This window comes from Melanotaenia boesemani, chromosome 21 (assembly GCF_017639745.1).
Source record: "Melanotaenia boesemani isolate fMelBoe1 chromosome 21, fMelBoe1.pri, whole genome shotgun sequence".
NCBI lineage: Eukaryota > Metazoa > Chordata > Actinopteri > Atheriniformes > Melanotaeniidae > Melanotaenia > Melanotaenia boesemani.
The window spans coordinates 20,674,450-20,810,084 of NC_055702.1; the positions used below are offsets into that span (position 1 = coordinate 20,674,450).

A 135,635-nucleotide genomic window follows, 5' to 3' on the forward strand; every position below is an offset into this window, starting at 1 on the left:
GACAACAGTTACAACAAACAGTGAAGTATGTAATAATATTGTACGTAATATTACAGAATATTAAAGAATGCAAGACCATAATAACCATTTTTACTAGACCTTGAAAAAAACTTCCAATATGGTGTAAAAAATGGTTCCAACATGTCATATTTTAAATCTAATGCAATTCTCTTCAATTGTTTGTTAGCAAATAACTTATTAGCCAATCACATGGCAGCAACTCAATGCATTTAGTCATGTAGAGATGGTCAAGACAACTAGCTGAAGTTCAATCTGAACATTAGAATGAGACAGAAGGGGGATTTAAGTGTGGTTGTTGGTACCAGATAGAAACTTTTGTGATTGTATCAGCTGCATTCAGTAGTATCAAATGATGCAACTGTGCACTAATAAATATGCATGTGCATGTGACTTGCAAAGTCCTGGTGCATGCCTGTAAATAAGGTCTCCTGAAAGCCTGTGTATAAGTCAAGCCTAGCTTGTTGTTGTCAGAAGTCAGAGGAAGATGGGTCAGCAGGTTGGAGATGATAGAAACGCAACAGGAAGTCCAACCAAGGTGTTCAGAATAGCATCTCTGAGCACACAACTCATCCAACCTTGAAGCAGATGGGCTCCAGCAGCAGAAGACCACACCGGGTGCCTCCTGTCAGCCCAGAAAAGGAGACGTAGGTTTACTGTGCACCAGTGTCCTTCAGACATTAGATCTCAATTCCATAGAACACCTTTGGGATTAGTTCATCTTTGCATTGTGCGTTTGCTTTATTAACTCTGATGTAAAAATGTATGAAAACACAAATGTTTAGAATGAGATCTGCACACACCTCAGTTTCCAGCAGGTTTCTTGTCAGATAAATATATAGATATAAAAGATAAATATCTTTAAACATCTGTAAACCAAAACTATACATGTTCCACTTCTCAGTAGATTATAGAGCTATTTAAATCCAACATCTGAAAAACAAATCGATTTTACGTTTTTCTAAATGTGAACTCTGTCAGTGAGGTGATGCTTTAGAAAAACAATGATTTACTGAATGCATAATCTTTCTGTTAAGCAGCTTCACATTTATTTTCTAAAGTCTGCTTTGGGACAAAAGGAGCCTCTCGTTGTTGTTGTTCTCTCCAGTAATACAAATAGGTGTAGATTAATTTAGTGACGGATCAATGTTAATATTTTGCCCCCTCACCTTTGTTGTCCCTTTGAAACTGAGGCTCAGCCCTCCTGTGTTGTAACGTACCATGTTATCGTGTAAATTTGCAATGCTAAGCAGCAGCCAGGTGAGTGGCAGTCACAGTAGTTGATTTTAATAGGAAGCAGCTATTTCAGTAAGTCCTCCAGCAGCTTTTTTCTCTGGAGTTAATCACAGCGAACAACGCTGCAGCACCTCTTTCCTCTCTGGGGTTTCCACCAGTTCTCCTTTTTTTTTTTTCTTAGCTTCGGTCTCTTCTTCATCTCTCCCTGCAGATCCCTGTTATTGTTTATACCATCATCTCACTTATAGCTCTCACTACACGCTGCTTTGTTTTCTGCTTTTCTTAATCAGTCACTCATAGTTTCCCAGGAATGTAGAGGTTGAATCCAATTTTAGTTTCTACATGTTTCTGTTACACTTCATCACTTTCAGGCCTCCAATCTGGCTTCAACACAGAACTTTGTCCTTTGAAGGAGTTATTTTTCTTTATTTTCCACAACCATTAGCAGCAAAAATTTAGCCAAATATATTTTCTAATAAGAGATTTCTAAAAATACATAGATTTTTGTGAATCCAAATTTAATTCACCCCCCCAAAAAATCAGATTAGATGATAAATAATGACATTTTATTATTAACAGATCATTCTACAGTTCTGCAGCATCATTACAGTATTGGTGAACAAGATCATCCGGATTTGGTCACACTTCATTACACAGTAATTCTCCAAGATAATGGCAACTATGGCATGGTAAAACTTTTTTAAAAGGAGTTTGTGTAATATTCTTTAATATTCTGTGACAGAAAGTGTGTCTTATTTCTTTTAAAGCTTGTATGATAATTCCTCTAACCGTGGGGTTGATGGCTCAGGCTGATGACTCATCTCCAGCTTTTTTTCACCCATTAATTAAGGTTTTGTAACAAAATTATCCTCCTTATTTTAAAAACTTACATTTTTCCATAAAAACACAGAAATGCAAACACAACAATGAAAACTGGCCCCTTCAAAGTTCAAGAAATGAGAATGTGAAGTAGAAGTGCTCATAAAGGGAACGCAAAGGATGCAGCATACACTGAACAGAGTAGCAGAAATACTTATGTTTTCATACCTCGAATAAATATGTCAACACCTCCAGACTACTTTGAACACCTCTGCCAGATAACGCCACATCAGGAGTCTTTATGAGCAAACCTGAGCAGTATGTATGTAGGTCAGAAATGTCTGGTCAGACACAGATTGAGATGAACGGTTGAGAGAGGAGACAACAACTTCAACTTATTTGTGTTTTATTTGCTTGCAACCTCACATTTTCTAAATGCAGTCAAACGGCAGGTTTGTAGTCAAAGTTAAAGGAGAGCAGCTGTTTTATGAAGTCCTCCAAGGCTTCATATTCAGGTTGCACACAGAGCTGGAACCAGTTTAGTTTTTTCAAATTAGTTTTCTCTAAAGACAGATTTGTTTCAAGAAATGTGTGTGTCCACAAAAAAACCACGGGATACACTGTAGTTTATATGCCAGGCCTGTAAGTGGCGCTGTAGAGCGGTGTCAGACACACAAAAAAAATAAGATGTGGAGTAAACGCATTAACTTCTGTAATGTAAACATACAAAGACGATGGCTAAAAGCTAAAAAAATATTTGTGTCCATTTGTTTTTATTTTTATTTTTATTTTTTTGTTTTTTTTTGTTTGTTTGTTGTTGTTGTTTGTTTATTTTATTTTATTTTATTTATTTATTTATTTATTTATTATTTTTTGTCTTTACAGAGTTTGCTGTTAAATCCACATTTTGTTTTGTAGCCTCCGTCGTCGTTGTAGCTGTTGGTGGAGTTGCACATGCGGGATTGAGAGATGTGGGGCTGTTCATCGATTCAGGAAGGATGTTTGCAGGTTCTAAACATGGAAACGAAACTGTACCATTTTCAAATTTATTCATTTTGGGACCCACTTTCAAAAAGTCTTTTTTTTTTTAGCATAAAGAGAGAGAGAGGAAAAGATAGAAAGAGGTATGGGATAAAAGATGAGCTTAGAATGAAAGAAGTTGGATATCTTGTTCTTGGTTTTACAGTAAAATGTGTAAAGACGTTTTCTTGCATCTATATTTATTTATTTGTTGTGTTTTTTTTTTACACATGAAGCATCTTCCCTGCAGTCTTGATACTCGCAGGTACCCTGAACATTGCAGGATCCTGGCTGTGAGTCAGAGTCCTGCAGCTGGAGCTCCTTTTTTCCAAAATACCTGAACTTTGTCTGTTCTCCTTACCAAACTTTGTTTTTTTAGTCTAGTGAAAATCTAACATCAGTAACACAGAGCACTCTCCAGCATCGCTCTGTATCAGGATGTCATTGGACACTATAAGAAGGGCTGTTTCAGTTGAATGAGCCTTGTGAAAACCAGACTGGAACTTATCAAGAAGGCTGTGTTCTTCAAGGACTGCCTTAAACTGTTTGGCCACAACCTTTTCTAAATGACCGGTGCTTTTGAAAAATAAAGCGAGGGATCAAGCTTAAAGAGGGTGAACAACAGCATTCTTAAAATAAACAGGGGCATGACCAGACACCAGGGAGGAGTTGATTATAGTGAGGACAAGGACCAGTAGACTAAAGGACATCTCTGAACAGGGTAGTTGGTATCACGTCAAGAGAGCAGGAATACGATGATTTCACTGACCCAACTAACTTGAACAGCTCAGACAAAGAACAAATTCCCATCACAATTTGCATGTAAACATGCAGACGTTATATAAAGAAACATGAGACACTGGAAGATTAAAAATCCAAACGCTCAAAAAATTAATCACCACAGTGGTATTGAGTGTTCAATCAACATTTACAACAAGATGCATCTGATTCTATAATGTCTAACACAGGTTTTAAGAAAGCCAACCCCTTAAGACTCGAGTGATTTAGTAGTTTATTCCAAGCAGAGGGAGCAATTTACTCTCACAGACATGAGGTATAGATAAGTGGAGTAGTTCCTTGGAATGAAAACAGAAAGTTATAGTAGTTTTATTGAGGAAGTCTGCAGATAAGTCAGAAGCAGAGCCAGGATAGTTTTATAGATTAGAATATGCCAACATTTGAGTCTGTAGGAGGACAAAATAGATCATCCAACCTGAGCACATAGTGTGCAGTGGTGCGTGAGGGTTTTTAGGGTCAGAGCTCAACAATACTGCATCCAGTGCTTGAAAGAAGCATGCACATAAAATGACATCCTCATAATCCAACACATATTAAAGTAGCAGCAATAAGTCTCTATTTCACCTCAAAAGAAAGTCAAGACTTGATTAAAACAGAAAAAGCATGGCTGCCCCCTCTTGTCACCTGTGCACCTGTAGCATTAACTTTTGAGGATGTGCACAAGTGATGCTCTAAAAAGAAGCAGAGACAAAGAAAAGAAAAGAAAAAAAAATTACAAGATAATGAGCTCAGGCATTTTGGAAACCTTAGTTTGACTGACAGTGATTTTTATGGGTTATTCTACACTCCCTGTACGTTCACAGTAACACCAGACATCACTAGAAGATACTGTTCCTGATATCTGGTAGCACTGTATTCATTAATATAACTGACTCAAAGTACAATCAGTCTGATTATCTCTTTGTACTTTACTCTTATCAAGTGTCTGGACCAACGCTCCCATCCAATTAAAACTGAGAGCTTAGGGCTGTTTTGGCTGAACGAGTCAATTAATTGATGCTTCCATTGTAATGAACCCACTTTCATATTGTTCCCTTATCTTGTCCGTTCAGCATCATGCTGCTCCCGTAACAGATCAATGACAGAGACTCAGTGTTGAAGTGAAATGTCAACTGTAAAAGCAATGAGCTGAAAAATGGACACATAGAAACAGAGATTTCCCATTTCTCTGGTCAGTCTGATCAAACCTCTGTAGGAAAATCATGTTATGAAGATCCAGTGCCTAACTAAGACATTCATGCTTTCTTACATGAAGTCAAACTCTTTCTACATCCCGTCTGCAGCTCACATCTTAATGAACTTGTGCACTTGGTATTTTAAAAGCCATTTATAACAAAACTGTCTAGATTGAGCCAACATGGGTGCATTTCATAACTTACAAGGTTATGTTAACAGACACAAGCCTTGATTGCATAATGATAAGTCGACATGTGCAGCTGCTTCTCCCAAAGCAATGCCACATCCTTCTCAGCTTTCCATGTCACGTCACGTTTCTTGTTGAGCTTTATTTCAATTTAATAAAATCAATTAACTTTTGCTTATTAACACAACAGCAGCTGCTTTGCCATCTTAACTCTACAGCTATCGTTTTGACCCCAGCGTAATAAATGAGTAGATAAAAGTTAAAAAATGGAGAAAAATCATGATTGTGCTTCAACCTTTTTATGTCAGAAAAGCAACATGCAAGATGTTCAGGAAAGTTTCCATGTTCTGATCATCATGACTCTGCTTGTTGCAATGTGTTCATGTGTGTAACAGAAAATAAAACTGTGTCAAAGTATAAAACTTCAATTTCTCAAAGTTATAACAAATCGCCATAAAGTGCTTCTAGCTTTGGTTTGGATAGTTTAAATGTTGTTGCACTCTGCTGCTACGCTCTTGAATGAGAGTTTGTTTGAGTCCGATATGTCAGGTTGATGGTGCTGGAATTCATATCGGCTTCATGTGTGAATCAATGACTTTATATATATAAAGAGCACAAAGAGCACAGGGGGTCCCTGAGGCTTTGAACATTAAGAGCCATTGTAAATAATTTCCACACATCAAAAAGTAAGGCTGTACGTTAATTTATTTAACTTAAATTAACTGGCTTTATTGAAGGACAGGACTCAGCCAGAATACAATATATATGTTGAGAATTTCACTTTTGAAAGCATAACACCAAATATGGTTTCAGCACGGGGTAGGGCAGGGGGTCCGTGGCTTTTTAGAATATGCATGAAGGGGGTCCCCAAGGATATTAGATTGAAACCACTGCGCTAAAGCTCAAATGATTGGCAGAGGAGCAGGGTGTCAGTATGCTGGATGACAGTGCACATTATTGTTCTAATTATTGCTTTATATTCTTAATTTTACAACTGGGTCAAAACCAGACCTAACAACAAAAAGGTTATAATTTCAGTGTTTTAGGATTTTATTTTTTTGCTTTTTTTTTGCCGACCCTAACACAAGAGGAAGGACACATTATGACATTTCATTAGAAGTTCATCTGTGAAGTTCATATAGTTCATATAGTAAATGTACTGTATTCATATAAAGCCGTTTCTAGTCACATGTAGACTGCTCTAAGCACTTTTACACTACAAGTCACATTCACCTATTTACACAAACACACACACACACCCATACAGCACTTCTGTACACCCACTCTTGATTTATATGACCTTACTAGAGCTGTCAAATGATTACAAATTAATAAATTGTGCTTAATCACCATTCACAACTCGTTTTTACTGTATTGTATCAACAGAAAGAGCCAATGCTGACAAATATCTATTGTTAACTGACCTTCCCTTGGGTAAAGTTTAACTGAAGTTAAACAGTTAATATTGATGAAAAAAATCTGATAAAACTGATAAGATCTGGCTAAACACACGTTTTCCTTTCATCATTTAAATGTGAGTGTCTGTGCAGCAGTGATAAAAGTCCTACAGCAGCATCACCCAAAGTAAACAGCTGTTGATAAAATATATCATTGGCTGCTTGTTTTACACGTTTTTCTTCACTTTTTTTTTTTTTTTTTTACATTAAATGATCACTTTAGTTGTAATAATCAGTTCAATATTTCATAAAGTCTAGACCTAAAAAAAGGTCTCATTTACTGGTCAGTGCCTCTGCCTGGGCCCCCCACCAGAACTTTTCTAGACACGCCCCTGCATATCTGAAGTATAAACCCTGGCTATCACCAGCCAGCTACTGTGTTAGAGAAGGTCCTGCCAAAAACAACACTTTTGGATAAATAAATGACGGTGTGACCCATGGACTGCTAGTTTCCTCCTTCTCAGCTCAACGATAAACAAACGCAAGAAGAGAGAAAAGCTGATCAGCTGATCACCGACAGCCGTCATGAATCATGGAACAACATGAGAGGAGATGGAAGAAGCAGCTGCTGCACAAACATGGAATGTCTTCTAATGTGGGAAAAGTGTGGAACCCGGGAAAAGAGCGTGTTAAAACGCCCTCATTCTCGGGTTGCTCCATTAAAGTTGTGTTTATGCCATTAATTACATAAATTAGTTACTGAGTGTTGGAGAAAAATTACCAAGAGTCTGGAACGAATAAAAGTATATAAGGTTTATTACAGGAGAAGTATTGAATATAGAATTACTTGCAAGTAATGAGAGTGGTCATCCCGACTCGCATGAAGTCAGGAGAGATTCTGGGGAGGCAAGAGGAAAAACAATAGTTATACATTTCTGTAGAAAGAATCCTCCTTCCTGAAGACCTTGGGTGGACACACAACTCCAAGAGCTGGCGTCAAAACAACCTCACATAGTTGTGTCTCCACCAGAACCAGTCTGACTAAGGGTCTGAGGAAGGACCAGATAAAGGTAATGTTACCCTCGGAGTGAACTTTTAACAGAGCATGTATATGAAGAGAATAAACCTTAAAAGTTAATTAAAGCATGATAAGCAAAAATGTACAATGTAAAAAGTGACAATACAGTGTAAATACAGTTTATAAATTTATAAATGAATATAGTAAAGGAAGTAATTATAGTGTGATTATAATATTATATATAGAGCATAATAAGTAAAATCTCTTGCACATGCCGCTAACACATTATTTTCTACAGCCCTATTCCTTACCCAGGTGAGTTCAGAATGGTGGGGTCACAGTCATGACGGAGATGTGGCTCCAGTACTCTACTAAATAAAATGGGATCAGTCAGTCATGAAACTGCTAAAACTCTGAAGAGCTAAACAGAACTGCAGAAGTGGGTGATATTTATCTGTTGGTTTGTCATCACGTTCATTTTACAGCCACTTAATTCATTCAGAATGTCAAGATTTTTCTTCATTTTCAGTTTTGTCAAAGCACTCTTAAAAGGGGTTTTTATTCAGTTGTGAATATTTGTGCAAGCTGTCATTTCTCTGGTTGTGTTGCTCAGCGTTTTACTTGCTCAGAATCATCTGTTCCCGGCAATTACTGGGAACTGCCATTAGAATGTGAACTGAGGACTCCACGTTCCGCCTTGCAAATCCAGAGGTGCTATGTATCGTCTTTTTGCCCACGTAGTCTACTTCTTTCAAAGCAGGCAGGTGTAGAAAAAAACCCAGACTTTGTTCCTCCTTCCTTTTTTTTTTTTTTGCCTCCCACCTCCCTCTCTTATCCCCTCTTCGTCTCCTCTTGCCCGTGCAAATGTCAGCCTTCACATCCTCTGCTATCAAAGGCACCGCTGTCGCAGCAGGATCCACCCAAACCTGACTGCTCCTTTCACATCATACAGCTTCACACAAAAAGAGGGAACAGAAGCACGTTGAGAAACATTTGAGCTGCATGAAACACGGAAGGGTTCGGTTCAACAAACACACACAAAAACAGGGTTTTTCTTGGTAATAACATGATTAGTTCAGACCAACAGTGTCACAGTTCATCTTATATCATATAACCCTGACAAAGTGTCCTGGGAGACGTGTACTAACAACACAGAAATACAAAGACTTTGATGGGTTCAATAAGAAGTTCAAAGTAATTTGAGACAGAAGATGTAGATTTAAAATTATAATTTAAAAGATTATTTGTTGCTTTAACCTAATTCAAGCTTGGAATCGGTATGTGAGCCTCTAAGGTTTTGAGGTCAAGTGTTTCATTTAGGAATCGCCAACACATTGAAGTACCTGACTGGTGAAGTTAGCAGGAGTCTCCAGAGAAAACCCACAAAGGCTTAGAAAGATTATCTAAACTCCAGATTAATGAAGCTTTGCAGAAAGTTGAATAAAGGAGATCTGAGCCATCTTGTTCTCTTTCTTTTCCTCTGCTTATTTTCCACATCATCAATCCTTCAACTGGAATTTGACATCATTGCTCTGGTCCAATAGTCTTTCTGCTTCCTCTCCTACCCAGTGTTTCTGTTTGTATCCTCCACTCAGATTTCTCCCATCCAGATGCTTGTTAGTGAAATTAAAATGTAATTTGTTAGTCTCTTATCTCCCAGTTTCCATTGTCGTTCTCTCAAGTAAACTCTGTTTGTGTCACTACCTGAAATTATGTTACTTACCAATCCTGTGTTGTACTGGCCCAAGATGCAGGGCACAGACCTGTTCTGGTCAGGAAACTGGGAGGAGTGGCTGGCCTCTTTAGTTTAGGCTTCTACAGTAAATAAACAGAGGCAACAAAGACTTCACCAGCTGTTTACAGGCAATTTAAAGTCTGACAGCAGTGCTGCATTCAAGTGTTAATTGAAAACTTTCACATCATTCACTTAAATGGGAGTTTAGCAGGTAAATACTTTTTTCTTTTTTCTTTTCTTTTCTTTGTTTAAAAAAGCATCAGATGGGACTTTGTTGTTAAGGCAAACATCATGGCCGTTTTTTTCTCTCTCTCTCTACATATTATATCAAATCCACAAAGGTCAAAACATTTTCAGATCTGATATCCCTGTTTTAAGGTTCATTGAATGCAGCATACAGCATCCAGTCTGGATATTGTCATAGCAATGTCATCTGGATTTGTTTTGGTTTGGATTTTGAGATAAATATATTAATACTCTTTGTTAAATGGACAGTAATTCCATATGCCACAGATAGTGATGCTGAAAAATGGTGTTAATGTAAATCTTTTTAATAAGAGCCACTGACGATCTTTCTTGGAAAGCTCTGTTTTTGACTTGTGTTTGGAAGTTGCTATATAAAATAATAAAGCTGAGTTAATTTTCTGTTAAACTTAGCTTTTTTCTCAAAGCAAGAAGATAAATGGGTTTAAAAGTAGATAATACATTAGAAATGTTAAAACAATAGCTCACGTGAAGCAGTGGACCCCTCTTTCTTGCATTTTACATGTTTTACATTAATGTGTGCCTGAATTACAAAAGAAAACCCAGTGTGGTTATTATGAAGTATTATTATTAAATAAAGTTTTTTGTAACACTGGCTGGTTTGTGTGATTTGAGAAGATCCCAGCTGGCTGTAGAGAAAGCACATTTAACTAAATGAGCTCTAGAAACCGACTTGATGTTGTCATACGAAGATAAACGTTTTTAACAGTCAAAATTACATTAAGTTTAATTCTTCCTACAATTGCATGTTGGTGGTATAAAATAAATTAAAAAAAAAAACATGCTGATTACTTGTAGTTAAACATCATGCATGCCTGCTGGCTGCAGGCTCATGTCAGTGGGATGTGGAGTACAGAGGAGATCTTTAGCCCTGGTGGTGCTGCAGCCTTTTGGAGCTCATTGTAGTTAATTAGTTGCATTGCCTCAGGACTTTTATTGCTCTGTGAGTGAGGGAGAGACGGCATCGACACTGTACTGGGGAGCTGCTGTGGCCTACTGTAAGTGCTTGAATGTGTGTGAAGCGACTGTTAGACTTGTGAGCCTATTGCATGTATAAATGCTGGAAATGAAAGACCTGCATGTGTCACAGTGTGTTTCTGAGCCTCTGAGGCCTCCTCATGGTCATGGAGAGATGGTGAGGGGACTTCTGTTCATTTAGAGGTCGACCTCTTTTTATTCCGTTTGTGCCGTTTCGCTGCAATGACTGAAACCTTTTCCTGCTGTTGAGCTATTTAGCTTGGACTGTGTTAGAACTGGCAGCCCCTCTGGCTAGTGTTTCACATATTTCACAGCACATTACAAATGTCTTGTACAACAGCATTAAGACGACGTTTGGAGGAGGAATGTACTTGAACAGTATTCACTGATTGCATGGCAGGCTATAGAGTTGCAGGAGACATGAAATCATGACTTGAGGCATTTTATCCGACTTCACACAGCTCCCTCTAGAGCCACAAAAGCCTTTATTCAATATTTCAGCCTGATTCACTTGAGGCTCCTTTTCAAAGAAGTGCTGTATCTTAATTATTTTGTTATGTTTGCATTTTTATTGGGAAATTATGGAGAGATGAAACTAGCTTTTAGATGGTATAAAATATTCACATGCTCTTACAGCAACTTTCAAACAGATGCTAAAAATACGACCTATTCACATCCAAGGTTTCCCTTTTCCATGGACTCTGATTTGCAGCAGAAAGTTACCAGGAACCAGTTAACAATCTCCAAGATGATAGACAATGATTATAAGTAACACAAAGCCACGCAGAAGGTGTCAAACATATGGCCTAGGAGCCAAAACGGGGCCCCAAGGATGAATTTGGTAAATGTGAAAATAACATAGAAGACATTAACTACAACTTTTTAATAAAAGTAACTGTAATTCCTTATTTGTCCATGTGAGCTTGCATCTTTTAATGTTTAGATATAAAACATTTCCAAGGCAGCAGTATAACTTATATCTTTTATACTTTTCTTACTTAATAGACTTCGGTCTGTATGAGGTGAATCAGCTCGGCTGGTAGAGGTACTTTTACAGTGACTTCTATATCTTGAAAAATTACTCTAATCATGTGAAATACTGATAGTTTAGCAAGTGTAAACAGCTTGATAATGTGCTTTTACTTATTTGCACTATTTATTTTTTTCCTTTAAGTAATTTATAGGTTATTATCCTCTTATTTTACTGGCCCTCCCACTTGAAATCACACTGTGCTGTATGTGGCCCCTGAACTGAAATGACTTTGGCCCTTACAATCTTACAAACAATCTTACTAATATGAGGTGTTTTGTTCATAGCAAAACTCCTCATAATAAAAACCTGAAGTTAGAAAATTAGTTTAGATTTTTTGGGGGGTTGACAGAATTGACAACATACATGTATAAAATGGAAAAACATCAGTCAGCTTCTAATGAAAGCAGCTGATTTCTTTACAATGGCGCCCTCTTGTGGCTTTTCCTTTCCATCTGCATTTACTCTGAACACGAGGTGAAATACTTGATTTATGTTCTCAATAATACACTAATGAAGCAGGTCAGGTTGTTCTTTAAAAACAAAATATGCATTTTTTCGCTGGTGACAATTTAATTATGTTTGTATCTGAATTATAAACCTTCTTTTGTAAGTTTATTAATCATGTTTTGAGTTTGTCATTTCTGACTTCGTTGTTCATTATACACACATATAAAGTTTAATCATATCACTGACATACTGAAAAAAGAAAAAAAATTCTTGTCTCTGTTTAACTAAAAACAAGCGGTTGAACATTCGTTATAAAATAATTATTAAATAAAAACTCCTCAAAACAAGCCGTCAGTGCTTCTTGCAGTGTTTTTTTTTTTACTTTGAGAGAAAAAATCTTGAAATAATAGAAACTAAACGAGATAAATCTTCTGAAATCAGGCATTGTTAGTGCAGGTCATCCAGTGACTGAAAGGCCGGTGGTTTGACTCCTACTTCTTTCCCCTCAAGACACTCCACCCACCTCGTCCCATTTCCAGTATATTAACGTGGTTGGAGAAGCTGTCCCTGCCTCACGTAGCTCACCACCAGCAGTGGATGAATGAGTGATAATGGAGTTGATGTGAAGCGCCTTGTTATATAAATCTAATCCAGTATTATTGATTTCATTTAGTGTAAATGCTTTGTCTAGTTTTTAGGAAAAAAATTCGGAAGAATAATCTCAAAGAGAGTAATATTAAAAGAAGCATCACATTATGGTTTTAATGGTTTTTTCCTTAATGAAGGACTTGGAATGAGTCTTTCACCACTTCTTTTAAGATATTTCTCACTTATCTAGATTTTTTTCTTATTTCAGACATTCTTACCAAGTCAATAATCTCACTGCACTGGCAGATTATTTCACTTTATTTTAATCTAAATCTTCAAGTTAAGTTGTTCCTTACTAATGCTAAGATAGCTCATCTTTGCAGTGTTATCAAAATAATAAAAAAAAAAAACAAGAAAACATCAAAAGCAAACATCTTTTGTGTTTTTATGTTTATTTTTTTCCAAGTTTTCTTTAAAAAAAAAACGACAGGGACCAAGTGTTTTGTAAGCCCCACCCTCACCCCATGTTCCCCAGCCAGCTAGCTCGACTCTAAAGCAACCAGCAAAGAAAAATAGTCATATGGACAATTGATAATATACACCCCATATACAGCAATACATAGTGGTCTACCATAATGTTACCAATAATACGTGGCCTCAAACGAGGCTTCAGATCAAACTGTTGCCACTGATATGGTTCAATTCAACAGCAACTGACAACCAGTGATGGTTGTCTCTTTGACTAGTGTGTGTGGGGTTCAGGTTTCCAACTGCTGCCTTGCTTTACACACTCTAGTGTGTAAAGTAAGGCATGGTGGCAAAATTCAGTCACTGACCTGAACGCCCCCTTTAAACCAATCAGATTCCGCATAAGTGCAAAGTTTAGGAGGCACTGCTATCTCAGGGAGCCCCCGAGTAGGCGTCACCGACAGTCGCTCCTCGTCTCGTATCTGTCAAGCTTCCAAATGGTTTAAACATAAACCAGGTCCGGACACAAGAAACAGGTTTTTTTTTTTTTTTGTGTTTTTTTTTTTTTTTTTTAATAGCCTGGCTGTTACCAGTCAGTTGTAAAGACTCAAATTCTAAAAGTTCACCTCATTTCCACCAAGTTTAAGTCTTTTCTGTGAAGGTAACTTCTATGTTTCTTGCATATTAACCTCTCGGCTCGCGTACAGTAACAGCCAGAGGAAAACTGTGTGAAGGTGCATGTTTACATGTGCCAGTGACGCTCGCAGTGGTAGAGACAGCATAGAGACATATGTGCGTGAAATAAAGACGGAGCCTGTACACAGTGTGAGCAACCGCATGTCCATCAGTGTGCGTCTGCATCGCCGGCTACAGACACGACTCCCAGTGCAGCTGCAGGTCTGTGCTGTCCAGAAAATCGACCGAGAACACGCTCGGCGGAGTGTGCGGCGCCAGTGGGGCTAAACTCGTCCCTCCGTCCCTTTCACTTAAGGCTCCCCCTTCCCTCCCCACTCCGCTGCCCTCGCTCCCTCCGTTCGTGCTCCCCACCATGGAGATGTCCAGCCAGTCCATGCTGTCCAGCGTGGGGTCGCCGAAGTCTAGCCCCGTAGAGTGAGGGGAGAAGCCCAGATCGGACGTGTCCATGGGGGAAGGAGGGTGGTCCAGGATGCTGGGTGTGCTCAGCATCTGGTTGTGGAGGTCATCGATCAGCGTCAGGCCGCCATCGGGCTCCATCCCCAGCAGCGGGGCGCCTGTGGTGCTCTCCAGGAAGTCCTCCAGGCGACCGCTGCCTGTGCAGGGCTCTGCTGTAGATGGCTGAGGGGAGATGAGGGACTCTGTGGGGGTGGGAGGAGATAGGTGGAGCGGGGATGGGGCAGCAGATGGAGAGGGTGGGTCAGAGTGGAGAGGGGCGAGGGATGGGTCCGGGTTGGCCTTGAACCCTGGGATTTCTGAGGGAGGAAAGAGCCAGAAAAACATCATCAATACACACAGACACCTGGTCTCATGAGTTTTTCCCTCCTCAAGTTTCACAGCAGAGTTTCTCACCTCCACTCTTGAGCAGAATATCGAACAGGTCATCCATCTGCTGGCTGTTCACACCGTTCTCCTGCTGACGGAGACAGTCATCAGTTACACAAACAGCAGAGTCAGCTGCACTAAAACACAAAGCGCACCTTTGTTTTCTTGTTAAATGAGAAGAGAAAAAATGTCTCAACTCAATGATGCATCTATGCAGTGACAGTTCAGCCCACATTAAGCATGAAATATATGGTTATTTTCCAGCTCCAGTCAAACACCCATGCAGTGAGTCATAACTGCTTCAGAAAAGTGATCTATTCTGATATGAGGAACTGCGTTAGACCAAACGTCTGCAAACTCAAAGACTATAATCAGCCTGGGGACGGAGAGAAATCATCCAAGCTCTGGCAGCTTTCTCAGTAATGGACTTCTCATATGCAGAAACAGCTACATGTGAACTCTACAGCCAAACAAAAACCTGGTAAAGAACTCAGTCAGTAAAACCAGTCGAGCAGCCAATACATGACAGCAAAAAACAAACAAAAAAAAAACACATGGAGAGGAAGTGGAATCTAATAAAACTCCTTTATCCATTTACTGTTCCCTTCCACCAAGTTTCACATAATTTGTTGTGGTATTTTTGGTGTCATCTTACCAGAAGATATAAAGCCCTAACTTTAAATCTGTCTCTAAATTCCTGTCACTGCTACTGGTTGGATGTTACGGCTGACTTGTCTATACTTATGATGACTTCTGAGTTTTTCCAGACACCTGTATTTCAGATAAAAAAAAGAAACATGAGACTTTGAAAGCTGCTGATTTCAGCAGCCAAAAAACATATCCAGTTTTTTTTTTTGACCAAGGACGTTCCAGCAAAGAAGTCCAGGGATAACCTTGTACTGGAGTGTATCTGTTCCAGTACATTTCCTGTCTTACAAACTTTTTACTTAAACAAAAAAGGAAATATTGGAAATCACAGAACACCTGTTTCATCCTTTAGTCTGGTTTAATGCCCCTGAAAAGCTTTCAAGCAAATAAAAAACAGCAAGAAAAAAAAGTTAAAAAAATTATCAGACCACAGTAGCAATGTGTGGTGGTTGCAGCAACAAATGCAGTTCTCATTTTAACATTACGGGTAAGCAGTTAATAGCCCACATAGTCATTATTTTCCTCTTGCAGACACATCACAATGAACACAACACATCAAAACCAGCCACAAGCAGCCTTCTGGTAACTGGACAGACATTAACTAAAGCAGAAGTAAATCAGAAAGAAAAAATACCTAGGAAACTCTACAGTACAGCAGCAGAATGTGTCAAACATGCCAAAAAACAAGACCAGCACAAGTTTCTCTGTCTCTGAGTTCAGTAACGTCACCACACAGCTCAGTGTGGGAGGATGGAGAAAAAAAAAACAGAAATAGACCGATACTTATGAGAGGAATGGAAAGAAAAGACATGCTGGAGGACATACTTTGGAGCGCCGAGAAGGAAGGGAGGTGTTGGGTTTGGGAGAGGGAGGGGTGAACAGTGTGTGCCGGTCGTAAGGCGGACACACCTCCTCTCTCTACCAGGGCGAAGAAGAGATGAAATGAGATGGAAAAAAAAGAGAAAGAAGGAAGACGTTTACAACATGTGGAGAGATGACATGTTGATGAGAGCTGTGGAGTGGAGATGGAGGTGGTGGTGTTACCTTGAGAGATGACATCAAGTTGCTTTGGTTTTCAGTGTCGGACATGTCGTCGAAGAAAGGCTGCAGGTTGGGCGGAGCGGTGTGCGACAGGCTGGGCTGAGGAACGCCGTTGGTATCCAGGTGCAGCCCTGGTTTCTGTCCCTGAGGGAAGAAAGAAGCAAACAGGATTCAGACTTAAATCAAAGGTTTTTATCAAACTCATATTGAGATCAGTTTGATGATTTTTAAAGGTGTCACTGGGGACATCTTGTGGTTTGATGATAGTACTGCAGGATATAAAATCTAGTTAAGCGTACATGTTTTTGCTGCACCCTTTTCTCTGGTTGGCTTACAGGCTCGGCCTCCGGCTGCTTTTTTGATTGGCTGTCGGTATTGGGGAGCTTACTTGGAGTCGACTGCAACCTCTGAAAAATGCGGACAAGTAGAGAAGTTATTAGATTTTTGTGGTTATTTTACAGCCATTTGTGCCACAGAGTGCCACATTTCCTGCACCTGCAGTGTAATGCGCCCATTGGTTTTGGCCAATGAGGTCACTCGGTTCTGTCCATCTGTGCTGTGACTGGTCAGGGCGATCAGGTAGTGGTTGCCGTTGCTGTCTGTGACCAGCGTGGGTGTGCCGTTGGCCTTCAGGAGGTCTAAAGAAAAGGCTTGAGTGTGGAGCGGAGTGCCGTTCTGTTGGTTGATGATGACTGGAGTCACCTAGGAACAAACCAAACACAAGTGTTTCATCATGAAACTGATGTTTGGCTTTTTCCCTCTTAAATTAAGGGAAAAGTCTGATTTCTTGAAAGCAGTGAGTGCCTCAAACTGGATTACCTGTTGTGTGGTGGCTGCGACTGTCTGCCTCCTCTGCTGCAGCCTCTGCTGAGCCTTCTGATGCTTCCTCTGTTGGGTTTGGTTTACTGCAGGCTTTTGGCTCGTCACCGTCTGGTTCTGGATCTGCACCTGAACCTGCTTCAGCTGAACTTGGTTTTTCTGCTGAGCCTCGGTTTGCTTGAGCTGGTTTTGTTGCACCAGCTTCTGCTGGGCCAGTTTCTGCTGCGCTAACTTCTGCTGGGCCTGGAGCTGCTTCTGTTGGGTCTGCTGTATGATGAGCTGCTGCAGCTGCTGCTGCTGCTGGAGCAGGATTTGAGCCTCTTTCTTCTGCTGCTGCTGCTGTGGTTGTTTTTGAGGGTTGGGTCGGATCTCTGCCACTTTCTGCAGCTGCACCTGTTGCTGCTTTGGTTGTGCCTGCTGTTTCTGCTGTTCAGCCTGCTGGACCTGCAGCCGGTGAATCTGCTGCAGCCTCAGCAAAGTCTCCTGAGAGCACTGCATCGGCTGGGCCGGCTTCTTCGCCTGGGCCTCCTCTGTTATTCCTTCCATCCTTTCCTCAAGCTCTACCTCTTTCTTCACTGTCACAACGATACCGTTAGGAAGTGTGGGGGGCTGAATAGCTGAGGCTTTTATTAAAGTTTGCAGTTTAACCTCTGCAGATGTCCTGCTCTTCTCACTTCCTTCACTTTTCACCACTATCCCACCTGCCATCTTGCCCTGCTCCAGCTGGGACCTCAGGGTCTCCACTAGTCTCTGCTTTTGCCTCAGCATCCTGGTTAGCTCCTCGATTTGTTTGTCTTTCTCCTGGAGCATCTGATCTTTGTCCATAGATGATGTGTCCATGGCTATGCCTGCCTGGTGCTCTGGAGGGTGGACAGATGCAGGTGAAGACCTAGAGAGGCTGCATGAGCTCTGAATCTCCTCTTTGACCACAGAAAGTGAGGCAATGTTTGATGGGTGCTGAGGAGAGGGGTGGAGAGTGAGCTGGGTGAGGGGAGAGCTCACCATCTCCCCAAACATGTCTCCGTTGCAGCTTGTCTCATCTGGACTCATCCCAGCTAAGGACCGCTCCGACGGCGTGGGCGACACCGGAGGGCTGGAGCTGGTGCTGCCAAAACGCATGACCCGCCCCGGGACTGCCTGAGCCAATGAGGACAGAGCTAGCTTAAAGCTGCCCTCTGCTGACTGTAGATCAGGGTTGGAAGTGGCGTTTGGAGAAGATGCAGTGATGTTAGCAGCTGAAGTCGCCCCCTGATGGCCGGACAGCGATATACTGTTTTTCAAAACCGTTGCGGCGGCGCCGTTTTGTTCTTGGTAGTTGCGGAGCCTCTCAATAAGGTCATTCTTGGTGCCTGACACCGTCAGCCCTCGCAATTTCAGTTCTTGTTTCAACTCAGCAACCTGGAGGATGAGAAACCAGAGGGGCACTCGTGAAGCAGACACTGACTCATAATCAGAACCTAACCACACAAAAACACCCCAGTTCGGCTAAACTTTATTTAGCCGGACGTTTTGAGAGCAAACAAGTCACTAACACTACTGGTGAAAATATGCTAAGTGAGTATATTAAAACTTTGGAGATTTGCTGCTGTTCGCAAAGACTTAAATCATCTGTTAAGAGTGTGGGAAAATTGTGAAGCAGACAAAAGATTAGATTCTTTAAATACTGATAAACATGAGGACAAAGTCAGACATTTATAGTAAAAGGTTTAAGTACCCAGATGGTTTTTATTTAAGGTTTCTAGTCACTTCAGAGGCTGGGAAATGAAAGTTTTGATGGGCAATGTTAAGTTCTCCTAGAAAAACCCCCATAATTAATATTTCTTTCTATAATTTAAAACAAAATCATTAAGAAAAGTGCTTTCTTCTCTGAAAAAGAATCTGAAAAGTGGTTTTTGTCTGTCTGTCTTTTGGAACACAATCCTCGTTAAAACATGTTTATTTATTACACTAATAGGTTAAAACAATGGCCATTTCTGGTACTGAGTTGCTGAATTTACTTTGAATTCATCCAGGTTGGCTGGCAGAGTGGCTGGTTTGGCTCCTCCCACTGCAGCTTGGTTCTGACGGGCTGTGGAGGTCTGACTTGAGGGGGCCGAGGTCGTCGTTGTGTGAGTGCTGCGGGAAGGTGAGGGACCGGAGCTGGTCGTGGGAGGATGCTCTGTTTGTGGCCTGCATGGAGACATAAAACCACTCAAGTTACCTTCTATTAGTTCTCTAACAGAGCAGGGACACAGTGATATGCAAATATTATACTGGTAAATGTGCAAATTTTATGTCAGTTTTGTATTTAATTTGCACAAAAAGTCACAAATGTGAACCGGTCATGCACCGCTGAGAAAAGAACCATTTTAGACCTGACTTCTGCTTTGAGCAGCGTGCTATGAAATCTCACCCAAACAACCCACTGAAGTGTAAAGAACAAAACCACGGCAGAAAAAAGGTTGGGAGAGGACTTCGATTAGTCATTCACACATACACACACTCATGCTTGGCGCTTACTTAGGAGGGGCAGGCAGGATGGTGTGGTAGTTGTAGTGCTGCTGCTGCTGACTGAGAATCTGCAGCTGCAGGAAGAGCTGCTGCTGCTGGAGCAGCTTCGCATAAGACGAATCCATCTGAGGCGGCCGCTCCTTGTCTGCCTTCTGGTCTGGAGGGATGTACTGATGGTACTTCAGCTTTTTCACCTTCGGCCATGAAGAAGAAAAAGACATTAGATCATTAAACCCCAACTTGTGAAGACAAACACTTCATCTGTTTGTTTTTGTTTTTAACAGTTAAAGTAGTTCCTTTTAAGAAAAGAATGAACTATTTTCTGATCTTTTCAGTTCACTATTGTTTCAGGAAATGGCATTGTTTCCACTTTCAGATAGATTTCTCTGAATATGACTGTTTAATGTCATCACTAAATGCTGAGCCTACAGAGAAGATCTTGTTCTACAACCCAACAGGAACAGACACCAAAACCACAAAGACTCACTTTGATTCTAAGGAGTCACTTTCAATACTTGTCACTCTGCTGTGTGAACAATTTAAACTGATCATAAAAGACGTCTGAAGTAAAACTGACAGCTGTACTCTTTCCATGCTTTTTTCTGTACATCACACCGTGTCAGTGTGTGCTAAAACAATAACGAAAAGTCCTTGCTGACCTTGGGTTTGTTGTCCTTTGGTTTCTTAGGTCTCTGTGGGGGGCGGTCTGAACTCGTCTTAGCCTGATACTGCATGCAGAAAAGCGTGAGAAATAGGGTTGGGGGAGGGATGGAGGTAGTAAGGAAATGAAGAAAAGAGGAAGGGTGAGCCAGTTATAGCTGCTCCACATATAGAGATTAAGGTCACATTTAGTCATAAGACATCAAAGCAGCAGGATGTTCAACTCAGAATAATCAGGATTTGCCTTTCTGGAAGAATCAGCGTACCTTGACCTGTCCAGTAGAGGGACGGGAGGATGCTGAGGTCAAAGTTGTCAAATTAGTTAGTTTTGGGAGTGGAGAGTCTGACCCATTCGCCAGGGGAGCAGGTGGTGGTGGAGGCGGTGGAGGCGGAGGAGTGGGCTGTGAAAGAAACTGACAAAACAAAATAAAATCTGTGTGATCGTGTCTCAAAATGATCCTCTTTTTCTTCATTTGACCGTAAAGATGGGCTGAAATACCTGCGTGGGGGAAATGTCGCCGTTCTGCGTGAGCACATCGGACGGGGACAGCTGAGTGACGTTGCTCAGGGGAGAATCGTGATTGGTTAGCTGGTCTGGAGACAGAGCATCACTGCTGTCTTCATCTAAAGATGAGCTCTCCCCCCCGGCTCCCTTTGGGGAATCTGGGATAGAGAAGAATTTTTAGATTTTTAATCATTTTTCTGTGATTGTTCTTATTACAACTTTTGTGAAAAGTTGCTAAAGTTAATTGTTTTTTCCTTTCAAAAGCACCTGAAATTTATATAAAATTTTATAAATAATATTCACCATTTAACAGAATGTTATTGAAGCTGCAACTTATTCTTCAGTGAGCACACAAATAAAAGCAAAAAAAAGGAGAAAAGAATCTTTATCCTATATATTTTCTGATTCTTTCAGCATTTACAGCAGATATTAATCTTATAAACTCATCATGCTGATTTTTCTCATCTGTTCTTGTATTTCAGATGTTCTCTGGCAGTGTTTCGCTGTAGAAAAATGTTTGTCACTTGATTTTTGATTGTTTTCCACCACAATGTTGCATATGATGCAAAACAGTTTACCTCCACTTTCATGGTCAACACTGGGAAAGTATTTTTAGGGTCTGGGATCTTTGTTAGAGCTGGTTGAGAGGAAAACAGAGCGGCATGCAGCAACATATCTCAGTCCAGGATTCGAATCTCAGCCTCCATGTGTGAGGCAGTCACTCAACTACTCGAGTTAAGCACCTCCTCCAACGCAGAGGGTATCATACACACTCCTTTCTAGCAATTTTACACAGCAGATGCAAGACATTTCTCTCTCTCACACGTCTGCGAGTTAATAATCAGAAATGTAAAGTTGATGTTTGTAAATCAGAAAATGTGGAGGAGTGCTGAGATTTGACAGAGTTTCATTAAAGTTTAGAAACTGAACTAAATTGCAAAGACATACAAGGATTGGCTGAATTTGCTTGAACAATCACAGCATTGCAAATCCTTGGAGGGACTGGCTAACTTCAGTGACTGGTTTAGAGTAAAAATGACTGCGTTTAATTTGTCTTCCCCATTATGTGTAACAGCCAAATAAAGTCACTGCTATGAAGCAACAAGCAGAGAATAATCTTTACAAAGTTATACAACACACCGTTTTCTGCATCTCCTCTTACAAAACAAGCCTATGTCCACATCAAGCTACTGCGTAACATCTGTAACAGAGGTGTGATGTTTGTTTGTTTACAATGGTATCATATCCTGTAGAATGATGGACTGTGTAGCTGCTACACTCAGCTTTGTGTTAATACCTGGATGTTGCGATTGCCCTGGATGACGTGCGTTCAGGTGCATCATAAACCAAACGTCAGGCATGGTGCAACCGCACAGTCATTAGTCCAGAAGCGACATGCTTTAACTTGAGTGTAACAACTATAGTCATCACAGAGCTAATGATTGTTGTACCCTGTGCAGTGTTTTGTGCATCTGAACCTGAAAGTGTTGCTAAATGCTTTGCAAGTGTGTGTGCACGTGTTTGTTAACATGTATCAGCACGTTTTTTTGAATATGCATATATACCTCTCCACTACAACTTAGAGAAATAAACCTTGTTTGACTGTTAATAATTGCAGATGTTATGATTTGGGTTTGGCTGCTGCCTTCCATGCACAAGAACACATGTTTTTAACAAACATTAATGCAGTGTAAAAGTCTGTGCTAATGTGTGCTGTTACCCAGTAGCGATTGCTGCAGAGGGCAGCTGACAGACAGGATGTTCTTGTGGACCAGCTCGATGGGACCCGGCCTGTGTGAGATCTTGTCATTGAGGTCGTCGGCCAGTCGCGCTCGTTTCAGCTGCAGCTGCTTGGCCTGCAGAGACGGCTCTGCCGACGTCTCTGCAGGGGACACAGCAGAGCATCATGCACATGTGCAAATTAATCCATCAAGTGATTCAGTTTGATTTTCAGCTAAATAAAATAAGATCCCACCAGATAAGAGACTTTTCAATGTTTTGACTTTTGAGGATGTGCTCAAATTACATTGATAGGAAGTTAGCTTTCTGAAGATCACAGATATTGTGTCTCTTTTTTACTTCCTCTGTTTAAAAACCAAATAACAAGCAACGCAGCTAGATGAAACTGATAACATAAGTAACATTTGTCATTTAATCTGCAGCATCACAGGCTTTAACACAGTCTGCATTAATCCGATTTATTTATTTTTTATATCTGTCACCAGCCAAAAATCCTTGCACATCATATTTGATATTTGATTAATCCATCAATTGTGGTTCATTTGAGTGGTTGATGAAAGAGCTGGAGAATAACTCGTGTGTATTATAGATTTAGGCTACTTTCACTTTAATACCATGTTGCCAATAGTGGAGCAGCACATTAAAAAGAAGGTCACCCATTTCCAGGATACAACCCGGTATTCCTTACATCATTTGCTGTGAAGTGCTCAGAAACAAAGTTTCTCATCCTGTCAGATGCCATTTATAATTATGATTAACCAGAAAACATTTGACAGATATGAGGAACAAAAACTGACATCTTATTTATATCTGAATGTCTGAAAATATATGAAGTCTAGCCCAACATGCACCAGGTCTTAAAGAGCTAAAACCCGCAGATGTGATGATGAAAAACAGAAAAGATCTTGTGTGCAAATTATTCTAATTTAAAATTTGATGCATGTGGCTAAATCTGGCTGAATCAGGCAGGCAGATCCATCGAATATACTAAATTTCTTTCTGACTCAGTCCATGTTGAACTATCACAAGAAACCAGTTCTGTTTTGTCTTTTTTTTAAATTAAGGAACACTTTTGACAAGCTTTGAAAGCAGATTTTCACTTGACTTGAACTCACCCTCCAGAATGTGCATCCTGACCAGCTCAGAGCGCTCTGGACGACTCCGGATCTTCCTCTTCAGGTAGTCCTCGGTCTGGAACGGAAAACCAAAAAAAGACAAATGAGTTACGAAATGAAAGACGGAAGAAAACCCAAAGAAATAAATGAAAACAGAGAAAAGGTATGAAAATAAAAAATAAAGTTGTTTCCACACAATGTTTAGCACAGGTCTCTTGTTCCGCGACAGAACTTGACATCAATGTCAAAACTTAATGGTGGTAAAGTTTCTGCATGTTACATATTTGCAGCTCAATTTTCATGAACCTCTACAAACCGGGAGTTTTATCACAACCCAGCTGGTACGCGTGGCTTCATATTTGCACAAGCTTTTTTTTTTCAGCATGAAACACTTGGCCTTACTTGAGAATTTTCTTAAAACACAGGAAACTCACCCGTGCTCGCTCCAGACTCTTACGCTGTTCGTGAAAGGCTGCAGGACTCTTTAGGGCTGCGTGGAGAGCACAAAAATAAAGATCAGCATTGTCCATTCAGTAAGTGACAAAGAAGAGATGCAGATATAGTATACGAAAGACTTGAAGCAGAAGTAGCCGCTGGGAGAAAAGGTTAGAAATGCTGTTCTAAACCACACACACTCACACACTCACCACTCATCTTATGACGGGTCTCACAGAGATAACTCTTTATTTTATATCACACCAGTCATTATCACAGTTTTGGTAGGATTATGCTCACAGGGGCTTAAACAGTTACATAAGACATATGGAGCATATTCATGAGGCTCATTAAGAGGAATATGAGCAGAAATTGGATGATAAGCTTTCCTAAACCTTCATTTATCAGCTTCATTAACCCGACTGAAGCTAAACTGGTCCTAATATTCGACACAGCCCACCAGAAAAGAATCAATCTACATTTGGACATGTGCAGCTTTTTATCCTTAAATTGGTGTTACAAGAGGCCAATAAATTAAAAAAAAAGAAAGAAAGAAAGAAAAACAACCCTGCATCAGCACAATATCCTAACTTCATAACAGTTTCATGGTCATTTTAAACAGATGATTCTATTCATGTTGAGTATGACATTTGTTATGAAGCATCACTTGATGAACAGCAGTGGAACTAGAGAAGACCTTAAAATATAAAGATGTCAGAAGATAAAGGAGACAAGACTGATCATCAGGCTGCTGCTCTCACAAAGTAAACCTACATTCATCACTTAAATTGTCTTTTTCAGTGCTGAGAAAAATGCAGTCCAGCAGCAGTGAGTTTAGTTAACCACAGCGTTGAGCCATCTGATTTTCAAAAGACTGAAAATATGACTCTTTGGACACGTTTCTACTAAAAAATGTCTTCAGTTTAGTTAAGCTGAGCAGAAAAAAGGTCTGCTTCATTTAGGGAAGGATGGTAGAAGGAAAGCAGCCGTTATGATGATGCAAAGGAGCAGTCATGTGATTGGTCAAAAGCTGGTGAAATCTTTGCCAAGGATGTCACACAACCCGTGTTCAAGACCTACATGCCAGCTGTGATGAAACCAACCGTCAAGAGCAGAGAAAACACTGCAAAGACGAAATGATCCCTGATCACTGTGAACCAAAGACACTTCATTTTGTCCTGAAATAAACATCTCGTAGCATCATTGTATTAAACTCATACAAACTGTTAGTCTGTCTATTTAGAGTCTTGCAGCTACGATCTCCAACTGTTAAAATCAATATTTTAACATCAAATATTTTTAGCTAATTCTTCTCACAGGCTTGGCAGTTTGTTTTTTCCCCCATCAAATCTTGATGACTTATGCAATTAACATAAACTGTACATCTGCACTTAATCATTCATGTTCATTGAACGTGTTGCTCCTGAAGCACCATGACACATGACATGACCTAAATCAAATAAGGAAGAAATAAAACCTGAAAATGACATAAACATGCACAGGATCTGAAAACTTTCAGAACATGCATTCCTATGAGGAAAAGTGATCTGATAGTCCCCGTGTGTTTTCTTTTTATTAGAAGTCCACCACCCTGATGTCGACCTTATGATCTTCACAAAATATATATCAGTTTAAAGTGATCAGCAAACAGCTGAGAGATCATTTTTATTAGTTACTCCTCCACATTAATGTAAAACATCACTGACGTCAAGGCACTGGACCATTGTTTTTGTTTGTTTACTCAGTGATCTACAGTTTACATTTTAGGCCTTTTTATTTCCCACAATACAGAAACAATCATCTGCACATCTCCACAAGTGTCCAGCTTGAGAACATTTAGATGGTATTTACTGAGAGGGTGGAAACTTACTCACTTACACCACCTTCAAGTGTAAAAACCAGTGTGATGATTTGATACCACAGCAGGAACTGACCGTCTTCATTTCCCATGCTGAAATGAGTCTTCTATCGAGGTGCAAACACAGCTCAAAACACACGGTGATGAAATAAGTCAATTGTCTGAAAATACACTAATTCTCTGCTTACTTGTTAAATTTGATTTAAAAATTTTTACATGTGAAAAACTGCTGCTGAAAAGTGTTGGTCAGGTAAAACGAGTCATGTGGTGACGTTTTTCACTTCTCTGAGTACTGAGTGAAGCAGATAACAGAACACTAAAATATGATACGGCGATTAGAAGATAATGAAAACAATCGTTGCAGTGTAACTGATATGAGAGCTTTTGCAATGTTTGCGAAGGTGTGATCCGTTTATTTGGACAGTATAATGAACAACCACAACGGACGGCATCCAGAATCCTGCTTTTACTTTTTTAATTCATCTCGTTTGTCATAATAAAGAAATTTAAAGTTTACAGATTTAGACCTGCGCTGTTCATGTGATTTTTACTTTTTTTTGTCCCAAATTAAACTTCAATCATCACCTTTGTTTTGTTTTTTTTCATTGACTTAGGGTCTGTGATCATAAACAAACCTGCTGTCAAATTCACTCAAAACAGCAGATTTGAAACGCTGCGAGTTTACGTTGACAGACCCTGTAAAACCAAAGATGTGATATTTTTAACTACTATGTAAAAGCGTAGAATTGGGATAGAATTGGCCTGAATTGCATTTCTTTCAATATATTTATTGCTCTGTAATTCGAACAGAGAAACAAGTGGCTGAATCAGCTGATTATTTTGTGCCCAATATGTAAATAACAGTGAAAGAATAATTATCAGATCATATAGATGATGTTTTTCTGAAAAAGCAGATATAAAACATGTGTATGAGAAACACCTTTTTACGTGGTATATAAAGGCAAAGTTTATTAACTGTGTTGTACTTTTTCCTCACTGTAAAGTAGCTGGACAGTAAAATATTCTACCAGCACACACTGATCCCGCTGCAGCGACGGTCTGGCATCAGGCCTGCTGCAGGAGGAGGACACAGATTTACTGTAACTACTAAATGGCTGAATGTGAGACTCTATGTTGTCGACCAAAACAAGCCCTGGGTCTCCTCCAAGGGTGTATTCTTTTCCCTTTAGCCATATTTTTTAAGAGAACTGAACCAGACTGGTGACATTTTGCCCTTTTTAGTGGACTAGCTAGCGCCAACTACTTCACTGCCAGTTGGATAGCAGCATCATGCCTAAAATTCTTACTGGAGGTTGTTTTAGAGTCAAGGAAAACATGGATTTACATTTATTGTGTCCCCCTCTTTACCTCATGAGATTTATTCATAATATTTTACCAGATGAAGCTATAAACTAAGCAACAGTTCTGTAAAAAAAACTGGAAAATTATATTTCTAATGCAACATTAGCCAAAATGTTACGCATGCTGTCATATTGGGTTGTATTTAAGGCTTATTTAATTATGATTAGTGTTGTCATGTGTTTTCTTTATCTTATCCGCAACAGGCTTGTTTAGATTGATGTGCTGCTTAATATAAGAAATAAAGATGTTTATAATTCATTTGTTCACCTTGATCAAGGTACGAGTCACTGCTCACTGATTCCCAGTATATTACAGTAACTTTATGTATGTAAAACACGACAAAGACGCTGTGAATCAGGCTGACTGCTATCCTTCTCAGACAAGAGAAAAAAAGCCTGGCTCTTACTTTCTGTACTTTGAAACGGGAAAGCTTGAACAAAATGTATATCTGCTTCTTGCAATGTGCGGAACTCTTGAAACAGGAAGTGGATAGAAGAAGAAGAGGAAGCTGCCCCATTTGATAACACCAAGTGGTGCAGAGAAGCAGCTAAATATGACACATGCGACATTCACGCTCATACTGATAATGCAGATAAATGCAGGCATTTTTAGTAGAAAACAATCCTCACAAAACTGTACAATGATACCATAAAACACCAGACAGTGTCAAACACATGCAATCTGACAATAGATGTAGATAATTGGATATGTAAAAGCATGAGGCCATGTTAACGCAGGAATTAGTGCACTAGGGTCTAATGTGCAGAACAATGATGGAGTACGGAAAGGGTTAACACTTTGACCTCAGCTCTGAGGGCACAGACACACTTAGTCAATCGAGTGTCTCATAATTCTATAATCATCAACATATCCAATAAAAATCTATTTTTGGGACCAAAGAAGTCAATTTCTATTGTTTTATCTGTTTTACAGGCAGCAAATAAAGCTGTATGCCACATTATGTTCATGTTAAAATTAAACTATGTGAGCCAGTCTGCAGAACATGATCATCTGTATTCAGAAAAAAAAAAATATGCAATGACAATTTTAAAGTAGAAACTTACGTGGCATGATCCCTTGACTGACAAGCTCCTCTCGTGTGCGTCTCTGCTGAAGCTTGAGCTGGAGGACTGCATGGAGACAGAGGAGGTGAGGAGAGAAACAAGAGAAGCGAAAGTCAGAGACATCCTGTGAGAGTATGAATCTGCAGGGATGGAGCTCTGAGGCTCGACATCAGCAGCCCACCCGCCACATTTAGGTAAAAACAAGCACAGCAGAGGAGCATGTATGCGTCCCAGAGATGTAAAGAACCTGCACTCACTGTCAAACAGTTCAGCCTTTTTTTCTCTTCATTAAGTCACTTCATAGGCGGGTACAAAGTGGGTGTGGGTAGACTACGATACACTTCCTGTTTCTGGGTCTTTTTTTCCCCTACCAGCCACATGTGTGTGAAAAAACGGAAGTCATTCATCAAAGAGTCTGTAAGAAAAAGCAACTGCAGCCAAAAAGATGAGAGAAACTACGGATAAAAAAAAATGATGACATTATGAAATGAAACAGGACTAGCATTGATCAGAAAGTGCATGAGGGAATTAAAAAAATAAGAGAGAAAGAAAAGCAGCATATGGGCCGATTGCACCATCATTTGAAAACAGGAAGCACTTGTTACATAACCCTTAGACCAGAAGAGAGTTTGAAAGAACACAATGCTTGGCTACAGGAGTTAGACCATGTTTGACCTTTCTGGTCACACAGAGTACCTTTACTAATCATCGCGCTATGTTTCAAAGACAAACCAACTTCACAAATCAACCCTGACAGGCTATCTGCCTTCGCTGTAGCATCCCTGCATCAGCAGGCTGGTAAATTAAGATACAATTTGCAAAGACTTAAGACCTATCATGAGAATAGAAAAAAAAAAACAACTATTTAAATATGAATTTCTGCACAGTGATGGTAGTCCATGCAACACATTCATTACAACACACTGACAATTAAAGGAAGTGATCTGGACACTTCAGTCAGCCACACAGATGACAAACATCACGGACTGGGACAGAAATGTTGTAAGAAGCTGCAGGGCTCTCTCCTGATGCTTGTTTGTGGTTTTTTTAAGATGTTGAGTAACTGATACTGCACTATACTTCCACTGTGCTTCTTGGCGAGAACTGTTTTCTATTTTTAAAACTGACATACACTTACTGTCCATCTATGTTTTAGCTTATTGAATTAAATAGAATCGGGAGGAAGCAGTACGCCGATGCAGAAATACAACACTGATCAAAATAAACAGTGAGATAAAGCTCTTGTTTCTATGTGCAGTTGTCCTTGCTGAAAGAGTGTGTGTGTGTGTGCATGCAAGTATGTAAAGTGGAACACACCACTGAAGATTCCCAAGCATTTCTGGCCGGCGTTGTGTCTGCTACTTTGAGGACAAGCAGCACCTGTTCCTTCCTGCTTACAAAGTGACATCATTGGGGCTTGCAGGCTAGCTAAACAGTTAGCTGTTGCTGTGTTAGCATGCTGTTATGGCAAACAATTCAGGCCTGGACAGCAACGCTACAAGTCCCCTGACTTTAAAGCCAAAGCTTGGACTTCTACAATGCCATTCTCTGGTTTTTAAACCTCTCAAGCAATCCCAGCTTCGCCCTGTTATTTTTAAAGTGTGTCTGCTCCACATCTTCAGGTATCAGTCTTTAAAGTTACATAGGGATGCTGTAAAGAAAGCCTGGCAACTTCTTGTTTATGTTCTAAAAGGACTTTTCCCTTGGTGCCACACAGACAAATAAAAACACATGGGATCCCAGACATGTACTGGATGTGCCATTCAGGATAAGATGCTCTGGCTCTTGCCACTTCCAAGGAAGAGATTTATTCTGGGAAAGAGAATCTTACACTTTCCCTCTATGCTTGCCTCACATCTTCAGGCCTCCTGAAGATCATCTTCTTTTGGGCTCTCTTTCTTGCTCTCTCTCTTTATTGCTCACGTCTGATGGTAAGAGAACTGGAAGTCTGAACACAGTGTGTCCAATACAGAAGCAATGTTGGGTTTTAATGGCTGACTATAATGATAAAGTAGCACTGCAGAAGTTACAGCGAGACCTTGTGCACTTAATAATAGAGCCAAGCGTGAAAACCAGAGGAGCGTTGAAATACAAGCAGGGTGGGCAAATCAACAGACAGTAAACTATAACAACTATAAATAACTGTTCACAAAAAAAGAAAACCAAAGACAAAAACACATGTGGAGGTTGTGAACCGTTTGTCCTTGAACCTTTAACGTAAACTAAACTTACATGCACTTCACTTTTATTTTTCTACATTTTTAAGCAGTGTGTAAACTCCAAAATATGACATCCTTTTCATATTGTATAAAACAGTCTGATTAAGTTTGAGATCTCTTTTTGAAGAGCGATCTCACAACATCAAACTTTGTATACCAGAAAAAAACAAAAAAATAATACAACTCAAGTCAGATAACCACATTAAATTGTTATATAATAATCATAAAATGATGTCCTAGGTTATGCTTGGGACAAACAATGGGACTTAAATCAGGTTTAAGGGCTATATTGGTTCATTTAAGAAGAAGATTCAAAGTTTTATTGGAACACTAGACCACAGCCAAAGCCTCTATAGTGATAAAAAAGCAAAACTTGAAGAAAAACAGAGCGAGATGCATGAAAAGATTTTAGATAAAGCAAAGGAAATGCTTATAAAACTACAGCTGGCTTCCTCAAAGGCAGCCAATCAAATCTGTAAATCTCAAATCTTCAACCGCAGCAATATACGAGCTTCTGCCACTTAAGTAACAATTAAGTAGTAATTTCAGGCAAGTTCAGGGTTTAAACGCAACAATCTAGCAAATCATGGATTTAAGTGTAGGAGTAGGGAACTATTAGAGGAGATAAAGGAAGCCAGTGAGGTAGAGCCAAGATGCTGGTGGACAACTGGGTTAATCCTGCTGCCCTCATGTGTCAGTAGATCTGATTAAACATGTCTGAGTTCGTCACTGTCCCTAAAGACCCCAGGCTTGACACAACTAAGCCAAAGCGCAAAGCAGCCACAGCAGAACACATAAAGATAAAATCTTCCCCAATGAACGAGAAAGCGGGCATGAACTCGATACCACAATCCCTCCCGACTAAACTCTCCCACTCTTTTCATCATCTGTAACACTTGGAACTGACATTGGAAATATTCCCCATGAAAAGATGCCGTTGTGCATGAGCTCATCTTTGCAGAGTTTTGATTGCATCTGTTGAACGGAGCGACGAATGTGGCGCCGGACCGCAGCGAATGTTCCACACATCGGTGAGAGTGGAAAGAAGCTAGAGGGCACGAACAATACAAGGATAAGGTCATTCACACCTTGGAATGACTCCCACTGCGTCAAAGTTGCTGCACCATGCCAAGGAGCCAGATGACAACAGGAGGAAGTATAGTGAATACTAATTATCTTTAAGTTCAAGGAATACAAGTGAGATTTTCAAAACTGGCTGATTTCTTGTTTTTGTCTTTCTGCAGTACATGTCACTCACTCGACAAGAAGCAGACCTGGTGAATCTGACAGTTGTAGCTCAGGTGTGTGCAACATGTCAGCTTTTGTCTTTTTAACACATTTACTCTTTTCTACTCCTCCTTCAGCCTTTAACTTCACAGAAATGCTCTGCGTCATCTGTAAGCCATCATCTGTGACTCTGACCCGTGCTTGTAATGCTGCTTTATAAACAAACTGAGTTTTTTTTTTTTTTTTAAACTGCTGCACTGACCCAGACCATACCAAATTAGGACGTATTACCAGTTTGTTAGAAAAGGTCAGTATTAGCTGCTTTAATTGATTTCTCTGGAACAAGATTATTGCAAACCACAACTTTAGCTAGAAATGCACGTTAGGACATTCAATCAGAAACTTCTAATCCAATTAAAAATAATATTTTATAAATATTAGGTATGCATCAATGCCTCTGCTCTAATACAGAGCAATCCTGGGGAGATTTTGTCCACTGGGAATGCTATGGAGCGACAAAGTTTTCGAATACTAAATCAATAACTTCTTATAATGTGTGTTCATCCAGACTGCTACTGTTTAACATACAAAACTTTCTACTGAACATTTTCTAATGTTGTACCTTGGTCCTTGAATGTCCTCCAGGACACCTTAAAGCTCAGGAACTTTGTCTTTTGGTCAATTTAAAGATTTTTTAAGAACTCATTTAACTGTAAATGTTATTCTTAAGATGATTTTATGTTTTTTTCAAGTGTTTAATGTATTTTTTTTAACTAATTTATTGTGTGCTGTATTTTATATGTGCTGTCTGTAAGATTTTACAATCTATTTTCTGTCTCGATGCGTACACAAACACAGGGGTGACGTCATACACCTAAACCTGCTTTTTTTTGCCCCACTATGAAGGTAATTTAATATCGCCAATAATAAAAGCATGCAAAGAATGCACATTTAGGAACAGAAAACACATGAAATCATTTGAGATTTGCTAGATTTAAGGGCCGACAGAGTGTTTTGGAGAGTAATGCTAACGGCTAACCATGAAAACAAAAGTTTGCTTTCAAAAACTATTATTTCCTTCCAACTTGCACATGCTAGTAAACCCTAATTACTATATGAAGCAACAAACTGCTGATATAAACACAAAAATATCAGAAATCTTGCATCTCTACTGTTTAAACCAGACTCCAGATTGCCCACCTTCTTTCAGGCTGTGATAGACAAGTCTGTCATGATCCATCTTCAAGTCTTCCTTCTCCAAGTCATCCACCATTGGAGGAGAGTCCAGGGGGGAGGGTTTAAATGACAGGAAATGGTTGTTGTCCAGCATTATCATTCAGAATGGAGATCAATTATTTGGGAAACATTGAACTTCTCATTCAAAAGTGGTCCTCCCTCTAAAGCCTCGAATCTTGGCTGTATCGATGAACGGGAGCAAAGAGGAGCCCTTGCTGTATCAGAAGATGTCCTTTGAGCTAGCTGTCCTCTCTGTCCAAGAGACAGATGCAATTCAAAATGCTTTGGAAGACTCCCATACAAGTTAAAGAAGGTTTCCTAATAACAATGGCAGGGAAAGGCACTGGAACTGCCTCAGTTCTCCTCTGCTAGCCCGTCTCTGTATCAGAGTGATCGATTAGTCTGTCTCAGCCTCTCTCCCGTTCTCTTCTTGCCTCCTGATCTCTCCTCTCTTTGCAGCGGCAAGCGCCGAGTCACGACAGCTCCGTTCTGCAGGATAACAGAAATCCGTAGGGCGAGTCGTGGACAAAAAAACAGCAAGAGAACTGAGAGGAGGAAAGTGGAAAAAAAGAGGCCGTCGGCTGAGGAAGAGAGGACAGCAGTGAGCTCGGCTGAGTGTGTGTCCCCAGTGAGACAGCTTCGGTTGCAGCTCCTCCTGAATCCAACACACACACTTGCACAGACACACACACACACATACACAAGCGGTGAGGGTTGCTGATAAAGTTCTCCTGCTCAGCTGTTGCCATTCATTCACAGTTACAAGCTCAAGGGGGGCCTGCCACATGCAAACCTCCTCCCTGTTCAACAAAACACGGCATACACACCAGAAATCACACCAACAACACAGAAAGTCTTCACACACACCGTCTCTGGCTACACAGCATTAACCTATGAGCACATTTTATTGGACGAGCAGGAACAGCAGTAACTGCTTTCAATAATGACCTCATCAACCTTTGTTTAAAATGCTTGTGTAAATCTGATACTGAGATGAATCACACACACATTGATTGATACCCAATCACCACTGAACTTCTGAAGCATTAGTGAGTAAACACTTATTACTCATGCATCAACTCATATTGGGACATATTATTAGATATTTATAGAGACTAAGATCCAAAACATCCCAATCTGGTCTAAAAGAAATACTAATTCAAGTCCAGGCCTACCACCTAACTGTCCGTGGCCCCTGCAGAATGCTAATGGTAAACGCCACCCATGCCCCCCTCCCCTCGGATTCGTTTTAAATAGCAAGGCCAGCTGGCCATAAGGGGGCTATATTCAGCTTGGTATCACCTGTGCACTTGCAGTCTAATGTTACTCTGAAGCACTCATATCCCAAACTACAGATACACAAGTGAGAAGGTTAAGCCTCACTTCCTTGGACTAAGTCAACGTTTTATTAAACTCAACGCAGACACCTTTTCATTTCTCCAGACGTACAGCGCCGACAGAAGTCCACTTATTAATAAAACAGCAGCCGGAGTAGAAATTTCCTGACTGGTGTGGCACACTTCCGCCGAGCAGACGTGAAAACACAGACAACACCTTGAATAAACGATGTCTGCTGACTATAATTACTGTCTGTTGTGAGAGAGAGATTTAAGTTCACCTGCTGCTATGATTCACAGTCTGGGCAGGAAGTCCAGAGATCACAGCACACGGTGAGATTAGGATGTTGATACATGGGTTGAGTCAATCTCAGTGACACAGACACGCTGTAAAATGACAGACATTTTGCCAAACATGTTTATCTTCACTTGCATGTAACGACACTGTGAATCTTTGAACGTCTGTGCAGCCTTCTTGACTCATGACCTGGACAATGCAGGGGAGTTTTTATGGTTTTAGGGCTTAGAAACCACAGTGTGAGGGAGGTACTTTTTACTGTCTCTCTTTACCTGACTGCCCTCTGAATTAGTAGTTGCAAAGTTGATTGAGGTTTAACCAACAGGCTCCAGGCTGGGTAATGGTCTCTCAGAGCTGTTCTCATAACATCTGAGCCTGTCACAGATCAAACGTCACAGAGAGGATGGACACAATATATTGTTTAAACGCAACACAACTGGTTAGGTTTGTGAAATAATGCTAAAAATATACAAGTAAATGCTAGAATTAGTGGGTCAATCACACAGTTATGTCAAAATGAATGCTAGATCATGGCACATACTCATGATGAAAACACTAAAATGTGCTATGAGCTGTTGGGATGGGCGCGAGAGAGAGAAACTGGGTGTTATAGCTCTGGCTTCTGGAGCATTCCAGCAGAGTTATCTGACCCTGGACATACTTATCAGCGTCTTATTTTATCTTTCCCTGAAAAACATGTCTGGATTTAAAAAAAAAGACAGACAGACAAAAGCACATTTTGTGTACACAGGCAGGATAAAAAATAAATAAATACAAAGACTATATGAAGTCTAAATGCGCTGCATTTAAACCAGGAAGTAAAATCTGATGCCAATTCTTAATTCGCCACTAATGACTGAAACTGAGTTGATATCCTGATTGTGGGACATCCTGACCTTCATGGCGCTTGTGGCAGACTCCCCATAATACTGCCCCTGGAGCTCAGTCGCCACAACATTGTCTGGATCTATCTTGGACTCCTGTTGTCAAAATATCTTCCTGTCCATAAATCTGTTTGTTTACTTCTGTAAATGCCTAAGATGATCTACGTCATTGCATTCACTCAACAAATTCCAGCTCATTTTAGATCACAAACCCCCAATAAAAACAGCTCTGTCACTGCATTTCATTCAGTTACAAGTAAGATCTCTTATCAGTTTCTTTTATGATCTCTGCGGATTTACACAAAGCTACTGTAGAGAGATAATTGCGTGACAACAAGGGCTAGTAATTCTATTACTGATCAATAAATTAATGTCTCACAATCAAATCCTAAGCACAACATCACCATCATCAATTGCATTTATTCAAAACCCACTTAGAAAACCAGTATTTTCCCTTAAATCATGCAAGTAGCTAAGAGGCCCTGCTGAAGTCAAGTATCTGTGGTTGGTATTAAATAAAGGCCCTTTCCCACTGGTACCCACTCAGCCCTACTCCAACACCACCCCATCAGGATTTTCCCAGGAGTAGATACATTTGTAGCACCTACTCCATCTGGGTTATGAAGATGCGGGCAGAAAATTGTGACTTGTCAAGATAGCAGGCCACTGTTGACCAGAATTTGACGTCATGAGAGCGACTCCCGACCCCGCCACCTTTAAAACCCCGAAGCTGCGACTGTGAATAACAACACTGGCATTAAACCAAGCAGCTCGTAAATCATGAGCTCGATGTCTTCCATTTTTTGTGTGTGTGTGTGTGTTGCAAACAAATGACTTTGGGAATCTTGCTAGCCGCTTTCGTAAGACGACCCTGCCCACAATGAACGTGGCCTCAATTGCCCTCTATTGTAATGGGAACAATCGAAACCTGGGTGGTGTGGTGTCGGCTGAATTAAGGTAGAGCTAAGTGGATACTAGCATGAAAAGGCCACCATATTTTCTGGAATCTTCCTTGCTGCTTGAGCAGATGTTTTCTGATCTAAATGAGGTAACAGTTTTGCTGCAGTGACCGTTCTGCACATGGCACAGATGCATGAACTATAAGCAACATTTGGCACCATATTCTACAGTTTTTACTAGGATGTGTGGAGTTTTGATATGACATCTTTCAAGTTACCAGCAAGACAGACAGAGGAGGAATACATCAACCAAATTAAGCCTGAAAAAAAAAATCCAACCTAATCCAGCCCAAAAACTAACCAGGCCCAGTGTTGGTCTGCCACAGGTCAAACCAACCATTAACATTCCAGCCTTAAAAACAGAAGGTGTTTTTTCCCCCCGCTTACTTCCTGATTCCCCCTCCACACATACTGGTTTTGCTGTGGAATTTACCAGCACACGCTGCATTTGGCCGGGACCCAAAACTGACATCAGACCCAGGACTGCTTCAGTTATCCATTGACATTTTCTAAACTGCAAAGCAACAAAGTCTGAGGAATCTAATGAACCGGGGTGACGTCACTGAAGACACTTGGAACTCCATGGCAACCGTGTGTGTAATTATGAGGATGGGATGTGGAATGTAGCACAAAACCAAAGTGTAAACAATGTAATAGCAAAGCTGCACTTAATCACTTACTGCACCCACTGTTTGGACTAAAAGGGGTAAACTCACCACCAGAGGCCTGCAAGCCCACTGTTTGGAGCTGAAGTTATTCCACAAATCCTCTTGAAACATCAGATGTATTATAATCACTAGCTGATCTAATGCAGATCTTTGGCCGTTTTCTTTTGCTTCGAATTCTATTGTAACATCCATAACAAAGACAAGACATGTCAAAGGAAAATGCATGATGAATGCATAATAGCATGGAGAGTAAAAATATAAATATATAAAAAGGCTGCACTTATTTGAGAAATTTCTGAATACAAGAATACATTTTAGTCCCAAAAAGGCAAAAGTACACAACAAGTTGGGATAAAAGTTCAACACCACCTTAACTGGTGACATTGACTTTTGCTGGTAAACACTGAACTGAAGCAAGCATTCCACACCAAGTCAGATGGTTTGGTTTCCATTTTTCACTCTTTTAAATAAGTTTGATGAGCCTGGAAGTCTGTTTCCATTCTATATACTTATCTGAAAGCCTGTAGGTCCTGCCTGTTTTAAGATAAAGTAGGCTGTATTACTGGTCTTCAACAACAGAGCTACAGACTAACTTTTTCCCTCCAGTTGTAGCAGTGGTGCACAGAACTTAAAGTTTAGGATCTCTTTAAAAATGAATTTTGCTCTAAGACTTTCAGAGCTGCACGGTGGTGTGGTGATGAGCATCTTTGCAAGAAGCAGGAAGGTTTGTGGTTCGAAACCCAGCTGGGGCCGTTCTGTGTGGAGTCTGCATGTTCTCCACTTGTGTGGGTTCTCTTCAGGTTCTCCCACTCCCTCCCACGGTCAAAGACATCCACGTTAGGTTAACTGGTGTCTTTAAATTCTCAAATTTCAAGAGATATTTAAAAAGAAAGAAATTAATCAATTTAAATAGTAATTTATTTATCTTTCTTTAAAATGGCAGTTTTACATCTCTGTTCCTTTTTTTATTTTGCCTAAAAATGACCCATAGAGTTAATAAAAAAAAGTTATTTTCATTTCATTTCCTTCTGCAGGCAAATACTTAGGCGTATAACAATATATTAATCTACACTGATACATTAATTCAATGAGCCAAAGGGTTTAATCCAAACTGAAAATATTCAGACAACAATACAGTAATCATTAGTAAGCCACGCTGTTTATATTCTCTCTGTTCTAACAAACAATGTAATGTAACTGATGAAATTAGACGGTACTACCTTGGTTATTATAACTAAGTTCCAAATATATTTGGTATGAAACTCTAAAATGGGACGGCAGTGGCCCAGGTGGTAGAGTGGGTCGTCCAATGACCGGAAGGTTGGCGGTTCAATTCCCACTCACCCAGTCGTAGGATTGGCTGCCATGTTTCGGTCAGTCTGTGCCAGGGCAGCTGTGGCTACAAAAGTAGCTTAACATGACCAGGTATGAGTGAGGAGTGAATGAATAATGGACACAATGTAAAGCGCTTTGGGTGCCTTGAAAAGCGCTTTATAAATCTAATCCATTATTATTATTATTATTATTATTATTATCATTTTAAAAAAGCAGTAAGTTTTACACTATATCCTGGTTTAACGTAAACAAATAGAAATGTTTCTCTTTCTTTTACATTGGGTGAAAATGTTCAAGCTCAATATACAAAATGTGGTTCATTTCATTTAAATGTCTAATCCTAGGAAGAAAATTTTAGCTTGATTTTTTAGGTTTTTTTTTGTGATTTGTGTCATACTTTCTACTTTAGGAATGTCTCATGTTAAAAGTTAGCGATCAAGTAGGCTAACTAGTTTCCCTGTAAATGTCAGGCTCTACAGACAACAGTATGGTAAATAAAAGATAAATAAAAGGCAATAATGTCTTGGCAGTATTTGTGCCTTATGTATTAGGTGAGTTGTTCTTTTCTTGGGGGTCTTTGCCTCAACAGAAATGTGTGGCTGCAGCATCACAGAGGGTCTTAATGATGTTTTTAGTTTGATCTTACATGAAGCGAATAAGGTGTAATGAAGGCCGTTTCAATGCCATTAAAAGTGAGATGTTATTGAGAGCTCTGTAAAAGCATCTTGTGATTACATAGGTTCAGTCTGTAGCAGGAATCCTCGCTCATCATGCCAATAAAATTAGCCAGACTGATATCTACCTGCCAACTGTGTAAGATGAGAAAATCTTCAACATCATTATCTAAAACTAATCATAAAAGAAAAAAGAAAAATAGAGCCACAGACAAAAAGGCAGCTGTCTGCATCTGCTGCTACAAAACTTCACTGAGACAGTGAAAGGACTGCAGGACGAGAAGCAAATGAGATTTTCAGGGGGGAACTGAGTCTACAAGAGAGGGGAAAAACAGTGTAAGAGCTGGGGATGGGGGTTCTCTGTGCAGTGATGATGGCTTTGAAGCAGGCCGTTACATAACTCAAACATCTGAAAATCATTTTTTTGTGTAACAAACCCCCTAACCTCCTGCCCTACTTACAGTGGAAACAGTTTTTCTCCATTACTACTGGTTCCCCACCTCCCTAAAACAAGAAACTCCACAGCTGAACAGAAATACAGCATTAAAACTGGTTCAATGAGAAGAATAGTCCATGCTACAACCAGCGAGTTTGACAGTGAGGTGTTTTGTTTGTTTCTTTTGCTTGTAAATAAAAGTTTTTTCCTACATGTGTGGTCCTGAAATTGTTTTCCATCTGTGAGATTTTACAGACCGCTTCCTTCTCTCCTTTCTTCTCCTCTCCTCTTTCTGTTACTGTATAATGTAACATCTAATAAAAGCCTGGCTGTTAATTTGCTTCAGCGTCAGGGTTTTTATTAGACACCGACCTTTAATGGGGTCACAGGTTTCTTTTTTTTTTTAAAAAAAACATGTGACTTGCAACAGCAAAATGAAGCATAAATGGGGACATTTTTATAGAAAAGAAGCTTAAAAAGAGCTGTTCTGACACATACTTTCTTGCAAAGATCTACTAAAACACCTTACATACCAAGCTTCTTAAGATAGTGTTCATACTTATTTAGTTTTATTTTGCTTCTAAATAAATTACTTTGTCATGGGGGTTTTTGTAAAGCTAGTTTATGGCTAATAAAAGACCTCTCTTTCATAGTCTGATGCCCTTGTGGGTGAAAGTATTGTGTCTGTTCTCCCATGTGTGTAAATTGGTTTCACATACAGCCTAACATGAATGTGTGTCAAATACTGGCCTTTAGCTTTAAGATTAGCCATTATGAACACTGAATCTCATGGAGTCCCGTCAGTTCGCTGTGACCTCTAGAACACTCATCAGCTAACGTTAAGTGCGCCACATTTGCTGCTGGCAGGTGAGTCACAGGCTAATGGCTGTTATATTATTCAGAAACACCAGAGCAAGCCGAGTTGGAGACGAGGCAAATTTGAGCGATGGCAGGATACATATCCTGTTAGGGAGAGTTCACAGAGCTACACATTTGCATCTGTAAGAGCAGAAGCTTAAACCTGTCTGTTAGCATGAGCTTAAACCCTCATTGACATAAACTCACTGGCAACTTCATTAGGTCCACCTTGCTAGGACAGCGCTGGACCCGATTTTCCTTCAGAACTGCCTCAATTCTTCATGGCCTTGATTCAACTAGGTGATTGGAAACACTCCTTAGAGGTTTTGCTCCATATTGACATGACAGAATCACACAGTTGCTGCACATCCATGATGCGAATCTCACATTCCACCACATCCCAAAGCTTCTCTACTGGATGGAGATCTGGTGACTGTGGAGGCCGTTGGAGTCCAGTGAACTCACTGTCATGTTCAAGAAAGCAGTTGAAGATGATCTGAGCTTTGTGACATGGTGCATTATCCTGCTGGAAGCAGCCATTAGAAGATGCAACACTGTAGTCATAAAGGGATGGACATGGTCAGCAGTAATATTCAGGTAGGCTGTGGTGTGTAATTAATGCTTAGTTGTTACCAAGAGGCTCAGAGTGGGCCAAGAAAATATCCCCCGTACCATTACATCACCACTAGCAGCCTGAACCATTGATTCAAGGCAGATGGATCCATGCTTTCATGTTTTTTTGCTTGTTAATCTGAAATTAAGGTCAAGGCTATGTTTTTCCATCTTCTCTTGTTCAGTTCTGGTGAGTCTGTGTGAATTGTAGTCTCAGTTTCCTGCTTATAGCTGGTGGGGTCTTCTGCTGCTGTAGCCCATCTGCGTCAAGGTTCAGCATCTTCAGACATTACATTCTGCATACCTTGGTTGTTACAGGTAGAGTTACTGTTGCCTTTCTATCATCTACAACCAGTCTTCCCATTCTCCTCTGACCTCCAACATGGTGGTCCAGACAACTGCTGCTCACTGGATATTTTCTCTCTTTCAGACCATTCTCTGTAAACCCTGGAGATGGTTGTGTGGGAAGATCCCTGTAGATTGTTTTTCCTTTTGCTTTTGTTTTTAATTTTAAAATTTGCTTCTTATTTTCTAATGTTTCAATGTTTCTGTAAAGCACCTTGAATCCCCCTGTCGTTGAATTGTGCTTTACAAATAAACTTGCCTTGCCTAGATCAGCTGTTTCTGAAATATTCTGAACATGGCGTAGTTGTTGGTACCAGTTGGGCCGGTCTAAGACACTTATATCCCCTTTCTTCCTCATTCTGATGCTCAGTTTAAACTTCAGCAAGTCGTCTCATGTTTACGTGACTACATGTAATGAGTTACTGCCATGTAATTGGTTGATCAGCCATTTATGTTAAACAATTGAACAGATGTACCTAATAAAACCTATACCTATATTAGACTATACCATACCTATTTTATACCTTTTTCTTTAAACCTTTCCAAAGCATGCTGAAGCACTGTTCTCGCATTGCCAAAAAAATGCAACACAAGATTTGCCCACAACAGTTATTGTAAACATGCATATCAAAATGTGCTCAAACCACACACAGAACAGCTGTGAATGAGTGTATGCATGTTTACTCATAGATGTAATTTGAGTGTATGATGCAATAGATGCATTTACAGAGTGTGTGTCAGTGCTACCCTGCCTGGTACTGCCTGCTCTGAAGCTGTTCTTTTAGACTCAAGTACATGTTTTAAAGATACAGAGGATGCTGCATGAGTGGGCTTGTACCTGTGGGTGTTGCTACAGGCAGCCTTGCGCAGCTGATACAGCATTTTCTTTGGCTTTGGGCTGCAGATCTGAGATGAGCTGTTCAGCTTTGCACTCTGACTTTTCATTACCTAACAGGAATTTTGCGCATCGCAAATCAAACGAGCGAGTGTGTCGGTGCTTGCCTCACAGTTGTGCTGCCAGGACACACTGTGATAAATGGAAGGTTACCAAATCCCACAAGTGCATGTCGAGGTTCTGACAGTGACACAAGGTGTTAAGCATGTGTGAGCGCTGTTTTGTCATGCATGCTCACCAAATGTGTGTGTTGTACTGGGCACATTTAGGATTTAATCAGTGTATGTTTCTTAGACAGAAAGCTGTTTACACTCAAACATAGAAACCATTTGTTTTGCTGTTTATATTCAATCATGTTTCTGAGGTGCATTTTAATCGCATCTATTCATTATCCAGTAGGTTAGATACAAATATGAACTCAAGCTCAACACTGAATAAGAAGCATGCTGCTGTAACAATATTAGGCTTCATAATAATTTTATGTGATGTCATTTATTCTTCATGCCTTAATGCTGTTTTGAACCTGAAATAATCTAATATTGTGACCACTTCACTGACACCTTGCAGCTGGACAGGTCGGCCCAGCTGTCTGCTTTGACAAAAAGACTAAAACAACTTCTCTCTGCAGTAGGTTTTAACCTTTTCTTTCAATGATTAAGTTATATCTTTATGATCTCTCTTTCTCTCTATGCTCATCCCCTTTCTTTCATGCAATCTATCAATCTCACTATCTGGTTCTTGCCCCTTCTTTCTCCTCCTACTCTCAATGGTGCTCTGAGGGCCTCTGCTGCTGGAAGCCTTCCAGTCTGTTACATAACAGTACCATCGGCTCCCTGAATCACTGCTGGGTTAAACTCGCCTCAGCCAGGCCGCACATCTTAAAAAAACATACTTCCAAAAAGCACGAGCGCCTGGCCGTGTGCTCAGATTACATTAGAATCTTTAATTTCTGAAAGCAAAGGGATCATTTCTGCTGCCTGCCAACAAAACCACAACACAGCCACAAACCCTCATCTGTCATTACATATGGGTGGGGACGAAGAGGTGTGTGATCTTTATCTTTTTAAGTTGTGTGTAAATAAGGTAGGGGACAACATAAAAACAAACACACACTTGACCTGTTCTTTTAGTGACCAGAAAAGTAAACAGTCTCCAGTGCTTTCATTCTTTGGATGTGAGACGTTTAACTTTCCTGTGTGCCTATTAAAAACTCTGCACATCCAACCAGATGCAGTGATTTAGAAAGAAAAATAATCACTGCTCATGCTTTCTGCAGACAGCGCTGCTTTACATTCATAATTTACAAACCACTTTCCAGCCTCGGTGGTGGTAGACGTAGTCTTTGAATCTAGAACAATCTCTCCAGATAGAAAAGAGCGAGTCACTTCCACTTAAATCTGGAACGGAGTTTCTGATGCCTCTACCCTACTTTTCCCCCACCCCACTCTGGGCTCTCTCGTTTCTGATCCCCCCTCCCTCGGCTAACCTCCCAACTCTCCAGCTCGGCCTGGAATCTGGCCCATTGTCTGCAGTGAATGCTCAAGAAGCACTGAACTGGCAGGACAGTTGACAGCTGTTGTGAGTAGGTAGTGTCCTCCTTTAAAAAGAAATTAAAATAAGAAACAAACTTCTTTCGCCTCTTAACATCTTTCAACCTGTCCACACCCTGATCCCTTCCGCTCTGTATTAGAGAGACCTTGGCCTCTCAACCCCGCCTATTTTTCTTGCCCTAGGGACACTAATTTATTTACAACAGCCTATAATTTACTCCTCCTTTTAGTGAAATTCCTCCCTCAAAGCAGAAAAAGCAACATTTAAATTAAATGCAACTTAAAATAATTTCCATTTTCAACACAAAGTAACAGCTTTGGTTAATAAATAATGTTAGATTAAACTTGTTTTTTCTTTCAAACAAGTTCACCAACTCTAGAGTCTAAATATAAACTAACATACTTGATACTTGCGAGCACTTTTACACCATAAATGAGGTCAATCCAGCATAAAGTGTACTTTGCTGGTAACTTTCAGACTTTACAGTAGTAGACGGCATATTCAGACTGTACCTGAGTGAATGGTCATATCCCTCTGCACCATACTCATACAAAGCTTCCCGGCAAGCTCAGGGATTCATATTCCTCCAAGCAGTAACAGCAAACAGCAGCAGCGAGCTAAAAAGAGGCCAGCATGTTTTCCTCCCAGCCGGCAGCTGCTATTCCACAGGTAGCGACGCACTTCACGCTCTCTTCTATGGACTGTGTCTACAAGTGTGTGCACGTCCCAGCAAAGAGGGCGTGTGTGGGTCTGTGTGCCTTCGCCTTATTGCTCCTCCAGTAACAAGAAGGTCCACCCATGGGTTCCAGTCTTTCTCTGTGGTTACACCTTTGTTCTGTAGAGCTCCCCATGTACTTCTTTAAAGTTCCTCTTTGAAACAAAATAAAAATAAAAATAAAAAAAGGTCACAATAAAACAATTAAAAGAAGTCCAAACAAGCTGAAGCCAAGGCTCATGTCCTTTACGCGCCACCCCCTTTACTCCTTGTCCATTTTTCCCTCGCTTTCCTTCTTTTCCTTCTGAGAAGTTATGCAATACTGCCATTTCAGAAATGACCTTCCCCCTCCTCTCTACTTCCTCCTCCTCCTCCTTCTGCTGCTCCTACAGCCCGCACTCCCACATTCAAACTCACTTTTCCACCTTAAAGTTTTGAATTTTCTCAATCACGTTATCAAAACATGAGACTTTTTCCCGCATTTGTCCGCAGAACACAGAGGCAAACTGGAAAGACAGGAAAAGTAAAGAGCTTTTAAGACGAGCCGGTTCATCTTGAATCAAAGCTGATTCTCTCTCTCTCTCTCTCAAACACACACACACACACACGCACTTTGACATCTATGAACATTCATCTCTGATTCTCATTCTGAAGAACATGCAAGCATATATTTATAAATACATGGACATATGTGCATTTGACAATAAATCTCGGAGCACTCGTCCATTACTGAGGAGGGAACATCGTGCCATAAACACGTTGCATAACCAGGTGTCAGAGATAAAACCTTGCTATGTGGGTGCTGTGTGTTTTACTGCCAAAAAGTGTACATATAGCGCTGCACATGCAGTCACATGAGGTTTTTGTCTTCAACACTCTGAAAGCATCTTCATGCTAGACAAGCTGCAGGACCGTCCTGCATCAACATGTCTGCCTCCGACTGTCAGAATAAAGTTTAAAGGAACAGTCTAAAGAGAATAGGGGTTGTTTAAGTTTGGGAGCGGTGGCCTGAGGCTGTGAAGAAAGTGTCTTTGTGTTTGTCTATGTGGAAGATATGGGCCTATGAGAAGCTGTCACAGCCATTCCTCAACACTTTAAATGATGTAAACATCATTATCTCGTTTTTATTGCGAAAGCGACGGTTTCAATGTGAGCTGTACTATTCCTTCACTTTTTTCCTTGTGTTTTTAGTGTGTGTGCTACTGTGTTTTTATTCTGTTGATTAACTGCCCTGCAGATGGTAAATCATTTACTGGTACAGCCTTGCTTAATCTTCATCTCAAGACAAATCAACACCACGTCAACCGGCTGTGCCTCCAAAACAACGGTGGAGCCAACACCCAGCTGGGAACAATGGCCAAGATGGCTGACTCTTCTACAGTACCAAGAATCGTGTGTGTGTGCGTCTAAGTGTGTTTAAGTATCAGTTACGCTATCGCAGGTCAGAGAGATGCTCTGATATCTCTGCTTATCTAAATGACTTCATGTGATTGTGTTGTGGTGCCAGAAACAGTCAGAAGCTTTATAATGTTAATGATGCTGAGGTGCTCCTACTTCAAGTATTTTATCTAATTTTTGCTTTACCTGTTTAGAAACTTAATATTTTATTCCTACAACAGATCACTGAGATGACCTGATCTAAGGTCACACTAAATAAAATTGCAAACAGGCAGAAAATCCACAACATGAAACAAACATTTAATCATTTATCAAAATTATTTCTACTGATCAGCTAAGTCTTAGCTCAACATGTTCATCTTAACTGTTAATGATAACAATCTGCTAAAGAAGCTCAGATTCACTTGTAACTTGCCAGTGTGAATCTAAATGAACTAAACCTAAATCTACCCAGCCAGCTCAACTTCTTCACCATGATTCAGACCACAGGAGGTGGCTGAGAGCCTCTTAGAGAGCCCCCGCTGCACGATCAAAGCTTTCTCTAGACACAAAACAGGCCTACAGAGTATTGAGACTGACAGGAGGCACACTTTAATCTACTAGAGGAAGAGGTCAGTGCAGAGGAGCAAGTCAATTAGGTGCAGAAACTTCTTCACTCCCTTCTCTCTAAAGACCAGGACGAACAGTTTTATGTACACAGTTCCTTCTCAGCTGTTTAAAACTCTGGTCTTTGCCTTTCGATGCTCTCAGATAATCTGTCCAATGACAAATGAACAAGATGCACAGGCAGATCTGACACTTTTGCCTCAGACTCAGATGTTTTGGGCTGTCAAATCTGTAAATCTGATCCTTGTAAAATAACATAGAAACTCTGAAAAAGAGACCCCGTAAAGCCTAAAGCGAGGAGGGAAATTTGTAAATACAACAGTGATTCCATAGTCGCTTGGTTTCCACTCACTACCAAACAAATCCAAAGCAATCTTTTGAATAGCAACAAGAAAAGTGAACCATGCACAGTTTCATTAACGGGTTTGAAGATTTCAAACAAGGCTGCATTGTGTTACTAGAGGCTGTGTTGCTAGTGGTTTAATTCAGTAGAAGAAGTAGTTGCCCAGAAAGGAAACAAACCTCGAAAAACGGGAGGGGAAAAAAAAAAAAAACCCCAATGGATATCCACAAGAGGAAAATGGAGGGCACCTCATGTAATGCAAACCCAGCTTTTGTCAAGAAAAAGTATACATTTATTTCCATAAGCTGAAATGTAAACATCTAAAAGGATAATGGGTGAAAAGTCTACCATATAAAAAAAACAAGTATTCATTCAGAATGGGTGCTGGAATATCACTTATTAAGCCCAGGAGCACAAAACACATAAAGCTTATCTGTTTTTGCTAAATGAAAGACGTCAGCTTTGACATCCATCCATCAAACCATTAATCACCAAAGCATGTTGCAAAGTACTCGAGATCAAAACTGAAGCGGTCTGCATGCGTCGTCGTCTCACCATTCTTGCGCTCCTGGAGAGGCAGCAGATTTGAAGCAGGCTGCAGCGACAGCTCCTGAAGCTCATTGGTCACGGCCTCGCTCTGGGGGCTCGGGGCCAAGCCTGGCGTCCCAGCAACTTCCATAGTGCTGGGACTTGGCTCCTCCCCTTTTTGTGAGTCTATGGTTGCCAGGGTGACAGAGGGATCTGGAATAAAAACAATTGAAACAAAAAAAAGTTGTCTAATGTCTAATAATAAAAAAGGTCAAGATGTAGAAAAGGAGGAAAAGAACCACAGAGAACAACACAGGGTTATCTGTTGAAACACAATTAAAAATAAATTAACAGTTAAAATCTATTGTTTGTGCAATACAGAAAAGTGCTTATGCATATCTGACATTAATATTTAACAAGTATGAAGCTTATCATCTAGCAACTGAGGTCATAAACCTTCTGGCTGAACCTTAACATGTTTTTTCTCTATTGGTTGTGTCTGTATTTAAACTTAATAATTCAGAAATAAATGAATTAATGGAACTTTGTCAATACTCAGTAGTGTGGTTGTAGATGTATAAACTCCCTTTCAAGCTTAATGCATTACATGCAAATGTCATACTTTTGGGTCTAATCCCTGTAGAACTAAATATGTCAAACTTGTGATTAAAAACAACAATAAGTGTTGGATGAAAGACTTTTACAGGTTTTAACAAGTCAGAAAGCGAATCCCTGGAAAACAAGAACCTTACTTGCTCGCTCTGTCTCCCACAAACAACTGTGGAGAGAGGAAGAATGCAGGGCTGTAGGCTAAGGGGATTAAATCAGCCATGAGGGAAGAATTTGCATGTTTGAGCTTTTACAACTGTTGCTGTAGCAGCTATTTTAGAAAGGCTGTTTATAGCTGTCTTACTCTAACTTCAAAACAGCCTTAGTGTGATTTTCATACATTCGCTTCATCCAACATCCATCAGCACTGAAGGAATCTCATAAAGGAAGCTACAGAAAATACAAAGACTGGTCATGACCTTGAAGACAATTAAGGATAATAGCTGACTTCAAAGTAAACTGAAATGAACCATCCAACCAATCAGGTTTAAGCCACATCTGTGACATTTGATACGCTACTTGGACTGAATGAAGGATAGTCTTATTACACTTTATCATCACATTATTAATATGGAACAATGCCGGCATTGATTTGATTTTTTTTTTTAAGTAAAACCCAACTATTTCAAAGTACAGATAACTCAGCTCTACGGTTTGTTCTTTACTAAGTCGGTCTCAGACTAAACCCTTCACGTAATGCAGAGGTCAGCTTCATTCAACACATTTTCCTGATCTACAGGATGTCTTGGATGAAACTGGCTGTTTTCCTTCATGAACCATTTAGAAAAGAGAGATAAACAAATAAGCCACATTTTTATTTATCCCTCTTCACTAATATGGGCTTTGTAGCGGTGGGGGTTTTGATGGGAATTCTGTTATGACCGCACAGCGGGCCTGAAAACAACGAAGCAGTGTTGTCTGAGATGCCTCTTGTCCTCAACTGCTGCAGCACATTCACTACATCATGTTTTCAATTTCCACTTGAAATGCTTCAGGAAGTTTTATCATATGGACTATTTGTTTATAAGAATTTCTAATAAAAGGAAACATGTAAATATCTGCAGACCTATCAGGTTTTTGTTGCTTGTTCAGGGACAATTTTTAAAATGTGTATTTTTAAAGAATAGTTAATTAGCAAGAGATGTTTTTTTTTTTATTCTATGATGCATAGAGATATAGAAGCAGAGCATTTTCCTAAATATGTAGCTTGTATTTAACTACCTAAACCACCACACAAAAAGAAGAGGTAGTAGCTAAATTGGTGTAAAACACAGAAGAATCCATAGTTATAGCAGATCCAGTGTTGAGCTAACATTTTGAGAGGTGATATGATTAAGACATACGCAATAAGTAATTTAAAGAATGTACCAAGAGAATCTTTTTAAGCAGTTATCGAGTACAAACAAAATAAGAAACATGTGGTGAGTAAAATAAGTCTTACAGAACGCTGTGCTTTGCTAATATGAGGAGCCACGTTAGCTGTTCGAACCCTTATCCAACATCTACAACTCTGAGAAACACAGTCAGCAGAATTATATAAGCCAAGAATTGACATGACGCTGTCGACTTTGCTGAGTCATTAAATCATTTGCTTTAACAGCTAATGATCGAAGAACATATTTAGTCACAGAGAACCAGAAGGTTTGACCTGGCTACAGCCAACAAAAACACAAGAAACAAGGTCAGGGGCAATAACAGGATCAAATCCCAGAAAATGAAAATAAACACAATGGAGAGCATAGAAGAGGCTACGCTCTGCTCATGATACGCAACAGCTTTGGCGAGAACACCCACAACTTCTGATGTTTATAGCTTACCATAGCATGACATACTTGAGGGACAGAAGGTGTGGAGAGAAACTTGTTTCTCTTCAACAACCAGGTGAGAATAAACAATTGCCAGGAGCTACGTGCATCACACTGTGAAACATTAATGATGAGAGAAACTTGACTACATGACAGCTGGAGCTGCTCGATAGAGATCAGTCAGACGTGTCAGGGGCTAAATCTGCCAAAAAATCTTATAATGTGTGACTTCAGATCAGCTATGTAGTGTGAGAAGAATACAATCTAAAATGTCCAGAAGAGTAGTACAATATAATACAACCCAACAACACTGAAAATCTTGGAGACTGAACTTGGATTTGGAGCCATTGACTCATGACCACATGAATCAAAAATCATATCCTGAGAGCAGAAAAGATTTACAACTCTGACGTTTTCCTTTAAGCAACAGAATTATTTCAATTCTTTAATACTGTTTCATTATGATTTGATTTAATTATTGGATCAAGCTCTCAATCATCCCAATCCCGATTTATTTAAATGATTAGTAATGGTTCCACTAAGTATCCCTCAAGTCCTAATTTCTGTTGTTTTATGCCAGCTGCAACATCAGCATCTAAAATATGGTGGTTATAATGATGCAAAATATACCAATACAAATAAACACTTCTAAAAAAAAACATTTCTTAAAATGTCATTTATATACAGTATGCACAGCACTTTTCCCCCTTTAACACCTGTAACTCCCCAATACCACTACAAGAATTACACCTACTATAGAGCAGCCCAAGAATGCTAAGTTCACTGTTTTCACAGCACACATCTTTACAGAACAATTACCATTAAATGTCATATGCTTATTTCAAGGTTGAAGCTTAGATTTTTCTTTTTCAGATGTCCAAATTTTTGTTCTGCAATGTTAAACTAAATGAAATTAAGATTGCATTGTACTTTAATATCTTTTAGTTAGAAAATAATTTAAAATTAATGCTGTACTTTGCAGAATTAACAGCTTTCTGTAGGCATTTTAGTTTATATAACTCTTTATGCATTTAGTTTTGTCTTGAAAAATGTTTCAATAACTTTAATGTACCTAAAAGTGCTTAAGTGTGAGGAGTTATCAACTAAATGCAGGTATCCAGCTGAGATTCAATATCAGAGATTATTCACTAGTAAATGACTGTATTGGGGGAAAGATTTTTGATCAAGACATCCATATTTCACTTCACAATTCTCACTAAAGATACACAATTAAATGTTTTTAAAAAACTCACAAGTTCCAAGGAGTAAATGTTGTCTAATCACATGCATCTGTAGAATGACTTTTGAATAAATAATCAAACCAAATACTATCAAAGCTCAGCATCTCATGTCAGCTTTAGGCACTTGACTCTACAAACAGGGCATTTCAGCCAGTACTAAACTAAGACTGAGGTTCAGGATGACATTGTAGCCACATGACAGCTGACATGAAAACAGTGCACATGTTTTGTTTTGTGCTTTGTGTTTTTAAAGTCCTCAACATTCCTGTATATGTTTAACAGAGTCTATTTCATTAAGATTTTAAGACAAATTAACAAAAAAGAAAAAAAAGTTACAGCAAAAGTATCTATAACAATTACATCTAATACCCTACTTCACTGCATCAGACCACCTGTCTGCCAATCCTCTCGAGTTTCTACTAATCTAACACACCTTCTGCCGATATGAGCTCTACCTTAGTTGCAAAAGCATGCGAGAATTCTCACTTTAACCTAAATTAGAACAGGTTCAGCTAAGTAAAGGCCTATTGAAATCTAAAGATTTTTTAAGTATTTCTGAGTATGGCTAACAAAAGTGCAAGCTACCATATTAAGATTGTTAGATAAAGCATGCTGTGACATCTCCAAAACACGTCAGCTCTGTCTCAGTACACAGCCTCAGTTTTAGATGCATATCTCCCCACCACACGATGTGAGAAAGCATGCTTTATTTTAGATCCCTGCAGCTTATATTAATGCACCACCCTAATCTAGCATATCATATGCCACAAATGTAATTAATCAGGGCATTTAAAGTGGTTCTCTAGAGATGCTCACTGCAGCATCAGCTGCCTCATCCCAAACCCTACCAACAGATGGCTGCTCTTTAAACAAGCTCTGATGCAATGTACTGAAGAAAGACACCCACATTCCTCTCCACACGCCCACACTAGCCTCTCAGAAATGTATCACTGGTACACACAGAGACATGCACGCCCCGACAGCTTTAGTTCTTTGAATTTGAAGCACAGGAAAACCAATACCACGAATATCAACAGCCTACGGGCTTCTAGTTTACAGGTAAAGGATGTAACCTGATCTGAAATAAACATGACCAGATGATCTTAAAAAAAAGAAAAAAAAAAAAAGGCTTGTCGCTTACCTGTGTTATGGAACAACGGAGGTTTCTCCCATTTCAGCAAGACAAGGCTTTGAGTGGCTCTGTTGAAGAAGATAAGAGCAAATCAGAAAATATGCCTGCCAGTGCAATTTTTCTTTCTGGTCTGGTCAACTACACTACGGATTATGATGGTGAGCAGCAGTATCTGGACCAGTGTGGCCGGTGTATGCGCAAAGAAAAGCAGTTGTCTGGTCAAAGTGTTTAAAAAAAGAATCATGACAACTGATGGTATGGGGGGCATGAATCCACCTTTCAGGAGGCCTGTGCACAGATGTCATGGGGCCGCAGCCTACAGCTGTCACTATCCAAAACAGACACATGCTAAGCTATTGTTAGCTTGTTTGGGTGGGAGTTAACCTAAACATTCTTAACACACGCTAAAGTCAGACTGCAATGTTAAGACGCAAACAAACGACATACTGTACATGAAATGCAAAATACTATTACATTTACATGTTAAATACTAACACCGGCTCAATCTGAGAAGCAGTCGGCTTCCCTGCTGACTGCAGACAGACACCCCAAGTTAGCTAGCAGCTATTAGCATACCATGGCAGCCAGACATTACCACTAACTGCCTGCGACATGCAGAGCGGAGCTCCTATCTGTCACGCTGCGGGTTTTCTCTCACTTCATAAAGGTTACAGCTAAAATATAATGTAATAAATCTATATAACAACGCTTACTTATCATGTTCGCCACTTGTATGTTGTGTCTGAGGATAAACGGCTTCAGCATCACATCACCACTTCCCAATCACAAAGGAAACTTTAACCGGAAAACCCTCCTCTGCGTGGGACGCAAAGATCCACTTCCTTCACTGCATCGTTCCCACAGGTTCCCTAAAACTCTGCTGTAAGAGAGGGTAATATACTTAAATCGTGTCCTTACATGCCAAAACAACAAACTTTTAAAAAATACGCACATTTATAAACTTAAAGGATGGCGGTTTGCGTTTCGTAAATATGAAGTTGCATCTTTCTACAGTGTCTGTCACCCTCTAGTGTCTAATTGGGTGTACTGCAGGAAAAAGTGGCGCCACAGATTTTAAACTTTTTAGCCAGTATAAAAGTGTACAGTATTTCTTCTGCCATTTGGCCATTTTAATTCGTTTATTTTAATCATAGATGGTTTAAAATTGTGCGTGCTTTTCGCCATGTACCAGTAACGGTTTTTTTAATTTAATACTACCTTAAATAATCGATAGAATACAATGAGAAAATAGTTTGCATTATGACTTCTTTTCTGTTCTTTAATAACAGCCGTTTTGTTTTATTTTAGCAGTGAAATTAAACCAACAGTGACATGGAAAACATTAACTGAACTAAATGAAAAACTGAATAAAGGTTGATTCTGAGAGGGCTAATTCAGCATGTTTGCCTTTTATTGCAGATGTTTTTATGCTATTTATTTATTTATTTAAGGATTTTTGGGCACTAGTTTCTATTTTTTGTCAAAATAACATATTGTTTTGAATTTAAGATCGGGAATAACAGATGTCAAATTACATTATGGTTGTTTTTGTAATTTGATATGAATGGAAGTGATTGTGTCAAATCATCATGTAATATCTCATATTACATGGCTGACTCCTGAATCAAATCAAAATTGCATAGTGGTAGAAACTGTGATGTTGAGAGACATTAAATTGTTATAATGTTGAATCATGATCCCACTTGTGTTTTGCACCAGTAGACAACATACAACAAAGTTCTCCAGGCTGGGACTCGAACCTGAGCTGGCTATAAAGTCTCTGTATATCATGATCCCACTCAGCTAACTGAGCTACCTAGCACCCTTACACATGAATTCACAAAAAGACCATTTCCTGTATTTTCTTTGTTAGCTTAGAATGAGAAATATCAAACTTTCTCACTGATCAAACATTTATGTCAGTCTTGGTGATATTTTGTCCTCCTCTGTGTCCTCTGTGTCTTATATGGAGTCCCACAAGGTTCAGTGCTAGGCCCTCCTCTTTTTTACCCCATAATTCTTCTCCCACTTGATTCCATATTTAGAACACACTGAATTTTATTAAATTTTTGTGCAGATGACGGCCGAATTAAAAATAATGACTGTATCTGACTAATGCTTCATTGTCTCTATAATACAAAGTCTTTAACTTTTTAAATTTCAACAAAGAATCGAAGTAATGGTGGTTAGTGGCACTAGAGGGTAGATCTGGGATCCCTTAGTATGAGAAGCCAGTCATAAAGAACCTAGAGGTTAAAGTGGGCCCTGATTTTAAGCTTGACTGTCAAGTCAACTCAGTTGTGAAGTCATGTTTTGTTTTGTTTTTTTGTTTGTTTGTTTTTTGTTTTTTTTTACATAAGGCAGCTGACTGAAGTGAATCTTTGTGAATTGACCAATATGCCCCTGACCAATATTTTAAAGGCTAAATAAGTTTAACATTCTATAGGATTCCAATAATAAATGCCAACATCTGGATATTTTGTGGACATAATTTTCTAGATTGTTTAATTATACAAATGTAACATTCATAAAGCTTATTACTTATAGAGGATGAGGACTATCCTGCTTATGACAGAATTATCCAGAGCAAGGAAATCAGCGACCCTCCAAAAACTTTTTTTTCCCCTTTTTTAATTCTTTTTCTTTATTTATTTACTGTTCTCTCTTTTTTTTTAAGACAACATCAGATATTTTTAAACAGTTTTTTAGTTTCTCTGCAGGCAAAAGCTAGCCAATAAAACCCAATTTTGTAATTATTGTAGCTAAAAGAGTCACATTGCAATAAATGGGGGGCATGACAGAAGATCTTAAACCAAACTAACACCTTCTCTACTCTGTAGATCCAGCAAAGTTCAGCTTTCCTGTGAGTAGCATCAGCTGTTCAGTCATCATGCTCCTTGATTTGCTATGTTTATTAACCCTTTCCTGTTAGAGGTCATTTCTAAAGCCAGTTTTATACACTTATCTAACATATTGCGTATATTTGCTCTCAGGAATTTCCTACATCAGTTTCATACATTTTGAACATTTAAGTCGACTGATGGCTCTTCTGAGTCATAGTTCTTCATATCTGTGCTGCATTCTGGAGCTTGTGTAGAGATTAATGCACTAACTTTGCATGTTTTCTCGTAACATGCCATATAAGCGCAACACACCCAGTAGGTCACATCCATCATGGACAACACCTCTCACCCGCTGCACCAGACTGTGGAGGGGCTGAGCAGCTCCTTCAGCAGCAGACTGAGACACCCTCAGTGTAGGAAGGAGCTTCATTCCCACTGCTGTCAGACTGTACAACTTATCTGTATAGTCATAATACTGTGCAATAGTTATTTATATTTTACTGTGCAATACCCCCCATTATCAATATCATCATATTCTTCATTTTCCACCATCACCATGTAAATATGTATATATCCTGTGAGGTTGTTTTTCTTGCACTGTCAATTATATATATTATATATGTATATATTATATATATATATATTTACATTTATAATGCTACATGTTTTTTGTTTTTCTTAGACTTCTTTTCTTGTAAATAATTTATATTGCACCTTCTTGTTGTGATGCATGTTCACCTTATTCTGTCTGCTTTCTGCACTTTATTCTGTAATAAGAGCTGCTGTAACGAGTGAATTTCTCCACTGTGAGATTAATGAAGTCCAGTCTAATCTAATCTAATCTAGGTGGACAAAGATATGTGTAGCTCAACTGGCTAAGCAACCACCCCAGTGTACAGAAGCTACAGTTTCTTGGTCCAGCCAGCCCAGGCTCAAGTCCCAACCTCGGGCTGTTGTAGCAGGTCATTCCCTGCTCTTTCCGACCCCTTTTCCTGTCCAGCTACTATTGAAATAAAGGCCACTACAGCCCAAAATTTCTTCAAAAAAACAAATATATATTTATATATTTTTTGCAGGTGGTGGGTAGACAGAAAGAAGCCAAGGCTTTACAGCTATACATCTTATAGTGTAGTTTAGTGTCAAGTATGAAACATGGACACAACTTGTTGTTTATTAACTATGTTGACTAAAATATCTAATCTTCTGCTCTTTGTGACATTCAGAACTGAAAACAGGTGAATGCTTTATTTTTGCAGGAGACCTTGGACATCTAATTATCTCCCTCCCTATGTGGCCATCACTATTGGCCACTCAACAAAAAACCTGCCCCCCAACAGACAAACAATAAGTGCATCATGGGAGTTTTATGTAAATCACACATTTTCTGGCATTCAGTGTGACATACCATTTCCACAGTGCACATGTGATCTTTGTCTGTTCATTTTTAGGTGATTATAGCTGTGGAGTCAGCAGGTTATGATCAAAACAGTGCCTGGTTTCAAACATTTGAACTACCTATATGTATGAGTGACCTAATGTTTTGCCTGTTGCCATACATTTTTTGTTATTGGTTACATTCAAAGATAAAGTCTCTAATTTCTTCATTACTAACAAGTGTCCCCTGACTTCCTGCAGAATCCAGACAGCAGTGTTCAGTTGCCTGCCAGATCCACAGTAACTAGGGAAACAGTGACTTCACTGGCATCTACAGTTTCCGAGTTAACGGAAATTCTCCACCTAACTCCAACTGTCATGCCAAGAGGACTGGAAGAACTTTGCAATATTTTTGTATCTATTGTAGTATTGTGTAATTATCAGAGAATATAATTATGCTATTTTACTAACTATAGTATAGTATAGTATAGTATAGTATAGTATAGTATAGTATAGTATAGTATAGTATAGTATAGTCTTCTCTTTAACACATGCCGTGTCAAGGGGGTTCAGTCAATGACCTTGTCACTAGTTTTTACCCATAAAGGCCTGACCCGTGAAAAAATCTAAAGAAAAGTCCATTTTTTTAATATGAGGTCTTTATTTGGCCCTTTAACAAAATGTAACAAAAAAAATTAAAAAAAATTTTGGGTGGGTATCTACCATTTATTACCATGTGATAGTTTAAAAATATTATAATGTGGTTTTCTGCTTCTGGGTATCTATTAGGGGACAGAAGACAAGTATCAGATTGTGTTCAACAGGATTTTAAGCAAAGTTTAACCATAAATTGAAGCAAAATGTCTCAGAAACTGTGTGTGACAAATATGTCACATTAGACTCTTATGGGTTAATGCTAAAATGTCAAATATTATGGATGCCATTACTTCTATTAAGGTGAAGGTTGTCACTGGATGGAAAAAGTCTCCATGGAGAAATTCCTTATTAGTAAAAAATGAAAAAAAGAGAGTGTCGTAAATGTGAGCACAGATGGAGAAAAACAAATCTACAGGTTCATTATGACATGTATAAAGAGAAACTTCACTCTTATAATTTACAACTGAGGAATGCAAGGAAGTCCTATTTCTTTGACATTATTAGCAAAAACTATCATAATGCTCGGGTCTCATTCGCTGCTGTTGGCAGGTTAACATACCCTCCTGTGTCAGTAGCAACTGAACTTTATTCAACCAGTTTGCCAAATTCTTTACAGACAAAATCCAGAATATCAGACAAGCAGTTGGTTCACCAGCAACAGGTTCAGGAAATATACTGTGTCTATTGAAAACCAGTTTAAACACCATGACACAGTTTCCTCCTCTTGCTGTTTGGACATCCTGCCCAGAGGTTTGTTTTTTTCCAAAAGGTCTCAAAGACTCTGGAGCCAGATCTGTTACAGATTGTGAACTTGTCTTTAATTAGAGCCAAAGAAATGCAGAAAATCTAATAAACACAGAAGTAACACCATTCCAGCAGATGCAACAATTATCAGGTTAATTGGTGACAGGTAAGGGTGTCAGGATTGGGTATTAAAAAAAAGCAAGTGCCAAAGATTCAGGAAACTTCTGCTGGACCCACCTGACCATTAATCTTTTAGGTGACACTGCTTGAGAAACATGCCGACATATAACCATATGCCTTCGACTCAAGTCTGGGTGGCAGGTGCTTGGCTGGGTCATCATCCCTGGTCCCCTGGGGCCTGTGCTCCGTGGCCAAGGGGGTTTCCGGCTGGGGCCTACCTCTGCTGTCTTTTGGGTTCCATGTTCCTTGGTAGCTGCTGGTTGCCCTGGCCTTGGAGCACTCTTTGTCTGCTTTGGATCCTTGTAGGGGGTATGGAGAATGCCAACTCTGAATGCACAACTGTAATGGTATTTTCTTGGTACACTTTGAGCCCCTTAGGACCAACATGCCATGGTTTAAACACTGCAACAAAGTTGAGTATTGTTGCTGACCATTGCTGGCCTTTATGACCACAGTGTACCATCTTCTGATGCCTTCTTCCAGCAGGATAAAAGGATCATCTCTGAAGAATGTTTCCAACACCTTGTTGGATCAGGCAAAAAGGGGTCCAACCTACTACTAGTAAGGTGTACACAATAAGGTCTTTGTAGTGAGTGTATATAAACTGTTCAGAAATGCCAGAGTTCTCTGAGCGTGAACTGTTGTTAGTGGTCAGTAAGACAATGAATGTGTTTTTTACAGTATGTCTCCAACAATGTTGATGTTTCACAATGTTTAAAAGGTGCGATAAGGAGGAAAGGAGATGAAACTGGAAAAAAAGCGTCTTCTGCACCATTAATTTTATTTTCTTGTTTTGCTAAATTTAAGAGTTTATACAATAACTAATTGATCAACGTTTTAATAGGAAAAGAAAAATAGGATTAAGTCTCTGAAGAAGTCTCACAATTTGTATTATTTATTACCTGTGTTCACTATCTAATCTACTGAAATGAAGTTTTAGCAATATATGAATAGCAAAAGAAATTGCAGCAGCTTTTGGATTGTTTACCTAAGCAAAATGCCTGGATTTTTATAGAAGATTAACATCTTCCACGTGATCAAGTAGTTTTACTTCTCTTAAATTAACCTTGACCCAACCATGCCCCCTTCAGGGATCTCTGATGGTCACAGATTTGCCCTTTTTCCCAGGCTCCCAGCCACTTAACCGCAGCACACCGGCTACGGCATCCGACGGGGGTCAGTTTCCTCAAAAGCTTTCCGGGGTTGCTCTGTCAACACTCGCGTAGAGTTGCTGCTGCAAAAAGGAGCGACCATGTCGGAGCCGGAGTCTCTGAGGTCCTCCAGTGTCAGAAACCGTGGAGGTGTCCAGAGGGTCGAAGGAAAACTACGTGCCAGCGTAGAAAAAGGAGATTACTATGAAGCACATCAGATGTATAGGACTTTGTTTTTTAGGTAAGACTTAGCTCTGTGGTTGTGGCTATGTGCAGTTGTAACAGTCACTTGGCTTCGAGGCCTGCCTGTTCCAGATCATTCTGCTGTCAGCCTTGCTTTCACCGCTGCTTCTAGGTGATTGGTTGGATTTCACAGCGGACCCACCTACTTATGTTGGTCCATCTGTATGGTTGGACAGCCGTTGTTTCGGTCCTTTTCGGCTAACTACTTCTATTGGCTAGCTACATTTTTAGCAACAAGACAGGTAGCAAGCTAATGATAGCAGAGTCATGTTAGCAAAGCTACTTACAAAAGACAGTTAGACAGCTTGTCTTTGTGTTTTATGAGAAGGAATACTTACACTTTAAATTAAGGTATTATAGTGGCTAATAACGCTGTTAAGGTTAGCTTGTGAATACCTAAACATGTGCGTTAAAGCTAGCCAGCTGTGTTAGCATTTAGCTAACTAGCCGCATTCTACACCACCGTTCTGACCACCAGTACGACGGTCAGACATGTTTCTGCTTAGTCTAATTTAGTCTTGGTATATAACTGGTTATCTTCTGGTGGTTATTACCCATATTGAAAGTATGTAGAATATGCCCAGTCAGAATTAACCTGGTTGTTATTGTTTGCTGTTTTGATAAGTAACAGTCTCACAACGATCCCGTATCTTCAACATCGCAAAATTATTAGTAATAATACTGCTAACTGAATGGCTGTCTGTGCAACTCAGTGTAGTAATCGAAGTGTTTTAAAGGGAACTCTGTTAATAAAAAGATGTACCTTTTCATATAAATGATTTAGTTTGGTACCCACCCACTTAATTAGCTTACTGCTCCTTATGGTTAATTGCCATGATCATAGTGTCACCTTTTATTTTTTTACTTTACAAACAAGAATCTTTATGCACTATAAATGGGATGTTGCCTTCAATACAAGTATTATAATTAACGCAATTTTTAATTTGAAGTGCAGGGTTGATCATGAGTGAACTAGGGAAATGGCTGATAATGTAATCTCAGGTGTAAACTCTCTTCTTCTCTCAGGTACATGTCACAGGCAAAACATGCTGAGGCAAGAGAACTGATGTATAATGGTGCGCTGCTGTTCTTCAGCTATAACCAGGTATGAACTGTAGTGGAATTTTTGTCTCTAAACGCTAATAAGTCCGTATTGTCTTGTCATATAATTGTACAGTGTATGTAGTGGGAATAAAAGTTTTGTGAGGATCACATATGAGTAAAATACTTGAGTTCTGAGAGTATCTGCATGCAGAGGTAAAAAGGACTTTTGCTTTGTAGCCTAAGAGTGCACACATTTCAGGTTGTGCTTTGATTGATTGATTATGCTAATTCATACAGCAGATAGAAGATATTGTCTAAAAGATCAAATTGGTCGTGTATTGTTTTTTTTCCCAGCAAAACAGTGCAGCAGACCTGTCCATGCTGGTGCTGGAGGTTTTGGAAAAATCTGATACAAAAGTTGAAGATGAAATATTAGGTGGGTGACTAACTATAAATGCAACTTAAAAGACAGCCGTGGTTTATTGCACCAAGCATTTTATAACTGAAATCTTTTTGTACTATGCTTTTTGTATCCACTGTCTTTTAATTGTGAGTGATGTAAAGTTGACGGCCCTAATTGTAATCAGTGTGTACTGTAAAGCAGGATGCACATTAAAAGTCGTTAAAATATGACTCAAAACCCTGGTTTGTGTGACTGGGGCTTGAAGCTAAACTGCAGCTGATGGCTTGTTATTCCATTGCTTATTTTGCCTTATTTATCTGGTTGAGCTGTTCGAATTCATAAAGCCACTGTTAAATGCTAGTGCTATAAACTCTGTGTTTGGGGTTTGTGGAACAGAACACCTGGCAAAGCTGTTCAGCCTGATGGATCAGAACTCTCCAGAGCGAGCAGCATTTGTGTCCAGAGCCTTGAAATGGTCTACAGGAGGATCCAGCAAGTTAGGTCACCCAAAACTCCATCAGCTGCTGGCTGTCACCTTGTGGAAAGGTAATCAGCAAATTACTCCATCAAGGCTCTGTAAATACCAAATTTCATAATTTGTGGTTTGCATTTTGTGGTAATGTAACTAAAAGATTTATTGAGCAAGATGGCACAAAGCAGGGCTCTTTTCTCTGTAAAGGAATGCAGTGAGTTTAAGCTTTTCCTGCTATGACAAGCCTGTTGTGGAAAAGGCCTACAGTGATGTTAGAAACACATCTGTGTTGGCTTCATTTTTGCACAAAAATTCAAAAGGTCTAGCAGACAAAACATGGATATTTTTTCTAACATTTCTACTCTTCTTAAAATAGTTCATCTTAGCATGATTGTAAAATGAGTGGTGCCTTGCATAGAGATAAACCCTCAATTGGCTTTTCAGTGAAAGTCTTTTTATGTTTGTTCCTGATTGAGGGGGAAACATGCATCGAGAGGTCTGCCTTTGTTCACCGCTCTTTGGCTTCTGGAGCTCAACATATTCTTATGACTACTTTTTATTTTCACTATATAGAGTTCATCAGAAGAAATCTTTGTAATAAAACATTTTCATTGTCAGACTTAAGCTTGGTTTTAATCCTGACAAATCCAGTGTAAACATTAGATTACCACACAGCAGTTGTGTGTGTGACGTATGTTAAAACAGTGTGGGCTGCTTTCAGTGGAGGAAAACATGCCATAGTCTCAACATTGGGTGTTTCAGCTGAGGAAATCTTTCTTTGACACTGCAGGAATAGCTTTTCAAGACATAGCATGAGAAGTAAAACACTAGCATTACTACACAGTTTCAACTTTTTAACCCTTCACTTTGCTTTTCAATGCCCCGTAACAAAAAAACAACTTCAATCAAAACTTCAGACCTTGATCCTCTAACATCTCATACCCTGGATGTATGGTTTGATAAAAGTTAAACAAAGCAAGTCACAGAGGGAACTTAGCAAAGATACTGAAGTTCCCTTGCTTGCTTGACTGTGTACTTAAAGCACATAAAGGGTTACAATTAATGGAAATCTCAACATTATATAAAACTTTAAGAGAAAGTACATCATTGTCAACCAAATATATAAAAGAAAAATGGGAGAGAGAAATAAAGGATTTTTTTTACGTTAAGGATGGGCAGCTATGGGTGAAATCCACAATACAACAACTAGCTGAAGAACTTTGACGATTTTTATTTAGGTTTTTTTTTTTGCTGTCCTATGAGTGCTTTCTGGTACTTCCCAGGCTGGCTCCTAATGTTTTTTTTTCTGTTAAAATAGGTTAAATAAATAAACATATTACATAATTCTTTATTACACCTAAAATAAAGAGCAAACAAGCTAAGCTAATCTCCAATGCTGGACAGTTTGTGGGAAAAGGGAAGCACATGATGCTCTTTTGGAAGAGTCTGAAAAGCCAAGATTCCTAAAAAAAAAAGTTTCAATTCTGTTATCAGTAAAATTTTGGGCTGTCAAATTCTAAATACTTTTAAAACTTTGTGCATTTATAATATAAAACATTGTGTTGTGAATGATGATTTGCACTTGACCAAGATTTTATTGATTGCTACTAAGAAAGTTTTAACAAGAAAATGGCTTGAGGCACATTTATGCTCAATGCTGAAAATGGATACGCAGAAGGACGGACAGTTTCGTCCGTCTCCTTTGTCCGTTATGCGCGTAATTTGGTCTGTTTTCAGGGAGCTTAGCTACCCTTCGCATGACCCAGAAGACGGAGCAGTACCACTGGAAATCCCAGGGGCAATGCTGAGCAGAAGAACAAACCAGAGAAGAAGAAGAAGAGGCTCAGGAAGAGGACAAAAAGCAGATGAAGAAGAGTGAAGACAAGCACAACTGTAGAAATTGCATGATCTTTTAAACAAAGACTAAATGCGAGTGTTTAGGGCGTGTTGGGCAGTTGGGGAAAAAAAGTTGATAGTGAAGCATTACCGCTACCAAATGGTGACTGAAGCTGACGTCGGCTAGCCAGAGTGAACTCTGAACTTAACACTGCCCACTAGTGGACAACCATGGCAACGCAAAAGATGCATGGAAGTATGAGGGCGGCGACATATGACAACACCAAATTAACTGTTTGAATAATACATGTCGATGGACTATATACTGGACAGCCACCACCAGCAATGCCTCCACTTTTTTTTTTTTTTTTTTTTTTTTTGCAATAAAGTGGCGACCTTTCCAGGGTGAACCCTGCCTCTCGCCTGCTAATTGCTGAGATGGGCTCCAGCTCCCCTGACCCTCAATTGGGCTAAGTGGTATAGAAAATGGATGGATGTATAATTTTTTGTTTCCTGTTGGTTTAAATTTTTTGTTATATCATCACATTCTCATTTGTGAGGGGGGGAGACCAGTGACCATTAACCAGATGTAACCCCAGTTGCTCCTCAAATCTGCCCACTTGTCTCCCAGTCAGTTCCCGGCCTCTTCATGCATGTCCTAATTATTTTTATAATTTGTTTTTCTCATATTTTCAGAGCAAAACTACAGTGAGTCTCGTTATCACTTCCTGCATTCATCTGATGGGGAGGGCTGTGCACAGATGCTAGTGGAGTATTCAACGTCCCGAGGCTTCCGCAGCGAAGTCGACATGTTTGTGGTGCAGGCTGTCCTTCAGTAAGTGGACTGTCATTCCTGCTCTGGTAAACACACACATGAACTGGTGATTTTATTACTGGTAAAAAGTTGAAAATCATCAGTGTTGTGAAGTGTAAAGAGTCTGAGCTCTCTGTTTTTGTTCTGTCACACTCTCAGATGTTGTTATCTCTCATGCCTTCTTTCTATTTCTGTCCTACTCTTAACTCTCAAACCCTCCAGGTTTCTGTGCTTAAAGAACAAAAGCAGCGCTTCCGTGGTGTTCAGCACATACACAGAGAAACACCCGTCCATAGAAAAGGGCCCTCCCTTTGTCCAGCCTCTACTAAACTTTATCTGGTTTCTGCTGCTGGCAGTGGATGGGTGAGGAATTGTCTCATATTGAACTCTTGTGTTTGTAAGAATTGCAAGCGGTAGGATATATACGGTATATTTCCCTTCTCTTCTTTCCATTTAGGGGTAAATTAACAGTTTTCACAGTGTTATGCGAGCAATATCAGCCTTCTCTGAAGAGGGACCCCATGTATAATGAGGTGAGCCTTAATGTGCTGTGCTTGCAAACTTCACCTTTTCCTGAATGAAGAAGGTGAAAATTCTTGTTTTTTGTCTATATAATGCTGGAACATAAATGAAATTAGTCTCTTTCTTCTTGTTTGGACATGCAATCCTCAGTATCTTGACAGAATAGGACAGCTTTTCTTTGGCGTTCCACCCAAACAGTCTCCATCATACGGCGGTCTGCTAGGTGAGTTGAACAATGCTGTAAATTTGAACAGAAAGGATCTATTGTCAATGTTGCAAGAGTTGTGGCTTCTGTTTACTGAAAGTAGACTTGGCACAAAAATTAAGGACGTTTATGTTTAGTTGATTGTTTATCCCCTTTATTAATACCAAATGGTTTTTATTATACATTGTTGGAAAGCCTGATTAGTCACCTTTACAACAAGGTATAACTTGCAAGGCTTCTGTGGAATGAGCAACACAGCTAAACTTGTGGGTGTTGAATAAAAAAATCAGCCAAAATCCCCTGTTGGTATTCACTCTTGTTTTGAGTTGCTTGGTAGATTGGATGACTGACTGTAGTCTCCCACAGTAACAAAGAAAAAAACAACTATTAGAAACTCCTTCCAATATGTTTGGAAGGAGTTTCTTTTGCTTTGAGGAGTTTTAGAAAGCAGCACAATCAACCTCTTCATGTAAATCAGGAAATGATGAATGTGCTATCTGTTGTACGTGACACACTGTTTGATACGGAAGCTCTTACAGTCATAATGATAGGTATGTTTTACCCGGCAGGAAATCTGCTGAACAGCCTGATGGGATCTGGTGAGGAGGACGACGGGGCCGAAGAAGCCCAGGACAGCAGCCCCATAGAACTAGACTGAGCTTGCAGCCAAGGACAAGCAGAACAAACAAAAATAAAAAAAAAAAGAAGAGGAAGACCGCCCCGCCTCCCTCCTTCACCTCCACGGTGGGAGGGGTCAGAGCGAGACACTGGTTTGCATTTTCAAAGGCGTGCTGTTTGACAAACTCCCACCATCCCAGCCATCCAGTGCAAAATCATTCCGCCAAGAAACCCCCCCCCCCCCGGTCAGCACTGCCTGGACTTACTGCGCCAAACCGCAAATTCTCCCCATGTTGAACTGTTGTAAGACTTTATTTTAACATAACCACCATTTTTTTCCTTATTGTGTGTGTTAATTTGGGACTCTTGCTCTCTATTTAGAGGTGTATGATTTTTAAAAAGGAGAAAACAAACTATCCTTGTCCTGGGAAAACCTGCTCCGTGGAGCTGGTGGAAGTTTCTAGATGGGGAGGATTAGACAGCATCACAAGTGTTACCCCCTTGTTTAATCAGCTCACATCAGTTTTGGAGTATTTCGATGGCCAGAGAGCCCCACGGAGCTCGATCAGAGCCTAGAAGTTTCTAGCAGTTTATTCCGTTAAGTTTTTTTGTTGGTAGTAATTTTAATGTACTTGTAGCCAAGGCTGTGTCAGGATCTCAACTCTAGTTTTATGGACATAAAGACATCACAGCTCTGTGGATGTTATTACCAGAGACCATTTTGCACCTTAAATATCAACCAAACACTTAATGTAGATTGTAGAGTCCTATTCTGTGTCTGCAAACAGCTGTCTGTAGACAAATCAGCTGAGGTCACTGAACATTTAATGGTGCACTTGCTCAGCTGCAGCTAAGTTCTGGTGCAACATATGAAAACAAATCCAGATTTTTTTTTTTTTTTTCACCAAAAACTTTAAAATATAAAGTTCTAACAATGGCTACGGTGTATTTACATGCACATCAATATTCCAGCTATTCACCTTACTCTAAATAATATTCTTATATTGCTTTCATGAGCTGCATGTAGTATAATCCACTCAAATTCCTGTTTACATGTCACAGAACATAGTGTTTGTGTCCCCCTACACCACCCGTCAACTTTCATTATATCCACATCTTAAAGATGTCCTCTTGTTTTCTTTTTCTGCATCAACTCCGCTGCAGAAAAAGTCCACCTGATCTATAAAAACCAGTCCAAAAGTTACTCATAATAACCTGTTAAAGTTCAGAATTCTTATTGGAAAATTGCCGTGCATGTAAACGTAGCCATTGATGGACATGAAACGTGTCGATTCTGCCAGATGATCTATGAGAGGGTTGAAACGGCCTCGTTTGAGAGGCTGTTTAAACTTCTCGTCTGTCTTTTTAAGACGGTTCTTCTTGGTGGTGGATCAGGACAACATGAATCGTACAACAGCTGCCGCTCATCGGGGATGAAGTCACGAACCCTTTGAGGAAACAGCTTTGCTTACATCACGGGATTTTTTTTTTTTTCAGGTTTTGTCTTCATAGAGTTGTTTGATCAGCTTAGATCTTGTCAGTCTGCTGTTGTGTCTACAGGAATGTCTACAGGTCTTCCAAAATGGAGTGATCTCTGTATTTTTTTTTTGTAATTATTTGTTGGTCTGTGGACACTGCAAATGGCCAATATTAATATAGACATAAAATAAACCGCAAACAAACCAGAATATTGTGGAATAATTCAGTAGATTAGTTAAAACCTTCTCTTTTTGGGGGGGGGGGGGGGGTTGAGTGATTTTATTTGATTTAGTTTACATAAATTCAGAATCAACTCTGCTGATAATTAGTTGTCTTAATTTATTGAATTGCCAACTTTTTGGTTCATTTAAACATTTTACATGAAATTGCGAGCTTTAATATTTTGGTATCTCATACAGAACTGATTGTTGCACACACACAGAGCTAATCAAGCTAATGGTGTAGAGACCTGTGCTGTAGTTGTCAGCGGTAACAGCACCTGCCATTAAAAACTAGAGAGAAAATCCCAACATTCAGAGAAACGTTTAAATAAAACGAAGTTAGGAGTCAGATTCGGGCAACCAGCTGATGTTGCACATTTCCGTCAAGAGGTCAGGCGATTAGGTGATCAGTGTTTAAGACACACGTGCATGTTTTTATTTAGTGTTAATAAAGTTTGGTAGGTCGGGAGCTGAACTTCATGAAATCATTTTTCTTCTTTTAGTAACCTGAAAGCAATTTTAATTTAATTTGTCCCGGGAGAGATGTGACCAAAAGTCGACTTTTCAGTGAACATCAACGCTGCTGTTTGTGTTTAATTATTTTGTTCTTTGAGAACTAAAGCGGAGTGTTTTGCCTTTTTACCAGCTCACTATTACATTAAATAAACAACAACTGAGAAGTTTGAGAATGTCGCATGGCTTCCTCGCTCTTTTTTTCAGTTTTACCCTTGACAGCAAAAACGTTTGTGTACTTAAAAAGCAGTTCAAGTAGCTGGTTTTATACTTGTTCCAAATTACCCTGCATATGCTGGTTATCGTTATTTCTCCTAAATAATCAATGCAAATGACTGAAGATTTTTTTAATCATCAAAAATTATATAATGTTAAATGATTATCAGGACTTTATTGAACAAACTTGTCACTAAAACACTTTTATTTTTGCCAATCGTTAAAAAAAATAGTTTATTCTGCACAACAGTTTCAAAACAGAGTAATTTTTCAGATCCAGTTAATATAGGAGCCCTTCTGTGACATCACCTTAATAACGCCCATCTATTAAACTTGGAAGTGCTGGGATAGCTCCTGCTTGGATCTTATTTTGCCGTCTACCTTCATAAATCTTCCTTTTAAGAATTCTCCACAGGTTCTTAAGAGGGTGGAGGTCAGGAGATGATGGTGGCAACACTGAGCTGTTTTCCATTTATACCCATGGGAGCCAATACTTGAAGTATTTTTGCAGAATGGGACAGCGCTTTGTCTTTGCTACAGAAGGCATAGTTCTTATTTTAACTTAGTTTGCAGAGGTCATTTTGACACCCTCAGGCATCTGAAATGACCCCGCCATCTCACCCCCCCATTATTCTAGACCAAAACATCGCTCCTCCGCTACCTTGCTGATGGTGCAGCCTTGCTGGGACATGGTGGCCATACACCAATGATCCAGAACCATCCATCTAAAATAGTGTAGCACGGCATTAATCAGTGAATAATACTTTTGAGCCCACTGCAAATATTTCCCTTTGGTTAAGGGTGGCCTAAATACAGCTTTTATGCACCTTTTAGCCTCTGGAGTATCCTGAATGAAGAGGTTCACCAGCAGCTTCAAATACCTGCTTGCTGCTCATTAGTGACTCTCTTAATACGAAGCATTTGTCTGATAAAGACTTTCATTGATATGCCTTCATCTAAACAAACCAGTTTGATATTAAGTTTTCATTCCTTTCTCAAGGCATTGCAGTTTCACTTATTTGTGGAAAGATCCTTATTTTTCCCCACACACTGCATGGAAACTGACTTGCTTGAACAACCTCACTAACCCTTGTGGGATTCTGTAATTTGCTATCCTTTTAGGTCCTTCATGTACAAAAAAAGTCCTCTTCCAAAAACTGCTATAGAAATATTAAATTAATATTTTTTTTTTCACTTTGTTTGCTCAAATCTTTCAATCAGCTTCAGTTCTTATTAAAAATGTTGAATCAAAGATCAGTCTTTAAATATACTAAAAATAAGTCACATTGCTTTTGATCCATTGTCAGTATTTAACTGTTGGTATTTTTATAGTTAGCGTTACAGTATACAGTCATTAGCAGATTCAAGGTTTAAGGCTGATCTTTTCAAATAAATGACATGTAATCAAGTTGGCATATCAAGGGTTAACATAATTTTTAACAATCTAAATTGACTGACAGATTTGAGGGAAAAAAGGGGAAAATTTGTAATGTTTGTAAGGTGGATTTTTCCATAGAGCTGAGCAGGACAGTTATCTTTTGCAGTAAAACTGAAATAAAAAGAGACGGGTAGTGTAAATACATCAACCAAAAGGACTTTTTAATTCATTCACATCCTCATACAAACAGCTTTAAGGTGGCGACTTTAGGCTTCTTGTTAGTTTCTATTTACAACAAAGTGATCAGTTGAACATTTCTAAGCTTGGGGGGGTTCAGGTACGGGACTGTAGTGCGAGCCTCTGGACTGTATCTGACAAGTGAGCCATGTCGGGTTGTTGAGCCTGATGTTTGACGTACTCCAGAGTCCGAACCTGGAGTGGACACCAAGGGACAGGAGGAGTCAGAATTAACTGTGGCTTTGGCAGAAAATCACTGAAGCAGTCATATGCAGAGCGGCTGGAGGCCTCTGTACAATGTGAACTCACAGAGACGCGAGTCTCGCAGTATCCGTGTTTGTGGCTGAGGTTCCACAGGTTGATGGCCAGCTGGCTCAGCTTGTTGTTCCTCAGATCACCGTGAGCCAACAGGACACCGAACAGAGAGAAGGCCAGAGAGCTTTGGCGACGAGTGCTCTGCTGCAAGGCAAGTAGAGGGATGTGTCAGGGCAATCCTATGCAGAACTGGATGTGCTCTTTCCAATGAATAACAAGTTATAACTTCATATTTATTTTTCTCTTTGTGTGTTTTCTAAGGAGCACTGCAATGCAAACATTTCCCCCTGCGATTAATAAAGTATTTCTGATTCTGAACTATTAAGCTGAAAAAGTCAGAAATTAAAACAGAGTCTGGACGATCATGTAGATGTGTTTCTGTCTGGACTGACCTCATCCCGAGCGAGCGTCTTTAAATGGTCCAGGATCTGTCCAATCAGGGTCTCACATAGCTTGTTGATCTCTGATAGAAACTTGGGGTCGCCTCCATACAGTGTCTCATTGGAGTCCACTGGGACAAAGCGACAGGGAATTTGCATTTTTTTTTTTAAATGCGGTTATAAAAACCTTAATATCCTAATAATATAACAACTAACTAAAACAACAGAAGATGCATATCTGGATATATCATGTAAAAAAACAGGAAGTCATATCTGATATTAAGGAAAATTCAGTTTGTGTGTGTTTGTGTGCCGTTACCTTTGGGGATAGAATAAAGATAGGTTTCCTGGCTCATGGCAGCCAGCAACGGCAGAGCACTGATATAAACTCGCACTTTTGCATCACCGTTTTCCTCCCAGGTGTAATCCTGGACCATGTTGAGCAGACCGCGGACTAAGTAGAGCACCCCATGCTCTGGATGGTCCTATAAACACACATAAGGATGGATCAAACAATGAGACACTATGGGTCTGCTAGACTGCCTGTAAATCCAGATCTGCTGTTTTCACTTCTCTGTCTGGAGAGAAATAACTAAATAGACACATTATGAGAAAGGATTAAGAAGTGTTACCGGGACAACAAGCAACGTGGCCAAGAAGTTGTTGATGAAGTCTAACAAGAAGCTTTCTGAGGAGCGAAGTTTCCCCTCAACGCTGATGGAGCGAGGAACCTCTGGAAGAATACTGACCGCTGCCTTCAGGAAAGCATCAGCTGAAGGAGAAGGTAGAAAAGCATGTTGAGGGGGAAAAGAGATATAAAGGAGAAGGAAGGTAACGATAAAAGGAGGTAAAAGATAATGGAGGATCAACGCAAAGTAGCTGCTCACCCTGGGAGAGACAATGGTTGGCCAACGCAACCTGACCAGACACCAGATAGAGGTTAAGACGACTAAAGATGCTGCTGAGAGACGGGATGGTGATGAAACTGTAGGCAGCACATGCCTGGAGGACAGAGAGGAACATAACATGTATGTGGTAATAAACTGACGTCCTGTGGGAATGTACGAGGGCTGTGTGTTGACTCACTCTGACAAAAGCAGCAGTTTTTCGGGAGTGACTCCCTCTCATCACCCTTGTAGTCTCCATGGCCAGCTGGTTCACCGTCTGGCAAGGACAAGAGTACACACTGGACATGTAGATGATTTTTGTGTGGATGCTGTTAAATTATATGTAAATGCACAGACTTTACTGACATGAATTAGTTGCACGAGCACTGGCTCCAGGTTACAGAAGGTGGCTCTGGCCTCCACGCAGAAACTCAGCTGCTGCTCAAAGTCGCGACCGAAGGAGACCTAAATGGTGTGAGAGAAAACTGTATCTGGAGGTGTGACTGGCTTAACTGACATATCTGAGTCAGTGGGAATGGCTAACTGGAAGCCATGAGGATTCATTTATTCAGCAGTTAAGAACTTGAGTCTCATGCTTGTTGTCATCATTTGTTAAGTAAAAACATTTCTGTGTTAAATATTTTCAGTTAGCTGTTAACTTAGCTGGTTTGCCATACAGAGCTAGAAGGATGTTATTATTTAGTTTAAGGTTACTCCCATGTGCTTAACATGCAGTTAATATGTGTGCAATACTTGTGCGATACATCCCGTTAACTGTGTTTTGTCTGATAGTTACCCAGTTGTTATCATTGTAAATATAAGTTACACATGCAACTCAAATTTTGTTGTAAGAAAAAAAAACTTAATCACATAAAACAGATGGTAAGGACCAAATGTCAAACCTTAGCCTTCTTTATAATACAGAAGAGTCTACCTTAATATCTATTACTGCTGCTGTAACTATGTTAGTGGTGAAAGGGAACAGTTCTACAGCTAAGCTAGCAAAAAGCTAGTTTTTAATCTTAGTAATAACATATTTTCCTAAAGATATAACATTTTTATAGAGTTTTGTAATAGAGTTTTGTTTTGTTTACAGTATTGGTTTGATGTAGCCATAACCAATTTTTACATTTTGGATGTTCAAATACGTGAAAAAATAATTAAAACTTAAATCCACTGATAACCTAAATGAACCATTCTAGTCTGGTTTCCTCCACAAATTACCTCCTCGTGGCAAATGATTCCAGTCTACTCTGAATCCTCCTTGATTTGAATCCCACACTTCTTTCACCTTATTAGATTAGCTGATAAACATTTAATTTAATGGGGGAAGACACTAGGATAGGCATATATAAGCTATGAGCTTCCGCCTAGCCCTTTTTTGGTTTTTGAATGGTATGTAATTGATGTGGTTACATTTGACTGTGTGTACTTAACCAAAATAAAGAAAGATGATGATGATTACCCTTCATGCCTATCAGTTAATCTTTCATTTCTCAGCCCTGCCGTTACCACCGGTGTGCCCCAGGGATCTGTCCCAGGCCCCTTCTTTTGATAATGTACTGTATGTATCCAATGCTACGCAGATGACACCCAGCTCTTCTGACACAAGCTGTCTCAAAGTGAACTAAAATCATTGTTTTCCTTATAATTTTCTAAATTTAACAGCAAGAAAGCTGAATTTCTCCTGATTGGATCAAAATCTACACGATCTAAAGCTCACACCTTTTCCATCACAACTGACAATTTCTGTGTGTACCCCCTTCCCTCAGGTCAAGAGTCCGGGTATCATCCTAAACTGTAGACTCTCAGCTCAACCAAGTGATCTCACATCATCACTTAGTCTACATTTTTTCATCTACATGACTTTAATTTTCTCCACCCCTCCCTCAAAACCGCCATACTTATTCATATCCAGTCGCTTCCTGTACTGATTATTGCAGTTCTCCGCTATTTGGTCTCGCTCACAAATCCCTCCATAAGCTTCAGTTATTCCAGAATTCTTCGGCTCGTGTCATCAACCAAACCCCACCGTTCTGAAGCAGCTTTTTGGTAAAATTTCAAAGTAATTTCAAGATTATTCTGTCAACATTAAATGTAGGTAAACATAGACTTGAGGGTTCTCACCATCCGGATGAAGCCGATGATCAGCAGAGCTAAAGATCTTTTCTCGTCCTCGAGAGTAAGCGCGCTGCAAAACAAAAAAGGTGTAGATGAAGTACAACCTTCTAAATTATGAGAACACATAGCAGTTTTCTAAACTCCAAAGGGGTTTATAAACATTCAAACCCTACTTGACAGAGTCGTGCATGGTCTTGCAGATGTGCAGCATGGCATTGAGGATGACCGGGTCTCTAGTGAGTTCCACCTGGTTTCTGCAGGAGACAAAAATGAGAAAAAAAAAAAAGAGGTAGATGGGGACATATCAACAGAAAAAAATCACTAAATAAATTCCACAACCCAAAATCTAAAAAGATTGGGATGCTGTGTAAAAATGCAAACAAAAACAAAAGGAAATGACTTGCAGTTCTCATGAACAAATATTATATTTACAATAGAACAAATAGAAGATGACTGCTGGACATGAGTCATTTTAGTATTTCAAGAAGAATATTAATCTTTCATTTAATGGCAGTAACACATCTAAAACAAAAAGCTGGAAAGGTAAGTGGTAATAAAGAATCCATTGGAAGAACATGCTGCAGCTGGTTAGTAACAGGACCATAAGGAGCACCTCAGAGAGTTGGAGTCTCTAAGAAGATGGGCTAAAGATCTGCAGTCAATCAACAATCTGCAAAAACTGTATCTACAGGCCATTTAAAACCATCCAAATTTTAACATTGCAAAGATGTTAAAATATTCCATCATCGGCTGATAATACAGAAATGCTGCCATTTTCTCTGAGGCCAAAGCCCATTTTAAATGGACTAAGGTGGAAGTGCTGTTGTTAGAAAAATTAAAGGTCCCATATTATACATTTTTTCAACAATTTCATAAGGGTGTCACAGGTCCAACAACATTGTTTTCAAGGTGTATTACCCCAAATTCAGCCTTGGTCCTTAATTTCAGCCATTCCAGATGTGGCTCTAGAGAGCTCTACTGAGAACGGGCTGTGACTGAACCTTTAAATGTTCATGGGTGGTGCCTTTCCCCACCCTTCAATGGTAAAGGATCTGGCTTTTGCTAACCCTCACTCGGTGATTTTAAAGGGTAAGGTCAGCTAGCCAGGGGGACAGTTCAATGACAGTATCCACTGCAAGGAGGAATGTTTTTTTCCTTTGCGATGTCTCAGATTCACCCGTTTTAGCACACATTTGCTAAAAAAATGGAGCAAGCAAATGAGAGATAGATCTCTGATAGTGTAGGCAGGCAATTCATCCCTAAGGAACTGGCAGATTGCACATCTTGAAAGACACAGTCAGTGGTAAACAGTAAGTTTTAGAGAAACATGCTCCCATCCAGGCTTCTTTCATGGGTTTGCATATTTCAGCAAGACAATGCTGAACCACATACTGAGTCTATTACACAGCATTACACAAGTCTGGGTGCTGGGCTAGCTTTCCTGTAATCCAGATCCTTCAAGATCTGATAACATTTGACAAAAAAAAAGGACCCAGAACGGAGCCGCTTGAATCGGACATCATGAATTGGACAATATTTCACTCCTCAACAGCTCCTCTCCAAAGACATTTAAAGATTTTTATTAAAAGAAATGTGGTGTTTGAGACGTATTACTATGAGCTCATATTTGTCATGAATTGTAACATTTCTCACTTATTTGACAGGCTTTTTATGTTTAATGTGAATAAAATACAGGTTCATGAGCTTTGTAAACCCTTTGGGAATCAGGGCTGTACAATCTAAGCAAACTTGAAAAAACATGGCTTTTACTTGATGAAGACCTCCATGATGGATTTGCAAACCTCCACCCTCACGCTGTCTTTCTGGAACATGTCTAAGAACGGCAGGAAGCGCTCCTGTCGAAGACAAGAAAAACCACAGAACCGAGTTGTGATGAGGTAAAAAGGTCTACATCTTAATTATGCAGTTGTATTTTCTTTTTTTTATGATGTGTGCTGCAGCAAGGTCACCCTTGCAAAAGAGATCTTGATCCTAAATGAAGTTGAATAAAGGTTTAATAAGATAAAATAAAGACACTTAAAAGCTGCTCACCATGGAAAAAAGAACAGAGAAGTCATGGAAGTAGGTGAGGATCTTCCTGATCACTGACTGCAGCTGCATGCAGATGAAAAGCAGAGCAGTTACTACAGAGCAGAGAGGCGTTGGGTAAAAAAATGGCAGCAGGCGAGTCATCCTGCTAACCTGAGGGTAGGCTTCCTCGAACGCTCGGTCTGGGGTCATGTGTTTGATGATGTCAGCCAGAACCGTGTTGACCTCACGTTTCTGAAAGTGAGAAAAAAGATTCTCTTCAACTGGAAAATTTGTCCATTTCATCCAAATTCCACCAGATAAAATGAGCTTTTTTTTCCCTCACAGTAAAGTGTCGGCAGGTAAACTCCACCCAGATTTCAGCACAGTTGATGTAATCCTAAAAACAGATAATTACATTTCTGATCAATAATGGGAACATTTTGACGGTATTTTATGAAAGCCGGTGTCAGTGTTAAACAACCTGCGGGCTGCGGACTTTGGTGATGACCTTCCAGGCTTCGTTGAGGATTGTGAGCCTCTCGGACTCTGGAGGATCTGCGCAGGCCAGGCTGCGACCCAAAGAGCCAAACAACAAATTCTGCAGAGAAAATGACAAACATTCATTTATATTTCAGCCCAGTTAAGACCAAAACCAGAATAGAAAACTTTTTCCTTTCACTGACATGGACAGAAGATGAAAAATGAAACTTCGAACTCTAACCTTTGGGAAGCCGGACTCATCGCAGTCTTTGATCATACCGATGAAGTCAGTAGCCCTGGCTGCAACAAACTCTGGTCTGAACGCCCTCATTACTGAATTCAGGAGCAAGGCACTGTGGGAAACGGGAGCATATTAAGCCTTTCTTTTCATCGCCTCCGCAGACCTTCAAATCTCTGAATATACACTCAAAATTCGTCCCGTTTTAGCAGTACACCATGCAAGTCATTTCTATCATGTGCTGCTTTACAGTTTCAGTTTTTAGTCAGTAAGCCTTTAAAATCATTGGATCAAACCTATGAAGTAAAAAAAAGTTGTTTCCCCATTTCTCTTTATTCTAATAAATATGACAAATGAAAACAAAACAATTCAGAAATTCACAAGAGAAACAAGAAGATGCACCCCATGTCTCAATAACCTGAGATGGTAAATCTTCTATTTTATGGCCAACTTTTTGTTTTTTAGAACAAGTACAGGAAACATTTATGGCACCAGATATTTTCCACTGCAGGCCGTGTCACCGAGTTAATACATCTTTACTAAAAGTTCTTTGTTCTGTGGAAATATCCATCCTGACAAAGTGTCCATCTCAGTGTTTACCGTAGACGTAATAACCTCCTTCTGCTTTACCTTTACCTGACATCAACCCCACACCGTCCACGATTGTGGAAATGTTCTTGTTTAATTGGACCTCCATTAAAAGTCCTGCATCATGTCCTTGCCACATGTACATTTCTGATTCATTAAAAACATCCCTTTCATCAGATAACATCATGTTCTTTGTTTAGGTGTTATGGATGGTTTTTATTAGGCTTTTCTGGATCTAAATTTCATTTCCTTCAGCTGGTTTCTTACAGTTTGGTCACAAATATCAATCCTGTTTCTGCCCATTTGTTTTTCATTCTGCTTCAAGTTTACTGTCCTAGTCACTGACATCTTCCGTGGTCTACCTTCCTTTTACAACCTTTTCATTTTGTTTGTACTTGCTCCAGATTTGAGATGCATTTGGCTGGAAACAATCAACATCTTTTGCCACTCTGAGTTGAATACCATCTTGGAGGAGTTTTATTCTCCTTTTTTAGCTCATTGTCAGTCCTTTAACTGCAGACTAATTTTCATATTAGATTTGTGTAGGTATTTCCTAAAAAAAAATGCAAAATTCAGAATGATTTTTATCATTTACAGCTGAACGAACAAACTCCTAAAGCATAGATTACACACTTTTTGCCAGGGGTTACAAGTAGAGTCCAGATTTTAATTAGCAGGTTATTATTGTTTATTTCTCAATGTTAGGCTAACATTGAAAGTCTGACACACACACACACACTCCATAAAAATATCTGCAACTTAATAAATAATTAATTATTCTCCATGAAACTGATTCATAGTCTATCAGGAAAATTTCCATTATCATTTTGTTGCTAACTCACTTATTTGCCAGCGTCTTGCACCTCTCCATCATCTCCGTCAGCAGTGGCTGATGTGAAAATACAGAAAATAAAAAAAAAAATAAATAGAAAAAATGAGTTTGTGTGTCTGCGAGACTTTGACTCAGCTCTTATTTACATCTTGTAGCTCTCTAAATAAATCCTAGTAAATACCTCTGGAGCTCTGTAGGCGATACACTGCAGGATCCAGTTGATGGCTGGAGAGTAGAGAGTCAGGTACTCTGGTACCTCCACCCTCTGGATGACCAGCTGGTTCTGGATGCTCTCGCTGCTGATCTGCCGGAAGGTGGCGAGCAGGTCAAAGAAGTTTCTGTTCAGGCTGTCCTTCAGGTGGGGGGCCACCTCCATTCCCACCTAGAGTCAAAAAATTACCGTTAGATTGAGCTTTAAATAGGGATTAAAAAAATGGATGAATGTTCAAGCTGAGCATGTCTCACCCTGCAGAGGTAAGCTCTGGTGTATGCAGCCACCAGCGGATCCCCAATCCCTCTGATCATGGCTGTCAAGCGAGGGAGGGTCTCCTGAATGCCGCTGTGGAGAGGAGGACAGACTGGATCAAATCTTCTCTTATGAAGCCAATAAATGTGATGTGAATATTAAAGCTAAATCTTTGTCCTAAAGCAAAATAAACTCACGACTTGTTGAGGAAACGGTTGCACTTGAGGATAGCAGCTTCGACATATCTGTACCGGGAGGTTAAAGATTTACATACATCTTACACACCGTCAGGGTCAGTACAAGCAAAAATTAGTCTGTTTACTTGGAAACTGGTTTCACTTTGAGTCCAGAATAATCTAGAGCGGAAACATACACATATCTAAATCATCAAAAATGTACAAATATGATATTTATATGTTTCCAATCATCAAAATAATCATTTTAAAAAGAATTAATGATCTTTAAAGAAGCTCCAGAGAGGGATACAGTCGGGGCAGCAGCTCTCTGATGGAGGCGATCTTGAAGAACCAGTTGAGGCAGGTCTCCTTGGCTGTGTCATTCACATCTTCAGCTGTGAAGGAATCTGAGAGGCGAGGACAAGAAATCAACTCAGTGAGATCACCTCACAGGCTCCAGAGAGGCTAAAAACTAGCGCTACAGAAGTTAGCGGTCTTTACCAGTTAAGGGTCTGGGGTCTGAACACATGGTCCAGATTCTGTCGAACACCAGACGGCCTACACAGGAGTTGAACTGTCAGACAACTTAAAAACTATTCTTTAATGAAGGACTTAAGAGAAACAATGCTTCTTAACGCACCGAAAGTGTCGAGGATGTCTGTAATGAGAACAAACTTGCTGGGGTAGAACTGGATCACCGAGGTGTCGGACAGAAGCTTGGAGCACTGAAATGGAGCGAAGATCACACATCAGTGCCTATATTCTCTCAGAGAAGACCAGGATGGGGACTTCCAGCATTTGGATTTACCTGGATGACGATCTTCAGAGCTTTGACCTTCTGGTCAGAGGCCCAGGCCTCCTTCAGGGACTGGTTCAGCTCCTCGATGCGGTTGGCATAATCCTGCTGGGAGAGGTTCAGCAGCTCTCTCTGGGAACCCTGAACACACAAACGGTGAAGTCTAAAGGACATTCCTGCTTAAAAACAGCTCTGACAAGTTTAAAATAAAAAAACCCATTAGGAAAGCATTCAGAAGTCTGAAACCTACACCAGACAAGGCTGCATCCTACCTCCTCCAGATCATCCAGCTCCTCCAGGCGAGTGCGAACTTTCTCTGAAACAGCCGATGATCCCGGACTGGGAGCTTTTCCTGGTGAAGTCAGGAGTCAGTCATTCACTTAAACCATGTACAAAATGCTGCTCTAATGGCTTTCTTAAAAAGAAAAGAGGACCAAATGATATTATAAGAAATTTACCAGATCAAAATCAACTTTTCTTTTGTGTAAAAGCAGGTTATTGCTCAGTCATAGCTTTTCAAGGATTTAATCTATTTTCTCTCTACCAGTGAAATCTTCCCGCTGCTACTAGCTGCAAAGCTCACAGCTAGAGAAAATTTCTTCTAATAAAGTTTTACACCCTTTATCCAACAAATATACAGTTTAAAAAGATAACAAAAAGACTTCGACATGCCACAGTAATGTGCATCTTTTGTTTAATCTGGATTATTCCATCCTGCTCCCCGGATGGAGCTGTTTGTATCTAATAAACATCTTTAATTATTTCCTATAGAAAAACTTTTGCTTTTGCAGTAAATACAAATTGTCATGGACAACTTTTTCCTGAGTATTTGGTTCAGTAATCAGTATGTGGCAGATAGCAGATTTGTAATTTCCCTCTGGGATAAATAAAGTATTTTCATTTCATAGAAATAAAATTCATCAAGCTTTTCCATCGTGGATCAACACGTTGGTCTTGTTGGGCTCATTTGTTGAGGTGAAACGGTGGTCTTACCTCTGTCAGAGCCCATGAAAAGATTCTGTCAAACAAAGACACGAAAAGCAGGTTTTAGTCTTACAGAGCACAACAGCCAGTGCTTGAGGAGGAAAGCTTCTCAAACTGAATTCAAAGCTTTCCTGAATTTTCCATCATGACATAATTGGTCTGATAATGAAACAGAATCTGGGTAAAGTTACGTCACTTAAAAGTTATCCAGCTTTTTTTCTAATTATCTGCCTAGCTTCGACTTTAAATGGTGCTGCATTCACTGTACCTCCGAAGTAGGAAGTTTACACCCCTCTGCTTTTTGTTTCACTATTTTATCTATTAAAAAAGACATCACAGTATCAATATCTGAAGTAGGACCAGCACAGGTTTACACAAGAGGGATGCATTCAACGTAGTGATGATTCTGCTTTTGTGCACGACTACCCAGCAAGCACAGGTGCAGAAATGGAATGCAGCCCTCGCTAATTAAAGCATTTGTTTAAAGCAGTGGTTCCCAGTGGTGTTAATTGTGTAATATATCAAATGGTGCAACCACCTTCTAAGCGTAAGGCTTGAAAACTGTCCGAATCTTCGTAAATAAAAGAGGATAAAGTGGTTTTTTGGTGGATTATATTAACAGCTTCTTTCACCAAGATAATGCCAAATTCTGTATTTTTTTTATATGGAATGAGTAACAACTTTGTTGTTTGTGCTTTAATGTGTTGAAAAATTAACACATTAATTTCACAGGTTAATCAAGCTGCATTAATGTGTTCATTTATAAATGAATGTAGGATCTACTTTTTTTTTTTTTTTTTTTTTTCACAATGATCTGGCAACCCCTTGAAAATATTTTGGACCCTCGCAGGAGTCAGACCCCTAATTTAGAAAAGGTTGGTTTATTGGGATACACAATGTTGTGTTTTTGTTGATGTCTAATGTGATCATGTTTTTTTCCCAAATAACTGACTGAATGCAGATACTGATATTTGATTATAGAGTCTCCTCACTAGTGATATTCAGATTTTTTCTAGCCCTGTTTTTTAACTGGCCCACAGTTAAAACAAACAAACAAACAAACAAAAAAAAAACACCCATTTAAAACGGGATGCACATATATTTTATACTAGTTTTTAAACAAAACTGTAACCTTGATCCTACTTCAAACAGCCTGGATAATACACGCTCAGTAAAATTCCCAAAATTTATCACAAATAATCCAGATTTGAACTCATCTACATGTAACAGACACTACAGATATTATACTTTAAAGCATTTACTGGTGAAATGGATGACCTACAAATAATATCCTGCATTCGTAATTTGCTTTTACTGTTTTTTTATTTAAGTTTCATATGTTCTTTATTATTATTATTATTATTATTATTAACCAGTTGAAAAGTAGAAATTCAGATTTTCCATTTGTCATTGAATGTACCATGGCACTGGAAACCATCCTTGCAGTGTTATTAACCATCTCTTATTATTATTATTATTAACCAAGTAAGCTGTTTTAACAACTTGGGCCAGTTCATCACTCACAACAAGACTGTGACTAAAAGGTTTGCAGCCTACAGACTCACTGAGAGAAATGAGCGCATATGAGAATAAAATGGCAAATCAAGTATATTTAAATCATGTTGGTGTATGGTCTGAGCTGTCAGGCTATTTAGTGTTGTGTGGTATACTTTGGGGTTATTAAGTACTACAAATCCCACAAGAAGCGAAGCCCAAAGAACAGAGGGATGAAGTCTAGTTGAGTGTGTCAATCCCAGCCCCCCAAAATAATCTGCTTGAATAGAGGTGTAAATAAATGGAAGAAGAAGAAGCTACTGCAGTGTCTTCCTGTTATTTTGACTAAACGCCATAGACGCTTCATCATGGCTGTTAAAATGGAGGTTGACTCACAATGGAGAGCTTTTCCGTGGTTGTGAACCTGGCCAGGATTTCTCCTCGCTTCGATGACCAAGGTTCAAAGTCTGGTCCCACTGCCTCTTCCTCCTTCTCTCTCCGCTTTCTCCCAAGCTCCTGAAAACACAAAATTTTCTTTTTTTTAATCGTCCGGTTAAAAGCAATTAAACTTTTTTTTGTTTGTTTCAAGTATCCTGGATCAGTTGTTGCATCTGAAGTGTGAACGGACCCCCGTGGAGCTGCTGCCTGACATGGGTGGAGGCTCACTGGCCGAGGCTGCGGCAAACATGGACAAGGGGTCGGTCCCATCCAGCATGGAGCTGAGGGGGTCCGGGGGTGCTGAGGAAGAAGAAGATGAAGAGGAGGAAGTGCTGCCTTTGCGGGTTCCACGACGGGTCTTTGTATCTGTAACCTGGATGCAACGAGAAAGGTAAAAAGATGTTACACTGCTATACTTATGGAGCATAATTAAGTGCTGTTACCATGACAACTGGCTAGATTGTGTAAATTATATGGTGAGGATTAAATGTATATGAACTACAGCAGACTGAGACAGGACAGCTGAGGAGATGACTGCAGCTGAGCTACAGGAAAATACTCATACCATGATGGGTTTGAGGGGATGATAGTCTCCAAACTCGAGTGGCGACGCCTCAAGATGGCATCTCTGCAGCTCTGCGTCATAGTGGCGCCCACGAGAACGCCTGTTTACATGAAGGACAGACAGGATATGAAGCAGCTTTACAGAAGATAAAATCCAGTTGCAATGCTTAGATGAATCTCTATTAGGACATTAGAGTGTGCTTTGAACACAGTGATGAGGATATGTGTCTGTAGGCTGTAGGTACATTTGTGTTGCATGTTATTATTTTATTTATTTATTTTTATCTCATGGCATTAAGTGTTTTGAATGGAACTGGTGTCTAGAAACTGGATCAAGTCTGAAATAAAAGTAGTAGAAATGCATAGTTAGTTGTACTTGAAAAACTCATTCAGATCTGTCAACTCTTTAACACCTGCACACAAAATATTGAGCATTTTTTCCCAATAATTAGAAATATGGCGACAAATGGATAGTTTATCTCTTCACTTTTCTGGAACCTGTTTACATGTTTATTTCAGCACATCTATAATGTAAATAATTCTTAGGAAACCATTGATTGCTTAACCTGTGTTAATTTTTACACTAACACAGAGCTAAATAGGCCATTTGATTTAAAGGTGTAGCCATAGTAGCACTTCAAAATGTTCCTTGTGTTAAAGTCCAAGATCTCTTTAATTTGTTATGCTGATTCATCATTAAGCAATCGACTCATATTCATGCAACGGACTGATGATCTGTAACCTCGAACAGAAATCAAATTGTTAGTTTAACTGTTCTGTGCGTAAAATGAAGAGATTTGTTAGCAAGAAAACAGCATCTTACCACTGCACGGCTGCCATTTTTCCAGGTCATATGACACCTCTGAACTTCCTAGTTAAGACAAAATTTAGTAAAGCGTTGTTTTTATTTTTTAAATTGGTGTCTTGATAATTATATATTACTTTATATGTAAAAAAATTGTATTCAAAGTACGCAATAATGTGTTATAGCATCAATTGTGACCCCTACAAAGGTATTTTCGAGGGGTTTTAATGTACTCCACTAGCGCAAGATAACTCCATTTCCCAGCATACATTGCTACGTGTATCGACTCTCCAGTACAAAGATGTAACATCGTAAGAAGAGGTGCCACTCTTCAATATATCGAGCCTTGACGTTTTTAGCATGTAAGTCCTGACTGAATGATGATTGTTTCCTTTTTATTTATTATTATTATTATTATTATTATTATTATTATTATTATTATTATTATTGCTTAAAAGTTAAAAGCCACTGCCACATATCGATATTATTTTATTTCATGATAAATAATCGCCTTTGGACAAAGTAGCATGAGAGGAATTCTAGTTTTCTCACTGTGCCATCCGTTTAATACACGATCTTTGTAAATTTCAGCTCTGCACCGTCTGTCTTGCAGTAGGTAATGCAAAGCCTATAGCTAAGCTTGTCTTGACCATGACCTGACCCTAGTTCTTTACCATCTCCTGCCTGTACTCTTGACCAGGTAAAGTCAGTCAATGTCAAGTTAAGTTCGCGACGGTGTATTATTATCATTTTTTTAAACAAACAAAAACGGCGGGGTTTAAGACAGCTAGCTTTTAGCTAGCTATCGTTAAAGCATGCTATTCTGTAGCTAATTAGAGTGCTTTCAGTCTGTTGTCAAAATTACATGGTATTACATGACAGATTGCAGCTGTGTCTAATTGAATAATTAACTAATGAACATATGTGACATTACTTGGTGTTATTTGTCTGTGATAACTTTATAGCTGTTATTTTTACAGCGAGAATGGTGCAGTCTACACAGCCTACACACCTGAATGAAATCAAAGTCAGCTTTATTGTCAGTTCTGCAGCATGTACAGGACAAACACAGAATTGAAATTACGGTGTGAAGCCAGTAAACAAAACAAGAACTATTACTAAATAAATAAAACATGATAACAAGTAGACAAGGCAAATTACAATCAGTGTCATATATGTTTATGTTGATGTTGTTTATAGTGCAAAAAAAAGATTGAGGTAGCGAATGGTCTGTTTAAAGTGAATTGAAGTGACTGTGTGCTTGTTCCTGACGGGTGTCCTTAAGTGTTGATTTGGAAGGGGGGGGTGTCATAGTCCTGGGTGGGTGTGTGTGGGTGGAAGGGGGTCAGCATCCTGACAGCCTGATGGATGTCTGCTTGTCCTGGCCCGCAGGCTTCGCAGTCTCCTTCTGATGAAGCTGAGTTTAGTTTAGTTCATAGATCCCCAAAGCTATTGTTGCCGGGGTCCAACAGACTTATGCATACAATAAGAAAATATAAAAAACAGAAAACATTAAAGCAAAATAAAAGCCATGTATGTATAGCCTTCACCAAGTGAGCTTTACACTTCCTCACATCTTGATATTCACATTATCAGACACTGTCATATAACTATTCATTATCCTTACATTTATATATTGTATATTCTTTATATATACACATTTATATCAACTATAATACACACACACATATACAGATTGACATATAGCATACAACATACACCCACACTATATAATTGTACCATATATATCATATATACACATACTATATTTTTATATTTATATATATATTGATATTTTGAATTGATTTATGTTAGTGGTGGAGTTTGAGGGGTGATTTTACCTCTACATAGAACAGTTTGTTTAATGGCATTTGATCTTGCTCTAGGTGTTGTGAAATTACATACAGTTGCATGTCTGCTGGTGTAATTATAATTTTCTGTACTGAAGGAGAGATTTTTTTTTAAATAGGTAATCTTAGAACAGAATGTGTTTCTAACAAACATAATCAGTGAATATAAGAGTCGATCTTTCACCAATAACCAGTTGAGCTTCTGGTGCATTGAGATAATATTTGCTCTGTAGTCACAATGAGTACTCTATTTTTGTATATGTTATAGTTTGTTTAACATAAAGCATTCGACCAAACTGCTGGGCAATAGTCAAGATGAGATAATATTAGTGATTAAATTGCTGTTTTCAAGAGCTTGATTGATATGCCTTTACCCATGTTTGCAATCATATTATTAATGTGTTTTTTCCATGATCATTTATTGTCAGCTGTCACTCCCAGAAGTTTTGTGTCATGTCTTTATCAAATATTTACACTAAATCATTTTAACCTGGATTTAAAAATGTCTACACCTGGTGAACGTTTAATCTCCACTGGCAGTTTGTTTGCAGCATAACAGCTAAATGCTGCTTCTCCATGTTTAGTCTGGACTCTGGTCTGGACTAGTTGACCAGAGTCTTTGGATCTAAGAGCTCTGCTAGGTTTATATTCTCTGAACCCGGTCTACTTACTTTGGTGTTTCTAACAACTATGATCAGGTTATGGTCGCTACTGCCAGTGGGCACAGACAATATCTTATTACATAGCTCTGGAGAATTTGTAAAACTATGATCAGTGCATGTAGATGTTTTGGTGCCATCATCCTTTAGACCAGGGGTGACCAAAGTCGGTCCTCGAGGGCCGCTGTCCTGCAGATTTTCCAATGTTTCCTGCTTGAACACACCTGACTCAAATGAAATAGATCCAACAGCCTATTAAGTTTTGCACAATGCGATTCATCAGTTTTAGTCGGGTGGTTTTGGAGCAGGGACACATCAAAAACCTGCAGGATTGTGGCTCTTGAGGACCAGAGCTGGACACCCCTGCTTTAGACACATTCTTGTGGGTTTATTTATGACTTGAGTGAGTCCACATGCATTTGTTGCAGTTTGCATCTTGTTCCTCAGAAGACAATTTTGAGCAAACCAGTCAATGTTAAAATCTCTCATAAAGTTAATTTCCTGATCCACAACAGTATTATTATCCAGCATTTCACAGATTGTATCCAGATATTTATTATTAGTGTTAGGTGGTCTGTAACAACAGCCTAGCTGTGTGGGCTTCCGGTGAGGTAGCCTGCAGCCATATTTCAGTGTTATATTGCATCATATCAGTACGTCACAGACACATGATCCTGAACATAAAAGCTACTCCCCCACCATATCTATTTCTATCATGCCTGCAAATGTTGTAACCTTTAATATCTAACTCAGTATCATTAAAGGAAGAGTCCAGATGAGTCTCTGAAATAGCAAGTATGTGCAATTTATGTTCAAACAACAATACCGTGCCATTATGTGTTTTGTTTCTAAGACTGTTTATGTTAATATGTGCGATACTTAAGCCTGTCTTGTGTTGTTTGTGCTGTGATGTGACTGGTGGGTGAGGTCTCGTGATGCAGAGGGCCTTACGGGTGAGGCGAGAGGTGTACATGTTCTGCAGGGAGGGGAGCGTGGCTGAATGACACGTGGATGAGGGAATTCAGCCATATAGAGCTCTAGTACTGGACTTGGGCACCCTTATGTAGAGTAATCCTACTAATGCTGTTGAATTTCTTTAGTCAGATCAACTCGTATGGCATCTGGGTCATCTTTTCGGTCAAGTTTCAGTCATAAATATAGTCCCTGCAGAGCAGAATGTTGACTTAGTGGAAGCCATGTTTTCTTTTGTCCATCATAGTTACAGCTAATGGTGAAGAAAGTAAGTCCTGGACTTCTTGTGCTCTCTGCTAACATCTTTCATTATTAATGCAGTTCTTTTTCGGAGTGCCTAAACAAGTCTTATCAGTGTAACCAATCCTCAGTTACATGAATGATGCCCCAGGATCAGGTAGCCAATTTATTTCCTCCTTAAGACAGGCATCCCTTTGCTTTTCCCTCTTACAGGGTTACCACTCTGCATCTCCCCCCTTAATTTCTTGGAGCTTTTTGGCCTGCAGGTCTGGATTTGCTGTGAATTATTAAGAGGAGAGGTAGCTTTGTGGGGGCTGATGGGTATAACTCATTACTTGATAGCCCCCTGTCCTCATTTGCTGGGAGTGACAGAGGTCTTAGAGGGAGACACTGCCTTGATGCTTTAATGACTTGAGCGTTGTCTAGGAAAGGAAAAGCTTTTTAGGAGTTGGTCTCCCATGTGTTGCCTCTGCTGTTGTATCAAAGCTCCTGTCGTGTACCTTCTCAGTGCGCTGACCTGTGATTCTGGAGGAGATGGCGATGGAGAACTCAGCCGCCATCAGGCTCCGTTATGAAGAGCTGCTGTTTTATGCAGCGTGTGTCAGTAACTGCTGGTCTTTGTGTCTGTGTTTTTGTGTGTGTCTGGAAGGCAGAGTGTTCAGGAGGGGAGGCGGCGCTGGTGGTGGCATGCGTATGGGCAGCAGCTGGAGGTGGCAGCTCTCCCGAGCTATGCGACTTGCGCTGCGCTGGTGCCGGCTGTGCCGCCTGCAGACATTAGGCAGAAACGGGGGGAGCAAACTGTGGATCAGCACCAGGTGGTTGGAGCTGTGGGAGTACAGCAAGCTGCTGCTGCGCTCGTTATATCACAACAGCCTCACCAACTCCGACACTCTGCTGGACTGTGCTTTTGAGCCTGTTTACTGGATCGTGGACAATGTGACCCGCTGGTTTGGAGTGGTAAGCTTCTTCTCTCCTACATTTCTCCACTATTTTACCCATTGTTCTATTTTTTTATTTATTTATTTATTTATTTCTTAATCTGCCAGGTGTTTGTCACACTAGTTGTCCTGCTGACGTCCTCGGTTTTGGTCATCGTCTACCTGTTTGTCCTACCCACAATCCTCAGCTCTTACTCCGTGTACTGGTCCACCTGGCACCTCTGCTGCGGACACTGGCTTCTCATCATGGTGGTCTTCCATTACTACAAGGCTGTCACCACCTCCCCAGGACACCCACCCAAGGTACCAAACTCAGCTCGGAAAGTCATGATTGGGATTAATCGGATTTGATGCCAACAACTCCGACCCTGTCCCATCCCAACTGTAATGTACTAAAAATATCTAAACGACACTCAAAGGAAAGTTAGGATTAAAAAAATGAGACAGCCTGTTTGTTATGACTTCTAATTTTACACACACACACAAAATCCTCCTCACGGTTTAATAAAGTATGTTTTTCATTTGATTTCATAGATTTTTTTGAGGTAATAATTGGATTAAAAAAATAAAAAAACAAATGTGTAATTAAATTAAAACATATTTAATTAACCCCTGAAGGGGTTTTATTTTTTCCTCTTCATTTATATTACTTCATTTAGTTTTTTTATTTTGTTTTATTTTGCTTGTTTTTTTTTTTTGTTTAATTTAGTTGTTTTTATTTTGATTGATTTTATTTATTTTTGTAATTGCGAATCATAGAAAATATATAAATTTGTGAAACAATGAAGTGAAACTAACATTTAAAAGTGAATTAAAGTTTGACTAAAAGTAAAATAAAATGAATTTCATTCACCAAAAACTAAAGAAATGTAAAAATGTGTGTATTAGAATGCAATGAATATATAAATAAATACATTAGAGTTCAGTTAAAACCAGAATAAAAAGTTAGGTCTTGAGTTTGGTTTTAAAAACACACAATGCTGCTGTCCCACAGATGTGGTCCATAATATTAATAAAAAGGAAGCCTCACACAGGTTTTTGCTTACGTTTCATTGGGTAACAGCAGATCTGAAAAACAGGCAGGACAGAGGAGAGTTTAAAAAACAGAAAACAAAAGTCAGTAAAAAAACCAACAGGTAGTCCGTGCAGACTCTTTAAGCCGGGTGTCTTCCTGGTCTTATTCAACGTTCAGGCTGCAGTAACTGTAGTCGGGATTTCTCTTCTCTAGGAAATGTGAAAGCTAAGTTACAGTCACCCCAACAGCATAAAATGTTTGGTTATTTTACCATTTTGTTATTGTAATAAACACTGTGAATGTGAAAATCCTCATTTTTTTGTTTTAACGTTGAAGTACTCTTAAGATCATGATGCAGTCTCTCATGTTGTTTTTATTCAGGACAAACTTAATATCCCATCAGTTTCCATCTGTAAGAAATGTATCACCCCAAAACCACCGAGGACGCACCACTGTAGCATCTGCAATGTGTAAGCTCATCCAGTTATACCATAGACCGCTGCCTAATGAAGTCTCTTTAATATCATTTTAACGGTTTCTTTTTATTACAGGTGTGTTCTGAAGATGGATCACCACTGTCGTATCCTTTTAGCCAGCAGCACACTAAAAAAAAAACCAAGGAGATGCATGAAGATAGATTTTGTGAGATATTTTCTCACGCTTGTCTTGTTGGTGGTGCTTAACGGAGTGTTTTTCCAGCCTGGCTGAACAACTGTGTGGGCCACTTAAACCACCGCTACTTCTTCTCTTTCTGCCTCTACATGACGCTGGGCTGCATCTACTGCAGCATCAGCAGCAGGAACTTGTTTGTGGAGGCTTACAATGCCGTAGAGGTAAGACCACCGTCACCATACACATCCAACTAAACTAAATGCTTCTTTTCCAGACACACTGTTACTTGACTTATAAATACCACAATGCCTAGTTTAGCTGAGGAGCTACACTCTTCAAGCATTATCCAGCTAGAAGTAGCCATCAGAAGATCATAAAGAGAAGGGCATGGTCCGCAACAACACTCAGGTAGTATGTGGTGTTTAAACCATGGCATGTTGGTACTAAGGGGCCAAAGTGTGCCAAGAAAATACCCCCCACACCAGTACACCAGCAGCCTGAACTGTTGGCATCCAAGGCAGGATGGATCCATGTTTTCCTGATGTTTCCATAAAATTCTGACCCTACCATCTAAAGGTGAAGCTGAAATCATGACTCATCAGACCAGGCAACATTTTTCCATCTTCTATTGTCCAGTGTTTGTGAGTCTGTGTGAGTTGTAGCCTCAGTTGCCTGTTTTTAGCTGACAGGAGGAACCCGGTGGGGTCTTCTGCTGCTGTAGACCATCTGCTTCAAGGTTGGATGTGTTGCGTGCTCAGAGATGCTACTCTGCACATCTTGGTTGGAACCAGTGTTATTTTTTGTTTTGTTCTTTACTTCCTGATGCCTTTTTTATAATCTCCAACCAGTCTTCCCGTTGTCCTCTACATTCACAGTGTGTTTTTATGCTGCTGCTCACTGGATACTTGATCTTTTTCAGACCATTCTAAACCCTAGAGATGCTTGTGAGTGAAAATCCCAGTAGATCAGCTGAAATACCATGCCATGTTCAAAGTTACTTACATCCCCTTTCGTCCTCATTCTGATGCTTGGTTTGAACTTCAGCAGGTCATCTTGACCATGTCTGCATGACTAAGTGCATTTAGTTGCTCCCATGTGATTGGCTGATTAGATATGCGTTAGCAAACAGTTGAAAAGGTGTACCTAATAAATGTTGAACAGCAACACCTGTCAGCTGTAAGAAGGCAGAATTTGAGCTCAGTTGGCAAATGAAGAGAAACAAGAGACCTGAAAATGATCTGCTGCCCTCATCTCTGATCTTAAACATGCATGTTTACTTACCATCTGGTAAGTAAACAGCTTTAGGTTTTAGTTATCATTTTGGCTTCAAGTATGGAAGATGTCATATAGACGATGAACACGACTCACCCCATTTCATGTCTGTTTCAGACGTATTATCAGACTCCTGCTCCGGACTACAGCTTCAGAGAAAGCACTGCTCATAAGAGTATCATCTTCCTCTGGGTACTGACCAGGTGAGCGACTCACATAAATTTAGATAAGGTCACACGGACGGATCGGGTTGTCATGTCCTTGTCCCCTCCTGCAGCTCGGTTGCAGTAGCTCTGGGAGGACTCACGCTGTGGCACGCCACACTCATCAGCAGAGGAGAGACCAGCGTGGAGCGCCACATCAACCGCAAAGAGGCCAACAGACTGAAGGAGAAGGGCAGGGTACACTCTGATTGGACGAAGTCTGAATGTGTGTAAGGAGAGAAGAGATGATGCAACAACCTCTGCTTATGTTTGCTTGCCTCCAACGCAGGTGTTCAGAAATCCGTACCATCATGGAAGAATATGCAACTGGAAGTTGTTGTTTGGTGTGGAAACCAGGAGGTGAGTTCAATGGCTGCTTCAGATCTTGCAGTTTTTCTAAGTCAGTGGTTCCCAACCTGGGGTCCGGGAAGGGCACAGGGGGTCCCTGAGGCTTTGAACATTAGAGCCATTGTGATTAATGTCCACACATTGTCCTTATTTTAAGGCAAAAAAGTGAGGTTGTATGTTGTTCATTTAACTGGCTTTATCAAAGGACGGAACTCAACAAGAATACATTATATATATATATATATATATATATATATATATATATATATATATATATATATATATATATACACGGTGAGAATCTCAGTTTTGAAAGCCTTGAACCGGCACGGTTTCAGCACAGGGTGGAGCAGGGGGTCCATAGCATTTTAGTATATGCATGAAGTGGGTCCCTGAGGAAAAAAGGTTGGGAACCACTGATCTAATTGACTATTTTTAAGAGTCAAAAACAACTTTGGAGCATCTTTAGCTCAACAGATTGTTCCTTGGAGAGCAAATCCACCACCAAGGCCAATACCTCATATGGCTGTTAAAAGGAAAGTAAGCGGGATCTGCAGCTAAACTCAATATATGGTCTTTGTTTACACTCACGCCATCTCTCCACCAAGTTTTCTGAAACTTTTGGTGAGAGAAAGATGTGATTAAACATGTTAAAGTAAGTGCTGAGCTGCAGGGAAGTTTGTTCAGTCTATAATGAACTTGATGTGACGTTTGATGTCTTTTAGAATTTACAGTGTGTAAAGTCAGACTGAAAATACTACAGGCTTCATACAGTCTCTTTTTTCCTTCTGTTCTTCAGTCAGTGGTTCACACGGGTCCTCATACCATCCAGCCATCCTCCCATTGGAGACGGCATCATGTGGGACTGCAATTTCACCAGGACGGACCCCATGGCCATCTGACTTAGCCGTTCAGTTGTTTAGAAAAAAAAACCCTAAAAAAAAAGTCCACTAAGGCAGCAATGGGTCTCATCTCTGAACTGGTGTTTCTGCAGCCATCTGACAGGCACAATAAGCCGTCACAAAAATCAGAAGCATTTTGTTGTTTGCACTCAAAGTTGGAGCCACATGGAAGCTATAAGTAATTAAACCACCTCGGATCAGACAATTCCCAGACACTCGGTCTAATCTGCTGTAGAGTGAACTGCGGCTGCTGGTCGGCGTCTGGACTTTTCTCCCAGTCATTACTGAAGACAAACGGGAGACGTTTGGCATCTTTTGCTAAGATTTTTAAAAAAGATGACTGTGCAGTGTCTGCATATTGAAAGTGCTAATTGTTATAGCACATTGTGTAAAAATACTAAAAATTTCTGGGTGCCATCTTATTCTGTTGATATTAAAGCTGACAAAGCTGCGTTCATTTCCACTTTATATCATCTTCTTTAACCAGAAATGATTTTAAACTGTCATATTTCACTTCATTTCTGCTGTAGAGGAGTTTACGTGGATGGAAATGTCTTGTCAGAGGTCTCTTTTGTTCAGTGATGTAACACGTATAATTGATGACGTAGATCTATTAAACCTCAGGCCTCTCGGATTCTAGGCAGTCATAAATCTGAGGCTACATCCTCTCTGCTCATTTAAAGTCCATTAAAACTGTTGAGTTTTGTACTGTCAGTGGAACCAAGTGAAAACTGTGTTTTTGTTTTGTTTTTTTGCAGCAAGTTTCCTGTGACTAAATAATTTTGTTTACAGTTGCATGTTTGGATCTACAGTAGTGTTGTGGTGTGTTTTAAGTGTGTGAGCTGGTCTGATTGATGTTCTGGTGCCAAAGAGTTAAAAAAAAGGCTTTTGACCTAAGTGACGTGATTCTTTTGGGTTTTCCACAATTTAGGTAGAGAGGTGAAGAGGAGTTAACTAATAATTTTCATTTCCTTGCCCTTTGTTAGACTCGGAGAAAAAGAAAAAAAAAATACTGTGTGCCTTTTTTTTAGATGTTAAGTCTTGAAATTGGTTTAAGAGATACTGTGAAAAAAAAATCTTCCAAACTTTTAATTCCCTTCAAAGTTTTCACATATCAGTAACATCATGATGGATAAGTGGGATTTGTAGTTGCCATAGAAACATGACACAGCTATTATGTAATCTATGACCAGTGGGAGCTGCGCTCCACTTTTTTTTTTTTTAATAAAACAAGTTTTTGATAATTCTGGTTTTTAAATGTCTTTATTTCCAGGTTAAATCATAAAAAAACAGTCTTACTTTAAAAGAACATTAAGTTATATTAAACATTGTTTTATTTCCTTGGCGTAAGGCGACGACGTCCAAAACTGACCAACTTGGCTGCGATGACCAACATGAACTATGAAGCACAGTCACACCTGTTGGTTTAAATCTGGACAGAATACAAAGCAAATGTTTAAATTACTGTTACGTGATTTAGACTGAAAGCACATTAAAGAAATGCTGATTTGAGTAAATTTGACTGTCTGTGAATCTGCATGAAAAGTATGGGGGCAACCAGAGGAGAGTTGGCACTTTAAAATGTTCCCATTCAGCACCCGTATCAGCTGCTGCTGGGTTTACTGCAGTTTAACATTCATAAAAAAAAGCTTCTGTGTCTGCTGGGTTCATGGCTGCTGTCATCTGCATCTACACATCCATTCCAGTGGATCTCGTTGATTTTCTAACACTCTGAAATAGATAAATTTCCATTTTTCCACACTAATAACGGCGTTGCCTTTTTTCTTCCCACTGGAGCTGATAGTCAAAGTGGATGTTTCAATGTTTTATCTGGTAAACTGTTTTTCTTCAAGTAAATTGAAAGATCAGCTGATAAATATTTTAAATACTGAACTGCTGTCTAAGCTACCTAAATGTTCTTTGTAAAGATCATGTAACTATTCTGATATGAAACAGGTATGTTGTAGATGAACAGGAAGCTGGTCTGTTAATGGGTCACAGCAGGAAAAGCCTCTAACTGATAAATCATTTGATTAAGCGAGAGCATCTGAAATGATCTGTAACTGAAACGAACTGTGAGGATTTCAGGTTTTTAAGATTGTAGATAAAACTTCTCATCAGTGCTGACGAACTGGACAACCTCATGTCATTATTCCAACTTGGACTGCACTCCTTAGACTCAGGTTTTTACCATTCTTTGTGCGGTTATAAAGATACCATCAGTTGAAACAAAAGCATGTGTGCATAACGAGGAAGTAGATATGGAAGAGGATGGTGGTTGGAGAGCTGCAGAGTGAGCTGCACAGCTTTAATACTTGATCCTGGAGTTTCCTCTGCATGTGCTTGCATATGAGGTGTAAGATCACCTGCCTCCAGGACTTCCCAAGAGGAACCTGCAGGATAAAAAAAACAATACACTGAATCTATATGTAACAACTAAAGTCTTTTCAGTAAGGGCTTTTCATTTAGTTCACAGCTGATTGTCCACATTCAAGTAAAACCTTCATGTTACATGTCTGATGTGAACAAATGGCAGAAAAAAGAACTGATCCTCACCACTCTCCTCTGGCCTGAACCGCTGCTCTCCTCACCAGCCTCTTCTTGTCATCCAGAGGCTGAGCCAACGTTCGCAGCACCCGCGCTCGAAATGGCAAAACCTGAGTCACACAGCAACAAACACTGAATGAGGCACAGATCAGCTACCGGTTCGGTCCAAACACCAACCAGATGTGTCAGATTTATGCTTTTATTGTTAAAATCTTTCAGACGTTAAAGTCTGAAACTGATTCATAATCACACCGAACCTCATTCACTAACAGTAACTTTCTTACTCTTACACTCATTTGAGCGCTGCCATGTATAAGCAAAAGCATTTGTGCCATCTTCATGTCTTTTGTTATGCAGGACATTCAAACACAATAATTACATTACATCCATGTTTTTGCCAGGTTTTGTTTCAACAAGCATTTTGTTACTACAAATCATACAGAAGGTATGAACAATCTTTTATGACTTAAAGATTTATTTGCAGTGAGTAATCCGTATCTTTTTTGGATATTCTTGTCATGGAAATGTGTATTTCTCATTTGGAACCAAACACAGCTGTCCAGCCCTGCCCCGACACATGATCAGGTTCTCTGGGAACGTTTGGCTACTGGAACATTTAAGCAGAAGCTGAAATAAACCTGAGTGAGACAGGGTAGGAACATCCCAGCCGTCCAGCAGCCATGCAAACAACATGAAGTTTCTATATACAACCAATGGTCTTCTAAATATTGCTGATGCAACAGAATGCACACATGCACATTAAAAGCCATTTTTACTAATCTACGTCTCACGTCTGGTCTGTCTGTGTCTGCACACAACCCTTAAGTTGCATGACCTTTTATTTACCTGCAACTCAAGGACAACTGGCCCATCCATTCAATAAAGCAACTTCAGTAAAGACGAAACAATATCGCAGTCTAAGATGATGTAGAGTTTACTTATGAACAAAAAAACCTAAAATTTTTTATAAAATGTTTAAGATATTGGTGAGACCCAGAAGGACGTCAGCTGCTTTTCACTAAATAACAAACAAAAGTTTAACAACTCTGCAGCTTCAAAAACAAATTTAAACACACCGAGTCGTACCTCATGTGCAGGGAAGTGGGAGAGGGCATGAATGCATCGTATTGAGGCGATTCGTACATTCTGTGAAACAAAACAAGAAGGAATACTGAGACTTTTTTATGCTTAACCCGACACCAGTGGTGTCTTGTAACATCACCAAACAGCAGAGGGCAGTTTTACATCAGGAAGTTACAGGTACTCACTGACCATGACTGGACTGCATATGAGGGCCAGCAACCTCTTAACTAAAGCCTCCAGCTGCTGTATGAGAACTTGTGGCGGGTTGATGAGGACGGGCTCTAGACAGGACAGAGTGGACAGTTGGACGCCCTGATCAGGACACGTCAAAGCCTCCAGCAGCAGAGAAAGTAACTGGAAAGAGGACAAAAAAAACAAAACAAACAAAAAAAAAAAAACAAACAAACAAAAAGAAAACAAACAAAAGAAGTTTTACAGCCACTAGATGGTCATATGGTCACTTTTGTGGAGATTAAAGCCGTCAAATCCAACTTACCGCTGGTAATTCAGTTACTTGAACCTGCTTTGGCAGCTTGTTGACTATGTTAGACAGAGCTTTCAGGTAGTTGGGCTTCTTCTCTGGAGAACAAACAAATATCAAAGACAATACACATGTAATGTGTAACAAAATACTATTTTAATTGTCAGGTTTTATGTATGAGGACAGAAAGGAAAATAAATCTGGTCATCATCAGGTCTTAAAATCTAATAATAAACGAGGCTGTAAATACAACCTTGTATATTACAGTAGTTGTATTAGTACAGTAAAATATAATCCATTTTTTTTCTACTGCTCATCCAAAGTCAGGTCATAGGAGCAGCAGCTTAAGCAGAGAAGCCCAGACTTCCTTAACCTAGAATGCTTCTTCCAGCTCATCAAGGAGAATCCCAAGCCAGCCAAGAGACATAGTCCCTCCTGCGTGTCCAGGGTCATCCCAGGGGCCTCCTCCCAGTGGGATGTGCCCAAGGAGGTGTCCAGGAGGCATCGAAACCAGATGCCTGAGCCAAGTCATCTGGTTCCTCTTTAACATATGTTGTGATGTGCTCTCAATTGTATTGTATGGGTTAAACCGTTGTAAATATATATATTGTAATGTCACCGGAAGTGCTAGTCACCCAGCACCACTGTGGTGATTATAAAATGGGAGTGCCCAATTAACCCAGTGTTGGGGATTTTGTTTGACCAGTGAAAACATGTCTGTATGTATTCTTATACTTACTTCATTCAGTAAAACGGCCTCGGTATTCATGCGGACTGCTGAGCGGAGTTCTGCCAACACTCTTGATGTAGAGGAGCAGCAGTTCTATCTGAGCCCCTCCTGAATGACTGATCTTCTCACCCTATCTCTAAGGTAGAATCAAGCCACCCTGAGGAGGAAACTCATTCTACTTGCATCCACAATCTTTTTGGTCACTACCCAATGACCAAAGCGTGTTAAGGGTAGCTATGCAGATTGACTGGTAAATTCAGAACTTTGACATCCACGTCACGGTGGATGCCAAACCAATACGCCTGTCAATCTCTTGCTCCATTCTTCCAAAACTTGTGAACAAGACCCCGAGATACATGAGCTCCTTGACTTGTGGAAGATCTTATTCCCAACCCAGTGAGGACACTCCACCGTTTTCCGGCTGAGGACCATGATCTCGGATTTGGAAGTGCTGATCCTCATCCCAGCCGCTTCACACACAGGTGTGAACCTGATCTGATATCAGGCTTTGATGATGTTGTGGAAAAATTTTGGCCCTCTTTAATATGTTGCAAAAGAAGCCCAAATCATCACCCATCCACCCCCGTGCTTGACAGTTTGTATGAGGAGTTTCTAGTGATGTGCTGTGTCTGTTTTGGTCTGTGCTGCCATGATCTTTTTCTCCTGCAATCTTTCCATACAAGGTCTACTTATCTTAGGTCTTTTTCTAATTGTACTGTCATGAACTTTAACATTTAACATAATACCTGAGACCCATACAGTCTGATATGTAGCAGTACGGGTGTTGTACTTGTTTTTCACACACCGTTTCATTTATTTTTATCATTTAGTAAATAATGACACTGTAACATGTCATTTTATTATTCATGAGACCTGATGAGGACCAGATTTATTTATTATACTGTGATATGTAAAATATTTAACCTGTAAGAGGGTTTACTTTCCTTTTCCATGACTGTATTATAAAAAAGCAGAGCCTCTTCCACTCGAAGAAGAGACCGGCGTCGTGGCCTCCTACCTTGCGGCGCAGCGTTGAAGCCCTGGACGAGCTTGGCTGAATTCTCGCTGAAGAAGCGCTGCCGGTACATGATGCGAACATCAGCGTTGCAGCTGCGGTTCAGGACGTCAGCAGAGTCGCTCATCAGCAGCAAGAAGCTGTCTGCTGCCATTGGACCCAGATCAGTGTCATCCAGCAGGGAGAAGATCTGTACGGTACAGAGTAGGACAACATATTAAAAGAGTTGTTTTGGCTGAGAATGAAGATCTGCTCTGTGTTTCTACCTTGTCAGTCAGTGCTGTGAACAGAGGGTGGTATCGCAGGAGCAGGGCCTTGGCAACCTGGAGACATGATGTTTGCAGTTAATGGTATTTAGAGATTTTAATCTATTATCTGTAATTATCTGAGAACTAAGAAAATCATCTGTGCAGACCTGAATGATTCAAAACCAACAGACTCTCACCCAGATCAGAAGTGTGAAGGCCTGAGTTCGGACTGGAGAGGAAGGACAGTCCAGCTCACTACACACTCTCGTCACTGTCCTCTGAATTAAACCGTTCAGAGAATCACCTGAAGAAGAAACAAGAACAGCACAGCTTTACTCACCTGCTGCATGTGAGTGACTTCTGACAAGAGATTAAACACACAAACTCACCCTGAGGCCTCTTGTTGACCAGGCCAGCGAAGCACTTTGCAGCAGATGTGTAGGATAGCAGGTGGCTGCTGGTGCAGCTCATGTCCTCCAGCTGAGACAATAACTGGTCTATGTGGGGAATCTCCACCTAAATGACAGGAAACAGCATCAGAATACAGATTCAGAAACGTCAAACAATGACTTCTCAAAGATCTTTAGGAAGTGTTGGAGCTGAGACTCACAGAGCGAGGTAACGAACACACACAACCCATGAGCAGACAAACCAGCTGAGACTGGCTCCACGAATCCTCCTGTTTCTGGAAAATATCAGAAAATACTGTTCAAATCAATGTAATCTGAATCTGCATTAGCCAGCCTGCTTCCCTGTGAAGCCCTCGCACAGAAACAAAAACCAACCTTCCCTCCATGTTTGTGAGGGAAACGGAAAATCCTTTTAAACACAGTCAACATACAGGTATTTTTTTTCATTTTGGAAACCTCAATTGTCAAATTATGAGTCTAGGATTATGTAAAAATGAATGTATCAAGAGATATAGCACCATAAAGGACCATTAATTTTGTTCTTTTCAGACACAATTTTAAACACTTGTTGATCTTTGATTGCTCCTAATTGGACATTAATTTCAATTTAAGCTGTGTAATTGGCTGAAAGTGGCTTCTCTGAGATAGCGATTTCTTTTTTATTACAAAAATGTGATAAATAATAGTGTTATCATGGATTACTCATTGTGGATTTACTGTATAGAATATCTGAATAAACACTTTTTACAGCTGAATCAAAAACTTCCTGGATGGGATATAAACGCCTGAAAAACTTCACCTATAAATCACAATTTACTCCACAGAGTTACACACTAACTTTCCAGAGAAATTGTTGACAGTTCAAGTGACGGTGCTCGGGAGCACCAGCGACCAGGCAAAGTTTTAAGGTTGAAAATGATGCTTCAGGTGCATCTTTTAAATCAACATTGCTTTGCAAGTCAATGACAGCAAGATTTCATGATGGATTCTAGTAAAAAAATATTTAACTCCTTTTAAAAAATATGTTATTTTTAAGTTGTTCCTTCAATTATAAATGCATCAAATGTTGAAGTTTTTTTTACAACCAAAATGTTCACATAAAACACACCCCAAGAAGCTGGATGTGTGAAGGGAAGGAGTTGTCTGGCAAAAAGGAGACGTCACCATTCAGGAAGAGAGAGACCGCCCTCGACGCTGTCTGGCCTGCCAGCCTGAGGACATGAAACAGCTCGAGATGAAACTACACTTCCACATCATGAAACCACAAACTATCACATACGCCACCCAATCATATCAGAAAGAGTTATGAGAAAAAAGCAGAAAAAAAACCAAATACAGCAAGTACAAGTTATAAATATTAGAAGAAAGTTAAGAAAAATGGGAGGTTAAAGCTGCTGCTGCAGTCTCCCAGGTTGTTTTTGCATTTTGATGAGTGCAGACGGTTCAGATGAGCTTCACAGTGGAGGCGGATTAATATGTCAGCGCTTACAGAGAGAAAAAAGTGCAACAGATGACAGAAGGTTTGTACTGACGAGGGCTGCAGCCTGGAGCAGGAAGTACTGATGACAGGAACCATCGCAGACAGGACCACCTCCTCTACCAGAGGACTACGATGATCAGATGACCGGTCACCTGCGAAACACAGACAGGAAGTATAACAAAATGTTTGAAAATTAATGTGCTGCAACATAAATATCAGCCTTGATGTTAATATGAGTTGGAACTGTGAAACTGAGACGCTTGTTGAGGCTGAAATGTGAGATTAAGATGAGATTGTCAGCATTGGAAGTGCTCACCCTGCAGTGCTCCCTGCAGGGCCAGAGACAGCAGGCGTGGGATGATGACGTCATGGAAACATCGTCCCGTCTCCTCGCCGTCCTGAACCTGCTCTGCTATTCTCTGAAGGGAGCGGCACGCCAGCACCACCTCATCCACTGAAAAACTAACGCAGCCTAAAAATAAAAGATTTGTTTCTGTATCATTCGTCTGAATATGCATTTCAGCTCTATTTTTGGGGAAATTGAATTAATTAATGGGACTGCAACCTGTGTGTGCTGAACTGAGGACCTCCAGGAGGACAGGTGTGCTTGCCTGGACGACACTGGGCTGGATGGACACTGCAGCCAGAGCGGACATACACTGCTGGCGAACTGCATGATGGGAGTGTTGCTCAGAAGCTTCCATTTGGTCTAAAAACCGATATTAAAAGATAAATTAAATACATAAAATTCACTGAAAGATAACTTATTAGCAAAGCAGTGTTTGCACATGCTCACCAAAAAACATCTCCTGCTTTAATCTTGGGATCAGCTTAGTAATGAAGGCTGCTGGGTGCAGCTCGGCTAAAGCCCCCGCACACTCCACCACAGCAAGACTGGAGACAGAAACAGGACAAAAACACATGATATTTAATTCTGCAGGAGAAGAAATAACCAGATGAAAGTCTGTCCACCATGAGCTGACCTGACGCTCTCATCCTCCTCAGTCAGCAGCAGCCTGATCAGGTGATCCACAGCCAGCTCGATATCAGAGTCCAGCAGCAGACCTGAAGGGCAGGTAGAGGACATTTAGGATGCTTTAAACACGAAATCAGCTGTAAATGAACGAGCTTGTGACCTCTCACCGGTTTGTTGTGCCAGTGAGGTGAGCACAGAGGTGGCAGTGATCTGCAGACTGGCGTTAGTCTCAGAGAGAGCGGAGAACACCATGCTGCACAGAGACGCTCTGTATGCTGAAAACACGCTTTCATCTGAAGTGAAAGGAGGAAAACAAGTTCACCTTTCTCTGCTGTGGAAGGACACCAGGATGTTTTAGCTCATTAAAAAAACATCACACACAAAACAAGACAGATTTAAAAATGCCTGGATATTGTGAAGATAATTACATCATTACATGAATATGGAATAAATACAGAGGAAAAGAACTCAGTATTAGTGCAGAGAACTCAGTCCTAGGTTGCGTCGATAACAGTTACAAAAATGGTGTTTCACTGTTAAGATGCGTGAAAAGATAGATGGAGATGGTGAGATCCACTAATGTTTACTCTCAGCACTGCAAGACACCAACAGGTTAAGTAAGGAATCACTTCTTTCTGCAGGACAATAAAATAATAGAGACTTAATAACTTGATTTGTGTTGGGGTTACGAGTTAGACAAAGACGATTGTATCATTATTTACAGATCTGTAGCTTTTCTTTTAAAGAGAACTCCTGACCCAGTTGAAAACCCAGTGATGATACGAGTATTTATGGATGCTTCTGTGCCTCATTAGCAAACATCTTTCAAAAGGTTGACAGTCAAGAATTCAATGCAGGGAAAAAGAAGCTAATACAGTCATTTTAGAGCAGGCGTGTCAAACTCCGGTCCTCGATGGCCGCTATCCTGCAGGTTTTTGTTGTTTCCCTGCTCCAACACACCTGATTCAAATCAAATGGATCAGTTTCTGGTCAACTTCTTCACAATGACCCAATAATTTCAGTCAGGTGTGTTGGAGCAGGGAAACAACAAAAAGGGTAGCAGCGGCCCTCGAAGACCGGAGTTTAACACCCATGTTTTAGAGGAAGCATGGCTACACCCCTGTAAAAACAAATAATTGATAATTGGCAAGGATTTGATTGGATTTTTTGTTTATATTACTCCAAACCAGAAACCAAGATGAAGCAGTTCTCTTGCTGGAGGGCATGTGGGGTGGTCTCTGCAGGCTATTTCTGGTACTGCTCTAATTTGAAAACTTTCTGGAAAACAGTCAAACAACTAATTTCAGAAACCTTGGACACAGATTAGATTTTATCTCCAGAAAATTTAGAAAACTGAAAGCCTCAATAAGAGATGAATATTTGTTGGAAATATTCAGGTATGCAAACAAAAAACACAAATCCTCCTTCACTGGAGACATTAACTTTTCCACTGCGACTTCACAAGGAGAAAGAAGAGGAATGCTGGAAGAAATGGAATCACCACACACCTATATCAGAATATATTAATTTTCCAATGTGTACTATGTACAACACCTATTTCTATCCTACTTTATTATCCTTGTATAGTAGTTGACTTCAAAGTCATGAGCACTATTTTGTAACAGTTATTGTCCAGGCATATAAAAGTAACTTAAAGAAAAGCTACAGAAAAAAAACAACTAGAACATGTAGCTGCAGTCAGACGATGACGAACAGGACGCAGAACAACAGTGAAAGCAGCACTCACCGTTACCTGAGGAACGGCAGGTTTTTACTGACTGAATGAATCGCTGCACCACCTCCAGCAGCGTCCGTCTGTGGGAACACTGCCCATGACATAAAAACAAAAAAACAAAACCTAATTTTAGTAATAAATGATAAAACCAGGAAATCTCAACTTTCCCCAGATGTTTATTCAGCTCTGGTTAAGCTGAATAAACATCTGTAGGTCCAACCTGTGTTCTGCTGTTGTACTGCTCAATGAGCGAAGGCATGACGGCAGCTGTTATGATGTGGCTCGCCCTGTTGGAGCCGCTGCAGGAGGCCTGGAGCAGCTTGGCGCTGGGCCACACCAGCTTTAAGTCGGGCTCACACAGGTGATGTTTGCAGTCTGGAACAGCATCACAGTTTTAATTTAATAAAAGAAAAAAACTGACATACTGCACAGTGGCTAAATGATAATATGCATTCACTGCATGTGCCACGAAGCTGCAGTCCACCTTTGAGAATGAGATCCAGGAAGATGCTGAGAGAGTCGTCAGAGTCAGAGCTGAGAACTGAGCGAGACAGACAGGAAGTGAGTGCGGTTAGAGCAGCGAGGGCTGCAGACTCGATCTTCTCGCTGGATGTTTGAAACACCTGCAGTGAAGCAAAAATAGCAACGTTCAATTTCAGTCAGGTGGTAACACAAGCTGTTTCTCTCTCTGGAGGGGAAGATTCATTTAATGCAGTTCAAGAATTCATTCGTTACAATTTTACATACGATTCAACTATACAATCTGTAACTGAGATGCCTTAAAAATCTTTAAGATGACTTGCCTCTCTTTGTATTTTTGAAAATCCACACACTATTTAGAGTATTTCTGGTTGCACATAAAGGCCTTTCAAACCCACCTCTCTGCGCAGCGACGCCCACAGTCCCTCAAGGAATTCAGCCAAGTCTTTGTACTCATATTGTGACACACAACCAGTCTGAAATACACAGAATATAACAAGCTGAGCAACGTTTGTCCCTGAGCTGATGCAGCGAACATATTTAATCTAAGTGAAAGATATTTAATCACAAAAGAGAAACTATATTACTGAAGTATAAAATAAATAAACCTGTTGGACAATTCTTTGTTGCACTGAAGCTGAAGAAGCCTCTGACTGAACATAGTTTGTTTAATCACTATATTCTTCTGTGCATGAACAGTTCTAGCTTTTCCAAAGAGGTCCAACTCACCGAACCAGTCTTCTTTATGAATTATTTAAAATTTTCGAGATGAGTTTCTCACCAGAGTATGCAGCGAGTCCAGCTTCGCACTCTGGACCTCCGAGTCCAGCTTCTCAATAATGAGAGGTAACAGAAACTGGAGGAGAGGGTTAAAGATGGAAAAAGAAGCTTGAGTTACAGCCAGTAAGTTACCATACTGCTGCAAAATCTGTAACATTGATGTAAAATGTAATTATCCAACCTCAGCAAACTTTGAAGTGCCGGTGAGGACGGCCCTCAGCACCTGAATTAGCTCTTCTTTGGTGATGCCGTGAGGGTCATTAGGAGGCTGGATGAGGGAAAAGAAGGATGAAATAGAGATTAAAATACACAGAACCTCCCATATATTTCCATATGTGATAAGAAAATAAGCAGTAAGGTCCCCACAGAAGCTCACTGCACTTTCTCCAACTTGCTTCTAGTAAATGACCAGCAGAGTCTGGTGGCAGTACAGATCTCATCAATGTTAATATCAGTCACAAGACAGGCCTTAAATTTATTCATACAAACATAAATATAATGTTTCATTAATGCTATGCAGTGTGGAACACAGAGATAATCCAGATGGTTAAGAAAAGTCCTGAAGCAGCAGCTCTGACGTCTCATCAAGAAACGACTTGTCTTCAACCTCATTTTACCTCCCCTGTACCTCGTTATGTCGTATCTAGAACAAAGCCAAACCAACAATGCCCATCTTGATTAGCTCTCCCTTGGTGGCGGTGCACAAAATAAGCTCATGAATTAGGGCTAGGCGATATGAAGCAAATCTTATATCTCAATATTTTTTTACCTGAATCACGATATACGATATATATCTCGATATTTATATATTTTTTGTCAAGAAACAAAAGAGACAGTTCTAATTTACAGCCTTCAGTGTTATATATACTTTTATTAAGGATCAGCAGCACATGTGCATTAAAACAGCTGGCTGAAATTATAGTACTTTTATATTAAATTTAAATGCTCCTAAAACAAAATAAATTAAAAATACTTTTAAATAACCACAACAAAAACACAGCTGTGCAAAATGCAAAAGAAACATCACAATATCATAATATACCATGAATGTATCCTGGTTGCTACAGGGCTGCATTACACCTATGCTGCACGTTCGTATCTATCGAAGCTTTCTGCTTTGTTACTGAATAACCCTGCAACAGTAGCAGGACCTCGTGGCTTTGTGCAGATGAAGAGCAAAGTTCGCCTTTCAGAACAAAGCTGTCTTTTTTCAGTACTTTCTTCCTGCATTTTGCAGGGCTGCCAGTGTCAGATGACCATTATTAAATCGTACTGCTGTAAAGATGCATAGAATCTGCTTCATTTTAAATGCTGAATTTGACAGATTCTGTCAAATTACAAACAATACCCACAATCCTGCAGTTAGTCTAGCTGATAGCATCAAATAAATAAAGCAAGTGACCAAAAATGTTCTGTCTTTATTGTAATCAGCCATCATTAGATGAATTAGATGATTATATTGGGGATGCTTTTGTTTCTGGTCATGTTCTACTTATATATGACGTGAACAATAATACTTTCTAATCATATGACCTTAATTTAGATTTGATTGTTATCAAGACGTTTCATTTTTATAACCGGATAAAAATAACAAGACCAGTGTGTGAGAAAACAGACAGCTGATAATGTAATGACTCATATTGCTGTACTATAAATGATGTGAGAGACAGTATCAGCAGACAGCAACATGACAGAACTCTGAGACTCATTCAATAAGGCTTTATCTGGTAATAACAATCTTCTACACCATAATCTCTATTTTGTTGTTTGGTTATAGTTTTTTAAGCAAACATTACAACTGTTGGATATTTGATAGAGTTCTATGTCTATAGAGTTGGAATATGAGACATTTTAATATTTTACTGATTTATCAGTGTCTCAATAAAACAAATATACCAGTAAACTAAAATATTAGTGCATGCCTTGTTTGATATATTTGGATGAATGCAGTTTCATAAATGTGCTGACTGTTGCTGGTTACTGGAGTAAGATTGACTGAACTACATTTAATCTGACTTGTAACATGCCTCAAATTGTCTTGTTGTAAAATGGCTCAATATAAATGAACTAAACAAAGCTTTGCAGAGTGAAGATGATGGTTCGTGTCTCTCTTTCTGGGTTTCTGTGAAGTTCTGTGGGAATCTAAATTAATAATGTCCAGTGCATGCATCAGTTTAAAGCCACAGGAAATCTTAGATCACATTCATGTCTGTTACGCTCTCCTGCTTTCATCGGCTACAAGTTCTAACCAGATGAGTAAACAGGGACTTACTGGGGTGAAGTCAATGGGGAAATAGCACGATGTCACTTCAAACAGCTCCTCTGTGAATTTACCTGCAACAGCAGACAGGAAAACAACAGGATGGTTATATAACGGGCAAAGAGAAGGACAGAGACACAGAGACAACACTGGGGACGACGCTGCACGTGTTCTCACCTAGATCATAACCTCGGAGAATGATGTTTTTGGCAATCTGGAAGGCTAAAAGGAGGTTGCGAGGATCCCTCTCTCCATCCATTGATTGGACAAACCCAAACACAAAGTCAGCTCCCAAACCTTTCAGCTCTGTGGAAAAGCAAAACAGCAATTTGTTATTGTAATTAAGTCGAACCGAAGATCAGAGTAGACCAGAATTTTCCTGACCCAACACATTTTCCTGAAAATCTGAGGGATGTTTCTGGATGGAGCACATGGATGACTACTATACTCACAAGTGCTTTACCTTGTCAACATAAAACATGATAAAAGATTTAGTCCTACATTAATGAGTTCACATAACTACAGCGATGACTTTCTCGTTCCCTTCAGCAGAGCTGCCTCATACCACCAGCCAAGTTCCTGTGAATCAGACCCAAACCCGCCCATCATCTCTTACCAGCCTCTCTGGTTTCCATGAGGTTGATAAGCATGTTGTAGACGCAAGCTCTCTCTGCAAGCATCAGCGACTGGGGGCATATAAACAGATCATACAGCTTGAACTCTTTGCACAAAGCTATTTCTGATGATTCAGTTTTACATAAGAACAATATGGCTAATAAAAGTAAAAGTGCTTCAGAGCAAACAAGAGCATCATCATGACACTAACAAGTGTGCTCAAACACCAGATGAGAGTGGGTTACTAGGACTAAACGGGCAGCTTGCAGCTTTATATTAGTCGGTGAATCTTTCATGTTGAGTATTTTAACAAATAGAAAAGGGCTGTGGCAAACAGGCAGCCGATCCATTTACTGTTTATTTCTGTTGAACAACTGTCATTACATTGATCTGTGAAACTGTGACAAAGCAAAAGATATGTTTTACATAAAGGCTGCTTAATATCCGCTCTATGGCAGCATGTGATCCTCACCTGTACATGGACATCTTGAAACAAGGACCTCAGCATTGACACTGCGGAGCCAGGAGGCAATGCCCGAGATTTTGTCTGGAAAAAAAGGAGAGGAGGGGCACAAATTCAGATTAAATGCTCAGAATCTATTTGGATTTGTAAATGCTGGATGTTGAAGATATAAATGTAACTGAAAATCGCTACCAGACAGACTCACTAGAGCTTGGAGTCCCCGTAAAACAGGCGGCGTGATGATATAGTGGTCCTTGAGGCGGTTTTCATAGAAAGCAATGAGGACCTCCACTGTGGAATGAGACAAGAGAAATACGATGATGTGAACAAGTTGCATGTATCAACGTTGACTTACAACCGGCCATCAAGTTTCACTTACTTCTATCCTTTTTTAATTTGACAGTCTTTATGAAGTTTTCTACCATTTGGGTAGTGCTTATACCACTGAAACAAAACTAAGAGAAAATGCACCTTCTCTTTCTGTGAGATCTCCATAGATCTCCTGTAAAACTTCAGAGAGAAGCTGGACTCCTCGGGCTCGGGTTTGAGGCTGAGAGCTGGTCAGACTGAGCCTACAAAAAGAAAAGAAGTAAATAAGTACGTAAATACATAAATGACTACCAATGTAAACATATAATAGCACAAAAGCATGGTACAGATTTTATTATGCATTTCTGCATTTCAATCATTTCAATGTCTTATATGAATTAACACCAAAAAAGCATTGAAAACAGCAAAAAACAAACAAACAAACAAAAAAAAAAACATTTTGCAATAGTCACTTTTTCATGGTTTTTTTTGACGTTAGAAATAATGCCAAATGGTTACCCAAGTGCTTCGACTAGCTGTAGTATTGTAAACTGTCCATCTTTGACGCCTGAACAAAAGAGAAAAAAGAAAAACACATTAACTGCAGCACGAAAATAACTACAAACATATAAATAGATAAACAACATACCATCAGCACTTAACCAAAGATAAACTAGCTGTAACGACAGGTTCAAAGGTAATGTAACAGGGTTCATTGACAGGATGCTCTCATGCGGACACAAACACTGCAGCTAGCAGGCTGCAAGCGTAAATTCACGGCAAACAAGGGTTGTATTCAATTATAGTTGAATGACACTAAAAAATATAACTATGTGTGTATTCACAGGATATTATTATGGTGACAAAATCAGTAGACGATCCCATCATGCATGTGTTTTGTTGTTTGAGGTCGTAACACCACACACAGGATGTTGTGGCGCTAAGTTAGCTAGTTAACCATCATGTCTTGTTGCGCATCCTTAAAGCTTAGCTCAGCAGCCTCAGCGGCTTTTGTTTCAGGTGCAGTGTTCATTAGAAATGTCGAGCAAGATATGGTGAAGGCTTGTTTACCTTTTGCTGCATCTTTTGCTTTGCTGTCATGTAGTCCGGAGACAAATTCCTCCACCAAAGACAGCAGCAGGGTACTGTCCGCAGCCATCGTGCTTCTCACACGCCACTGGGATTGCGCATGCGTGAAAAGTTACGTGAAAACTGTCATTACAACTTTTACATTAAGTTGTATTTGATATAATTATTGACAGAAATTTGAAAAAAAAAAGTTCCCGTGTTGTGCGTATTTTCTAGGGAATGTAAAGAATTTCTTATTATGGTAGTTTTTTTGTTTGATTTGTTTTAGTTTTTTTTTATGTGTTGCATTCAGGTACTGTCGGAATTCCAAGAGACTGACATAAATTCTTAAAAGCTGTTCTTTGTGGCATCATATTAATTGTGTCAAATAAATAAATTGTCAAAGAATCCTGTTTCAAGTAAAAGTCTTGGATGTGAAATGATTATACAACTGCAAGTAGAATGAAGAAAATCTGCTTAAGTTAATAATATATAAATATACATCGAAAAAAGATGTCCTCTGGAATAATCATTCAACTGTTCTATACTATGCACGCACTAATATAAGCATGACTTTACTGTTGCTGGATGAGTTGGAGCTCATTCAAAACTACTTTATTAAAAGAAAATTAAGAAAAAATTACTATCCATAACTAAATTTGGCCGAAACCTCTATATCTTTGATGAGACGAAAAAGGTAATTGTTGTATTTAGTAACACCGCTGTTGGATGTAAATAATTGTGCGATAGGATGGTTATGTTTAGTCCTGGTCCTGACGTATGAGAACTCACCTGCGTTAGTGCCTGTGCGCATGCGTAAAGAAAAAGTTTGGCGGCGCTAGCTCACCGCTTTTAGTCACCTTTTTACCAGTATGGGGGGAAGTACGGTTTCGGGTCTTTAAAGAAAACGGATATGGAGTCAGTGTTAAGATATTGAAGAACCTCGTTGCACCGAAGCCTAGGCGAAACCACAACCACTTACCTGGCTTTGTACGCGAGCCAACGCGGATTTTAGAGTACGCGGAAGTTTGTGTTTACTGACATTGTGGTAGCTAGCTTGTTAGCCAAGTTAGCTTGTTAGCGAGAAAAGTGTGCGCTGTTGGGAATGTTGGACAAACGCATGTACAACTAACACAACTTAACAGGCAAGTTAGGTAACAGACACGTGCAAGTTGCGGTATACTATAAGATTAAAAAAATATAGCTGGACTATCAAAGACGCGGGGTTGGTGCGGGCCACGGGCTTTGAATCTTGTGGGGGGTTGTGGTAAACCAATTTGCTCTTAAGCGAAGAAGACGATCACCCAGGCGCAATATTCATAGTACAGATCAACTGGGCGCTATTTAACATTTTCACTGTATATCCTCATTGTGGTTACGGATGACAAATCAGGCGTGCGACGTTGTACCTGCTACCCATCTCCCTCAACAGACCTAGTTCATCGTCCTCAACCATGATGGGCCCCCATGCTTAGCTAGTAAGACCCGTGGAGACAGTCGGCAGCCCTCTGACCATGGGAGGATGTGTGGGGAGATACTGGGATGGCTGGGACGACACACAGAGCCGGGGATCGTCCAGGAACGGAGGACGAGGAGGTAGGCTGGAGTGTCTGGCTTAAAGGTTGCATCATTAAATGATTTTATAACTTTTCCTCTTGAAGCTTTTTTGCTTTTAATCCTAAGCACCAGAGTTGCTGAATCTCTCTGTGGCTTCTCCTTTTTTTCAGTTGATTGGATTCACGTTGGCTTTGACAAAGGCAGGTGTTATTTGGTACCTGATATCCAATCAGCTCCGTTCATGTTTGCACATCAAGTATAAACATATATACAGATTTAGTGTATTCAGGTCTTTCACTCTGGTTTCTGAAATGCGTGTGTGTGTGGATCAGCGTTACATCTGCCCTGTGTTGATCATTTTTACCGAGAGGCATGTAAAGGAAGCTTCAGCCTTATTTCCTTAATACATGAAAAATCTGTGCTTGTGCCATTGTAACAAGTCTCAAAACTACTACAAATCCCACAGTTAGCACGTTTGTTGGGTAAATTGGTATATTAAAAACAGTAATTGTGCAGTGAGTGTGTTGTTAGAGACCAAATAGGACATTATGGTTAATCTTAAGCTGCAAGAAAAGTTGAAGAAGCCTGTGGAATATCAAGGATTCCCAAACCGATTACTCAGTGCTTTCTGAAATTGGCTTCTTTCCTAGGGACACAGATTGTGAAAAAGTTATATAAATTTATGCACCCATGCTGCGTCTTATAGTTGTTACGATCACCATCAAACATTTCCTGAAGCTGTTTGTCAGACTTAGATCCCTTAGATCTATTTTTTTTTTCAAAAGGATTTACAGACTATCAACAAAGCAGCAAAGATGATGCTTCCAAAGTTGCTGATATGCAGATTTTTCACATCAGGGACTTGACGTCATGTTCATTGCTTACACACCTTCCCAAAAGATAACCTTCCTTCAACGATAAACACCGGTCAGCTGTCCTATTTTGTTCTTTTTCCACTTGAGTGTGAAAATGACAGATAGTATCTGGATTGTTGCTTTGACTCTTAGCAAGCGTAAATGTTTACAGCCAATCTAAACAGAACACACAGGCGCCTCACGGTCGAGCTGGCAAAAACTGTGAGTTTCTACATAACTTCAGAAAAGAGCGTCTGTGATGTTTATTCTGATGTTTTATTGTAGATTCTGGGACTTAAATCCCTTTTTCTTTATTGGATAATTAGAGGCTGAACAGACTTGCTCATTTATGAATGTTGTGGCTAAAGTTAGTCAATCCAAAAAATTAATTCTGACTGCTGTAGAAAAGATTAAATTCTAATGTGTGCTTACACATTTTTTCAGTCTTTTCCTGCACGAAATGCTCTAATTTGCATCAGTGATGATGACGTTTTTCCAATTCAAGCTGATCCAAGGCACATTATGTTAAATTCCAAAGTGTCTATTCAATGTTAAGGCTGCCTTCTGCAGCATACTTCTGGTTTTTTGGCAGTGGCTCATGGTAGCCTCCTGCCCTGCCCCTGATTGGTATCCACGCTCCCCTCCTAGGCCATGTTCCAATCAAAAAGAGCAAGTCCCATCATGCCCTGCCATTTTATTGGCCCCCTTTTTTTGGGACTCAGTCAGCTCTGCCTCACACACCTTCATACTGACAGGCAGCCTTGTGAGAACAACTGGTGGTTTCATTTGGTATTGTTCAACTTTTCAATCTCGCGTTTTGCCATGTAGTGGAGTACAACTGCTTCTTTAAAGTGTGAAAGTTGACTTTATCTGTAGCTGCAGAAACTGAAGGTACAATTGTTATAAGATTACCTACTACAATAACAATGTGTCCTGCATGTGTTTGACTGCATGTGGGGGGTTTTCTGCTCTCAAGAAACATTGACTGGCAGGATAAAGAGGGGACTTCCTATCTGTTCTCTGTTGAAACACAGAGCAGCACCTCACATCATTCATTTCCTCATGTCAAAACTATGTGTGAGTGTGTTAACATAGATTAAAGCCTTTTACAGCCACCTGTTGCTTTTGGGATGTTTTAGTTTGGTTTGTTTGCGACCTTACATCCCTGAGGCTTCATATTTGATTGTTTATGATGCTTTTCTTTAAATGAACTGATAAATACAACACATTTCATAGCTTCCTCATCACATTTTATGAGACCAGCAGGAGACAAACAGCGTAATATTGCGTCATCTGTGTGCAGTGCAGTACTTTGTGTGTCTGTGTTCAGCAAAGCAGTTTTTTTTTTATCACTTCCCTTGTAACTGCCCACTGTCCATACACAAACATGAAGCCACAATTATTCCCATCAACTTTGTTTCTGCCCATAAAGTTCTCTGATGTTTGTGGCAACTTTATCTTCTAGCCAAAACATTTTTAGCGAGTGGTTTTCGTCCGTGTTTTCTTTTAAACACAGTTTAGCTCACTGTTTGCCTTTTTTAAGGAATCTAAATTGAGCGAAAGGTATGCTTAAAATGTGAAAGTGGTATAGATGGAAGACATAGAAGTGTTACTGACTCTTTCTGCTTGAGTGAATGTGGTGCATTTTCTGGAGAAGTAATAATTATTGTATTAACATATTAAACTGAATGTGTCAGTTAACTGTCCTCAGGACAAAAGAGTCAGTATTCAAGTACTGCAGCATGATCCCAAAATTAAACCTTTCTTTTGCTTGTTTTAATGATGTCAAAATAGCAGGATACGCTGACCTCAACTACACTGATTTTCATTATTTTTATCGGATATTTCTCTTTCTTCCTACCTGTGTTGTTGCAGATTTTGTTTTCCAAAATATTTCTGTCCATACTAGAACACATAAGTCTTTAAAAACATTAACAGTAAGTGGGGATAATATCCACATTAATAACATATCGGAATACTTTCCAGGGCCTGAAATTCACAGCGGGATTGTGAGAACCGCACATATCGATTCCCGCAAACCTAGCTCTTATAATGCAGAAAATGTTATCCGTTTCTCTAAGCTCCAAGTTCCCTCTGCTCCCGTTGGTAAACCAAACGTTGTCGGTGGATTTCCCGCCGATAAGACGATCCATTCACAGGTGGCTGGTTTAAATGCAGATCTAACCTCACATCGTTTGAAGGGAAAAACATCGGAAGAAAAGATCAGCGTTGGTAGCGATGCTGGTGTCAGTGATGTCGTAGCACCGGTAACATTACCAAGCAGCTCAAATAAAAGTTTCAGGCTAACTGGCTCAGCATATCTAACACAGCAGCTGTAAAGAAAACGGAGCCATGCTTACAGTTTGAAGAGGAAATTAACAGGTTTCTTAAAACATCATAGCTTTATAGCACTAAACTACCTAGCCCGTCTAAACTGACATAAAAATGTTATCCCATGGCCACACATTATTAACATGTGGAAGACATCATTAACTAAATATTGAATGAATCCACCATCAGTAACACATTAAGATACACAGATAATAATCAGATAAACTCTGAAATTGTGTGAAAATTGATTCAGCACAAAGACGGATAAAAAAAAACAAAATAACTGAATAACACAAACCTCACCAGCCTGATGCTCATTTCAGAGCTTGATCATCCTCAAGATCAGTTTGATTTTACTGGAATTCTTATCAAATGGACAGAGATTAAATAGAGGACACAATAAAGCACTGGGAGATATTACACCGTTTCAGCTGAAAGAGTCAACAAATTACAGCAATGAATAAAATTAAGTCGACTGATAAGTGAGCATGAAGATGAGATGAGAGATTTATCTGGGATGACGACTAAGAAAGGAGGAAGAGACGACAAATGGTAGCTTCATTAATCTGAGGTACGAGTAGGACACCGCAAGACCTGTAGTTAAGATCATCTGTAATATTCCCCCCAGTGTGTATAAATCCCCCCTCTGTGATGCATGTAAGGGGGGAATTGCCCCCCATTTTGAAAAATGAATTTCAGGCCCTGTGTTTTGATCATTCTGAGCATGCTCAGTGAGCTGATTCTCCTTTGGCAATAACTTTAAACTAAAAAGACTTCTTAGGTAATGGAGCATGTATTAGTCAAAGCTAAAACTAAAATAACTAAACTAAAAACTAAACTAAAATAGTTGAACTCTGATCAGAAATTGTCACTAGGACTTCAATCTACTCTGACATTTAAATTTGTAGTTTGTTTTTTGAAATCACAGTCCAGGACCATGGACAGCGAATAATGAGTCAATTATTTAGGCTAAGTTCACGCTGCATCTGGCTCTCCTCTTTTAAAATCTCCTCCTTAAAATGATGCCATTGAAAATGTGCTGGCTACGGTTGGATAATAAATTAAAAATGGCAACATAAGCTCTGCTGTTACGTCCATGTTTACTTCCACAAACACGAAGACGTCACACGCACACTCACTGTCACGTCGTCGTGTCTTCTACGCATGCGGGACACTTTTGGTGCGAATAAGGTTCATACAGGAGATCACATACAAGTCGCATTTAATTGGAAATGTGAACGGACTCTCAAAAAAATCGGATTTCACAAAAAATCCGAATTGAGCGTTACGCCCTGCAGTGCGAACCTAGCCTTAGTCATCAAACCATTAATGTCTATTAGTGACCAGTGATCACTTAGGGCTTTGGGGCTTTGGTGGAAGCTGGGTCTTTTTTTTCAATGATGTCTGATTACATTGTAGAAACCAGCACTTTTTCTGGAACATACTATACATGCATTTATATTAGGGAATGAGAATCTTTAAGTACTTCACGATTCAATTTGATTACAGCTCAAAAGGATTAATAATGATTCTCTTTCTTTCTTTTTGACCACTCTACTACTTCTACGTTCTGAGTGGAAACGTGCATGTTTTTTTTTTTTTTTGTTTTTTTTACATATTTATTATAACAAACATCAAAGAAGAAAACTTGTTCAGCGATTGGTTAATGCAGGACAACTTCTGTTCCACCACATCAGATCAAAATATGGAGCTGCATCAAATATTCGTGATCTTGGGTTGACCGTGTTTCTGTCAGAGCTTTCACAGAGTTTTTTATTGTCCTACATGTGTATTAGTTGTGTTTACCCACAATGTCCTGCATGAAACCCACAAAGCCTTTGTGTTGTATTCCACTTCCTGTATTTAATCCACTTGAAGCGAACTAAGAGCTACGTTTGTAGACAGATCAGAGTTTGCTTCCTTGATCCACTTTAGAGTTCTTTTGCATATCCTGACTTCCCAAATAAACCGGACTTTCCAAGCAAACAAAGCCACCCACAGAAGCTGAAGTATTTCCACACGTTAGCTTTGAATGCAGAAGGTGAAGGTTGGATTTCACTATACTTCTGCAGTTTCAAGTCCTGCCTTTTGCTTCATCAGCCATTTGAAAAGTATTTTATTTTATTTTTTGTTTTGTTAATTTAATTTAATTTAATTTATTTTGTTCATCAATTGTCTGCATCACTATGAATCTGAAATAAATATATATAACCCCCCCAACCCCACCCCTAATTTATACATATGACTGTAATTTTGTTGTAATAATTGGAGCCATTTTTGCTAGCTAGGCTGAGTGGAAGTGAGGAAGCTCTTTGTGTCACTTTGAATTTTCTCATCTCCAAATGCTAATCCTCTGCCAGCCCCCGTCTTCCATATTACTTGTGAGCAGTCTGGGCTATAAATAATTTGTCTGACAGAAATGCAGCCTGTTGAATGTGAGCTGTCTCATCTTCAATTCTTGTTTATTTTCCATCTCTCCATTACTCAGTATTCGACATCCCAAAGCTTGTGTTTTGAAGATTTAGTACTTAATTTTTAAGAGTTTGAAGTGATGATGTTTAAACACTGTAACTAAAACAGCTGACAATGCTTTTTTTTTTTTTCATAACAGCTATACAAAAGTCTTTTTTAAGAACGTTTCAAGAGCACTGACACAAAACTGATGTGGTAATTGTTGAATAGCCAAATAAATGCCACTTTTTGTGTGTTTATGTGACCCTGATGCGTTCCCTCTCCTTCAACTGCTTTCCTGGCTTCTGTGCACTTTGTGTTAATATTGAATGCTGAGAAACCGGTAAAGTTACAAAGACCCACATAAGTGACACATCCTTCATGCATATTGCAAACTCTGAATGACCTCCTAATTTTAGATTCAAATGGCACGTTGGGGTGTGATGGGGTATTCTCGGTCTCTGGTGACAGCTAGTATTTCTCTCTTCTGGCAGTTCTGTTTATGACTTGTAATAGATGAAAGCACAGAATTAGATTTTGGCTTTCATCTCTCAACGTTGCCACTAAACCAGTCTTATCTGTAATCTGTGGTGCGTATTTGCACATGATAATGGGACTCGTATAAAGGAGTAGTCACAGAATGCTTTAAAAACATTTACAGTCAAATCTATGTTCAGCACTTAAACTCTGTGTCCACCGATCACAGGACGCAACGAGCCTCTGAAAAAAGATCGGCCCAAGTGGAAGAGCGACTACCCGATGACGGAGGGCCAGCTACGAAGCAAGCGAGACGAATTTTGGGACACAGCGCCAGCCTTCGAGGGCCGTAAGGAGATCTGGGACGCTCTGAAAGCCGCTGCTGTGGCCCTGGAGTGTAATGACCATGAGCTGGCCCAGGCTATAGTAGATGGAGCCAGTATTACACTGCCACATGGTAAGAATGGGGATGAGACAAAAGAAAAACACACGGTTCTTACTCATTTTTGAATTGGTAAAAAAGATAGACCCAGCAAAAGCATGTATGGATTCACCACTCTTGGAGGATGTTCATTCAAATCCCAGCTGTGACTCAAAGCTTTGAGAACACATATCCCCAACAATTTTATACGATCTCTTCAAAATAATTGTGATTTTTTTTCTCTCTTTTGTGAAGTAGACAGGAAAAATAATTAAATCACACCTTTCTTTCAGCTTTCACAAGCTGTCGTATCAAGGTCCGAACCAGAGGTCTGTCAGTGGGAGCGATGGGAAGGATTGTGCTTATCCTTCAAGAGTTAGGGTTTTCAGGTCTGGTGTGTCTGAAAAAGGAAAATGGGATGGTTGTAAAAGGAAAACAAGAGGCCAGGCTAAGGAAGTGTCGGGACAAAAACTCAAAGCATTACACCTGAAAATACATAATAGAAGATATTTGTAAAAATGAAGGAGGAAAGATTGCTAATTTCCATCCAGAAAAACCAAGGTTACAGTGGCTGAAAGAGAGGGTGTTGTGGTTTGTAGATGATTGGACGAAAATAAATTTCACTAATGAATTGTGAAGGTTTTGTTTGGTGTAGGTACAATAAAACAAAGATTAAACTGATGGACAATGGGGGCTGAAATGCTCGATGTTGGCAAAATGATTCTTTTTTTTAGTTTAGCCCAGCTAAATGAACATCCTACAAGAGTGGCAATTCCATATATTTTCCAGAGTTGTTTTTGTATACATCAAATCCACCATTCAAAGTATTTTTTTATATTTGTTTATACAGTAAATTTCTGCTCTTGTGAGCTTAGATGACATCCTGTCCTGCTTTCTTTGACATCCGTCCACAGGGTCTCTGGCAGAATGTTATGATGAACTAGGGAACCACTACCACCTGCCTGTCTACTGTCTGGCGCCCCCTCTGAATCTCATCTCAGAACGCAGCGATGACGACCCCAGCGACAGTCCTGAACCTCCCGTAGCTCCCAAGAAAGAATTCCAGCTCAAGGTACCATGATCAGTCCAATCCATTTTCATATAGCACATTATAAAAACACATAGTTATCCATGTGCTGCACATATGGAACATAATTCCTTATTTATAGGTCCGTAGGGTTTTAAAAATCTATTCTGTGACTGACTGGAAGGGAGGTAAAGAATTTACAACTGGTGTGATGTGTTCAGGGGCCTGATGTAAAGGATTATGTAGCTTTCATACGGAAAGATGGCGTACGGCCAAAACTGGAAAAGTATGTGCACCCAAAAATCTCCCTATGTATGAATTAGGGCTGGGCAGTATATCCAGATTTTCAAATATATCGAGACTTGATCAGACGCAATATAGAAGGAGGGAATATCATTTATATCAAGATAGCTTGTTTTGAGTTAAAAGCATCTTTTCTTTTGCGTTTTGCACAGCTGTATTTTTGTTATGGTCATTGAAAAGTATTTTTAATTTATTTTGTTTTAGGAGCATTTAATTTAATATAAAGATATTTAATTTCAGTCAGCTGTTTTAATGCACATGTGCTGCTGATCCTTAATAAAAGTATATTTGGCACCAAAGGTTGTAAATTAGAACTGTCTCTTTGGTTACTTGACCAAAAAAATATATAAATAAAAAGATATATATCGTATATCGTGATTCAGGTGAAAAATATCGAGATATAAGATTTGGTTCATATCGCCCAGCCCTAGTATGAATCTGTTCACCTGTTCCTTTGCATTATTCCTTGATAACATCCCAGCTAATTTGGAATTGAGCGCAGCTGCATGTGCCACCTGAACCTCCTTGTCGCCTCCTGTTTTTAAATATACAAATGAGAAAAATATGTGGCATGCTTTCACCTTTAGTCCCAATAATGACAAACACACTATAAATATGAAAAAGAAGAAGAATTGCACAGAATATAGAAGTGATGTAGTTGAATCAAAGGTGGAGAAAAGGTAAAATAGCTGACATAAACTTGTAGTACATTGAAGATGTGTGGGTTGAACTTCCCAGCATGCTTTGTGTGTGTGTTTAGTAACAGTGTTTAATGTGTTTTTTTGGTCTAAGTTAAAATAGGGCCAATATGGCAGACAAGTTGCTATGAAACACAGTTGTGTGTAATTTTTTAAAATCATGCTTTTTTTCTATATAACATTAGTGCTTCAAATAAAGAAATATTTTTCTAAACCTATTTTTTGTTCACAATAATTTAAATAACCATAAAAAGAAATCCTTAAAATGTATTAAAATGTGTTGCGAGCGATGCTGGTTGCAAAATGTTGGTGCATCTCAGTTTTTTGCTTGTGCACCCAAATTAAAGAGACGCGCAACAGTGCAACCAATGCAAAAAGCTAGTCTGGAGCCCAGTGTCCACAAAGAATCATGGTTATTTAAATATATGTAGTGGATGAAAATGTCTCATGTCTGTGTGAACACTTGTAGTAAGCAGAAATAGTCTGACAGTAAGATCAGACAAACATTTCTAAATTTGGTTATTTGATGGTTTGATGCCAGACGAGAAGTTTCAACAAACACTCATTTCTTGTTTGAATGAGTCATCGATGTTTCAAGTACAACCCCAGACAGCATTTTGGATGTCATGTCTGGTTACAATCTGTTTAATCCTGAAGACCTTTCAATCGCTCTCTTTATTAGTTCACCCACCTTCATTATTTTCTTTTGTACGGCTCTGCAGGTACGACTGTCCACAGGAAAGGACCTGCGCCTCAGTGCCAGCATGGCCGACACTATCGGGCAGCTGAAGAAGCAGCTGCAGACCCAGGAGGACATCGACGTGAACCATCAGCGCTGGTTCTTCTCCGGTAAGCTGCTCACAGACAAAACGCGGCTGCAGGACACTAAGATCCAGAAGGACTTCGTGATTCAGGTCATCGTCAACCCGCAGGCCCTCCGAGGCTCCAAGCTCTCCCCGACTGTTACTGCCACCTCACCCACATCCGACTAACTGGGAGCACAGAGGGTGAAGGAGCAGAGACCCTCCTCCCTCAAATGCTGGATAACTTATTCTTTTTGACAACAGCTGCTGTTAATGAAAGAAAATTTAATTTTTGGAGCTGCAACTTGAAGCGAAACCACAAGGGAGAAACTAAAAAGTGCTGCTTTCTTTAACATTTAACATGTTAAGTGTGGTTTCATCTTTTTTTTGAGGAGGAGGAGGAGGATTGGATGCAATGTCATTCATGGCACAACTCTGGAGCTCCTCACCCCTTTTGGACCATATATATTTAGAGGAGAGCTCATCTCGCTGGTGTGCATCCACATACAGCAGATGCCCATCACAACTGCAAACTCTGCCTTTGGCCCTTTTCCCTTGTACTTATGCTCCGTGCCAACAGATGAAATGCAGGGGGTGTTTGTGTTTGTTCAGATGCACATTTCCACTCTGCGTTTGTTTTTTTTTTCATGGAAACGGGAAAAAATCAAAGAGCGTGTGATGCTGAACAATTTCTTTTTTCTTTTCTCCTTTTTTTTTTTTTTTTTGAGGAAATATTAACTGAGCTGTTTTGCACATTTTAAAGGATATTAATATACTTCTGTGGTAGTTTGTGTGCCTTCTACAAGACAAAAAAGGGTTCATGCGATAAAAGATCCCCATCAATCTAAGCTAGAACTGCTGCCTTTTTAATGCTTTCTTAAATCTTGTGTACAAAAAAAAAAAAGAGTATAAATGTGGGCAAAAACAATCTGACCTTATGATGTATTTTAGTTAACTATGGGAGGTCAGACTGGGCTGCAATAGTTTGCATAAATCAGTCATGCTTTATATTGTTGGGAAAATGTGTTTAACAGCTGCCTTACTGCTAAATAAGCGCCAACAGCGAGCCACAAAGCCCTTTTCTATCATCAGTTCAGTCACTGTGTCTGCTTGCATGTTATTTTTGATGTGGTCTGGTAACTTGGATAAAAACTATTGCTGTACCTGCGCCCCCTGCAGGACGTTTGTTTTGGTCTCGATGTCTAAAATCATGTAGATGAAGATCAGATTTCTTGCTTATTGAAAGAGGTACATATTGCCTTTTTTGGCTAAAGAAGTCATCTTTATCCAGGGATATTTCTGTTGTCATAGCGATGTCATGCGAGTCTGATATTTATTAAGAAGCTTACATTATGAAGTCATGGCATTGGGTTTGCAGATTATGGAAGATAAACAGGGAACTTGCATCATGGGAAATGTAGTCCATCTGTTATCTGTTTTTATTAAGACGTGGCCATAGCAACAATTCAAGAAAATGGTGAAAATGTTACATCCCAAAATAGATTAAAGGTTGAATGTTGAGGCTTTCTTTGTAGATTTGCATGCAGATTTGCAGCTCAACAGATGTTTTCACTCATTGCTCCTGTCGCACAACTTTCCAGAAGTCCCATCACAGAGATACTAAAACTTACATCAGTCTAGTTTTCACTCTGACAGTTTTTTCCCTTTACCAGCGGCTCTAAAAGGGGTGTCTCTTAATCATTGGAAGCAAACTTGAATGAATGTTTTTCTCTGTGCAATACAACAGACTTAGCCCTCATATCATGTTTGTCTTTGTCTGTTTTTGCAGACTTCTTCAAGCACCAGCCATATGTATTAAAACATTGTCAGATTCCAGGTCCAGGCCTGCTGTGAACAGATTCATGTGTCAGATAAGCAGCAGCTTCTGTTGGTAGTAATAATTGTTATTTGGAAATGTAATCCCATATTTGAATTGAGCAATAGTCCCCCTTCGTCTCAGCTCTGAAGGGTCCTGGCGTCACTGAGCCTCCAATTTGGGAAACACTCTGCTGACTTGTCCTGTTACAGCATCCTCGCTGAAGTGAGCCATGGGTGGGGGATTATGTCTCTGTGCTTGTCTTTAGCTTATCCTATGGTTTTTTAAGCAGTGGTAATACTGAACGTTGGTCATTGTGTTGAACTAAAAGGGACTACATGTTTCTGCAATTTAAAATGGCTAAAAAAGCTCAGAGAACTAGAAAAGGAAACTTTTTTTTATTGTACTAAAGCAGGCATGGTCTCATGAGGCAAAGTGTGGATGGACCTTGCGCCTGCGTAGCATTTTTCCTTTTTTTTTTTTTTTTTCTTTGGCAATCTCACCGAAGAGAAAAGCCTTCAAGCTACACTGTCAGCGTAAATCAAAGACTAATTATTTCCTTTAGTGTCTTAACAAGTCCTTTGTTGGCCTTGTGAGTTTTATGTTTTGCAAATTATAACGGGCATAATTTGTTTAGCTTTTTTTTTTTAAATAAGTTTTGCTCCTCTATATCTTGATCCACTTCCCCCACTTTCGTTGTTTTATGTTTTATTTTTATTATTTTGTAAAGGCTAAGCTCTGAGGTCTCAGCACTTTAGTGAACTTTGGTTCCAGGCTCGTCAAAAATCGAGCAACTAAATCACAATCGCATCCAGTCGTATTTGTGGTGATTTTCTGAAAGCTGAAGCTTGCTTCGACAACTCTTCACACACACACACACACCCTGAATATGTTCTGAACTTTAATCAAATGGAAATGCACACAATTTCGCTCTCCTTCATATGTCGGTACGTTTCTGTACAAATCTGAGACCTGACTCGGACAACAACATGAAAGATGCACATGTATGTACTTTATGAAATGCATATGAAATTGTTTACTAAGCTGGTTATTAAAAGCCATAAGAGGCAGAACATTCTAACAATAACTAACGCTCCACTCATGACTATAATTGCCTTTAAGAACTGAGAGTCCCTTAACTATTGGTTAGATAAAGCTTTCTATTGTTCTACACACAAACAGCCATATCTAAAGCACTCAAAGAGAACATGTTTTCAAATTGTCTACACCACCTTTGTCTTTTTTAAGGATTTATTTAGTAAAATAGAAACATTAAGAACATGTATTGATGAAGAACGACAAATTCAAATTATTTTACTTTTTGTGACTTCATTTATATGCTGATTTAATTTTAAACTGTTTTTAAACTGTTGAATAAAATCAAACTATTGTGAAAATAGACCTTGTTTTCTGTTTGTTTCCCCCCCAGAAAGGCACATAAATGGTTTCATTCATGCTGCAGCGGTTCTAAATGTCATTACCACAAGATGGGGCTGTCCTCTTGTGCATTGTGAGTGAACCAAGGGAACCAACGGGAAGAGAAGCAGATGAGCACACAGCCTAGTTTCTGTCTGCTTTCAGTGTCTTGAAGCAGTAGTTGTGATTCATGGCATGTGTGTCCCTTTATTAATTGTTTCCTAACTTGGGAAGTTCAAGTAAAAATGTTCCCTATAACTTCATGTGTGATACAAAGTTTAAAACTGCACTCACAGGACATCAGGTAATAATTACATGTACATTTTTATCTTAAATTAAGGTGGTTAATTCATTTTATTTCCTGAAACACATTTTCAGTAGCTACCTGTCACAAAGTCCTTCTAGAAATTTCTCTCAATGCAGTTTTAGAACCTGTAGATGGTGCTCTTTATCTTTTAAAAGGCCCCACTCCTTGTATGGTTCCAGCATTTTTCTACATACTGCCACTGATGGTCTTTTCTAATTGTTATGTAAGCCCTGAGACCATCAGCATTAGCAGCTCACCTACAGCAGCACATGGAAAGGTAACTTTTCAGGCAGTGCAACTTTCTCTTCCTCTTCCGCAGTTTCTGTAAGTACAGTCAACAGAAAGTCCCTGGAGGGCTGTGGTAAACTAGGCCTGGAAAAAGCCCCTATTGACAGTGGAATTTTACAGGGAGCGCTGTGTTTGCAGGCCGTTGCTCAGTCAGCTTTGCCCTCCGCTCTGCTCTTCCACGATGACCTGTCCACCAAAGCAGGGGGGATTTTTTGAGGACCTGGTGAGACATTGGTATCTAAGGGGAGTCAAATGGTAGTTTTACGAAACGTTACATAATACACAATTTTTGCCAATTTGCCTGCCTAATTAGTGTAACTCATGCAGTCTTTTGAACTTAGTTACAAGCTTTAAAAACACTTTTTCCCAGAAAGGTTCTTTAAAAAAATAAATTCTCAAACACCTCCCATTAGTTAACTTACACCCACACTTTTCATTGGCCTCTGTCAAATTGTGTTTCTGCACGGTGGAAAGTTTGCCCACAGGAAGAGGGTGAATGGAAAATAAAGTACAATAAAAGCTGGACTGGACCACAAATCCTTACTAACTCAACCCCCAGCAGATACCAGCACTATTCCCTGCGGACATGGAAATTCCCAACTTACAGACTGTAATTACAGCTTTTGAGGCTTCCAGTCTCCCTGACCATTAGCTTACTTTGCAAAAGTTATTCCCAGGCGGTCACAAGTACAACATACGTACTGTGCTTGCCAATAGAGGCGGATACTCCTAATCAGACATTAGGCAAAAGGAGTAATGTGTAACTTTTAAAAAAGGCAAATTTTTTACTGTGTAACAACTTGCATCATAACTAGAGACATTTGGGATTTGCAAGTGCCTCTTCCTAGCTTGTCTTTAACTACACTTTCTAAAATGCAGCAATACCACCGGCAGTACACTGTGGTACAGTCTCGGTTGCATCACCTTTCACATGAGTCGTGTTACAAGGACCCAACGTGTCAAAGGTGACACTGTAAAAATCTACAGTAGGACATTTGCTCAAACTGCTTTGAAATGTTGTAATTGGTGTAACTTTAAGCTTAGCTTGTCCACCAAGAGACTTTCTGATTCTTCAAACTGAGGGTGCTCTGACTACTGTCTACTGCTCAGAAATACTTCACACAACCTTACTTAAAACCAAAACAAAAAAAAAAAGAAACACAGTTGTGCAAATATTGTGTTCGATGATGACGCTAGTAAGCTAGGCAATCTTACACATTCATTCAAGCTTCACTGCACAAGTTTGTTTAAATGCAAGATGTATAGGTTTACAAAAATATGTTTACAGATACTAAATGTTTATTTATGTATGCTTTTGCCAGTGATATTCTAAAAAAGTTAGTTTGAGTAGTCAGCCCCACTGAAGACCTCACATTTCTGAATCACCCTACAGGTTTCCTTTCACAAACTATTTGCCAGCTAGCATTTAGCAAGTTAGCTATCTTAAATTTTTTAAGGCATTTTTTTTAAATTAATTAATTAAATTAAATATTTGTAACCTTTTGTAAAGCCTTTTTTGATGATGCTGTTTTTATTGTAGCATTTAACAAAATATTCTGTAAAATCCATTAGCATTAAATGCTAACTAGCTAATGTGTTGTTAAATATTAGCATTAGAAGTGAAGGAGCTAAGAAATATATATATATATATATATATATATAGTTATGAAGCCAGTATGTGTTTAAGTACTGGTATTGAAGTTTTCTAGAATTAAAAGAGGGTATTTGAAACTCTATCACAAATTTAGCTTCTCTAAATGGCACTTTAACTAGTTTTAGCTAGGTTTAATATGATTACTTTCACAAGTACAATAATATTCTGTTAATTTGTTGTTTTTTCATAGACATAATAGGTCTGATACTCCTGAGCAAAGATTCTTGGTGCATTTTTAGCTGCATCCTGTTTTGTGGATGTTCAGGTCTGTAGGTGGAACCTGTTTGGCAGATTGTATGATGCCCCCATAACATGTATGAATTTGTTTCTACTGAATAATAAATGTAAATTTAAAAGTAATATTTGAAGCACCTGAAATAGAACTGTTTTTTTAACACTCGGAACATTGACATTGAACTTTTTCCCAGTTATTATAGTGGATTTCCCAAAACCCAAGAAAAGCACAAAAGAACAATATATTTACACAGAGACTATTAATTTTTCCTCGTGATAAAACTTTTCTACTTCATTTTGATTTGTTTATTTCAAAACACAGCTCTAATTTCTACACATTTCCTATGTATTTCATGGTTTTCTGTCACTGACTGCATTATGTTCCAGCTTAACTTATTTCTTCCCATTTTGACACAAACTGAAGACCAAATTTTTATTTTGCACACTGATGGCATGACGGCCTTTTAACTAGATCTGAACTTGAACTGCACTATTTTCCCCAGTTGATATTGGTAATGTGTTCACTGGGAATGAATTTGCTTTCCGCTCATGTCATGACAAACTCAGACATAATTTCAAAATACGGATGCCTTGCAATGTAATGTAGACCAGATGTTTATAAACCTGCAACAATCTGCTAATTTACAGGAACTGCAGCTCGTTCAAAAGTCACTGGGATGTATACAAGTTCAGTGGAAACACACATTTGTTTTTCTCTCTTTTGTCTTGTTCTTTCTGTGCTCCATGTTGGATAAATACAGCAGATTGTTTTGTAAAGCAGACTTTTCTCCAGAACTGATGAAGAAATAAAATCCCCTAGATGTAGATTGCTTTAAAGCCAATCCTTACATTCCCGCTCTCAATGGACCTTCATCCACTTACCTAACACTCACCTGACTCACACCTAAACCTTTTCTAATACTATAGTAAGTGTGTGAGTCACCTAATACCTTCTCCCGTAAACTAATATGGTGAACCTGGTCACCCCATGGCCTGACAGACCACGTCACAGAGCCCTCTGTAAGTGTAGAGCCTATAGATATTCCAAGGTAAGCCAGCATTTTAGGGCTTAGTGTGACGGGAAGCATGGAAGGATTACTGTATTACTGAATGGGCCTATACCCCGCAAAGGTCAAGGGTCCCAGAGTGTAACAGTGTTTTAAATAACTATTAGGATTTCTTGTTTAACATTCAATCAAACAGCAGAAGCAAGAAAATGAGAGGGAGGTGCAAATTGACAACAGGATATGACAACATGAAACAACACAATTGTTGAAATTCAAATGACAACAAAGTGACAAACGTCCATACAACAGGGGCAAAATGATAATGGAGAGTTAAGTGTTTTTCAGCCTGTGGGTGCTGTGTACAAAGGTTTGAGGCTCTTGTGCAGATCTGTGACTACATACCAGCAAGAATATAATTTTTGACAGGTGAAAAAAGTCAAAGTTTTTTTATACCAAACTTAAATGAAAAAGAAAAAAACCCCAACAACAGCAACATAAGGTTTGCTACTGTCTCTCACTGTCAAACAAAATAACACCTGAACACATCGCAAAGACGACATGCAACCCAGGGCTGCACTAGAAGAAATGAGATACCGGAGCAGAAGATTGTGGTTTTATGTTATACAAGGAAAACCTGAACCCCCCCTAGGCCATTCCACATGGATACAAGTTCAGAGCTTTTTTTTTTTTTTTTTTTATCATTTGGATGTTTTGTGCACATGGAACTAGCATTTTGGTCATTGCCTTCTTTCTTTTTTTTTTCGTTTTCAGTCCAGGAGGTGTACCAGACCATTTTCAGTGTAATGTGTATTTGTTTGTAAAGCTACTTAGCACTGACCTATGAATCACTAAGCAGAAAAATAGATGAACCAATGCTATTGGCTGAAAACACTGCATATCTTAGCACGATGTGCAGTGCGTCCTTAAAACATTTGAGGAGACTTGACAAAATGGAAGACAAAAAAAAGTCTTATCTACCTGCCCCTGACAAACAGTATCTGAAAGTAATGTGTTTAAGAAATTGGAGGGAAATAATCCAGCAAAGACCTGACACAGGACCTGAGAGATGCATCTGGACCTTCAGTTGATTCACTGAAGCCTCATCCAAAATGGTCTCCATGGAAGGTTGGCTGTCAAGAAACCATTCTTAAGGAATGGAAGCATGGAGAAAGGGCTGAGCTGTGATATGTAGCACAAGAACTGGACTGAGAATCAGTGGTGAGAGGTCAGAACAATTAATTCTGAAGACTTCTTAAATAAAAAACAAGACCAAATACAAAAAAATAGCTTTAAACCTCATTAGAATAATCCAGACTATTGCCTTATATACTGTATACACATTCATGTTGCATTTATTAATTAGTCCCTGCATCTTATTCCTGTTTTCCTTTATATATAGCAGCTCTGAACTTGCTAAGGCTAGCAGAAACTAGCTAGCTTGGTTAGCAAAGTGCTGTAATTCAGTAATTTATCTGTAAGTGCAAAGCCTTGACAGGAGAGACTCTAGGAAAACTACAGTGATACGTGAGGTGCATTTGTAAAGCAAATGAAGGAAGTACTGGATGCACACCTTTCAGGTGCACCAAAACACATCCTCATTCATCCAAGGACACAGCACGAGGAGCTGCATGGGTAGGTAGAATCCCAATTAACTGAACTCTTTGTCCAGGATCAACACAATGACCCAACAACCTCGTCATCTGTTGGAGCTCAGACAGTCTCCATATCTGACGTATGTAGCCCTTGACCCCCTCTCCAGACGTGCTTTATTTTCCAAGCAGGTTTAGGTTACAAGACACACTGATTCAATTACCCAGATCCAAAGTAACCATCTCCTCATTTCCCTGTAGCCAATCAGAGAGCTCCTTTGCAGCTCCTTTCTAATCAGCAGGCTGTCCTGTAATAGACTCTAGCTTAGGTGAATCTCCCAGTGGCCCATGGGGTATTATACGCTGATATGATCTCTATCAAACACAGATCTTCCCACAGTGAAGGAAACAAGTTAGGCAGCGGTCAGCTGGAGGTTAGAAACCTGTGACTCAGACTGACTGGGAAGCTGAATTAAAAGCACAAGAACTTGAAAAGATTTATTAGTTTTTAAATGAAGAAATGTCATTTGTATATATATATGTGTGTGTGTGTGTATGAGATAAAAAAATCACTATTGTGAGATAACATGTTATAATTATGAGATAAAAACTCATCATTGTGAGAGAAAGTAATAATTAAATTTATCCCATAACTTTAAATCTAATAATTATGGCTTTTTATCTCATAATAATGACTTTCAATATCATCATTTTAAGGTACTTTGTCAATACTACTAATTTACAAGTGGCGGGAATGGGCTTCCAAATGCCTCCTGTGTCTTTTTAGAGCATCACCCCATCACTACCTTATTCACCCCAATTCTTACAAAGAAAGGCACAAAGTAATGTCCCCCTAAATAGTTTTTAGTTTATTTGCTGCTAACTTTGTTGCCTATGGTTAAAACCATGTCTGTGGCAGACGGAATTGTGAATTCCTCTGTGAATTTTGGCGTCTTAAACCTGGAAACCCTGCAAACTACTTCAATGGAGATGAGCTTTTGATGAGACAGATGCTGCATTTGTAAAATAACTGCTATACACAACAGTTGAGTAGTTTGTGGTCTCTTTTCATTAGCAGCCATTACCATTACCTGGTCAAGCCTATACCTTGTCATATTTTCTTGTCTTTTTTTGGTAGGTACAATGTATGTTGATAATCTTTCATTTTTGCCAGTTGGCACTTTCACAAATGAGTCCATGTTTTGCTAGCAGTGCAAAAACTACAAGTTTTAATTAGCCTGGCTATACAACCCCCCCTTCTTTCCTGTCATAACTCTGGGCCCGCCCCCCAGTTTGGGAACCACTGCTTTAGTTTTACCTTGTGAAAATGGTTAATAAAGAAAGTAAACATTTATTCACTTCAAATAAACTAGTAAAATGTTTAAAGCAATGCATGGAAGTAAAATAATGATTTAAATGATTAGACAGAATCATGAATCACACATGGACCCTTTAACTCTGCTTAAAGAACAAAATAAGTTTTTCCTGTTAGCATTATCATTTAACAAGCAACTTTTAACAAAGCATCATTGTTCTCGGGTTGCACGCTTCTTAACTTGATCTCCATGTTCTGCTTGTTTCTGCAACCCTCTTATCTCTCTGTAAACCAGGCCACCTTTATTTTTCTTGGTCCCTGACAATCACCTCCATGTGTGTGTGTGTGTGTGTGTGTGTGTGTGTGTGTGGGTAACAAGCTGTGTTCTCTGTTTATCGTTCTTGTCCTTCCCATTCCTCCATCAGGGGGGCTGCATGGTCATAAAAGTTTAATTGTAGAGCGAAGCTCACTGGAGACAGTCTGGGTCACACCAAATTCGACCTGGAAAACCTTCAGCACTGCTCCGTAACAAAAGAGTCAAAGAAAATGAGATGAGCTGGACCATGAGTTGCACAAAGAAAGCATGCACATGCATACAGCATGCAGCTGTGTGGTTGAGCTGAGAGAGTCAACAAGAAGGGAGAAGTGGAGGCGGAGATGGGGTGGGGAGTCTGTGCCACACAAATTGCCCCTGGGGCCTGAGAGCTGGTGTTAGCTTGGCAGGAAGAGGGAGGAAGCAGGAGGGTGAGGAGGGGTGTGTATGTGGAGGGTGGGGGCTGTCAAGGGCAGCTTTTGGTGCCACGTTTGCATCACAGAGTTCCTTTCACTTCTGTGCAGAGCTGACATTACAGCTACTTCACTCATTTTGAATACTGTTATGACCTGACCGATATGGTATCAAGAGGCTAATGTTTCTTTCTCTTTTCTGTTCTTTTCTTCTTTTTTTTTTTTTTACAGTACTTAGCCTACACGTCCTTTTGCTAAAAATAAGCAGCCTTCTTACTATCAAACATGTTTTTTTCTCCATTAACAAATATGTCAAAGATGTCATGAACACATGTCAACATTTTATGATGGGGATACTTTTATTAATTAAATCTGTCAGTATGTTCTAAACAATGTGTGCTCAGTTTTGATGTCCAAACTACAATGTCTCACACTGACTGTTAAATAAAGAGGAGGGTCAGTGATGATCAGGGGGTGTTTTCAGCAAGGCTGGAATCCAGCAGATGTGTCTTCATGAAGATGCATTAATAAAGCCACACACAAGATTATCCTAGAAAACCTTGTATGTGGCCACACAGCCAGGAGAACCAGGGTCTGGATGGAGGATCTCCACATCAAGAGCCTATCATTGCCAACTCAATCTCCAAATCTGAACCCTGTTAAAAACCTGTGGAATGACATCAAAAAGAAGATGGATGATCAAAAACCAAGCAAAGCTGAGTAGTTACATTTTTTTGTATAAAGAGTGGTAGAAAGTTACCCAACAGCATAGACCCCATAGATTTGTATCAAAATATTAATAACAAACCTATTTCTCACATCAGCTTGCAAAACAAAAATGCACATACTGTATATTAGTGCCTTCGGTGTTATGTGTATAGCTCAGTGAGTTATATGATTGAGTTTAATATCTATTTTTTATTTTTGTCATAATTAACGTCCTTGTAGAGGAAATTTGTTTGCTGGGTGATCTCCTGAAAACATGCTAAATTAGTTATAACAGTATTTTTTTTATTTATTTATTTTTCTCTTCCTGATTTCATAAATATGGAGGTTACTTGTACCTTAGTCTTATGTAAAAACATCAAAATTAGACATGCTAAGAGATGGTGTGCACATTCACTGTCTCTTTATGTTTGCAGATGATGTGATGCACTATATGGAAACTGAGACTTTGCAGGACAAATTCATACTATTTTGTTGCATCATACCATGACTGAGTCTGAACAAGTGTTTACTCCTTAGAGAAAATGAACATTTTTTAATAAAGAGCAGCCAATGTTTTAGGTTAGAGTTGGCAGCCAGGTGGAATTAATTTGATCTACATCTCATGTTTTCTATATAGAATTTTCCACCAATGCTCATTTACTCCTGCAGAGCAAGAACACATACACAGTATTGTGTTTTCTGTGACACTGTATCTGAAAAAAGACAGAAGTGTGATATGTGTTTTCTGATATACATTTCAGAATAATTGTATGTGTTTAGATTTTTCTTCTCCCACTTTATAACAATTATCCTGTCAGTCCATTTAGAGCTCAACGACGACCAGCTTGTTTTGGTAGAATTTCACTGCAACACGTTTAACACCTGCAACATTTTACAGGACGGTTTTCAGTGTTTTAAAGGGGCAGCAAAGCATAAAAAGGCCATATCACACTAACAGACAGGATCACAATTTAATTGTTTAATTTCCCAGTGGTTAAACTGGGATTTTTTTTTATGTGTGGGGGCTTTGTGGTTTCAGGGTTGCCATGGAAGGACCACAAACTACAAAATCTAAGTGACATCTCATTTTGCAAAGTGTAAACAAAACAAGATGACACACCCAGCTGGTGTGCACCACCAATTAGAGTAATTCTGGAGACAGTTGGAAGTCTGCATCTGCATAAACTATAACAATGGTGTTGTCTCCAATAAATGATTTAGGAGTGATGATAAGAAATGTTTTGTAATGGCTACATTGTGATTTTTGCCTTACACTGTGTGAGCATCATCAAATAACTGTTGACCAGCTTCATTAGACGACGTTTAAAGCATAGAATCAAGACAGGTCCCATGTGGAAGCACACACAGGCCCAGAACCTGTGAACATGGTCATACAGAAACCACCACTGTGCTTACAGGACATCTTTCTGTCTTTCTAGCCTGCTGTTTGCACTCAGAGTAGTTACCATGGAGACCAAGGGCATCAAAATACAGGCACAATGACAAATACCAACATCTGTGTGTGCGTGTGTGTGCGTATGTGTTAGGTCAGTGAGGTTCAGTCTGGGTGGTAATGTGAGACCAAGATGAAACATTCAGCCATCAGCACATTCCTAAGTACCTCGGTTTTCTTCTGCCTGTAGGAAGGAAGGAAGGAAGAAAGGAAGACAGAAAGAAAGAAAGAAAGAAAGAAAGACTTTATTATAACTGATGTAAAGAGGGTGCAGTAAAATGTTGTAAACATCTCAGTCCTTCTAGATGATGACACTGGTCCGTTTAAAGCAATCATAATTATAGGGCAATAACTTCTCCAGCTCTTACTAGAACCGTTTAGAGTATAGGGCTGTATGTTGTTGGAGATTTTACATAATGATATGTTTTGTCGAGGTTTTGCTGAGATCTTCCTTCAGCCTCGTCTGCTTCATCGTGGCGGTTGACGGGAAGAATTTGCTTCCCACAAATATTGTCTGAATATCTACAAACCAGACCAGAAAGGGAGAGCTATAGCTCAAAAATGATTGTTGTGGTGTGGCTGAAGAACCATTAAACTCCCATTTATATCCCTGCAATGCTGGGATTTTGTTTGTTATAGTGAGTTAAGATGAAAAAAGAGAAGACTGTGAAAAAAAACACAGATTCTTTCATCAAGGCCACAAAGTTTAGCGAGTACGCAGCTATAAACTTGGCACTGATGTTCATGTAAGAGAGCGAGCTCTGTGTCCTGACTGTTCATATAAATAAAACTTTTAAACTTTCATACGTTTATTAGCTGCACATGTTTATGAATTTTATATATTGCTTCACGGTAACCATTGGTAACCATGCAAACATGGATAGATATGGTGATCTGGCAGAGGGAGAGACCCAGCTGCTGTTATTCAGGCTTTTTTTGGCCTTCTTAAACTCATTCCCTCGTGTCTGGTTGAAGGACTGACTGCTTCATTTTCTCCATTCTTTTCTCCATTTTTCTGATTCAGCCAACCTCTTTCAACATCCCACATCCTCCTTTCCTCTGCGTGCAGAGGGGAAAAATGCAGACTCCACAGTAATTATCTTGCTGGAACTGCTCATGGGCGCTATTCCGATTGTATCAAATTCATTACCAACAGGAGAACAGATTTAAAAACTCCCAGAGCACACAAAAGTATTAATGGGACAACCTGACTGTTGGTTATATCAATAAACTGAGAGCAGGAAGGCAGTGCTATGATAAACTTAAGTTCAGGTGCCATAAAAGTAGCATTAAAGAAGAGACTGGAAATAATCCCAGCATGACAAGAGAACTAAATGGAGGCATTCAAAAGAAATAAGTGAGAAGAAAATAAATGGAAATGGTCAAACAACTTTAAAATGACATCATGTTCTCTAATATCAAATGCATAATGTTAGCTAAAATGAAAGCTTACAGCAATATCTAATTAAAAAATGAATGGGATTTTGTTTTAGGCAAATCGAGGCAGCTTAATTGACACGCTAAGGCATGTGGCTAACACATTAGCTAACTTAAGCCTGTGTACTAACGTAACACTCGTTTTATTTCCTTGATTTTTGTCATCATAAAACTCCATAATAGATCTTCAATCACAAAGCAGCACTGATGAAAGCAGTAAATGCTCAAACTTATTAAAATGGCTAATGTTTAGCAAAGAAGATGCAAGACACTTAGATGGGAGTTCACCATTAGATACAAGCTAAAGAAGATAAAAGGTTAAAACATGGTATAGATCCTTTGGCATGATCCAGATTTATAATTTAAATTGGAGGAATACTTATCACTTTAATTCCTAAAGATCTCAAAGTATTTAGAGCTTCAGACAAAGCAGATTCAATATTGGAAAAACTTGGAAGTCTAAACTTCTTTATGTGGATGAGCGAACACATTTGGGATTAATACTCTGTGACAAATAGCAAACTAAAAGATGTTGTATTATCTATCATATTTGCATTTAATTAATTTTGATCTTGCTGTGTATTCAAGTACGAAGTCAATTTTACATGTTAGCTTCTAAAATTACGACGCATAGATTCAGAAATACCAGAGCAGGCATGAAGCTGCTCAGCTGGCCCTGAGCTCAAAGCTATTTGAATGTTATTACTTTCTTTTAGAGTCATTAGGTGTCTTTCAAGTTACAGACTTGTTTTTTGCCAGTGCCAGTCTCTTTTTTTGTGTAGATTTATTCCTAAGCAGCACACCGGCCATGTATCCACTTCCTCTACACAAAATCTAATGTATATGGACACTCAACCCTTAATGCTATGCACATATTGCTTCTCCACTTTGTTTATCAGACATTCTTTAAACCCCTCATTTCCTTAATCCCACCATCTTCTTCAGGCACAAGTTATGGATCCAAGAAAAGTCTTGTCATCCTCACCAACAGAGCTACTTCAGGTGCTGTGGAAGCTAGGCTGCAATGATTATTAGAGAAACCACTGCTGGGGCTCCCACCCACTATAGATCGCCCTTATTGGAGAGAGTGGCATCTTCCTAAGCATTCCCACGGTCCACTGAGACACAACAGCTGGGCCAGCCCGGGAGGGAACTGGTTTTGCACTTCACATTCCCATCCCAGCTGACGTTGTCCTTGAATTAGCCAAGGTCGTCCTCATCAAGCAAGTAGATTCACTTCAGTTTTTTCATAACACTGTCATGGTTCACATTTCCACCATTCATGCCGAGACTCTGATCAGCCTGATGCAGTCCACCTGGGCTTTTATGTTTCCCTGTTTCACCTGTGCACTACATAATCTCTCCAATCTCTTTGCCAGATTATTAACAGCCTTGTGCCAGTGTATGGCTATGTGCTTGTTTCTTGTGTTTGTTTGTTTCCTTCAAGTTGTTGACCAAGTTCATGTCCCTTGATTGTTCTCTCCTTTCCTTGTCTGCAATGGACCTCTTCTTTCTGGATATATAGATACTAACCCATGTCCTGATTCTTGACCATCGATTATCATCTACCCTCTTAAGCATCCTGACATGGGCCTTCCTGTGTTTGACCATTTCCTGTTTACTGACCTTGTATCTGGATTTTGGATCAGTGCTTTAACTGGAGTTTTTTAGTATCTTAAATTCAGGCTGTTACATTGAACTCCTGCATTCATCAATGACTGTCACTGTCACCTTAGAGTCCTCTGCCAACCATTGCTCTCTTATCGCCATGACAACGGCATCCCCACCTGTCTTGCACCACTACGAGTGGCTCTCCTTGACCAGAGCAAAAACCATGACTTCTATTAAATCTATTCCCTTTAAACGCTTACTTGTGTTGAGGCTGAATTTCTGGGTCCTCGGCGTTCACTGTTACACACATTTTTCCCTTTAAGTATTTTCCACAGGTCAAAAAGAGATTCCAAATATCTTAAAAATGC

The 135,635-nt window shown here is 39.6% G+C and overlaps 6 protein-coding genes across 15 annotated transcripts; 3 read left to right on the plus strand and 3 right to left on the minus strand.

Annotated features, from left to right (window-relative positions):
- Positions 1-13,014: 13,014 nt before the first annotated feature.
- On the minus strand, positions 13,015-53,288 carry mrtfab (myocardin related transcription factor Ab). 7 transcript variants are annotated; one of them, XM_041973882.1, is made up of 19 exons: positions 53,062-53,288; positions 52,358-52,416; positions 47,589-47,774; positions 28,438-28,503; positions 24,153-24,208; positions 23,719-23,794; positions 22,584-22,745; positions 20,858-21,021; positions 20,625-20,771; positions 20,358-20,426; positions 19,708-19,892; positions 19,206-19,377; positions 17,209-18,606; positions 16,885-17,091; positions 16,689-16,796; positions 16,393-16,533; positions 16,174-16,266; positions 14,728-14,788; positions 13,015-14,630 (listed from the first exon to the last, which is right to left on the minus strand). In XM_041973882.1, the coding sequence occupies exons 3-19, from the start codon at positions 47,710-47,712 to the stop codon at positions 14,050-14,052; spliced, it is 3,810 nt and encodes a 1,269-aa protein (XP_041829816.1). In that variant the 5' UTR covers positions 47,713-47,774; positions 52,358-52,416; positions 53,062-53,288; the 3' UTR covers positions 13,015-14,049. The 7 variants fall into 7 exon arrangements, with proteins under 7 accessions (XP_041829816.1, XP_041829812.1, XP_041829815.1 ...); XM_041973878.1 differs by having other exon boundaries at positions 14,728-14,791; XM_041973881.1 differs by lacking the exons at positions 47,589-47,774; positions 52,358-52,416; positions 53,062-53,288 and adding an exon at positions 44,484-44,911 and having other exon boundaries at positions 14,728-14,791.
- Positions 53,289-59,212: 5,924 nt separating this feature from the next.
- On the plus strand, positions 59,213-65,528 carry get4 (guided entry of tail-anchored proteins factor 4). Of its 2 annotated transcripts, none has more exons than XM_041973946.1 (9): positions 59,213-59,538; positions 60,567-60,645; positions 60,939-61,020; positions 61,384-61,533; positions 63,992-64,130; positions 64,332-64,472; positions 64,567-64,642; positions 64,782-64,854; positions 65,406-65,528. In XM_041973946.1, exons 1-9 carry the CDS (start codon positions 59,399-59,401, stop codon positions 65,492-65,494), a joined length of 969 nt encoding a protein of 322 aa, XP_041829880.1. In that variant the 5' UTR covers positions 59,213-59,398; the 3' UTR covers positions 65,495-65,528. The 2 variants fall into 2 exon arrangements, with proteins under 2 accessions (XP_041829880.1, XP_041829881.1); XM_041973947.1 differs by lacking the exon at positions 59,213-59,538 and adding an exon at positions 59,617-59,891.
- A 3,933-nt stretch (positions 65,529-69,461) lies between these two features.
- On the minus strand, positions 69,462-83,257 carry vps35l (VPS35 endosomal protein sorting factor like). The gene is made up of 30 exons (XM_041973889.1): positions 83,112-83,257; positions 82,290-82,389; positions 81,915-82,097; positions 81,683-81,802; positions 79,802-79,826; positions 79,081-79,160; positions 78,821-78,949; positions 78,653-78,737; positions 78,514-78,570; positions 78,323-78,419; positions 78,034-78,081; positions 77,836-77,929; positions 77,552-77,752; positions 77,381-77,427; positions 75,954-76,065; positions 75,714-75,830; positions 75,576-75,629; positions 75,404-75,484; positions 75,254-75,316; positions 74,972-75,057; positions 73,375-73,455; positions 73,208-73,271; positions 71,447-71,545; positions 71,280-71,357; positions 71,081-71,195; positions 70,826-70,965; positions 70,513-70,678; positions 70,206-70,324; positions 69,808-69,957; positions 69,462-69,693 (listed from the first exon to the last, which is right to left on the minus strand). Exons 1-30 carry the CDS (start codon positions 83,126-83,128, stop codon positions 69,595-69,597), a joined length of 2,907 nt encoding a protein of 968 aa, XP_041829823.1. The 5' UTR covers positions 83,129-83,257; the 3' UTR covers positions 69,462-69,594.
- Positions 83,258-83,694: 437 nt separating this feature from the next.
- Positions 83,695-93,036, plus strand: zdhhc16b (zinc finger DHHC-type palmitoyltransferase 16b). Of its 2 annotated transcripts, none has more exons than XM_041973922.1 (10): positions 83,695-83,793; positions 87,464-87,771; positions 87,861-88,055; positions 89,149-89,237; positions 89,319-89,347; positions 89,467-89,600; positions 90,769-90,854; positions 90,929-91,052; positions 91,144-91,214; positions 92,002-93,036. In XM_041973922.1, the coding sequence occupies exons 2-10, from the start codon at positions 87,502-87,504 to the stop codon at positions 92,102-92,104; spliced, it is 1,101 nt and encodes a 366-aa protein (XP_041829856.1). In that variant the 5' UTR covers positions 83,695-83,793; positions 87,464-87,501; the 3' UTR covers positions 92,105-93,036. The 2 variants fall into 2 exon arrangements, with proteins under 2 accessions (XP_041829856.1, XP_041829857.1); XM_041973923.1 differs by having other exon boundaries at positions 87,468-87,771.
- A 313-nt stretch (positions 93,037-93,349) lies between these two features.
- On the minus strand, positions 93,350-108,909 carry mms19 (MMS19 homolog, cytosolic iron-sulfur assembly component). 2 transcript variants are annotated; one of them, XM_041973884.1, is made up of 31 exons: positions 108,788-108,909; positions 108,236-108,284; positions 107,879-107,979; positions 107,613-107,698; positions 107,417-107,491; positions 106,946-107,015; positions 106,507-106,635; positions 106,342-106,403; positions 104,251-104,337; positions 104,071-104,145; positions 103,688-103,765; positions 103,294-103,432; positions 103,030-103,184; positions 102,828-102,900; positions 101,242-101,367; positions 101,082-101,163; positions 100,895-100,992; positions 100,664-100,807; positions 100,415-100,570; positions 100,151-100,250; positions 99,727-99,829; positions 98,819-98,893; positions 98,598-98,724; positions 98,406-98,512; positions 98,227-98,283; positions 97,964-98,150; positions 96,231-96,313; positions 95,924-96,088; positions 95,738-95,797; positions 94,661-94,761; positions 93,350-94,497 (listed from the first exon to the last, which is right to left on the minus strand). In XM_041973884.1, the coding sequence occupies exons 1-31, from the start codon at positions 108,873-108,875 to the stop codon at positions 94,467-94,469; spliced, it is 3,069 nt and encodes a 1,022-aa protein (XP_041829818.1). In that variant the 5' UTR covers positions 108,876-108,909; the 3' UTR covers positions 93,350-94,466. The 2 variants fall into 2 exon arrangements, with proteins under 2 accessions (XP_041829818.1, XP_041829817.1); XM_041973883.1 differs by having other exon boundaries at positions 102,822-102,900.
- A 698-nt stretch (positions 108,910-109,607) lies between these two features.
- Positions 109,608-120,684, plus strand: ubtd1b (ubiquitin domain containing 1b). Its single transcript, XM_041973957.1, has 4 exons — positions 109,608-110,380; positions 116,684-116,911; positions 117,790-117,947; positions 119,626-120,684. Exons 1-4 carry the CDS (start codon positions 110,299-110,301, stop codon positions 119,893-119,895), a joined length of 738 nt encoding a protein of 245 aa, XP_041829891.1. The 5' UTR covers positions 109,608-110,298; the 3' UTR covers positions 119,896-120,684.
- Positions 120,685-135,635: the final 14,951 nt, after the last annotated feature.

Bases quoted from the DNA above. Each gene is read 5' to 3' on its own strand.
- mrtfab (XM_041973876.1), bottom strand. From the start codon at position 33,219: ATGATAATGCTGGACAACAACCATTTCCTGTCATTTAAACCCTCCCCC. The intron at 20,427-20,624 runs GTACGCTGATTC...TTCTGCATGCAG, and splicing joins CCTCTACTGGACAGGTCAAG to TATCAGGCTAAGACGAGTTC. The intron at 16,797-16,884 runs GTGCAGGAAATG...CGCATTTTTCAG, and splicing joins ATGGGCGCATTACACTGCAG to AGGTTGCAGTCGACTCCAAG.
- get4 (XM_041973946.1), top strand. From the start codon at position 59,399: ATGTCGGAGCCGGAGTCTCTGAGGTCCTCCAGTGTCAGAAACCGTGGA. The intron at 64,131-64,331 runs GTAAGTGGACTG...CAAACCCTCCAG, and splicing joins GTGGTGCAGGCTGTCCTTCA to GTTTCTGTGCTTAAAGAACA. The intron at 64,855-65,405 runs GTGAGTTGAACA...TTTACCCGGCAG, and splicing joins ATCATACGGCGGTCTGCTAG to GAAATCTGCTGAACAGCCTG.
- vps35l (XM_041973889.1), bottom strand. The intron at 78,738-78,820 runs GTAAATCCAAAT...GCTCCATTTCAG, and splicing joins CTCTGAAGATCGTCATCCAG to TGCTCCAAGCTTCTGTCCGA. The intron at 69,694-69,807 runs GTGAGTTCACAT...TGTCCACTCCAG, and splicing joins ACTGCGAGACTCGCGTCTCT to GTTCGGACTCTGGAGTACGT.
- zdhhc16b (XM_041973922.1), top strand. From the start codon at position 87,502: ATGCGTATGGGCAGCAGCTGGAGGTGGCAGCTCTCCCGAGCTATGCGA. The intron at 87,772-87,860 runs GTAAGCTTCTTC...TTAATCTGCCAG, and splicing joins TGACCCGCTGGTTTGGAGTG to GTGTTTGTCACACTAGTTGT. The intron at 91,053-91,143 runs GTACACTCTGAT...CCTCCAACGCAG, and splicing joins GACTGAAGGAGAAGGGCAGG to GTGTTCAGAAATCCGTACCA.
- mms19 (XM_041973883.1), bottom strand. From the start codon at position 108,875: ATGGCTGCGGACAGTACCCTGCTGCTGTCTTTGGTGGAGGAATTTGTC. The intron at 106,404-106,506 runs GTGAGAACACGT...CTGCTGTTGCAG, and splicing joins TCTCCGAGGTTATGATCTAG to GTAAATTCACAGAGGAGCTG. The intron at 103,766-104,070 runs GTGAGAAACTCA...TGTGTATTTCAG, and splicing joins TGGACTCGCTGCATACTCTG to ACTGGTTGTGTGTCACAATA.
- ubtd1b (XM_041973957.1), top strand. From the start codon at position 110,299: ATGGGAGGATGTGTGGGGAGATACTGGGATGGCTGGGACGACACACAG. The intron at 116,912-117,789 runs GTAAGAATGGGG...ATCCGTCCACAG, and splicing joins CAGTATTACACTGCCACATG to GGTCTCTGGCAGAATGTTAT. The intron at 117,948-119,625 runs GTACCATGATCA...ACGGCTCTGCAG, and splicing joins AGAAAGAATTCCAGCTCAAG to GTACGACTGTCCACAGGAAA.